The 144,179-nt window shown below is 39.9% G+C and overlaps 2 protein-coding genes and 1 pseudogene across 2 annotated transcripts; 1 reads left to right on the forward strand and 2 right to left on the reverse strand.

Annotated features, from left to right (window-relative positions):
- The first annotated feature begins 9,564 nt into the window (after positions 1-9,564).
- LOC132349837 (c-Myc-binding protein-like) lies at positions 9,565-40,013 on the forward strand. The gene is made up of 3 exons (XM_059898669.1): positions 9,565-9,722; positions 39,281-39,599; positions 39,949-40,013. Exons 1-3 carry the CDS (start codon positions 9,565-9,567, stop codon positions 39,991-39,993), a joined length of 522 nt encoding a protein of 173 aa, XP_059754652.1. The 3' UTR covers positions 39,994-40,013.
- Positions 40,014-51,477: 11,464 nt separating this feature from the next.
- LOC132349838 (protein phosphatase 1 regulatory subunit 3G-like) lies at positions 51,478-66,659 on the reverse strand (annotated as a pseudogene).
- Positions 66,660-72,184: 5,525 nt separating this feature from the next.
- Positions 72,185-107,558, reverse strand: LOC132348717 (signal-regulatory protein beta-1-like). Its single transcript, XM_059896542.1, has 5 exons — positions 107,486-107,558; positions 88,647-89,000; positions 82,565-82,885; positions 81,650-81,979; positions 72,185-72,291 (listed from the first exon to the last, which is right to left on the reverse strand). The coding sequence occupies exons 1-5, from the start codon at positions 107,556-107,558 to the stop codon at positions 72,185-72,187; spliced, it is 1,185 nt and encodes a 394-aa protein (XP_059752525.1).
- Positions 107,559-144,179: the final 36,621 nt, after the last annotated feature.

Below are 144,179 nucleotides of genomic sequence, written 5' to 3' on the forward strand. Positions count from 1 at the left end.
TATGGAGCTAGAACAAATCATCTTAAAATTTGTATGGAGACACAAAAGACCCTGAAGAGCCAAAGCAGTCTTGAGGCAAAAAAGTGGATCTGGAGGAATCAGACTCCCTGACTTCAGACTATACTACAAAGCTACAGTAATCAAGACAATATGGTACTGGCACAAAAACAGAAACATAGATCAATGGAACAAGATAGAAAACCCAGAGATTAACCCACACACCTATGGTCAACTAATCTATGACATAGGAGGCAAAGATATACAATGGAGAAAAGACAGTCTCTTCAATAAGTGGTGCTGGGAAAGCTGGACAGCTATATGTAAAAGAATGAAATTAGAATACTCCCTAACACCATACACAAAAATAAACTCAAAATGGATTAGAGACCTAAATATAAGACTGGACACTATAAAACTCTTAGAGGAAAACATAGGAAGAACACTCTTTGACATAAATCACAACAAGATCTTTTTTGATCCACCTCCTAGAGTAATGGAAATAAAAACAAAAATAAACAAATGGGACCTAATGAAACTTCAAAGCTTTTGCACAGCAAAGGAAACCATAAACAAGATGAAAAGACAACCCTCAGAATGGGAGAAAATATTTGCAAACAAATCAACGGACGAAGGATTAATCTCCAAAATATATAAACAGCTCATTCAGCTCAATATTAAAGAAACCAACACCCCAATCCAAAAATGGGCAGAAGACCTAAATAGACATTTCTCCAAAGAAGACATACAGATGGCCATGAAGCACATGAAAAGATGCTCAACATCACTAATTATTAGAGAAATGCAAATCAAAACTACAATGAGGTATCACCTCTCTCCTGTTAGAATGGGCATCATCAGAAAATCTACAAACAACAAATGCTGGAGAGGGTATGGAGAAAATGGAACCCTCTTGCACTGTTGGCGGGAATGTAAATTGATACAGCCACTGTGGAGAACAATATGGAGGTTCCTTAAAAAACTAAAAATAGAATTACCATATGACCCAGCAATCCCACTACTGGGCATATACCCAGAGAAAACCGTAATTCAAAAAGACACATGCACCCGAATGTTCACTGCAGCACTATTTACAATAGCCAGGTCATGGAAGCAACCTAAATGCCCATCAACAGACGAATGGATAAAGAAGGTGTGGTACATATATACAATGGAATATTACTCAGCCATAAAAAGGAACGAAATTGAGTCATTTGTTGAGACGTGGATGGATCTAGAGACTGTCATACAGAGTGAAGCAAGTCAGAAAGAGAAAAACAAATATCGTATATTAATGCATGTATGTGGAACCCAGAAAAATTGTACAGATGAGCCAGTTTGCAGGGCAGAAGTTGAGACACAGATGTAGAGAATGGACATATGGACACCAAGGGGGGAAAACTGCAGTGGGGTGGGGATGGTGGTGTGCTGAATTGGGCGATTGGGATTGACATGTATACACTGATGTGTATAAAATTGATGCCTAATAAGAACCTGCAGTATAAAAAAACAAGCAAACAAAACAAAAAAAACAAAAAAAAAACTGGAAATATTAATTTTGTTAACCTCTTGGTCAGCTAGAGTGTATTTTCAAGTAATTTTTTTGAAGAAGAGTCTCTGCATGTAATATTTCCTGAGCCCTTGTATATCTAGGAAAATCTATTGCCTATTCACATGAATGAGAAACCTGAAAGTTCTAGGTTTACAGCACAATTGTATCTTTTTTTAAAAAATTGGAGTATAGTTGCTTTACAATGTTGTGTTAGTTTCTGCTGTACAGCAAAGTTGATCAGCTATACATATACATATATCCCCTCTTTTTCTGGATTTCTTCCCATTTAGGTCACCACAGAGCACCAAGTAGAGTTTCCTGTGCTATACAGTAGGTTCTTATTAGTTACCTATTTTATACATAGTACTGTATATAAGTCAATCCCAACCTCCCATTTCATCCCGCCCTCCCTTTCCCCCTTGGTATCCATATGTTTGTTCTCTGCATCTGTGTCTCTATTTCTGCTTTTCAAATAAGTTCATCTATACCATTTTTCTAGATTCCAACATATATGTGTTAATATATGATATTTGTTTTTCTCTTTCTGACTTACTTCACTCTGTATGACAGCCTCTAGGTCCATCCACATCTCTGTAATGGCACAATTTCTTTCCTTTTTATGGCTGAGTAATATTCCATTGTTATATGTACCACATCTTCTTTATCCATTCCTCTGCTGATGGACATTTAGGTTGCTTCCATGTCCTGGCTATTGTAAATAGTGCTGCAATGAACATTGGGGTGCATGTATCTTTTTGAATTATGGTTTTCTTTGGGTATATGCCCAAGAGTAGGATTGCTAGGTCATATGGTAGTTCTAGTTTTTTAAGAAAGCTCCATACTGATCTGCATACTGGTTGTATCAATTTACTTTCCCACCAACAGTTTAAGAGGGTTCCCTTTTCTCCAGACCCTCTCCAACATTTATTGTTTGTAGATTTTTTTATGACAGCCATTCTGACTGGTGTGAGGTGATACCACATTGTAGTTTTGATTTACATTTCTCTAATATTTAGTGATGTTGAGCATCTTTTCATGTGTCTCTTGGCCATCTGTACATCTTCTTTGGAGAAATGTCTATTTATGTCTTCCATCCATTTTTTGATTGGGTTGTTTTTTTTTGATACTGAGCTGCATGAGCTGGTTGTATATTTTGGAGATAAATACTTTGTCAGTTGCTTCGTTTGCAAATATTTTCTCCCATCCTGAGGGTTGTCTTTTCATCTTGTTTATGGTTTCCTTTGCTGTGCAAAAGCTTTTAAGTTTCATTAGGTCCCATTTGCTTATTTTTGCTTTTATTTTCATTACTCTAGGAGGTGGCAAGATCAAAAAAGATCTTGTTGCGATTTATGTCAAAGAAAGTTCTGCCTATGTTTTCCTCTAAGTGTTTTACAGTGTCTGCCCTTACATTTAGGTCTTTAATTCATTTTGATTTTATTTTTCTGTATGGTGTTAGGGAGTGTTCTAATTTCATTCTTTTACATGTAGCTGTCCAGTTTTCCCAGCACCACTTATGGAAGTGGGAGTCTTTTCTCCATTGTATATTCTTGCCTCCTTTGTCATAGATTAGATGACCATATGTCTGTGGGTTTACCTCTGAGCTTTGTATCCTGTTCCATTGATCTATATTTCTGTTTTTGTGCCAGTACCATACTGTCTTGATTACTGTAGTTTTGTAGTATAGTCTGAAGTCAGGGAGCCTGATTCCTCCAGCTCCATTTTTCTTTCTCAACATTGCTTTGGGTATTCGGGATCTCTTGTGTTTCCATACAAATTGTAAATTTTTTGTTCTAATTCTGTGAAAAATGCTATTGGTAACTTGATCAGGGTTACACTGAATCTGTAGATTACTTTGGGTAGTATAGTCATTTTCTCAATAGATTCTTCCAATCTGAGAACATGATATATCTCTCCATTTGTGTCATGTTTGATTTCATTAATCAGTGTCTTATAGTTTTTGAGTATAGATCTTTTGCCTCCTTAGGTAGATTTATTCCTAGGTATTTTATTCTTTTTTTGCAATGGTAAATGGAATTGTTTCCTTAATTTCTCTTTCTGATCTTTTGTCATCAGTGTATAAGAACGTGAGGTTTCTGTTTATTAATTTTGTATCCTGCAAATCTACTAAATTCATTGATTTACTCTAGTCATTTTCTGGTGGCATCTTAAGGATTTTCTATGTGTAGTATCATGTCATTTGCAAACAGTGACAGATTTACTTCTTTTCCTGTTTGGATTCCTTTTATATTTTTTTCTTCTGCGTGATTGCCGTGACTAAGTCTTCCAGAACTATTTTGAATAATGTTGGCGAGAGTGGACATCCTTGTCTTGTTCCTGGTCTTAGAGGAATACTTTCAGTTTTTCACCACTGAGAATGATGTTTGCTGTGGGTTGTCGTATATGACCTTTATTATGTTGAGGTAGGTTCCCTCTACACCAACTTTCTGGAGAATTTTTTACCATAAATGGGTACTGAATTTTGTCAAATGTTTTTTCTGCATCTATTGAGATGACCATATGGTTTTTATTCTTTAATTTGTTGATGTGATGTATCACACTGATTGTTTTTTGGGTATTAAGGAATCCTTGCATCCTTGGAATAAATCCCACTTGATCATGGTGTATAACTCTTTTAATGTGTTGTTGGATCCTATTTGCTAATATTTTGTTGAGGATTTTTGCTCTTATGTTCATCAGTAATTTTGGCTTGTAATATTCTTTTTTTGTGACATCTTTGTCTGGTTTTGGTATCAGGGTGGTGGTGGCCTGGTAGAATGTCTTTGGGAGTGTTCCTTCCTCTGCAATTTCTTTGGAAGAGTTTGAGAAGGATAGGTGTTAGTTCTTTAAATGTTTGATAGAATTCGTCTGTGAAGCCATCTGGTCTTGGGCTTTTGTCTGTTGGAAGATTTTTAATCAGAGTTTCAATTTCAGTACTTGTGATTGGTCTGTTCATATTTTCTATTTCTTCCTGGTTCAGTCTTGGAAGGTTGTACCTTTCTAAGAATGTGTCCATTTTTTTCTAGATTGTCCATTTTATTGGTGTATATTTGCTTGTAGTAATCTCTTATGATCTTTTGTATTTCTGTGGTGTCCATTGTAACTTCTCCTTTTTCATTTCAAATTTTATTGATTTGAATCCTCTCCCTTTTTTTCTTGATGAGTCTGGCTAAAGGTTTATCAGTTTTGTTTATCTTCTTAAAGAACCAGCTTTTAGTTTCATTGATTTTTGCTGTTGTTTTCTTCATCTCTATCTCATTGATTTTCACTCTGATCTTTATGATTTCTTACCTTCTACTAACTTTGGGTTTTGTTTGTTTTTCTTTCTCTAGTTGCTTTAAGTGTAATGTTAGGTTTCTATATGAGATTTTTATTGTTTCTTAGGTAAGATTGTATTGCTATAAACTTCCCTGTTAGAACTTCTTTTGCTGCATCCTATAGGTTTTAGGTCATCGTGTTTTCATTGTCATTTGTCTCTAACTATTGTTTGATATCCTTTTTGATTTCTTCAGTGATCCATTGATTACTTAGTAACATATTTTTTAGCTTCCATGTGTTTGTGTTTTTACATTATTTTTCCTGTAATTGATTTCTAATCTCCTAGCGTTGTGTTCAGAAAAGATGCTTGATACAATTTCAATTTTCTTAAATTTACTGAGGCTTCATTTATGACCCAAGATGTGATCTATCCTGGAGAATATTCCGTGTGCACTTGAGAAGAAAATGTAGACTGCTGCTTTTGGATGGAATTTCCTGTAAACATCAATTAAGTATATCTGGTCTCACATATCATTTAAGGCTTGTGTCGTCTTATTAATTTTCTGCCTGGGTGATCTGTCCATTGGTGTAAGTGGGGTGTTAAAGCCCCCCACTATTATTTTGTTACTCTCGACTCCCCCTTTTATGGCTGTTAGCATTTGCCTTATGTATTGTGGTGCTCCTATGTTGGGTGCATAAATATTTACAATTGTTATATCTTCTTGGGTTGGTCAATTGATCATTATGTAGTGTCCTTCCTTGTCTCTTATAATAGCCTTTATTTTAAAGTCTATTTGTCTGACATGAGTATTGCTACTCCAGTTTTCTTTTGATTTCCATTTGCATGGAATATCTTTTTCCATCTCCTCACTTTCAGTCGTATGTATCCCTAGGTCTGAAGTGGGTCTCTTGTAGACAGCGTATATATGGGTCTTGGTTCTGTATCTAAGCAGCCAGTGTGTCTTTTGGTTGAAACATTTAATCCATTTACAGTTAATGTAATTATCAATATGTATGTTCCTTTTACCAATTTCTTTAATGCTTTGGGTTTGTTATTGTAGGTCTTTTTCTTCTCTTCTGTTTCCTGCCTAGAGAAGTTCCTTTAGCATTTGTTGTAAAGCTGGTTTGGTGTTGCTGAATTCCCTTACCTTCTGCTCTTTGTAAAGCTTTTGATTTCTCCATTGAATCTGAATGAGATCCTTGCTGGGTAGAGTAATGTTTGTTGTAGGTTTTTCTCTTTCATCACTTTCAATATATCCTGACACTCTCATCTGGCCTGCAGAGTTTCTGTTGAAAAATCAACTGATAACCTTATGGGGGTTCCCTTGTGTGTTATTTGTTGCTTTTCCCTCACTGCTTTTAATATTTTTTTGTATTTAATTTTTGTTAGCTTCATTAATATGTACCTCAGCATGTTTCTCCTGGGGTTTATCCATTATGGGACTCTCTGCACTTCTTGGACTTGAGTGACTATTTCCTTTCCCATGTTAGGAAAGTTTTTGACTATAATCTCTTCAAATATTTTTCTCAGCCCCTTTCTCTTTCTCTTCTTCTGGGACCCATACAATTTGAATGTTGGTATGTTTAATGATGTCCCAGAGGTCTCTGAGACTGTCTTCATTTTTTTTCATTCTTCTTTCTTTATTCTGCTCCATGACAGTTATTTCCACCATTCTATCTTTCAGCTCACTTATTCGCTCTTCTTCCTCAGTTTTTCTGCTATTAATTGCTTCTAGTGTGTTCTTCATTTCAGTTGTTGTGTTGTTCATCACTGATTTTTTATTTCTTCTAGGTCCTTTTTAAACGTTTCTTGTATTTCCTTGATCCATGCCTCCATTCTATTTCTAAGATCTTGGATCGTCTTTACTATCCTTACTATGAATTCTTTTTCAGGTAGATGCCTATTTCCTCTTCATTTATTTGGTCTTGTAGGTTTTCACCTTGCTCCTTCATCTGCAACATATTTCTCTGTCATCTGATTTTGTCTAACTTACTGTGTTTGTGGTCCCTTTCCACAGGCTGCAGGGTAGTTGTTCCTCTTGCTTCTAGTGTCTGCCCCTGGTGGGGAGGTTTGTCCAGTGGCTTGTGTAGGCTTCCTGGTGGGAGGGACTGGCGCCTGCACTCTGGTGGGTGGAGCTGAGGCTTTTCCCTCAGATGGGTAGGGCCACATCAGGTGGTGTGTTTTGGGGTGTCTGTGAGCTTAGTATGATTTTAGGCAGCCTGTCTGCTGTTGGATGGGGCTGTGTTCCTGTCTTGCTGGTTGTTTAGCATGAAGAATTCCAGCACTGGCACTTGCAGGCTGTTGGGTGGAGCTGGGTGTTGGTGTTGAGATGGAGCCCTCCAGGACATCACATGCCATTTAATATACCCTGGGGCTGGGAATTCTCTGATGGTCCAGCATCCTGGACTTGGCACTCCCACCCTGGAGGACCAGGCCTGACCCCTGGTCAGGGAACCAAGACCCCGCAAGCCACAAGGTGAGGCCAGAAAAAAAAAAAGGAAAAGAAAATAGACAAAGAAAACCAAGAGAAATAGCAAAAACAAAACCATAAAACTGCAACAACAACAAAGAAAAAAAAAAAAAGAAAGAAAACAAAGAAAACCAAAGAGAAACGATAAAAGCAAAACCAAACAGAACAAACAGAAAAAACAAAAGAGAAAAAAAAGAAGAGAACACCCAAACAAATGAATGAACCTCCAAATGAAAACAATCAATAAAGACTAAATTAACAAAAGCAAAAAATAAACAGAACAAAAACAGAAAGCAAACTAAAAAAAAAGCACAGAAAACAAAAAACAAACACAAAAACAATAAAAAAAGATAAAAGCAAAACAGAACAAAGAACAAAAACAATATAAAAAACACAACGGAACAAAAAAGTAAAGTGAAATAGAAAAATTAAAAATATATTAAAACTTAAAAAAAGAAAAATAAATAAAAAATAATAACAGCAACATAACAATACAAAACAAAGAATAATATTAATAATAATATTTTCTTGGTGCCTCTGCTCTCAGTGTCCTTGCCCCCACAGTGAGTCACAGCCAACCCCTGCCTACCCAGGAGGCTGTCCAATACCTCCAGGTAGGTCTCTGGACCCACTGTGGGCACTGTGGGGGCAGCTCAGACTCTCACCTGGCTCAACTCCCTTGTGTACCTATCCCCAGAGTCCACCAGTCTAGCTTTAGACTTGTCTAAAGCTAGACTGGTCTTAGCTGTGGGAGCACTTGTTGTCCATTCAGATATACCACAGACTCAGTTTTTACCATTCAGATTGCAGGGATTTAATCTGCAGTTTGTGCAGCTGCACAGAGAGATTTCCATTCCTCTTCTTTAGTCGCACCACCTGTGGGACTCAGCTTTGGTTTTGGCCCCACCTCTGCATATGGGCCACCCTCAGTCATCTGTTCCCTGTCCAGGTAAGAGGGGGTGAAAGTAGCAGCTGATTTGGGCACACTTACTCACTCAGGCTGGGGAGGCATAAGGCAGCCACATTTGGGGTGTGCATGAAATGCCTGAGGCAGCAGAGACCTGAAGGTAGTTGCAACAGACTGGGGTGTGCTCGATCTAGTGGGAGTCCCTCCCAGTGCCCATGGTGGCAGGGGCTGGTGTGTGGCAGCGTTGGCAGACCCACCCCTTGCACACCACTAAACAGCGGTGCCTCATTTCCAAGGCCGACCACGCTTCCTCTAGGAGCATTCCTGACCATGGAGCCCTTCACTTCCTTCCCCTCAAGTTGTCTCCATGCAGCCAGCATCGGTCCTCTCCCCAGATCTGATCTCTTAACCCCACGTTTTAGCACTCAGCCCCTGCCAGCACTGATAGATTCTTGTCTCAGGCTGGGGTGCCCAGGGCTGATTCCCGAGGAGGCTTTGGCATGGGTGACACTCAGGACCCTGAAGCCTGCATGGGAAGAGGAGGCCTTGGTTTGAGGGTCAGGTGAGCCTGCTCAGATGGGTGCCCCTCTCAGTGCTGGCAGAGGCAGAAGCAAGAAGTTGGGGGAGGGGGTTCCAATTGTGGCCCCGCCCTTTGCACACCACTCAACAGTGGTGCCTTGCTTCTGTGGTGGTCGGGGCTTCTTCCACAAACTTTCTTAGTTGTGGAGCTCTTACTCGTGTCCCTTCAGACTGTCTCTTCACAGCCAACAGCTGTCCCCTCCCTGGGTCCACGTTCCAAACCCCACTTTCCAGCACCCAGCCCCCCTTTGCAACAGGAGACACACAGCTCAGGCTGAGGTGTGCAGGGCTGCAGCTCAGACCATGTGTGCAGTTCTTACTTTGCCTTGCCTTTCACAGGCCGGCCACTGCATTCCCCTCTGATCTCTCGAAGGTATCTTTCTGCCCCAGCTGATTTCCCCACTGTGAGGGGGTTTTTCTGAGTGCAGGAACCTCTAATCACCTTCAGCTCCATGCCAGGGTGCTGGTCCCTTCTCATTTCCTCTTCTTTTTTTTTTTTTCTGTCATCCTACCCAGTTGTGTGGGGATTTTCACTGTCCTTTTAGGTGTCCGAAGTCTTCTGCTAATGTTCAGCAGGTGCTCTGTGAGAATTGTTCCATTTGCAGATGTATTCTTGATGTACTTGTGAGGAGAGATGAATTTCACATCCTCCTATTCCACCATCTTGACTCCTCCCCGCCTTGGTCCCCATTTTAAAGATGAGAAAACTGAGGCTCAGAGAGGGGAGGTGATTCCCTCCAAGACCAAGGTGTAGTCTTGGTACTTGAGTCTGGGGTGGACTGAGCCTCCCTGGTGGTTGAGTGATGGGAGCAGGAAGCCAGGTTCATCCTGATATCTTCCTGTCACCAGGTGCCAGAACATCCAGCTCCCTCTTTGGGACCCTCTTCCTGCTTGGCTGGAAGTTGTTTCCCCTGACTATAATTTCCATCATCTATGCCTTCAAGAGGATCCTCCCTTCCAGGTAAATGGGGGACCCCAGATAAGGCTTGGGCTCCTAGGGGTGGAACTGCAGGCCAACAGGGGGCACTATGAGGAGAAGACATGAGGTGCTCCCATTTCTCCTCTGCCTTGAAGGCATGTTGGATCCAGAGGGTTCCTGAGAGCTGCACCCCAGTTCCCTCAACCTTCCTCTGCCTCTCATAGCTCCAGTCTGAGGATGCACAAAGATGCAGGCTCTCCTGACCTGGGCAGTTTTGGTGGGGGGGGGAGCATTTAAAGAGGGAGATAGAGAGGGAGAGAATATTGATGAGGTGGTCTCTGAGGAGAAGTTTGAGAAGAACAAAGGCTTTGCCCAGCTCCCTGCTTACTCTGCAGGTCACTGACACTGCAAGTCCCTCCTCAGTGACATGGGACCCTTGTCCCCTCCTGTCTTATTCTAAAGGACCGATCCAGGAGGCCCACTTCCCATGATGCCTGTAGCCTCTGCCCCAGCTTCTCCTGCCTCATCAGCCTTCTGAGACCTGTCCAGCACTGGCTGCCCCTCCCTGTCTCCTGCAGCCCTGGAGGAGCTGAGAGCCTGGACCGGGAAGGTCAGCAGTGAGAGGTGGCCTCTCATGCCCTACCAGGAAAGAAACTTCTGTGGACACCCGACCCTGAACAAGAAACCCAGCAGAGGCAGGACAGGCTCTTATCTAGGAGGAAACATACCTGCATTTCTGAAGGCCTCTTTCAGCTCCTCAAGGAAAGCTCATTGTGGGCACCCAAGGTAGCATGAAACCTTTAAAGTTCCTTCATTAAAATGGGATCAAAGAAAACATGTATGACCAATAGAGATATGCAGTCTCATTAGTGATAATAAAAAAGCCAAAGACCATGCTGAGATGCCATTTTGTCCCTATTCAAATAGTAAAAACAAAGAAGCGACTGACTCTTTCTTACATTGCTGATGCCCATGTAACTTGACACAGTTGCTTTGGAAAACAGTCTGGAAAATTTTAAGTTGAACATTCACATACCCTACAACCAGGCATTTCCTCACTTTGGTCGTACACCCCCTTCCAAAAAGAAAAAAAAAAAAAAACTCCTGTACGTGTACACAAGGAGATATGTACAAATATATACATGGTAACATAGTTTAAAATTACCAAAACCTGAGAAAAATCCAAATTCTCATGTACAGGAAGATGATCAAGTATTTAAGGAAAATCACAGAATTAAGTTTACTACAATAATAAAAATAAATCAACAATAGCTACACACAATAATATGGATAAATCTTAGCAAAAATATTAGGTATGTAAGCCTCAAAAGATTTTATACAACATGATATATGATAAAACCATATTTTCAAAAATGGAACAATGAACCCAAGATTTTAAATAGTAGTTGTTGAGGTAGAAAAAGGCAGAGGAATGAGAAGGGTGGGTACATATAGGTAAGTTAAGTTAATATCAGGATTCTAGATGACAGGCTGGGTGCTGGCTTTATGAATATATATATCATTATAAACAACAACAACAACAAAACAAATAGAGAGAGTAAGAGTAAAAGATTAATAAACAGGTATGTAAGTAAATTGGTACATAAATGGATGGATGATTGGAAAGAAGAGATGAAGAGAGTGATGGAGGAAGGATGGATAGATGGATACATAGGTAAGTAGATTAATAAATGAGGGTCAAGCCTGGATCAATGATGTGGGTGTCATGAAGCAAGAGTTATGAGAAACACAATTGTATGTACTCAAGATCCAAGGAAAACAATAAGGGAAGGAATAAATGTCCTGTAAATTTACACAGAAAATGCAAGTAGATCTGTTGACTAAAACACTAATGGATTAGAAAACCCACATATCCATGGGAATTTGGGAATCACTAAAAAAAGTGGGCCAGCCACCAGCGGTGCTGGGGACAGTTATTTTTTTAAATGAATCTCATTGAACAAGAAATGAATTCCAGACAGATTAAATTCTTAAATCTAAATCTGATAAACTATTAGAGTAAAACTAATAAAAATTTTATGTCTTTAGGATGAGAAAAAACTTTAAGATCCTAAAAACAAAACTCATTGAGATTTGTAAAGTTGATTTTAAAGATTTATAAAAATGACTATAACAATGATAAAAATTATGTATGATGGAAACACCAAAAACAAAATTTAAAAGTATGCAATAAATAGGGAAGAAGAAGGAAATAATAAATATGAGTAAAAATTAATATAACAGAGAACAAGTGTAAAACAGAGAGATTCAATTTAACCAAAAAGTAATTCTTTAACTTTGTATAATCCTCTGGTGTGATGAAAAGAAAGGGAAAGATAAAGAGAGAGAGAGAGAGAGAGAGAGGAATCTACATGAGGAATGGAAAAGGGGCATTACTATAGATCCTGCAGTTAATAAAATGGTAAAAGAGGATATCATGAACAACTTTGCCAATATAATATATAACATTTAGATGAAAGGGAGACCACCTGGAAAATGTAACTGATCAAAACAGAATAAGAGAAATAGGAAACATGGGGAGTCCTAAACCATTAAAGTAACTGAATCAGTAATTAAATAAAAATCTTCCTATAATGAATACTGTAGATATACATGACTTCACAGGCAAGATCTGCCAAACATTCAAGTAATACAATTTTGGTCTTACACAAGCTTTTTTTAGAGAATAGATAAAGAGGGTACACTTCCCTAGTCATATTTTTGAAGCTAGCATAACCTCAATAATAGAACTCCAACAAGAATAATATAAAGAAGGAAAATCATTGTAATTCTCACTTATGAATATGGATGAAAAATCCCAAGCCAAATTTTAACAAAACCAAATATTATACCATCACAAGTGAGTTTTATTCCAGGAATGGAAAATTAGAAAAATCAAATTATATAATTCATCACATTTACAAATTGAAAGAAAGACAATAGAAACCATATGATCATCTCAATAGATGCAGGAAATCATTAAATTATCAATATTCATCTTTAAATAGTCTTGGAAAATAGAGTGAATTACTTAATCTGATAAAGCTAATCTGTTAAAATGACACAATTTCTATTTCTGTTAAAATGGTAGAATATTGGTTATATCATGGTTCATTCTAATTTAAAAAATATAGCAAAGCAAACATCATACTCAGTGGTGAAACATTGAAGGCTTTGTAATCAGAACAATATAATCTGGTTGCTACCACTTCAATTCATTGTTTTATCAGAGATTCTAGGTTGCTGATTAAGTCATGAAGGGGATATAAAACTATAAATATTATGATATTATTAGTGATATGACATCACTGTACATTGAGAAAGTCCAAAAGAACTCATGGAAGAATTTTTAGAAAAATGTGAAAATTTAGCAAGGGTGCTAGATACAAAATCAATACACATAAATCAATTGTAACAAACATTAGAAAATGAAAAAAAGTTTTAATGATGTTATTTTTAATAGTATCAAAATATCAAGTATATTTTAATCAATTTAACAAGTGTCTATAGGCAAAACCTGCAAAACATTATTGAATGACATTATAGAGGACTGAAATGAATAAAAAGATATATTATGTTCATTGATAGAAAGATGACATTGTAATGATATGTATGATATTGTAAAGAGATATATGTTTAGCCATATATAAAGATATAAACATTTCAATTGTTCCCAATTAATGGTCAATGTAATCCCAATTAAAATACCAAAAGTTGTTGTTCTTGTTGTTGTGTGTGTGTGTTTGTGCTCCATTTGACAAAGATATTCTAAATTTTTCATGTAAATGAAAAAGTCCAAGTGTAGCTAAGAAGAAAAATGAGGTGGAATGAATTGTTCTACCAGGTGTGAAAACTTACTATAGAGCTGTAGTTATCAAGATAGTGGTGTTAGTGCAGGAATGAACATAGAAAACACGGAAAAAATTAGAGTCCCAACTCAGACACACTTATCTGTAGATGCTTCATTTCTGACAAGTTTGCACCACAGAGTAGTGAGAAAAAGGACAATTTTTTCACTAAATGAGAGTGGGACAATTCGATATTCATATGGGAAAAAATACAATTGGACTCCTATGTTACATCACAAACGTGCATTACAGACATGTTTCACAGGCACAACTATAAGGCTTTCATAAGTTATATAAAAGTGTTTTCGGGACTTTGTTTGTAAGGAAAGTTTTCTTAAGCACTAAAAGCTGTAACCATAAAGGAAATGATTGATAAGGGAACAATGATTCTCCTCGTTGTCAGTTTACTTGGTTGTTGCAGGAACAGCAGGGCCTGTGACTAGCTTGAGCAGTTAGTCTAGATTGTTTTCAACAGAGGCACCTGACTTACATGTAAAACACAAGTCTACACTTACATTGGCTTTTTTCCCCCACTGGCAAAAATAGAACTTTGTAAGACAACAGCTTCTTCATTGTTTACAACAAAATGGAAAACCCAGTAAGCAATTCTAGGGAAAATCTTCAACGTCATCAATAATAAATAAATATCATTTAAAAAATAGCACTACTGTTTTTTATAATCCACGTTTATCTCCATTCCTTTCTCTGTTCTTTCCTATCAGAGGGCTAAAAGCCTGGGAACCACATTTTCTAGAATTCCTTTCCAGGTTTGCTCTGGATTCCATTCTACTGAGGAGAGATGCTTGCAGTAGATTTGGAAGGTGAAAGAGAAGGAGAGGCATGATTTCTCCTCTGGAAATGGAGAGGGGAAGACGCATGGGCATCAGAAGATGGAAAATCTGAAGTTTTACAGTGGACTCCACCATAAATCTTCCATAAATCAGAGGCAGTTGTGATCATTGGTGACGGGTTCCTATGAATCTTACAGATTCTAGATTCTCCAAGTGCTAAGAGTAAACTTGGGAGTTAAAGCAGTGAGGATTTCCAGTGGTCTGTAAACACCAAATTCCACGATTCCCATGAGAACAAAGCAGGAGTGCATGGGTTTTTATGACCTGACCTTGAAGTCACCTTACATCATTTCAGCCATTCTCTTTATTTAGGAGAAACATTTGGTGTCTCATTAATACTGAAGTCTCTAGGTCCTTGAACCTGACTTTCTGCTGTTTGTCAATTGCCCTGTCATGTGGCTTGTTTTGCCTTTCTTTTCCATTTTTTCCTATTTTATGTGAAATCCTATGACATGCTTGTTGGTGTTGTTTTAATTTTTATTGAGGTATGACATAAAATACTGTATGTAATTGCACAAATATTATGCATGGCTTACTACATGTTTAGACATTTTATGTCCTTATACACCCATGTAATCACCACCTCAAGACATAGAAGTTTTTCTTCTTGCTCCTTTTCATTCAATCTCTTCCCCATAGGCAACCACCAATCTGATTTCTATCACCATAGATTGGTTTTGTGGTTTCTTGAATTTCACATAAGTAAAGTCTTACAGTGACTTGTGTATGGCTTCTTTCACTCCTCTTAAGGGTTTGTGTGTGTGTGTGTGTGTTTCTTTATTGTGGTAAAAATAGCTCACAAAATTAAATGTACCACATTAACTATTTTTAGTGTACTGTTAAGTAGTGTTAAGTATATTTATAGTGTTGTGCAAAAGATCACTAGAACTTTTTCATCTTGCAAACCTGAAACCCTAGATCCACGAAACACTAGTTCACTCTCTACTCTCCCCTTAGCCCTGGAAACCATCTTTCTTTTTGTTTCTATGATTTGGCTACCTTAGATGAGTGGAGTCATGCAGTAATTGTCCTTCTGTGGATGGCTTATTTTATTTAGCATAATGTCCTCGAGGTTCATCCATGTCCTAGCATGTGATGGGATTTCCTTCCTTTATAAGGCTGAATAATATTCCATTGTATGGACAGACCATGTTTTCTTTATCCCTTTATCGGTAAGTGGACATTTGGTTTGCTTCCATCTCTTGGCTATTGAGAATAATGCTGTGATGAATGTGAGTGTGCAAATATCTCTTTAAGATCCTGCTTTGAATTTTTTTGAATATATACCTAAATGTGGGATTGCTGGATCATATAATAGTTCTATTCTTAATTTTTTGAGAAATCTGTATACTGTTCCCTATTTTACAATCCCATCCACAGTGCCCAAGGGCTCCATTACTTCACATCCTTGTTAGCTCCTGTTATTTTTTTGTTATTTTAATAGTCGCTATTGTAGAGCCTGTGAGGTGATATCTCATTGTGGTTTTGATTGCATTTCTGCTTGGTGATGTTGAGCATCTGTTCATATGCTTTCAGGCCATTTGTATATTTTCTTTGGAGAATTGTTCATTCAAGTCTTTTACCCATTTTTGATCAGGTTATTTTTGTTATCGTTGAGTTGTTGGAATTCTCCTATAGTCTAGATATTAACACTTTAGTAGATTTATGATTTGCCAATATTTCCTTTCATTCCATAGGTTATTTTACAACTTGTTGATTGTTTTCTTTGGCATGATGATGTTTTAAAGTTTACAGTAGTCCCATTTGTCTATTTTTGCTTTCTTTTTGCCTTGGATTTTGGTGTCATATTCAAAAAGTCATTGTGAAATCCAGTGTTATAAACATTTTCTTATATTTTTTCCTCTAGGAGCATTGTAGTTTTAAGTCTTACTCTAGTCAATTTTTGTATATGGTGTAAAGTAAGGGCCCAACTTCATTCTTTTGTGTTTGGGTTTGCAGATTCCCTAACTACATTTGTTGAAGAGAATATCGTTTCCCCATTGAGTGATCTTGGCACCCTTGTTGAAAATCACATGGATATGTGTGGAAGAGTATATTTTTGGTGTCTCTATTCTATTCCATTGTTTTATATATCTATTTTTTTTGTGTGCCAGTACCACACTGTGTTACGACTGTTGCTTTGAGTATCTTTTGATATCAGGAAAAGAGAGGTCTGCTACTTTATTCTTCATTTTCAACATTGTTTTTACTTTTCAGGGTCCCTTAAGATTCTGTGTGAATTTTATGATAGTTTTTTCTATTTCTGCAAAAAAAAAAGAAAGAAAAAAAAGAAAAGGGCCATTGCCATGTTGATAGGAATTGCGTTGAATCTTTGGGTAGATTGCTTTGGGTATTATGGACATATTAACAATATTAAATCTTTCAATCTATGTGTAGAATGACTCCAAGTATTTGTACCTCCTTTGATTTCTTTCCACAATGTTTTGTAGTTTTCACTGTGTGAGTCTTTAACCTCCTTGGTTAAATGTATTTGTAAGCATTTTATCCTTTTTGATGCTATATTAAATTCATTTGTTTACTTCATTCCCTTTTTGGATTGGTCATTGTTATGTTATAGAAGTGCAATCAATTATCGTGCATTTATTTTGTATCATTTATTAGTTGTAAAGTTTTTGTGTGTGTAGTCCAGAGGGCGTTTACGTATGTGGTCAAGTCATGTGAGAATAGAGATAATTTTACATCCTCGTTTACATATGGATTCCTTTTTTTTTCTTTCTTATCTAACTGATCATCCTGTATTATGTTGCAATTTAGTGGCAAGAGAGTGTGTCCTTCCTTCCTTCCTATCGTGGAGGAAAATATTTTAGCCTTCAACATTGAGTATGATGTTAGCTTCAGCTTTTCATATATGACTTTTAATTTTTTTCTTTTTTTAAAGTTTTATTGGAGTACAGTTGATTTACAATGTTGTGTTAGTTTCAGATGTACAGCAAAGTGATTCAGCTATACATATACATATATTCATTATTTTTAAGAATCTTTTCTCATATAGGTTATCACAGAATATTGAGTAGAGTTCCCTGTGCTATACAGTAGGTCCTTGTTCATTATCTATCTTATATATAGTAGAGTGTGTATGTTAATCCCAAGCTCCTGATTTATCCCTCCCCCTCCACCATGCACATTTCCCCTTTGGTAACCATAAGTTTGTTTTCAATATCTGTAAGTCTATTTCTGTTTTGTAAGTAAATTCATTTGTATTATTTTTAAAAATTAGATTCCACATATGAGTTATATCATATGATATTTTTCTTTCTCTGTCTGACTTACTTCACTTGGTATGATAATCTCTTGATCCATCCATGTTGATGCAAATTACATTATTTCACACTTTTTATGGCTGAGTAATATTCCATTGTATATATGTACCACATCTTCTTTATCCATTCTTCTGTTGATGGACATTTAGGTTGCTTCCATGTCTTGACTATTGTAAATAGTGCTACAGTGAACATTGGTGTGCATGTATCTTTTCGAATTATGGTTTCCTCTGGATATATACCAGAGTGGGACTGCTGGATCATATTGTAGTTCTATTTATAGTTTTTTAAGAAACCTCCGTACTGTCCTCCATAGTGGTTGTATCAATTTACATTCCCGCCAACAGTGTAGAAGGGTTCCCTTTTCTCCACACCTTCTCCAGCATTTATTTTTTGCAGACTTTTTGATGAGGGCCATTCTGACCAGTGTGAGGTGAAACCTCATTGTAGTTTTGATTTGCATTTCCCTTATAATTAGTGATGTTGAGCATCAAAAGAATGAAATTAGAAATTCCCTAACACCATACACAAAAATAAACTCAGAATGGATCAAAGACCTAAATGTAAGGCTGAACACTATAAAACTCTTAGAGGAAATCATAGGCAGAACACACTTTGCCATAAATTGCAGCAATAACTTCTTTGATTCACCTCCTAGAGTAATGAAAATAAAAACAAAAATAAACAAATGGAACCTAATTAATCTTAAAAGCTTCTGCACAGCAAAGGAAACCATAAACAAAATGAAAAGACAACCCACAGAATGGGAGAAAATATTTGCAAATGAAGTGACCGACAAGGGATTAGTCTCCAAAATATATAAACAGCTCATGCAGATCTGTATGAAAAAAACAAACAACCCAATCAAAAAATGGGCAGAAGATCTAAATGGACTTTTCTCCATATATGCCTTTTATTATGTTGATGTAGTCTCTTCCTGTTCCTAGTTAGTTTAGTGTTTCTATCATGAAAGGGTAATGAATTTTTTTCAAATGATTTTCTCCCTCAGTTGAGATGATCATGTGGTTTTTGTCCTTCATTTGTTATTATAGTGTGTTTCATTGATGATTTTCATATGTTGAATCATCTTTGCATGTCAGGTATAAATTCCACTTCTTCATGGTGTATACTCCTTTGCTTTCCTGTTGAATTGGTTTGCTAGTAGTTTATTGAGAAGTTTTGGCATAAATATTCCTCAGGCATATTGGTCTGTATTTTTCATGTTGTGTCTTTGTTTTGGTTTCAGACTAATGTTGGCATCATACACTAAGTTTGGAAGTGTTTCCTCTTCTCGAATTGTTTGGAGAGTTTGAGGAGGATTGGTATTCATTCTTTTTTATATATTAGGTAGAATTCTCCAGAGATACCATCTGGTTCTGCGCTTTTCCTTATTGGGAGGTTTTGACTACTACTTCATTTTCCTTTCCTTCCTACTTGTTAGAAGTCTGTTCAGATTTTTTCTTTCCTTATGATACAGTCTTGGGATGTTGTATATTTCTAGGTTTTTTCTATTTCTTCTAGGTTATCCAATTTGTTGGCATATAATTTTATACTAGTCTCCTGCCATCTGTTTTATTTTTGTGACATCAGTTGTAATGTCCCTTCTTTCATTTATAAATTTAGGTATTTGATTCTTTTCTTTTGATATTTTTATTTATTTATTTATTTATTTATTTATTTTTTAAGGAGGAAATTACATTTATTTATTTATTAAACGTCTTTATTGGAGTATAATTGCTTGACAATGGTGTGTTCGTTTCTGTTTTATAACAAAGTGAATCAGTTATACATATACATATGTCCCCATATCTCTGCCCTCTTGCATCTCCCTCCCTCCCACTCTCCCCATCCCACCCCTCTAGGTGGTCACAAAGCACTGAGCTGATCTCTGCATTCTATGTGGCTGCTTCCCACTAGCTATCTATTTTACATTTGGGAGTGTATATATGCCCATGCCACTCTCTCACTTTGTCCTAGCTTACCCTTCCCCCTCTCCATATCCTCAAGTCCATTCTCTAGTAGGTCTGCATCTTTATTCCCTTCTTGCCTCTAGGTTCTTCTGATCATTTTTTCTTCTTTTTTTTAGATTCCACATATATGTGTTAGCATACTGTATTTGTTTTTCTCTTTTTGACTTACTTCACTCTGTATGACAGTCTCTAGGTTCATCCACCTCACTACAAATAACTCAGTTTCGTTCCTTTTTATGGCTGAGTAATATTCTATTGTATATATGTGCCACATCTTCTTTATCCATTCATCTGATGGTGGACACTTAGGTTGCTTCCATGTCCTGGCTACTGTAAATAGAGCTGCAATGAACATTTTGGTACATGACTCTTTTTGAATTATGGTTTTCTCAGGGTATATGCCCGGAAGTGGGATTGCTGGGTCATATGGTGGTTCTATTTTTAGTTTTTTAAGGAACCTCCATACTGTTCTCCATAGTGGCTGTATCAATTTACATTCCCACCAACAGTGCAAGAGTGTTCCCTTTTCTCCACACCCTCTCCAGCATTTATTGTTTGTAGATATTTTGATGATGGCCATTCTGACTGGTGTGAAATGATATCTCGTTGTAGTTTTTTTTTTTAATTTTTATTTATTCATTTATTTATTTATTCATTCATTCATGGCTGTGTTAGGTCTTCGTTTCTGTGCGAGGGCTTTCTCTAGTTGCGGCAAGTGGGGGCCGCTCTTCATCGCGGTGCGCGGGCCTCTCACTATCGCGGCCTCTCTTGTTGCGGAGCACAAGCTCCAGACGCGCAGGCTCAGTAGTTGCGGCTCACGGGCATAGTCGCTCTGCGGCATGTGGGATCTTCCCAGACCAGGGCTCGAACCCGTGTCCCCTGCATTGACAGGCAGATTCTCAACCACTGCGCCACCAGGGAAGCCCTCTCATTGTAGTTTTGATTTACATTTCTCTAATGATTAATGATGTTGAGCATTCTTTCATGTGTTTGTTGGCAATCTGTATATCTTCTTTGGAGAAATGTCTATTTAGGTCTTCTGCCCATTTTTGGATTGGGTGGTTTGTTTTTTTGATATTGAGCTGCATGAGTTGCTTGTATGTTTTGGAGATTAATCCTTTGTCAGTTCCTTCATTTGCAAATATTTTCTCCCATTCTGAGGGTTGTCTTTTGGTCTTGTTTATGGTTTTCTTTGCTGTGTAAAAGCTGTTAAATTTTCTTAGGTCCCATTTGTTTATTTTTGTTTTTATTTCCATTTCTCTAGGAGGTGGGTCAAAAAGGATCTTGCTGTGATTTATGTCATAGAGTGTTCTGCCTATGTTTTCCTCTAAGAGTTCGATGGTGTCTGGCCTTACATTTAGGGCTTTAATCCATTTTGAGTTTATTTTTGTGTATGGTGTTAGGGAATGTTCTGATTTCATTCTTTTACATGTACCTGTCTAGTTTTCCCAGCACCACTTATTGAAGGGGCTGTCTTTTCTCCACTGTATATGCTTGCCTCCTTTATCAAAGATAAGGTGACCATATGTGTGTGGGTTTATCTCTGGGCTTTCTATCCTGTTCCATTGATCTATATTTCTGTTTCTGTGCCAGTACCATACTGTCTTGATTACTGTAGCTTTGTAGTATGGTCTGAAGTCAGGGAGTCTGATTCCGCTAGCTCCGTTTTTCTTTCTCAAGATTGCTTTTGCTATTCGGGGTCTTTTGTGTTTCCATACAAATTGTGAAATTTTTTGCTCTAGTTCTGTGAAAAATGCCAGTGGTAGTTTAATGGGGATTGCATTGAATCTGTAGATTGCTTTGGGTAGTAGAATCATTTTCACAATGTTGATTCTTCCAATCCAAGAACATGGTATATCTCTCCATCTGTTGGTATCATCTTTAATTTCTTTCATCAGTGTCTTATAATTTTCTGCATACAGGTCTTTTGTCTCCTTAGGTAGGTTTATTCCTAGATATTTTATTCTTTTTGTTGCAATGGAAAATGGGAGTGTTTTCTTAATTTCACTTTCAGATTTTTCATCATTAGTGTATAGAAATGCAAGAGACGTCTGTGCATTAATTTTGTATCCTGCAACTTTACCAAATTCATTGATTAGCTCTAGTAGTTTTCTGGTAGCATCTTTAGGATTCTCTATGTATAGTATCATGTCATCTGCAAAGAGTGACAGCTTTACTTCTTCTTTTCCGCTTTGTATTCCTTTTGTTTCTTTTTCTTCTCTGATCGCTGTGGCTAAAACTTCCAAAACTATGTTGAATAATAGTGGTGAGAGTGGGGAACCTTGTCTTCTTCCTGATCTTAGTGGAAATGGTTTCAGTTTTTCACCATTGAGGACGATGTTGGCTGTAGGTTTGTCATATATGGCCTTTATTATGTTGACGAAAGTTTCCTCTATGCTTACTTTCTGGACGGTTTTTATCATAAATGGGTGTTGAATTCTGTTGGAAGCTTTCTCTGCATCTATTGAGATGATCATATGGTTTTTTTCCTTCAATATGTTAATATGGTATATCACGTTGATTGATTTGTGTATATTGAAGAATCCTTGCTTTCCTGGGATAAACCCCATTTGATCATAATGTATGATCCTTTTAATGTGCTGTTGGATTCTGTTTGCTAGTATTTTGTTGAGTTTTTTTGCAGCTATGTTCATCAGTGATATTGGCCTGTAGTTTTCTTTCTTTGTGACATCTTTGTCTGGTTTTGGTATCAGAGTGATGGTGGCCTTGTAGAATGAGTTTGGGAGTGTTCCACCCTCTGCTGTATTTTGCAAGAGTTTGAGAAGGATAGGTGTTAGCTCTTCTCTAAATGTTTGATAGAATTCGCCTGTGAAGCCATCTGGTCCTGGGCTTTTGTTTGTTGGAAGATTTTTAATCAGTTTCAATTTCAGTGCTTGTGATTGGTCTGTTCATATTTTCTATTCCTTCCTGGTTCAGTCTTGGCAGGTTGTGCATTTCTAAGAATTTGTCCATTTCTTCCAGATTGTCCATTTTATTGGCATATAGTTGCTTGTAGTAATCTCTCATGATCCTTTGTATTTCGGCATTGTCAGTTGTTACTTCTCTTTTTTCATTTCTAATTCTATTGATTTGAGTCTTCTCCCTTTTTTTCTTGATGAGTCTGGCTAATGGTTTATCAATTTTGTTTATCTTCTCAAAGAACCAGCTTTTAGTTTTATTGATATTTGCTATCATTTCTTTCATTTCTTTTTCATGTATTTCTGATTTGATCTTTATGATTTTTTTCCTTCTACTAACTTTGGGGGTTTTTTTTTTGTTCTTCTCTCTCTAATTGCCTTAGGTGTAAGGTTAGGTTGTCTATTTGAGATATTTCTTGTTTCTTAAGGTAGGCTTGTATAGCTATATACTTCCCTCTTAGAACTGCTTTTGCTGCATCCCATAGGTTTTGGGTCATTGTGTTTTCATTGTCATTTGTTTCTAAGTATTTTTTGATTTCCTCTTTGTTTTCTTCAATGGTCTCTTGGTTATTAAGTAGTGTGTTTTTTAGCCACCATGGGTTTGTATTTCTTACAGATCTTTTCCTGTAATTGATATCTAGTCTCATAGAGCTGTGGTCAGAAAAGATACTTGATATGATTTCAATTTTCTTAAATTTACCAAGGCTTGAGATGTGACCCAGGATATGATCTATCCTGGAGAATGTTCCATGAGCACTTGAGAAGAATGTGTATTCTGTTGTTTTTGGATGGAATGTCCTATAAATATCAATTACGTCCATCTTGTTTAATGTATCGTTTAAAGCTTGTGTTTCCTTATTTATTTTCATTTTGGGTGATCCGTCCATTGGTGAAAGTGGGATGTTAAATTCCCCTACTATGATTGTGTTACTGTCGATTTCCCCTTTTATGGCTGTTAGTATTTGCCCAATGTATTGAGGTGCTCCTATGTTGGGTGCAAAAATATTTACAATTTTTATATATTCTTGGATTGAGCCCTTGATCTTTATGTAATGTCCTTCTTTATCTCTTATAATGGTCTTTGTTTTAAAGTCTATTTTGTCTGATATGAGAATTGCTACTCCAGCTTTCTTTTGATTTCCATTTGCATGGAATATCTTTTTCCATCCCCTCACTTTCAGTCTGTATGTGTCCCTAGGTCTGAAGTGGGTCTCTTGTAGACAGCATATATATGGGTCTTGTTTTTGTATCCTTTCAGCCAGTCTATGTCTTTTGGTTGGAGCATTTAATCCATTTACCTTTAAGGTAATTATTAATATGTATGTTCCTATTACCATTTTCTTAATTGTTTTGGGTTTATTATTTTAGGTCTTTTCCTTCTGTTGTGTTTCCTGCCTAGAGAAGGTCGTTCAGCATTTGTTGTAAAGCTGGTTTGGTGGTGCTGAATTCTCTTAGCTTTTGCTTGTCTGTAAAGGTTTTAATTTCTCCATCAAATCTCAATGAGATCCCTGCTGGGTAGAATAATCTTGGTTGTAGGTTTTTCTCTTTCATCACTTTAAATATATCCTATCTCTCCCTTCTGGCTTGCAGAGTTTCTGCTGAAAGTTCAGCTGTTAACCTTAAGGGGATTCCCTTATGTGTTACTTGTTGTTTTTCCCTTGCTGCTTTTAATATATGTTCTTTGTATTTAATTGTTGATAGTGTGATTAATATGTGTCTTGGCATGTTTCTCCTTGGATTTATCCTGTATAGGACTCTCTGTGCTTCCTGGACTTGATTAACTATTTCCTTTCCCATATTAGGGAGGTTTTCAACTATAATCTCTTCAAATATTTTCTCAGTCCCTTTCTTTTTCTCTTCTTCTTGTGGGACCCCTATAATTCGAATGTTGGTGCATTTAATGTTGTCCCAGAGGTCTCTGAGACTGTCCTCAGTTCTTTTCATTCTTTTTTTCTTTATTCTGCTCTGCAGTAGTTATTTCCACTATTTTATCTTCCAGGTCACTTATCCGTTCTTCTGCCTCAGTTATTCTGCTATTGATCCCTTCTAGAGAATTTTTAATTTCATTTATTGTGTTGTTCATCTCTGTTTGTTTGCTCTTTAGTTCTTCTAGATCCCTGTTAAACGTTTCCTGTATTTTCTCCATTGTATTTCCAAGATTTTGTATCATCTTTGCTATAATTATTCTGAAATCGTTTTCAGGTAGACTGCCTCTTTCTTCTTCATTTGTTAGTTCTGGTGGGTATTTGCCCTGCTCCTTCATCTGCTGTGTGTCTCTCTGTCTTCTCATTTTGCTTAACTTACTCTGTTTCAAGTCTCCATTACACAGGCTGCATGTTTGTAGTTTCCATTGTTTTTGGTGTCTGTCCCCAGTGGCTAAGGTTGGTTCAGTGCGTTGTGTAGGCTTCCTGGTGGAGGGGACTAGTGCCTGTGTTCTGGTGGATGAGGCTGGATCTTGTCTTTCTGGTGGGCAGTTCTACATCTGGTTGTGTGTTTTGGGGTTTCTGTGACCTTATTATGATTTTAGGCAGCCTCTGTGGTAATGCATGGGGTTGTGTTCCTGTCTTGCTAGTTGTTTGGCATAGGGTGTCCAGCACTGTAGCTGTCTGGTCGTTGAGTGGAGCTGGGTCTTGTTGTTGTGATGGAGATCTCTGGGAGATTTTCACCGTTTGATATTACGTGGAGCTGGGAGGCCGCTTGCGGCCCAGTGTCCTGAAGTTGGCTCTCCCACCTCAATGGCACAGCCCTGATGCCTGTCTGGAACACCAAGAGCCTGTCCTCCACATGGCTCAGAATAAGAGGGAGAAAAAAAAGAAAGAAAGAAAGAAGATAAAAGAAAAATAAAATAAAGTTATTAAAATGAAAAATAAAAAATAATTATTAAGAAAAAATAATTTTTTTAAGTAATTAAAAAAAAATGCACAGAGAGAACCCTAGGGCAAATGGTAAAAGCAAAGCTATACAGACAAAATCACACACAGAAGCATACACATACACACACAGAAAAAGAGAAAAAGGGAAAAAAATATATGTATCATTGCTCCCAAAGTCCACCTCCTCAATTTCAGATGATTCGTTGTCTATTCAGGTATTCCACAGATGCAGGGTACATCAAGTTGATTGTGGAGATTTAATCCGCTGCTCCTGAGGCTGCTGGGAGACATTTCCCTTTCTCTTCTTTGTTCGCACAGCTCCCGGGGTTCAGCTTTGGATTTGGACCCGCCTCTGCATGTAGGTCACCTGAGGGCGTCTGTTCTTCGCTCAGACAGGACAGGGTTAAAGTAGCAGCTGATTAGGGGGCTCTGGCTCACTCAGGCCTGGGGAAGGGAGGGGTACGGATGCGGGGCGAGCCTGCGGCAGCAGAGACCAGCATGACATTGCACCAGCCTGAGGTGCCGTGCGTTCTCCTGGGGAAGTTGTCCCTGGATCACGGGACCCTGGCAGTGGTGGGCTGCACAGGCTCCTGGGAGGGAGGTTTGGATAGTGACCTGTGCTCGCACACAGGCTTCTTGGTGGCTGCAGCAGCAGGTTTAGTGTCTCATGCCCGTCTCTGGGGTCTGTGCTGATAGCGGCGGCTCACGCCCATCTCTGGAGCTCCTTTAAGTGGCGCTCTGCGTCCCCTCTCCTTGCGCACCAGGAAACAAAGAGGCAAGAAAAAGTCTCTTGCCTCTTCGGCAGCTGCAGACTTTTTCCCGGACTCCCTCCCGGCTAGCTGTGGCGCACCAGCCCCCTTCAGGCTGTGTTCATGCAGCCAACCCCATTCCTCTCCCTGGGATCCGACCTCCGAAGCCCAAGCCTCAGCTCCCAGCCCCCACCTGCCCCGGCGGGTGAGCAGACAAGCCTCTCGGGCTGGTGAGTGCTGGTCAGCACCGCTCCTCTGTGCAAGAATCTCTCCGCTTTGCCCTCTGCACCCCATTGCTGCGCTGTCCTCCGTGGCTCCGAAACTTCCCCCCTCCGCCACGAGGAGTCTCCGCCCGCAAAGGGGCTTCCTAGTGTGTGGAAACCTTTCCTCCTTCACAGCTCGCTCCCACTGTTGCAGGTCCCGTCCCTATTCTTTTGTGTCTGTTTTTTCTTTTTTCTTTTGCCCTACCCAGGTACGTGGGGAGTTTCTTGCCTTTTGGGAGGTCTGAGGTCTTCTGCCAGTGTTCAGTAGGTGTTCTGTAGGAGTTGTTCCACATGTAGATGTATTTCTGATGTATTTGTAGGGAGGAAGGTGATCTCCGCGTCTTACTCTTCCGCCATCTTGAAGCTCCTCCTAGGTATTTGATTCTTTCACCTTTTTTTCTTAGTGTAGTTAAGGGTATGTTGATTTTGTTTATCTTTAAAAAATTAATTCTTGGCAGTGTTGATTTTTTCCCCATTCTTTTTCTGTTCTCTATTGCATTTCTCTCTGTTGTAATATTTATTAGTTACTTCCTTGTGCTAATTTTGGTTTGAGTTTCTTCTTTTTACCTTATTTGAGGAATAAAATTAGATTGTTGATTGTGATGTTTCTTGTTTTTAATGTAAACATTCACCACTATGAATCTGTTTACTTTCACTGCATTTCATAAATTTTAGTATATTGTATTTTCATTTTAATTTGTTTTCAGTTATTTCAGTTATTTCAAATTTCCCTGTGATCTTTTGCTTATTTAAGAATAAGTTGTTTTTTTCTACGCACTTATGAATTTTCTTGTTTTATTTCTGCTATTAATTTCCTTTAGTTTATTTAAAAATTTATTTTTTGAAGTATAATTGATTTACAATGTTGTTTTAATTTCTACTGTACAGCAAAGTGGTTCATATATATATGAATATATATACATATACATTCTTTTTCATATTCTTTTCCATTATGGTTTATCACAGGATATTGAATATAGTTCCCTGTGCTATACAGTAGAACATTTTTGTTTATCCAATCTGTATATAATAGTTTGCTGCTGTTAATTCCAAACTCCCAGTCCATCCTCCCAACAATCCCTGGCAACCGCAAGTCTGTTTTCGTTGTCTGTGAGTCTGTTTCTGTTTCATAGATAGGTTCATTTCTGTCATACTTTAGATTTCACATATAAGTGATATCATATGGTATTTGTCTTTTTCTTTCTGACTTACTTCATTTAGTATGATAATCTCTAGGTCCATCCATGTTGCTGCAGATGGCATTATTTCACTCTTTTTATGGCTGAGTAGTATTCTATTGTATATGTGTATTACATCTTCTTTATCCATTCATCTGTTGATGACATGTAGGTTGTTTCCCTGTCTTGGCTATTGTGCATACTGCTACTATGAGCACAAGGATGCAGCATGTATCTTTTTGAATTATAGTTTTGTCCAGATATATGACCAGGAATGGGATTGCTGGATCATATGGCAACCCTATTTTTAGTTTTTTGAGGAAACTCCATACTGTTTCCATAGTGGCTGCAGAAATTTACATTCCCACCAACAGTGTAGAAAGGTACTTATTTCTCTACACCCTCTCCAGCATTTATTACTTGTAGATGTTTTGATGATGGCCACTCTGACCACAGTGAAGTGGTACCTCATTGCAGTTTTGATTTGCATTTCTCGAATAATTACCTGCTATTAATTTCTAATTTTATTTCATTGTGGTCGGAGGAGATACTCTGTGTGCATTCAATCTTCTTCTATTTGTTAAGACTTGTTTTGTAGCCTAACTTATGTTCTAACTTGGACAATGTTCCATGTTGCAGGAGTATATTTTGTATTCTCCTCTGCTGTGTGGAGTGTTCTGAATATGTCTGTTCAGTCCAGTTTGTCTATAGCATTATTTAAGTCCCCTGATCTTCTGTCTGGCTTTTCTATCTGTAAATGTAAGTTTTGAAGGCTCCTATTATTAATGTATTTCTGGCTAGATATTACTATGTTCTGACCATTATTGCTATATTCTTCAATATGTGCTTTATATATTTGGAGTTTCAAATGTTAGATACATATGTATTTGTAATTATTAAATCTTCCAGGTCAATTGCACCCTTTATCACAGTAAATATCCTTCTTTATCTCTTGTGACATTTTTTGGTCATAAAGTCTATTTGTCTGATATGAATATGGCTACACATACTGTCTTTCGGTTCCTGTGTGTGGAATAGCTTTTTCTATTATTGCAGTTTTAGCCTATGTATATCCTTATATCTGAAGTGAGGCTCTTGTAGATGTCATATAGTTGGCATAAAGTTAAAAAAAAATCTATACGATTAATCTATGTATTTTTTTAATTTAATTTTTTAATTTATTATTTTTATTTTTGGCTGTGTTGGGTCTTCGTTTCTGTGTGAGGGCTTTCTCCAGTTGTGGCAAGTGGGGGCCACTCTTCATTGCGGTGCGTGGGCCTCTCACTATCGTGGCCTCTCTTGTTGCGGAGCAGAGGCTCCAGACGCTCAGGCTCAGTAGTTGTGGCTCACGGGCCCAGTTGCTCCGCGGCATGTGGGATCTTCCCAGACCAGGGCTCGAACCCGTGTCCCCTGCATTGGCAGGCAGATTCTCAACCACTGTGCCACCAGGGAAGCCCCTAATCTATGTATTTTAATTAGTGTGTTTAATCCATTTACATTTAAAGTAATTACTCATATGGAAGAACTTCCTACTGCATTAAAAATTTTTTTTTCTGTATGTCTTGTAGCTTTTTTGACCATCTTTTTCTCCCTTGTTGCCATCTTAGTGCTTCATTGATTTTGTTTACTTATGTATTTTGGTTCCCTTCACATTACCCTTTGTGTACATTTTCCATTTTCTTTGTGGTTACCAATGCAACTACATAAAATATCTTAAAGTTAAGTCAAACTGTTTTAAAGAGATGGCCACTTAATTTCAATTGCATATAAAAACTCTACCTCTTTACATTCCTGTCCTATCTTATTGATGACACAAATTACTTCATTTTATATTGAAGTATGTATTTATTAACATAGACTTATAATTACTTTTTATGCTTTTCTTTTAAAAATTCCATTACAGTTAGAAATGATTTACACGCCTACATTACAAACGAAAGGTTTCCATATTTATATATATACTTAGGTATATTAGAGAGTTGTATTGCTGCTCATTGTCATGTCAATTCACCTTGAAATATTTCCTGCAGCATTTCTTTGAGTGTAGGTCTAGTGGTGACGAAGTACCTCAGCTTTTGTTTATCTGCAAAAGTCTTAACTGATCCTATGATTTTGAAGGACAGTTTTGCTGGGTTTAGTATTCTTCATTGGAAATTTTTTCCACTTCTTTGAATATATCATAGTACTGTGGGCTGGCCTGTGAAATTTCTGCTGATAAGTTGGCTAATAGGAACACCTTTGTACAAGTGAGTCACATTTTCTTTTCCTCTTTTTATGAGTCTCTGTTTGCCTGTGACTTTTGACAGATTCATCATCATATGTCTTAGTGTAGGTCTTTTAAATTGTATCCTAGTTGGATTTCTTTGACCTACCTGAATTTGTATGTCCATTTCTCTCCTTAGATTTGAGAAGTTTTTGGCCACGATTTCTTCAAATAGTGTCTCTACCCTTTTCTCTCCTTCTTCTCCTTCTCAGACTCCCATAATGTTTATGTTGTTCCACTTGATGGAGTTGTATAAGTCTCCTAATCTCTTTTTGTTTTTCCTAATTCTTTTTCCCTTTTGCGCTCCTGCCTTGTTAACTCTGAAAAATAAATCTTGTCTTTGGGTTCACTGATTCCATCTTCTGCCTGGTCAAGTCAGCTTTTGGTCACTAAGTGAATTTTTCAATTCAATTTTTGTATTCTTCAGTTTCAGGATTTCTGTTTGTTCCTTTATAGTTTCTGTCTTTGTGTTGGTATTCTCACTTTGCTCAAGCATCATTTTCCTGATTTCATTTAGTTGTCTCTTTGTTCTGTCTTTTAATTCATCAAGCATTTTATTATTGCTATTTTGAATTATTTGGTTATTCATATGTCTATGTTTCCTTAGGGTTAGTTTCTGGAGATTTAATTTGTTTCTGTGGCTAGGTCACATTTCCATGTTATTTCTGTATCTTGTTATCTTCTGTTGGCACTTTGGAATTTGACAACCCAGCTAACTCTCCAGTCTTTGCAGTCTTGTTTCCTCTAGGAAGGACTTTCTCCACTCAGTCCTGCTAGAGACTCGGGAGACCTCTCAAGCGTTTTCTGGGTTTGTTTCCTCTCTGGGTTTGTGCATGCACTCTCCTAATTGAAGAGGTTGCTTGTGTCTACTCAGGTGCTCCCCCTGGTGTCTGCCTGCAATACTGCAGCCTCTCTTTCTGCAGTAAGCCATGGTTCTGGAGCTCCACGTAAGGTCTATTTTTGGTACTGCATGTTCCGGTGCTAGAACCACCTTGGCTGTCTTTCTCTCAAGGGCCCCCATCTTGGTGCCCCTTTCCTGTCAGTATTTAAATTTTGGCAAGATAGAAACCAGTACCTCTGGCAGCACCAAGAAAAGTCAGGCTGTTGATTAGTTCCATTTCTTTCACTTCCCAGGGAAAAGTTTGTGGTTAGGGTTTCCTTCCTCTTAGCAGAAGCAAGATTCTGGTGAGCACATACCAAGAATTTTCTTACAGGCTTCAATGTGGTGAGCTTCCAGCTCTCCTGAGGCACAGGAACCTCTTAACTGCTTCCTGGATTTCTCACAAAGGAATTAGTCCCTGGTTCTCTGTCAAATACATATCTGTGGCAGAAGGGGAGTCTGAGGTTTCCTATTTCACCAACTTGGTGATGTTGGTCCTTCTCATGTTCAAGTTTTGAGAGTTATCTATGTTGTTAAATGTCTCATTTAGGTTAGTCTTTTTTTTCAGTTGTTATATCATTGTGGTGACTATTTGCTTTTCCATAGTGTTAGTGAGGTTCAGCATTGTTTCACATATTACTTGACCAGAACTCTTTCCTCTTCCAAGAACTGCATGTTCAAATTTTTGTTCATTTTTCTATTGGATTGCCTTAATGCTTTTCTTACACTGTTTCAAAATTTTGGGGTTCTTTAAAAAAAACTTTGTAATTTAGAAATAATTATAGATTCACAAGAAATTGCAAAAATACAAAAGGGAGGTTCCTTATACCCTTAACCCAGTTTTTACCAATGGTTACATCCTACATAACTAATGCACTACAGGAAACCAGGCAGTTTACAATGGTACAATGTGTTTTGTAGTTCTTTGTCACATTATCACATGATAGATTCGTGTAACCACCACCCTAGTCAAGGTACAGAAGTATTCCTTCCTCACAAAGATCTCCCTTGTGCTGACCCCTTGTAGTCATACCTACCCTCCACCATTATCCCTAATACCCAGCACCACTAGTCTGCTTTCCATGTCTATAATTTTGTTATTTGATAATGATATATAAATGGAATTATATGGTATGTGAATAGGGACGGGACCTGAACCAGTGGGCGGGAGCTGTGAAGGAGAAAAGGTTTCCACATACTAGGAAGCCCCTTCGCGGGCGGAGACTGCGGGTGGCAGAGGGGGGAAGCTTCAGAGCCACGGAGGAGAGTGCAGCAACGGGGTGCGGAGTGCAAAGCGGAGAGATTCCCGCACAGAGGCTCGGCACCGACCAGCACTCACCAGCCCGAGAGGCTTGTCTGCTCACCTGCTGGGGCAGGCGGGGGCTGGGAGCTGAGGCTTGGGCTTCGGTCGGATCGCAGGGAGAGGACTGGGGTTGGCGGCGTGAACACAGCCTGAAGGGGTTAGAGCACCACAGCTAGCCCGGAGGGAGTCCGGGAAAAAGTCTGCAGCTGCCAAAGAGGCAAGAGACATTTTCTTGCCTCTTTGTTTCCTGGTGCGCAAGGAGAGGGGATTCAGAGCGCTGCTTAAACGAGCTCCAGAGATGGGCGCGAGCCGCGGCTATCAACGTGGACCCCAGAGATGGGCATGAGACGCTAAGGCTGCTGCTCCCGCCACCAAGAAGCCTGTGTGCGAGCACAGGTCACTATCCACACCGCCCCTCCCGGGAGCCTGTGCAGCCCGCCACTGCCAGGGTCCCGTGAAACAGGGACAACTTCCCCGGGAGAATGCACGACGCGTCTCAGGTTGGTGCAACGTCACACCAGCCTCTGCCACCTCAGGCTCGCCCTGTATCCATACCCCTCCCTCCCCCCGGCCTGAGTGACCCAGAGCCCCCGAAGCACCTGCTCCTTTAACCCCGTCCCGTGTGAGTGAAGAACAGACGCCCTCAGGCGACCTACACGCAGAGGCGGGTCCAAATCCAACGCTGAACCCCGGGAGCTGTACGAACAAAGAAGAGAAAGGGAAATTTCTCCCAGCAGCCTCAGAAGCAGCAGATTAAAGCTCCACAAACAACCTGAGGTACCTGCATCTGTGGAATACCTGAATAGACAACGAATCATCCCAAATTCAGGCGGTGGACTTTGGGAGCAGGATATATTAATTTTTCCCCTTTTCCTTTTTTTGTGAGTGTATATGTGTATGCTTCTGGATGAGAATTTGTCTGTATAGCTTTGCTTCCACCATTTGTCCTAGGGTTCGGTATGTCCGTTTTTTGTTTTTTATTTTTTACTTAAAAAAGTTTTTTTCTTAATACTTTTTTCCTTATTTTTTATTTTAAAAAATTAAAAAATATTTTCTGAATAATTTTTTTCCTTTTTTTATTATAAAAAATAAATAAATTTATTTTTAAAAATTAAAAAAAAATTTTTTCTTAAAAATTTTTTTCTTAATAATTTCTTTCTTATTTTTTAGTATAATAGCTTTATTTTATTTGATTTTATCCTCTTGCTTTCTTTCTTTCTATTTTTTCTCCCTTTTATTCTGAGCTGAGTGGGTGAAAGGCTCTTGATGCTCCAGCCAGGCATCAGGGCTGTGCCTCTGAGGTGGGAGAACCAACCTCAGGACACTGGTCCACAAGAGACCTCCCAGCTCCACGTAATACCAAATGACGAAAATCTCTCAGAGATCTCCATCTCAACATCAAGACCCAGCTTCACTCAATGACCAGCAAGCTACAGTGCTGGACACCCTATGCCAAACAACTAGCAAGACAGGAACACAGCCCCATTCATTAGCAGACAGGCTGCCTAAAATCATAATAAGGCCACAGACACCCCAAAATACACCACCAGATGTGGACGTGCCCACCAGAAAGACAAGATCCAGCCTCATCCACCAGAACACAGGCACTAGTCCCCTCCACCAGGAAGCCTACACAATGCACTGAACCAACCTTAGCCACTGGGGACAGATACCAAAAACAACGGGAACTACGAACCTGCAGCCTGTGAAAAGGAGACCCCAAACACAGTAAGATAAGCAAAATGAGAAGACGGAAAAACACACAGGAGATGAAGGAGCAGGGTCAAAACACACCAGACCTAACAAATGAAGAGGTAATAGGCAGTCTACCTGAAAAAGAATTCAGAATAATAATAGTAAAGATGATCCAAAATCTTGGAAATAGAATAGATAAAATGCAAGAAACATTTAACAAGGACCTAGAAGAACTAAAGAGGAACAAAGCAATGATGAAAAACACAATAAATGAAATTAAAAATACCCTAGAAGGGATCAATAGCAGAATAACTGAGGCAGAAGAATGAATAAGTGACCTGGAAGATAAAATAGTGGAAATAACTACTGCAGAGCAGAATAAAGAAAAAAGAATGAAAAGAACTGAGGACAGTCTCAGAGACCTCTGGGACAACATTAAACATAACAACATTCAAATTATAGGGGTCCCAGAAGAAGAAGAGAAAAAGAAAGGGACTGAAGATATTTGAAGAGATTATAGTTGAAAACTTCCCTAATATGGGAAAGGAAATAGTTAATCAAGTCCTGGAAGCACAGAGAGTCCCATACAGGATAAATCCAAGGAGAAACATGCCAAGACACATATTAATCAAACTGTCAAAAATTAAATATAAAGAAAACATATTAAAGCAGCAAGGGAAAAACAACAAATAACACACAAGGGAATCCCTGTAAGGTTAACATCTGATCTTTCAGCAGAAACTCTGCAAGCCAGAAGGGAGTGGCAGGATATACTTAAAGTGATGAAGGAGAAAAACCTACAGCCAAGATTACTCTACCCAGCAAGGATCTCATTCAGTTGTGATGGAGAAATTAAAACCTTTAATGACAAGCAAAAGCTGAGAGAGTTCAGCACCACCAAACCAGCTTTACAACAAATGCTAAAGGAACTTCTCTAGGCAAGAAACACAAGAGAAGGAAAACATCTACAATAACAAACCCAAAACATTTAAGAAAATGGGAATAGGAACATACATATCGTTAATTACCTTGAATGTAAATGGATTAAATGTTCCCACCAAAAGACACAGACTGGCTGAATGGATACAAAAACAAGACCCATATATATGCTGTCTACAAGAGACCCACTTCAGACCTAGGGACACATACAGACTGAAAGTGAGGGTATGGAAAAAGATATTCCATGCAAATGGAAATCAAAAGAAAGCTGGAGTAGCAATACTCATATCAGACAAAATAGACTTTAAAATAAAGACTATTACAAGAGACAAAGAAGGCCACTACATAATGATCAAGAGATTGATCCAAGAAGAAGGTATAACAATTGTAAATATTTATGCACCCAACATCGGAGCACCTCAGTACATAAGGCAAATACTAACAGCCATAAAAGGGGAAGTTGACAGCAACACAATGATAGTAGGGGACTTCAACACCCCACTTTCACCAATGGACAGATCATCCAAAATGAAAATAAATAAGGAAACACAAGCTTTAAATGATACATTAAACAAGATGGACTTAATTGATATTTATAGGACATTCCACCCAAAAACAACAGAATACACATTTTTCTCAAGTGCTCATGGAACATTCTCCAGGATAGATCATATCTTGGGTCACAAATCAAGCCTTGGTAAATTTAAGAAAATTGAAATCATATCAAGTATCTTTTCCGACCACAACGCTATGAGACTAGATATCAATTCCAGGAAAAGATCTGTAAAAAATACAAACACATGGAGGCTACACAATACACTACTTAATAACGAAGTGATCACTGAAGAAATCAAAGGGGAAATCAAAAATACCTAGAAACAAATGACAATGGAGATACGACGACCCAAAACCTATGGGATGCAGCAAAAGCAGTTCTAAGAGGGAAGTTTATAGCAATACAAGCCTACCTCAAGAAACAGGAAACATCTCGAATAAACAACCTAACCTTGCACCTAAAGCAATTAGAGAAAGAAGAACAAAAAACATCCCAAAGCTAGCAGAAGGAAAGAAATCATAAACATCAGATCAGAAATAAATGAAAAAGAAATGAAGGCAACAATAGCAAAGATCAATAAAAATAAAAGCTGGTTCTTTGAGAAGATAAACAAAATTGATAAACCATTAGCCAGACTCATCAAGAGAAAAAGGGAGAAGACTCAAATCAATAGAATTAGAAATCAAAAAGGAGAAGTAACCACTGACACTGCGGAAATACAAACTATCATGAGAGATTACCACAAGCAACTCTATGCCAATAAAATGGACAACCTGGAAGAAATGGACAAATTCTTAGAAATGCACAACCTGCCAAGACTGAACCAGGAAGAAATAGAAAATATGAACAGACCAATCACAAGCACTGAAATTGAAACTGTGATTAAAAATCTTCCCACAAACGAAAGCCCAGGACCAGATGGCTTCACAGGCGAATTCTATCAAACATTTAGAGAAGAGCTAACACCTATCCTTCTCAAACTCTTCCAAAATATTGCAGAGGGAAGAGCACTCCCCAACTCATTCTACGAGGCCACCATCACCCTGATACCAAAACCAGACAAAGATGTCACAAAGAAAGAAAACTACAGGCCAATATCACTGATGAACATAGATGCAAAAATCCTCAACAAAATACTCGCAAACAGAATCCAACAGCACATTAAAAGGATCATACACCATGATCAAGTGGAGTTTATTCAAGGAATGCAAGGATTCTTCAATATACGCAGATCAATCAACGTGATACATCATATTAACAAATTGAAGGAGAAAAAACATATGATCATCTCAATAGATGCACAGAAAGCTTTTGACAAAATTCAACACTCATTTATGATGAAAGCCCTGCAGAAAGTAGGCATAGAGGGAACTTTCCTCAACATAATAAAGACCATATATGACAAACCCACAGCCAACTTTGTCCTCAATGGTGAAAAACTGAAACCATTTCCACTAAGATCAGGAACAAGACAAGATTGTCCACTCTCACCACTATTATTCAGCATAGTTTTGGAAGTGTTAGCCACAGCAATCAGAGAAGAAAAAGAAATAAAAGGAATCCAAATCAGAAAAGAAGAAGTAAAGCTGTCACTGTTTGCAGATTACATGTTACTGTACATAGAGAATCCTAAAGATGCTACCAGAAAACTCCTAGAGCTAATCAATGAATTTGGTAAAGTAGCAGGATACAAAATTAATGCACAGAAATCTCTTGCATTCCTATACACTAATGATAAAAAATGTGAAAGGGAAATTAAGAAAACACTCCCATTTACCATTGCAACAAAAGGAATAAAATATCTAGGAATAAACCTACCTAAGGAGACAAAAGACTTGTATGCGGAAAATTATAAGACACTGATGAAAGAAATTAAAGATGATACAAATAGATGGAGAGATATACCATGTTCTTGGATTGGAAGAATCAACATTGTGAAAATGACTCTACTACCCAAAGCAATCTACAGATTCAATGCAATCCCTATCAAACTACCACTGGCATTTTTCACAGAACTAGAACAAAAAATTTCACAATTTGTATGGAAACACAAAAGACCCCGAATAGCCAAAACAATCTTGAGAACGAAAAATGGAGCTGAAGGAATCAGGCTCCCTGACTTCAGACTATATGACAAAGCTACAGTAATCAAGACAGTATGTTACTGGCACAAAAACAGAAACATAGGTCAATGGAATAGGATAGAAAGCCCAGAGATAAACCCACACACATATGGTCAACTTATCTTTGATAAAGGAGGCAAGCATATACAGTGGAGAAAAGACAGCCTCGTCAATAAGTGGTGCTGGGAAAACTGGACAGGTACATGTAAAAGTATGAAATTAGAACATTCCCTAACACCATAGAGAAAAATAAACTCAAAATGGATTAAAGACCTAAATGTAAGGCCAGACACTATCAAACTCTTAGTGGAAAACACAGGCAGAACACTCTATGACATAAATCACAGCCACATCGTTTTTGACCCACCTCCTAGAGTAATGGAAATAAAAACACAAATAAACAAATGGGACCTAATGAAACTTAAAAGCTTCTGCACAGCAAAGGAAACCATAAACAAGACCAAAAGACAACCCTCAGAATGGGAGAAAATATTTGCAAGTGAAGCAACTGACAAAGTATTAATCTCCAAAATTTACAAGCAGCTCATGCAGCTCAATAACAAAAAAACAAAGAACTCAATCCAAAAATGGGCAGAAGACCTAAATAGACATTTCTCCAAAGAAGATATACAGATTGCCAACAAACACATGAAAGAATGCTCAACATCATTAATCATTAGAGAAATGCAAATCAAAACTACGAGATATCATCTCACACTGGTCAGAATGGCCATCATGAAAAAATCTAGAAACAATAAATGCTGGAGAGGGTGTGGAGAAAAGGGAATCCTCTTGCACTGTTGGTGGGAATGTAAATTGATACAACCACTATGGAGAACAGTATGGAGGTTCCTTAAAAAACTAAAAATAGAACTACCATATGACCCAACAATCCCACTACTGGGCATATATCATGGTAAAACCATAATTTAAAAAGAGTCATGTACCACAATGTTCATTGCAGCTCTATTTACAATAGCCAGGACATGGAAGCAACCTAAATGTCCATCATCGGATGAATGGATAAAGAAGATGTGGCACATATATACAATGGAATATTACTCAGCCATAAAAAGAAACGAAATGGAGTTATTTGTAGTGAGGTGTATGGACCTAGAGTCTGTCATACAGAGTGAAGTAAGTCAGGAAGAGAAAAACAAATACAGTATGCTAACACATATATATGGAATCTAAGGGCAAAAAAAAAGGTCATGAAGAACCTAGTGCCAAGATGGGAATAAAGACACAGACCTACTAGAGAATGGACTTGAGGATATGGGGAGGCGGAAGGGTACGATGTGACAAAGTGAGAGAGTGGCATGGGCATATATACACTACCAAATGTAAAATAGATAGCTAGTGGGAAGCAACCACATAGCACAGGGAGATCAGCTCTGTGCTTTGTGACCACCTAGAGCGATGGGATAGGGAAGGTGGGAGGGAGGGAGATGCAAGAGGGAAGAGATGTGGGAACATATGTATATGTATAAGTGATTCACTTTGTTATAAAGCAGAAACTGACACACCATTGTAAGGCAATTATACTCCAATAAAGATGTTAAAAAAAAAAAAGATTACACTATGATCAAGTGTGATTTATCCCAGGGATATAAGAATGGTTCAATATCCACAAATCAATCAATGTGATACAACACATTAACAGATTGAGAAAGAAAAATTATAAGATCATGGCTTACACATAATTTTAGCATTTGTAGTTCTTATAAAATATTTTATAATGTGCTTTAGTATTGAGGTACTTACTATGTAAACTACGTATTCACTGGTAATGTGTACACCTTATAAAAAGAGTTAGTATTAAAGAGTAAATATGTCTTAAGTAAACAAAAAAAATTATATGATCATCTCAGTAGCTGCAGAAAAAGCTTTTGATAAAAATCAACATCTAGGCCAGCCACGGTCTGCAGCGCCTGCTACGCCACTGCCGCCATCACTGTAGCCCATTACAAAGCCGCCAACTTGAAGGGCGAGCAGTTCCAGGGGTACTTGGAGAAGTCAGGGGTGCTGGACACGCTGACCAAGGTTTTAGTAGCCTTATATGAAGAACCAGAGAAACCTAATAGTGCTTTGGATTTTTTAAAGCATCACTTAGGAGCTGCTACAACAGAAAATCCAGAAGTAGAGCTGCTTCGCCTAGAATTGGCAGAAATGAAAGAAAAATATGAAGCTATTGTAGAAGAAAATAAAAAAATGAAAACAAAGGAGAAAGTTCGGTAAACTTATGGTGGAGAGGAAGAAAGTACCTCACTATAAGTCACAACATCTTTGGGACGATATAGATTATTGCATATCAAGTATTTGTGCAGTGCAGTCATGAATGTGAATTAAGTTTTAGTTTCCCAGTAATTTTAAAGGTTTATATAAAAAGAACTTTCACTAGGTTTGATTGTATTAAATATTAAAATCACTGAGTGGTTTAAAAAGGACAGGATTTTAATATAGACTTACTGATTCAGTAATTAAATTGAATATAATAGTTAAACTGTTTTGTTACTATTAAGTTTTTTACCCAATTTAGAATAAAATTCACTTAAACTCCTCTGTCCTTGCCCTATAGCTTGCTCAGTATGAATCACCTCAGGAGGAGAAGCGTGCTGAATAGGATTCTTCTCAGTTGAAAAGACACTGAAAAATGGTTCTGTATTACTTGAATAGTTTGTATAGTATATAATCTTTTCTGAACAGATGCTATAGCACTCTTTTAATATGTTAAATTCACCTATCACACTTTGTTATAAACACATATACTTAGAAGCACCAATAAAAACTCAGTATAACTTTCTCTGGGTCTTAAAAGCAGGAGAATCAAAAGGGAATCCTGAAAAAAATCTAAACACAGCCATCTAATTCATTACCTTAGTCTTACTAGGAATGATGGTACTGGTTGTATTTTAGCCAAGGAAGTTTAGCATGGAGTTATTCCTTGGTTTATCTCAGGATATGAACACAGTTATGGTCATTCTTTAAAATGAAGATGACACTGTTGTTTATATTCTCTGTAGGCAGCTGGAGAGATCTGTGTTATTATAAGATACTGTTGCATGGGGTCTCATGAATCTTCTGCTCTTATTTATATAATGTGGAACAAATGACTCTTTTTTGCCACCACTTTGCCTTAGATAATTGTGTGTGTGCCAGTGTGAACTCTGACACCACGTTTCCTTCTATGCAATCATGCCCTACCTGATGATGTTGCCTTGCTTTGCTGTGTGCTTCCGTGGGTCCCAGTTGCACATTGGCCTTTCTGTGTTGTTTTTCAATTTGCTGTAATAGCAGTTACCCTGATTGTAATTTATATAACTTTAAAGAGGATCACACCATTCCTCTGCCTTACTCAGTTGCTTAGCTGAACACAGAACAGAGGCAATATAAAATTCTGGTTCACGCACAACCTGGGACAAGAAGGGGAATGAGCCATACATATATCGTGGAAAATTATAGTTTGCGGGTATAATTATATAGTGCTTTTTTCCCTAAAAGTATTTTTCTAGCCTTGAATTCATTTTATCTTCATTATCCCTGTGAATTAAGTTGGCAAGTATAAGGGGAGGTGGGGTGCTGAATTTTTAGGTCAAAGACTGATATGAATACAAATTATTTACTAAATGTAGAACCTTGGGCATATCAGTTAATTGCTCTGAGATTCACTTACCTCATCTGTTAAATGGGAATAATATCTGTGCTGCCTACCTCACAAGGTTTTTGTGAGGGTCAAATGGAATGTATGTGAAAGATTTGTAAATGGTAAGGTACTATATTCTTTTAAAAAATCTATTTATGATAAAAATTCTCAACAAAGTGGGTATAGAGGAAACATACCTCAACATAATAAAGGCCATACATAACAAACATAAAGCCAACATCATACTCAAGGGTGAAAAGCTGAAAACATTTTCTCTAAGATCAGGAACAAGACAAGGATGCCCACTCTTGCCACTTTTATTCAACATAGTATTGGTAGTCCTAGACACAGCAATCAGACAAGAAATATAAATAAAATGAATCCAAAATAGAAAGGAAGGGTGGTGGGGGGCAGTGGTGGGATGAACTGGAAGATTGGAATTGACATATATACACTAATATGTATAAAATAGATAACTAATAAGAACCTGCTGTATTAAAAAAATAAAATTAAATTTAAAAAAAAATAGAAAGGAAGAAGTAAAACTGTTAGTTTGCAGATTACATTGTATTATACGTAGAAAATCCCAAAGATGCCACCAAAAGAGTATTAGAATTCATCAAAGAATTCAGTAAAGTTGCAGGATACAAAATTAATATACATAATTTGTTGTGTTTCTTTGTGCTAATAACATAGTTATTCAGAAGTTTTCTTGATTTCTCTTTCTGAGCACAGAAGTTCAGAAAGAGAAATCAAGAAAATAATCCCATTTACAATTGCATCAGAAAGATTAAGATGCCTAGGAATAAATCTAACCAAGGAGGTAAAAAGTTATACTCAGAAACCTATAAGACATTTTTGAAAGGAGTTGAAAATGACACAAAAAATAATATTGTAATAACTTTGAATGGGGACAGACTTATTGTGGTGATCATCCCATAATGTATGTGAACATCAAATCATTATGTAGTACACATGAAACTAACATAATATTGTACATCAACTATACTTCAATTAAAAAATAAACTGGTCCAGGAAAGCTTACCCTGGGGAGGGTGACACATTTAGCGTCACAGCCTTGTTGGGTGACTGGGCTAACTGAGTGCCTCAGGTTTAATGAAAGGAACCATAGGTCACAGTGGTGATGGGTAATTCTGAGAGGAAAGAACCTTGTTTGCAGAAGATCTTTGAATTTCCAAAGGCTGGGCTGGTAAGATAAGTTCTGGAAGGAGAGAGAACATTTATATTTGAGGTGACAGAAGCCTAAGAATAGGGTGCTGTTTAAATTTATCTGAGATCTATCTCTGGGTGGACAATGTGTTGATTGCTCTCTGCTTGTCACCACCCACAGACCCACTCTGCACCCTACTCCATCCAAGGTGTGCCCTGAGGCCGACGTCTATGCCCTTCACAGATTCCCTTGGTTGGCCTCTGCTTGGGTTCAGTCAGTGGGAGGGGCCAGCAGGCATGGGTGCTGCTGGGAGGTGAGAAAGAAGGCCAGGGTATTTACTCCTCTAGCTCTTTGCCTACTGGGCCACACCACCTGACTGCCTCCTCTCAGCAGCTGCAGCTTTTGCCTGGTTCCAGACACAGGTCCTTCGCTTTGCCCTACTGGGGTAGCAATGGTTCCCCCAAAGAGTCACTTGTGGGTTCCCTTAGCCCTGTCCACACCCTTGCACATGGCTCCTTCCTTAAACATTTTTTCAACTTGGATGGTCCCACTGCTTCCTCCAGGACTCTGCCAATACAGGGCCTGAGAAAGGGCCCAAAGCTTCACAAAACATTCAGCTGTTAACCTCAAGAGTCTTGTTCAGTCTCCATGGCAGGGGAAAGGGGGAACTTCAATTGCAGAGCCTACAAGATGACCATACAGACTGCCAAACATTGAAAAAAATTTAATTAAAAATGGACAATGGTCTTGATCAGATATTTCACCAAATAAAATTTACAAATGGTAAGTAGGCATATGAAAAGATACTCAACATCACTGGTCATTAGAAAAATATGAATCAAAACCACAATAAGATACCCCTTCACATCCCTTAGGATGGCTAATATCAAAACAAATGAAACAAAACAAAACAAAATAAAAAACAGAAAATAAGTACTGGCAAAGATGTGGAGAAATTGAAACCCTGTGCCTTGCTGGTAGGAATATAAAAATGATGCAGCCGTTGTGGAAAACAGTGGTGGTTTCTTAGAAAGTTAAACACAGAATTTAGCATATGACCTAACAATTCCACTACTAGGTATATATCTCCCTCCCTCCATATTAAAAGCAGGGACTCAAACAGACACTTGTACATTAATGTTTATAGCAGCATTTTTCACAATAGCCAAACATAGTAGAACAACCCCTAAATTTATCAACAGATGGATGTATAAACAAAAGGGGTTCAAAAGAACATTATTCAGCCCTAATAAGCAATGATATTTTGATATGTCCCATAACATGGGTGAACCTTGAAAATATTATGCTAAGTGAAGTAAGCCAGATACAAAAGGACAAATAGATGATTCCACTTCTATGAAGTGCCTAGAATAGGCAAATTCATAGAGACAAAAAGTAGAATAGAGGTTACCAGGGTCTGACGGGAAGGAGTAATGGGGAGTTATTGTTTAATGGGTACAGAGTTTCTGCTTAGGATGTTGAAAAAGTCTGGAACTGTATACTGGTGATGGTTTCATAACATTGTGATTATACTTAACACCATTGAATTTTATCCTTAAAAATGGAAAATTTCATGTTCTCTGTATTTACCATGATAAACAATACAAACTAAAACAAGGTGATCGCCCCATGTAGAGCCTTTGAATTGGACTAAATGGCTCAAGGTAAAAGATAAAATGGGTGGTTTCAAAGGCTGATAGATATGAGAAACATATACTTGAATGGGGAGAGAGAACCATGGGGGCAGCAAGCAAGGAAACAGCTGACTTCAAAGTTGTGTTTTGAAAGAACTATATTTGGACAATGAGTTATGAGTTGAAGGGACATAGTCACTGCTGGGCCAATCATTTAACTGCAGGTCCAAGAATTTCCAGTTTGATTTCACTGCCTCAGTGACTAGGCAGTTTCTGGAGACAGATAAATACAAAAACATTCTTAAGTGGTCTTTAAAATAGGCATGGGTCTGGTGACAGGGATATTAATCAGAGGAGCAGGCTGTTGTGGCTCCAGAAATAAATTCTGTATTCTTTTCTGTTTCTTAGCTACCTCTCAAGGAGAACATTTATGGTTCATCTTTGCAGAGTGTGAGCTGGTAAACCTATCCACTAAGCATGATTTGTCACCAAACATGCCTCCTATGGAGGGTGCATGCTATTACAGGGCAGGTCCAGTGGTGTGCCAAAAACATCAGGTGGTTTGGGTTTTTAAGTCTGGAGAAGATAATTGAGGTCAGGGAAGATGAACTGCTAAGACAAAAATGGGAAGAAATATGAAGGAATGATTCTTGGAAGGAGAATCAGAGGGAATAGAGGAGGGAGGAGAGAAGAGGGATCAGAGGTTTGAAAGGAGCCAGGGAATAGCAAAAATTCTACAGTCTGTGTATTTATAATTGTCATATTTACATCTCTGGTCCAGGCCTTTCCCCTGGATTCTGGACTTGTATGTCCAGCCATCAACTCATCATGTTCCTTGGATGGAAATAAACATCTCAGTTAACATGTCCAAAACTGAACTCATTTCCCCTACACCCTCTATATCTCATCTGAGCCACCATTATTCTTCCAGACACTCAGGTTCCAAACCTGAGGAGTCTTTATCTCCCACCCAAAATCCTATGCATCAGGAATTCCTGTTGTCTCTCCTTCAGTGTCCACCCAAATTCTGACCTCCTTCCCCTGGTACTACCATCCTGGTACAAGCCACTTCTTGTTTGCATGAATGAAAAGACCTCCAATGCTCTAGTCGCTTCTGTCTATGTCCTGTGTAGTCTATTGTCTACCAAACACCAGAATAAGTTAAAACTCGTGTTAGATCATGTCACTTCTCCCTTCAAAACTTTGCAATGGCAACCATTTCACTCAGAGCAAAAGCCCAAATCCTTGGTCTCGGGAAGAAGATTCTATTCTCATGGCCTTTGCACATGCTGTTCCCTGTCAGGAAGGCTCTTCCCTCAGATAATCACATGGCTCACTCCAGAACCTTCTTTCAATCTTTGCTCACATTTCCCCTCTTCAGGGATGCTCACCCAAGACTACGGGTTTAAAATACATCCCACCCTACAGATTCTCTCAATTCTCTTATCTAGCTATACTTACATTTTTTCCTTAACTCTTATCACTTTCTAATATACTATATCATTTACTATTACATTATGTCTATTGTTTATTGTCATACCCCTACTAGGATAGATGCTCCATGAGGGCAACTACTTTGTCTTACTCACCAATGCACCCCAAGTTCCTAAAACAGTTCCTGGCACATAGTACGTATCTAACAAATACTTGTACGATGTGTGAATTGCCTAGCATGGCACCTCCCTGATATCCTGAAGTCTATTTTAAGTGGGTAATCTCTGTGGAAATTATGTCAGAAACTGTTTCCCATGTAGATGACTTGGTGAAAAACAGAAGCAACCTGCATACAAGCAGGAAGCAGAAGAGCCCAGGAGAAGAAAACCACAAACCCTCTTCCCCACACCCCACTCTTCTCCACACCCCACCCTTCCCCACACCTACTGTCAGAAGCTGCAGAAATCTCATGGGATGGAAGTGAGGCCACAATACTGAGAAGAGCAATGGTCAAGTCTGTGAGCCCCAGAACCAGACAGCCTGAGTTCAAGTCATGGGTCTTCCATTTACCACTCAGTGACTTTGAAACTCTCAGTGTTTTCATTTTCTTATCTGTAAGGCAAGGGTAACGAAGAGAATATACTTTAGATGTAATAATCACATGAGATAACCGCTGTAAGCATTTCCAACAGAGTCTGGCACATGCTCAGTGTGCAAGAAATTGAAAAGTTATTACTCATTGTATTTCCTGAGGCATGGAGGCTTCAACTGGCATTAGATGATATAGATATAACTATAACTATAGATACAGATCTTATAGGCAGGAGTCTCTATATCTTTATTTTTGTAGCTCAGAGAACCATGAATGATGAGTATATTTTTTCCATCCATATGTGAGTACAGTTAATACAGAACCTATGAAATTTACCTGGAGAAAGCATTAATATACACACATCTAGCATCAGAATAGGCATTCCTGATATTTTTCTGAAATATTTATACTAAAAGGCAAATACCTCCAATAAAATCTGCATTTCACCTAAACAAATAACAGCAAAATACTTTCTTCTAGATCAATAATAAAGAAAAATAACATAAAAATTTTAAACTAAACTTAATGTAGAATCAAGGGAGGAAAGAGATTGAGATATGTATTAGTAGTTTCTTAAAGTCTATATAAAGGTTATGTAAAATCTATTAGTAAACCAGACTCCTCAGTTCCCAGCACATTATTATCATTGATCCGTGCAAGATGCCTCTTACGTATGTATATATGTGTTTAATGTGTATCTTTTTATTTGTATATATTCTTGCACAGTGATTACTGTCTTTGTATTTTAATTTATGTAATGCAACTGTTACATACCTCTCACTGATTCTCGCTTTTGTCATTCAGCTCTGTTTTTAAGATCCATCCATGCTTTGTGTACATGGCTACTCTCTTGCTGCATAGTTCTCCACGGTGTCAATTTCCCAGTTAGGGACACAAGCTTGCTTCCATAAATAATGGCACAATGAACATTCTCAAGATGTATGACAATATCTTTGGGATACTCTTGGGATATATAGCTCCAGGAGAACTGCTCAGTCAGAGACTTTGTTCTTTTTGATATGACAAGGTACTACCAGCTAGTTCTTCAGAATGACTGAACCAGTCTCCATTCCCACCAGTATTTCTACCAGGTTTCCTATATCCCCACACTGTGGCTAGACTTGGCATTATTTGCTCTTTACATTTTTGAGAATCCAATAGGTGTTAAGTGGGATCTTGCTTTAATTTACACTTATTATTGGGTTGGAGTATCTCTTCATAGGCTCACTTTTTCCTTTTCTGTCATTTACTGTTCATATACTTTAGCCTATTTTCCGATTAGGCTGCTTTTCCTTTTTTTTTTTTTTTTCTTTTTCCTATTTTGTTATTGCCATTACTTTTATTTATTTATTTACTTATAAATTTTTATTGGACCCAATGTTTATTGCAGCACTATTTACAGTAGCCAGGCCATGGAAGCAATCTAAATGTCCATCGACAGAGGAATGTATAAAGAAGGTGTAGTACATATACACCGTGGAATATTACTCAGTCATAAAAAGGAACGAAATAATGCCATTTGCAGTGATACAGAAGGACCTAGAGATTGTCAAACAGAGTGAAGTAAGTCAGAAAGAGAAAGACAAGTATTGTATAATATTGCTTATATGTGGAATCTAGAAAAGTGGTACAGATGAACTTATTTGCAAAGCAGAAAAAGAGTCACAGATGTAGAAAACAAACTTATGGTTACCAAGGGGGGAAGAAGAGGTGGGATGAACTGAAAGATTGGGACTGACATATATACACTACTACATATGAAATAGATAACTAATGAGAACCTACTGTATAGCACACAGAACTCTACTCAATGTTCTGTGGCGACCTAAATGGGAAGGAAATATAAAAAAGACTGGATATATGTATATGTATATGTATAACTGATTCACTTTGCTATACAGCAGAAACTAACACAACACTGTAAAGCAACTATACTCCAATAAAAATTTTTTAAAAAGGAGTCTCTATATCTTTTATGCCCTTCTTTCCTCCTCACTCCTATCCAGAATGAAAGAGGGGCTGGCTCCAAGATAGTAACACAAAATTCTACTCATTCACCAAGCGAGAAGTTTGTTTGCCTTAGAGAGTGGGAGAGGGTAAGGGCTAAATTTAGAGAAGTAGGAAAGGAGGAATGTCAGCTGAGACAGCGAAAAACTAAACATCTATTCATGTGTATTTCATCTAAACTGAAAAATGCTTTGAAGAGAACAATACAGAAGACTTTTAAAAAATCTCATGTATCTGTGTACACTTCCTCACACCCACTCATACCCATACACACATAAATACATGCATTCACAAACATATATAAAAGTGTAGCCTAGCTTGCTTGTATACAGGTGTTTTGAGGATTAAATGAAATTATAACATATATTAAAAGCTCAGGAAAAAAAAATTGGCACATAGGAACCATCCAAACACATCATTAACAAAAGTTTGGGAGTACACACAGCAGGATTTGAACTCTGGTGATCTCTGAGTGGCATGATGAGTGACTATTCTTCTAACTGCTTCTGTGTATTTTCTGATGTTTCTGCAATTAGCCCCCACTGAGAAGTTGAGCAGCACAATATAGTTCAAAGAATGAACTCAGGAGCTTGTTGGCCTGGGTTTGAATGCGTGCTCCCTGCCTTAGGTAGGTGACATCATGCAAGTTACTCTCTCTGCCTCAGTTTCCCCATCTGTAAATCAGGGGTAATAGTCGTAGCTATCACACAGGGATGTTGTGGGGATTAGATGAGTTATTATGCAGAAAGTTGCTATTTTGGAGGTTGAACTACATCTATTTTGATGCCTCTGGTAACCTGCAGGTGATGGATAGACAAAGAAAACACTCAGGTCCCTGATTTCATGCTCTCAGATAATGTCCAGTCCTTGGCCTTCTGTGGCTCTCCTAGGCGTCATATCCATGTTTGCATGGTAGGGGGAGGTCCAGGGGGTAGGGAGAAGGGGATTCTACCCCAAGGAATGCTCACCTGTGAGTCCCAGCAGTAGAGTCAGCAGCAGGCAAGGAGGAGGAGGGTAAAACCAGGAGGTAGGGATGGGCATCATGCAGGCCTGATGTGCCTGCTCTGTCCAAATGTGTGAGCTGGGGAGAACCTGGACTTCCGTGCTCTGTGGAGAGGAGAGAAGCCCCCACTTCCTGTGATATAAGAAGTACCTATGATGGGGTGAAATCTAGACAGTAACCTGCTTCTAGATTCTAACAGTTCCTCCTTCTAGATGGTGAAATAGAGATCAGGCAGAGAAGGTGAGGAGTTACTTATCTTATGTTTTCAGAGAGATTGGACAATCTTAACAGAAATAAGGTTTCCTCCCCATCTGAAGTCTCTGCTCTCTCCACTGGGCCCCTCACCCCATTCATGGTGATTCCCCATTTGGAAGCCCCAAACCAAGAAGGATCTGTAGTTGTGGGCTGTGTCCCAAAGTCCCAAGCCCAGGACTCTAGGATGTGGCTGGCTTGTGGCCTCATTCTGCACCTGCTATAACCAAGAGATACTCACATGGAAAAAGGAAGAAGGATCGTAAGGGCATCTCAGCTTTGGGATAGAACCAGGTCTGCTCGTGAAAACAGTCCCTATTCCAACCCTTTACTGATGTAGCTGGTAAAACTTAGCCCAAATGCATCATGCAATGTGAACCTTAGAACTTGTATGGTCTCCATCCAACAAAGGAATCATTTCCTGACTTCTTTCAGGAGAGGAAGTGGGTTATATGACCCAGGAATTACACTCCCAGGCATTTTTTTCAAAGAAATGAAGACTATGTCCACATAAAACCTGTGCATGAATGTTACAGCAGATTTCTTTGTGTTTTTTTAAATGTTTTTAATTTTAAAAACATTTTTACCTTTACCCAATGGAAGTTTATTTCAAGTGGCAAATTTTACTAAAATTTAACTGCTTTATTAAGAAAAACTCTAAACATATAGTTATAAAAATACTACTTCTTTAGAAGTAGGGGTTGGCAGACTTTCTATAAAGGGCCAGATAGTAAATATTTTAGACTTTGCCATATAGTTTCTCAACTCTGCTCTTGTAGCAGAAAAGCAATTATGGATAATATGTAAATGAATGTGCATGGCTGTGTTCCTATAAAACTTTATTTATAAACATTGAAATTGGAATTTCACACAATTCTCATGTGTCACAAAAATAGTATTCTTCGTTTGAATTTTTTCAATTGTTTAAAAATGTAGAAAACATTCTTAGCTCTCAGGCCCTACAAGAACAGGCTTCAAGCTGAATTTGGCCCATGGGCTGTAGGATGTCTACCCTGGTTCTTATAAAGCGGCAGTGAAACCATCCCTCCTTAAAGATTAGCACTACAAAACGAATTGATTGTACTAGTCATGTGCTTGAACATGTGAAAACCAAAGAAAGACAAATTACCAAGGGATGACCTAGGTGTGAAGAAATCAAGTCCTCAGGAGGCTCACGGGCCCTGGTCATGCATGGCCACCTTATCTTGGCATCCACGGTCATCAGCAGTGAATGAAGAAGGCCAGCTGGACTGATGCCCACAGTCCTGACCTGTGCTGGGTGCCCACCGGGTTCCCAGCAGGATTTTCTTGCTGGTCAGCCTTCATCATTCAAGTCACCACTTCCTGCTGTGGCTCCAAGAGGAACAGAAAGCCACCTTTCTATTCCTCATCTCCTGGCTTGGAGTCCAGCCTCGGAGAGTCCAGCTTCTCTGACTGCTAATGGCTCAGGAGTCTAGCAGCTACAGTGTGCTTTGCCTACACAAAGGGGACTGCAGGCCACGGACCGGCTCTGGTGGCTCACAGCCAAGGCCTACAAATTACTCTGGCATTTCAACTCACCAAGCATCTTATCCTGCCGGGGGAAAGAACGACTTCTACAAAATATTTTTAAGAACACTCTAGCCCGTTATGGGAAATCTGGGCCTTTCCACATCAGAGAGGAAGAATGGAAGAATGGAATTTTGAAAATACTGTTGTTTGACTATTTTAAAGTGTAGCATCATCCGCTGAAGAAGATGGCCCGACTGCCAAGACCTCCCAAACTGACAAGAGCTGAAATATCAAGTAGTATCAGACGTGCCTGCGGCCTATACTTTTCAAAAAGACATTTGTACGCAAGCGCACAAGTCTCGGCAAACATTTCCCATATCCCAGTTAAGAGAAAAGGACAGCTCGGCCAAGGCCCCACCTGGTTTTCTCCCGCGGGCCCACAGGCCACACCTTCCCTCTGCGCGATGCAGCGGGATGCTTTGACCTCTCCCTGAGACCCGACGGGTCTCCTGCAGGGTGCAGGGCCTAAAACACGAAGTCCACAGTTGAAAACAAATCCCTAGGGTTTGCAGCCTCGCTCAGGGGTCAGGAGTCTTTTTTCGTGGAGAAAGCCACTGCTCGGAATCTTGAGGATGTCTTCCCATTCGAGGCAGGGTGAGAATTCCAGAGGCCTAAGCCACGGGAAATCGGCCGGGAAGGTAGGGCGCTATGCCTGGGCTCCGTGCCTGCTGGCGGAATCTGGGGTGCGAGCTTGTGGTGAGCGGCTCTTTCTCTCTAGGGGGATAGCGCTCAGCAAAGCGTCGCGGCTGCCTGAGCTCCACGTGTCGGTCGGCCCCTTCCCGCGGTCCCTGAGAGCGCTGCGGGGCTGAGGGCAGCGTGCTCAGAGCGCGTCTGTCAGGCTCACGTAGCGCAGCGTGTAGTTGGCCCCGCGTTGTTGTCCAGTGCTCGCCCTGGGCGCAGCGGTAGCAGACGGCGAAGTGGGCGGTGACTCCCGGCGCGTCCGCGTCTTCTCCCTACTTGGGCTGCAGGCCCGGGGACAGGCACAGTGCGAAGCGGAAGCTCTCGGCGCCCGGCACCTCCTTCGCGTCCCCGAGCTCCACTGAGGGCGCGTCCTGCGGCGGAGGCTCCCCTGGCTCGGGCCGCAGCTCGGCCGGCAAGTCCAGGAAGGAGCGCCCCTCGATGAAGGTGTGGCGCACGGCCCCGAGCAGCCCAGCACTCGGCCGGAGCCGGTCACCTCCGCGCCCCAGGGCACCGAGCAGTGCGCGCGTTCCATGCACACGCGCTGCTACCGCAGTCGCTCGGCTTGGGGAGCTCGAAGAGAGGCCGCAGCAGGGGAGGCGGCACGTGCCGGGGGTGGCGGGGTGGGGGGGCGCGGTCCCCGCCGCCGCGGCCAGCAGGCCCGGGAGGTACTCCAGGTCCTCGGTGCGTGCCGGGAAACTTCGGAGGCGGGAGAGCACGGCGCGCTGTACCTGCGGCTCCTCGGCCTCGCTGAAGTGCTTCATGCTGTCCAGGCTCAGTCCCAGCGCGTCCGCGAACTGCACCCGCTTCTTGCACTTGGCGCAGCAGCCGCCTGGCTGTGCGGCACGCCCTCCGCCCTCTCGCCGCCCTCCGCGCCCGGCCCGGGGCAGGCGGCTGCCAGCTGCTGCAGGAACCTGGCCGCCTGCAGGATCAGGTCGGAGGGCAGGAAGAAGGAGCGCGCGCGGCGGCTGCTTTCCAGCATCTCCTCCTGCTCCCGGAGGGCAGCCTCTTCCTGCGGGGACAGGGGCTCGGCATCTGGGCTCTGGGCCTCCGACCCTCCGCCGCTGTCACCGCCACCTTTTGTGCAGATCCCCGAGGCGGGCAGCTCCTCAGCTGGCGGGGGATCTTTAAAGGGCGCAGGACCTGGCGTCTTCAAACTTAGCAGCTGCGTCTCCCCCCCCACCCCCCCACCCCCGGACTCCAGGAAGTCATCTGGCCCCAGGGCTTGTCCTCTGGAGACATGATGCCTGGGTGGTGGAAAGAGCGCACCGTAGCAGATTTCTTGTAAAGCAATATACCTGAAGCATCCAAAATACAATACAATGATAAGTGAACAGTTTAATAAACTGTGATGCATCCATACGAAGAAATACTACTCAGAAATACAAAGGAATGAGTTAGTTATATGGACAACAGCTTGTAATTTTCTTAAAGGCATTATGTTGAGTGAACAAAGTCAATCTCAAAATGTCACATACCGTAAGATAAGACATATTACATTCCTGAACTTATATAGAGAACAGATTGGCATTTGCCAGAGTTTTGGGTTGGTGGGGATGGGCATCACTGTAAGGGGCTAGCACATGGGAGACTTTGTGGTCAGGGAATGTTCTGCATCCTGACCATGGTGGTGGTTGCACAAACGTACACATGAGAGGATCAACATAAGTCAAATCTGGGAATGTTACAAACTCAGCTATCAATAACAATCTCACAATCATTATACCATATTTACTGACTATTAAGTTACCAAAATTATAATATAATTATATTAGGGTGATGGGGATAGAAAGTGAGAATGTGTGGCATGAGGTCAGGAGTAACAGAACATTACTTCCACATCTTCCATAGTGGGATGTCAATTAAAAATGCCTAAGTGAGAGACCTTCAAGATGGCGGAGAGATCACCTTCCTCCCCACAAATACATCAGAAATATATCTACACGTGGAACAACTCCTACAGAACACCTAATGAACGCTGGCAGAAGACCTCAGACTTCCCAAAAGGCAAGAAACTCCCCATGTACCTGGGTAGGGCAAAAGAAAAAAGATAAAACAGAGACAAAAGAATAGGGATGGGACCTGCACCTCTGGGAGGGAGCTGCGAAGGAGGAAAGGTTTCCACACACTAGGAAGCCCCTTCACTGGCAGAGATGGGGGGGTGGGGGGAAGCTTCGGAGCCACAGAGGAGAGCGCAGCAACAGGGGTGCAGAGGGCAAAGTGGAGAGATTTCCGCCCAGAGGAGTGGTGCCGAACAGCATTCACCAGCCTGAGAGGCTTGTCTGCTCACCCGCCGGGGTGGGCGGGGCTGGGAGCTGAGGCTTGGGCTTCGGAGGTCAGATCCCAGGGAGAGGACTGGAGTTGGCTGCGTGAACACAGCCTGAAGGGGGCTAGTGCACCACAGCTAGCCGGGAGGGAGTCCAGGAAAATGTTGGACCTGCCTAAGAGGCAAGAGAACATTCTTTAGGGGTGCGCAAGGAGAGGGGATTCAGAACACCGCCTAAATGAGCTCCAAAGATGGTCACGAGGCACGGCTATCAGCGTGGACACCAGAGACGAGCATGAAATGCTAAGGCTGCTGCTGCAGCCACCAAGAAGCCTGTGTGCAAGCACAGGTCACTATCCACACCTCCCCTCCCAGGAGGCTGTGCAGCCCGCCACTGCCAGGGTCGCGTGATCCAGGGACTACTTCCCCGGGAGAACACATGGTGCGCCTCAGGCTGTTGCAATGTCATGCTGGCCTCTGCAGCCACAGGCTCACTCTGCATTCTGTACCCCTTCCTCCCCCAAGCCTGAGTGAGCCAGAGGCCCCTAATCAGCTTCTCCTTTAACCCTGTCCTGTCTGAGTGAAGAACAGACGCCCTCAGGTGACCTACAGGCAGAGGCGGGGCCAAATCCAAAGCTGAACCCCAGGAGCTGTGCGAACAAAGAGAGAAAGGGAAATATCTCCCGGTAGCCTCAGGAGCAGCGGATTAAATCTCCACAATCAACTTAATGTACCCTGCAACTGTGGAATACCTGAATAGACAACGAATCATCCCAGAATTAAAGCGGTGGATTTTGGGAGCAACTGTAGACTTGGGGTTTGCTTTCTGAATGTAATTTGTTTCTGGTTTTATATTTATCTTAGTTTACTATTTAGAGTTTATTATCATTGGTAGATTTGTTTATTGATTTAGTTGCTCTCTTCCTTTTTTTAAATATATAGATATATATTTTTTTCCATTTTTCTTTTTGTGTGTATGTGTATGCTTCTTTGTGTGATTTTTTCTGTAAAGCTTGGCTTTTACCACTTGACCTAGGGTTCTCTCTGTCCTTTTTTTTTTTCTGTCCTATAGATTTTAGCACTTGTTATCATGATGGATTTGTTTTTTGGTTTGATTGCTCTCTTCCTCCTTCTTTTCTTTCTTTTTTAATTAGTTTTAATAATTTTTTTATTTTTTATTTTAATAACTTGTTTTTATTTTATTTTTCCTTTCTTTCTTTCTTTTATTCTCCCTTTTCTTCTGAGCCGTGTGGCTGACAGGGTCTTGGTGCTCTGGATGCGTGTCAGGCCTGTGCCTCAGAGGTGGGAGAGCCGAGTTCAGGACATTGGTCCACCAGAGACTTCCCAGCTCCACGTATATCAAACGGCAAAAGCTCTCCCAGAGATCTCCATCTCAACGCTAAGACCCAACTACACTCAACGACCAGCAAGCTACAGTACTGGACACCCTATGCCAAACAACTAGCAAGACAGGAACACAACCCGACCTATTAGTAGAGAGGCGAACTAAAATCATAACAAGGTCATAGACACCCCCAAACACACCACCAGATGCGGTCCTATGCAGCAGAAAGACAAGTCCAGCCTCATCCTCCAGACCACAGTCACCAGTCCCCTCCACCAGGAAGCCTACACAGCTCACTGAACCAACCTTAGCCACTGGGGGCAGACACCAAATACAACAGGAACTACGAACCTGCAGCCTGTGAAGAGGAGACCCCAAACACAGGAAGTTAAGCAAAATGAGAATACAGAGTAACAAACAGCAGATGAAGGAGCAAGGTAAAAATGCACCAGGCCAAACAAATGAAGAGGAAATAGGCAGTCTACCTGAAAAAGAATTCAGAGTAGTGATAGGAAAGAAGATCCAAAATACTGGAAGTAGAATGGAGAAAATTCAAGGACCTAGAAGAACTAAAGAGCAAACAAACAATGATGAACAACACAATAAATGAAATTAAAAATTCTCTAGAAGGAATCAATAGCAGGATATTTGAGGCAGAAGAACGGATAAGTAACCTGGAAGATAAAATAGTAGAAATAAGTACCACAGAGCAGAATAAAGAAAAAAGAATGAAAAGAATTGAGGACAGTCTCAGAGATTTTGGGGACAACATTAAACGCACCAACATTCGAATTATAGGGGTCCCAGAAGAAGAGAAGAAGAAAGGGACTGAGAAAATATTTGAAGAGATTATAGTTGACAATTTCCCTAGTATGGGAAAGGAAAGAGTCAATCAAGTCCAGGAACCACAGAGGACCAATACAGAATATATCAAACGAGAATCATGCCAAGACATATTAATCAAATTATCAAAAATTAAATACTCAGAACAAATATTAAAAGCAGCAAGGGAAAAACAACAAATAACACCCAAGGGAATCCCCAAAAGGTTAACATCTGATCTTTCAACAGAAACTCTACAAGCCAGGAGGGAGTGGAAGGACATATTTAAAGTGATGAAGGGGAAAAAACTACAACCGAGATTACTCAACCCAGCAAGGATCTCATTCAGATTTGACGGAAAAATTAAAACCTTTACAGACAAGCAAAAGCTAAGAGAATTCAGCACCACCAAAGCAGCTTTACAACAAATGCTAAAGGAACTTCTCTAGGCAGGAAACACAAGAAAAGGAAAAGACCTATAATAACAAACCCAAAACAATTAAGAAAATGGGAATAGGAACATGCATATCAATAATTACCTTAAATGTAAATGGATTAAATGCTCCCACCAAAGGACATAGACTGCCTGAATGGATACAAAAACAAGACCCATATATATGCTATCTACAAGAGACCCACTTCAGACCTAGGGACACATACAGACTGAAAGTGAGGGGATGGAAAAAGATATTCAATGCAAATGGAAATCAAAAGAAAGCTGGAGTAGCAATTCTCATATCAGACAAAATAGACTTTAAAATAAAGACTATTACAAGAGACAAAGAAGGACACTACATAATGATCAAGGGATCAATCCAAGAAGAAGATATAACAAATGTAAATAGTTATGCGCCCAACCTCGTAGCACCTAAATACATATGGCAAATGGTAACAGCCAGTAAAGGGGAAATCGACAGTAACACAATCATAGTAGGGGACTTTAACATCCTCCTTTCACCAATGGACAGATCATCCAAGATGAAAAAAAATAAGGAAACACAAGCTTTAAATGATACATTACACAAGATTGACTTAATTGATATTTATAGGACATTCCACCCAGAAACAACAGAATACATTTTCTTCTCAAGTGCTCATGGAACATTCTCCAGGATAGATCATATCTTGGGTCACAAATCAAGCCTTAATAAATTTAAGAAAATTAAACGCGTATCAGCTATGTTTTCCGACCACAAAGCTATAAGACTAGATATCAGTTACAGGAAACAATCTGTAAAAAATACAAACACATGGAGGCTAAACAATACACTACATAATAAGCAAGAGATGACTGAAGAAATCAAAGAGGAAATCCAAAAATACCTAGACACAAATGACAATGAAAACATGATGATCCAAAACCTATGGGAGGCAGCAAAAGCACTTATAAGAGGGAAGTTTATAGCAGTACAATCCTAACTTAAGAAACAAGAAACATCTCAAATAAACAACATAAAATTACACATAAAACAATTAGAGAAAGAAGAACAAAAAAACCCTAAAGTTAGCAGAAGGAAAGAAATCATAAAGATCAGATCAGAAATAAATGAAAAAGAAATGAAAGAAACAGTAGCAAAGATCAATAAAACTAAAAGCTTGTTCTTTGAGAAGATAAACAAAATTGATAAACCATTAGCCAGACTCATCAAGAAAAAAAGGGAGAAGTCTCAAATCAATAGAATTAGAAATCAAAAAGGAGAAGTAACAACTGACACTGCAGAAATACAAAAAATCATGAGAGATTACTACAAGCAACTCTATGCCAATAAAATGGACAACCTGGAAGGAATGGACAAATTCTTAGAAATGCACAACCTGCCGAGACTGAACCAGGAAGAAATAGAAAATATGAACAGACCAATCACAAGCACTGAAATTGAAACTGTGATTAAAAATCTTCCAACAAACAAAAGCCCAGGACCAGATGGCTTCACAGGCGAATTCTATCAAACATTTAAAGAAGAGCTAACACCTATCCTTCTCAAACTCTTCCAAAATATAGCAGAGGGAAGAACACTCCCATACTCATTTGAAGAGGCCACCATCATCACCCTGATTCCAAAACCAGACAAAGATGTCACAAAGAAAGAAAACTACAGGCCAATATCACTGATGAACATAGATGCAAAAATCCTCAACAAAGTACTAACAAACAGAATCCAACAGCACATTAAAGGATCATACACCATGATCAAGTGGGGTTTATTCCAGGAATGCAAGGATTCTTCAATATACGCAAATCAATCAACGTGATACACCATATTAACAAATTGAAGGAGAAAAACCATATGATCATCTCAATCGATGCAGAGAAAGCTTTCGACAAAATTCAACACCCATTTATGATAAAAGCCCTGCAGAAAGTAGGCATAGAGGGAACTTTCCTCAACATAATAAAGGCCATATATAACAAACCCACAGCCAACATCGTCCTCAATGGTGAAAAACTGAAACCATTTCCACTAAGATCAGGAACAAGACAAGGTTGCCCACTCTCACCACTATTATTCAACATAGTTTTGGAAGTTTTAGCCACAGCAATCAGAGAAGAAAAAGAAATAAAAGGAATCCAAATCGGAAAAGAAGAAATAAAGCTGTCACTGTTTGCAGATGACACGATACTATACATAGAGAATCCTAAAGATGCTACCAGAAAACTACTAGAGCTAACCAATGAATCTGGTAAAGTAGCAGGATACAAAATTAATGCACAGAAATCTCTTGCATTCCTATACACTAATGATGAAAAATCTGAAAGTAAAAAGAAGAAAACACTCCCATTTACCATTGCAACAAAAGGAATAAAATATCTAGGAATAAACCTACCTAAGGAGACAAAAGACCTGTATGCAGAAAATTATAAGACACTGATGAAAGAAATTAAAGATGATACAAATAGATGGAGAGATATACCATGTTCTTGGATTGGTAGAATCAACATTGTGAAAATGACTCTACTACCCAAAGCAATCTACAGATTCAATGCAACCCCTATCAACCTACTACTGGCATTTTTCACAGAACTAGAGCAAAAAAATTCACAATTTGTATGGAAACACAAAAGACCCCGAATAGCCAAAGCAATCTTGAGAATGAAAAATGGAGCTGGAGGAATCAGGCTCCCTGACTTCAGACTATATGACAAAGCTACAGTAATCAAGACAGTATGGTACTGGCACAAAAACAGAAATATAGATCAATGGAACAGGATAGAAAGCCCAGAGATAAACCCACGCACATATGGTCACCTTATCTTTGATAAAGGAGGCAAGAATATACAGTGGAGAAAAGACACTCTCTTCAATAAGTGGTGCTGGGAAAACTGGACAGGTACATGTAAAAGTATGAAATTAGAACACTCCCTAACACCATACACAAAAATAAACTCAAAATGGATTAAAGACCTAAATGTAAGGCCAGACACTATCAAACTCTTAGAGGAAAACATACGCAGAACACTCTATGACATAAATCACAGCAAGATCCTTTTTGACCCACCTCCTAGAGAAATGGAAATAAAAACACAAATAAACAAATGGGACCTAATGAAACTTAAAAGCTTTTGCACAGCAAAGGAAACCATAAACAAGACCAAAAGACAACCCTCAGAATGGGAGAAAATATTTGCAAATGAAGCAACTTACAAAGGATTAATCTCCAAGATTTACAAGCAGCTCATGCAGCTCAATAACAAAAAAACCAACAACCCAATCCAAAAATGGGCAGAAGACCTAAATAAACATTCCTCCAAAGAAGATATACTGATTGTCAACAAACACATGAAAGAATGCTCAACATCATTAATCATTAGAGAAATACAAATCAAAACTACAATGAGATATCATCTCAAACCGGTCAGAATGGCCATTATCAAAAAATCTAGAAACAATAAATGCTGGAGATGGTGTGGAGAAAAGGGAACCCTCTTGCACTGTTGGTGGGAATGTAAATTGATACAGCCACTATGGAGAACAGTATGGAGGTTCCTTAAAAACTAAACATGGAACTACCATACGACCCAGCAATCCCACTAATGGGCATGTAACCTAAGAAAACCATAATTCAAAAAGAGTCATGTACCAAAACGTTCATTGTAGCTCTATTTACAATAGCCTGGACATGGAAGCAACCTAAGTGTCCATCATCGGATGAATGGATAAAGAACATGTGGCACATATATACAATGGAATATTACTCAGCCATAGAAAGAAACGAAATGGAGTTATTTGTAGTGAGGTGGATGGACCTAGAGTCTGTCATACAGAGTGAAGTAAGTCAGAAAGGGAAAAACCAATATCATATGCTAAAAGATATATATAGAATCTAAGAAAAAAAAAAAGGTCATGAAGAACCTAGGGGCAAGACGGGAATAAAGACACAGACCTACTAGAGAATGGACTTGAGGATCTGGGTAGGGGGAAAGGTAAGATGTGACAAAGTGAGAGAGTGGCATGGACATATATACACTAACAAACATAAAATAAATAGCTAGTGGGAAGCAGCCGCATAGCACAGGGAGATCAGCTCGGTGCTTTGTGATCACCTAGAGGGGTGGGATAGGGAGGGTGGCAGGGAGGGAGATGCAAGAGGGAAGAGATATGGGAACATATGTATATGTATAGCTGATTCCCTTTGTTATAAAGCAGAAACTAACACACCATTGTAAAGCAATTATACTCCAATAAAGATGTTAAAAAAAAAAAAGAATTTCCTTTGCATACTGACTTTCAAGTGAAGACTGACAATGCATTCCTAGGATCACAGCCTTTTCATCCACTCATACAACCAATATTTATTGAATGCTTTCTGGATGCCAAGTCCTGGGAGCTAAGCAGAAGGACCACAGTGGTGAATAGAATACAGTTGCCTTTTGGCTAAAGCTACCTGTCATTCAGTGTTGTTCAATTCTGCATAATGATGATGCTCTGCATCTGTTCAGAGTAATCCTTCATGTTACTTCCCTTCTGGGCTTGAATGCTACAGAAGATAATTATGTCATTCTTGAAAAATCCATGACAAGATTCTTCTGAGACATTTCTTCCCGGAGCCAAGTGGCTTCTTTGACTTGATGTCTATTTGAGACAGTAGGCATATGAATTAGGCAGGGGCTTTAGACAGCAATTCAGGATAGTGTTCCTGACACCTTCATAATGATCAAGTTTCACTGTTTGGGACAGTTGAAAAGAAATCACCACCTGTGTTTGTAATCATCTGATATTATTTACTTTCTTGCATAAATGCATAGAACATATGTTAAGATATAATTCTCCATGGATCTTTCTGTAGGTTTAAAGCCTAAATCTAATACTTGGGCAATATATTTCTCACTTTGTAATATTATTATTGTTACCTCAGATTGCACTCTATTCTAATTATTGCAAACACATCACTTTCCTTTCAGCCTTTTTCAATATCCTCCCATATTAATTAATTCTTCCCATTTGTTACTTCAATCATTTGCTCTTCACAAATGCATCCATCTCAGCCAATGAATATCAAACATACTCGAATTTCCTACACCTTAAAAAAATCCACCTCAACTTATCTTTCTCCTGAATGTGTTGCTTTCTCTCTTTCCTTCCTTGCGCAGTCAACTAACTTTCTTGAATGAGCAGTCCGAACCTAGTGTCTCCATTTATTCACTTTCTGTTTACTTCTCAGTCCTTTGGTATATGGATATCACCAGAACCACTCAACTGGAACTCGTCTTGGTAAGGTCTCTGGTCACCAGTGAGTTTTCTCTGCTGTGATAGTAAATTCTATGTATCAACTTGCCTGGGCAATGAGGGGGTTCAGATATTTGATTAAACATTATTCTTGGTGTGTCTTGGGAGGATGCTTCTAGACAGAAGCAACACTTGAATTGGGAGACTGAGCAAAGCAGATTGCCCTCCCCAGTGTGGGTGGGCCACATCCAATCTATTGAAGGCCTGATTAGGACAAAAAGGCTGAGTACGAAGAAGTCGCTCTCTCTGCTTGACACTATCTTTGAACCAGGGCATCCGTCTTCTCCTGCCTTCAGACTCAGACTGGACTGGACCCTCAGGTCTCCTGAGTCTCCTGCTTGCCAAGTGTAGATCTTGGTACTTCTCACTTTCCATAATTGCATCAACCAATTCATATATATATATATATATATATATATATATATATATATACACATATACACACACACACACACACACACACACACACACACACACACACACTGTTAGTTCTGTGTTTCTGGGGAACCGCAACTAATACAATCACTAGGTCCAACTTAGTTCTGCTTCACATCCTTATGGCATATGAAGTCATTCACCAAACTCTTCCTCTTCAAACTCTTTCCTCTCTTAGTATTGTCACACCCCTTTCTTCTACTTCTTATCTTATCTTTCTGACTCCAATTCTTTGGCTCTCCTCCTCTGAAATGTTCACTAAATTTGATATTTTAAAGTGATTCCTTTTTCTTTTTCTGTACTCTGTTCCCCAGTGGAATATTATTTCAACTTCAACTACTGTGTATTTGCTTTGTCTTCCAAGTCTTCACCTTTGTAAGTATTCATCCATCTGATCCATACACATTCTCCCTGTTGTCTAGGAGATGTTTCTCTCTGGATGCCTGCATGCACTTCAGACTTAACGCATTCAAGAGTAAGCACATTGCTTTGTGACCACCTAGAGGGGTGGGATAGGGAGGGTGATGCAAGAGAGAAGAGATATGGGGATATATGTATATGCATAGCTGATTCACTTTGTTATAAAGCAGAAACTAACACACCATTGTAAAGCAATTATACTCCAATAAAGATGTTTAAAAAAAAATTGGCTTGCAATAACTTCCAGCTGAATCAGTCTTCATTAAAGCCTTCCTGGAAGGGATTTTGGTGCACACCTGTCCTTAGTGTCTACTGTTTCCTGCAGTCAAGTGCTAAGACAGGGAACTTTCAACCCAAAGAGTGCACGGACTTGGAGACAGAAGTCTGACTCCTTCTCCTTGAAGAGGATGTAGGGGATGGAGGAATGGAATTTGGGGATGAATGCCTGAGAGTTTTATTATTAGCCCAGCGTGTCCTCCCTTCCTTCACCTTCATCCCTTGCTACCCTGAGTCCTTGACCTACTACTGTCTGCACCCCAGGCGTATGGCAGGTGTTTTCACACCAGATATTCCCAGCCATGCTGCCCAGAGGGGCTGGCGAGAGGCTGCATCCACCTTTTCCCACCCTGGGTGCCTGAGCCCTCAAGGTGATGTCGGTCTGGACTGGGGGCTGCTCATCCTGGACCACCCAGCAGGCAAACTTCTTGCCATCCAGAGTAACCTCTGCCTGCAAGGTGTGTTCCAGAGAGTAGGTCCCGTCTGGGCTTCTGATGACCTGAGGGGACTTCATGGTTTGTGTCTTATGCTTGTTCTCCATCTGGGTGATGTGCAGGTTGGAAGGGTAGAAGTGGCTCACATGGGTACAGCCACTATGGAGAACAGTTCGGAGGTACCTTTAAAAACTAAAAATAGAACTACCATAGGCTCCAGCAGTCTCACTCCTGGACATTATCTGGAGAGAACCATACTTTAAAAAGAAACATGCACCCCAACGTTCATTGTAGCACTATTTACAATAGCCAAGACATGGAAGCAACCTGAATGTCCATCGACAGAGGAATGGATAAAGAAGATGTGGTACATATATACAGTGGACTGCTAGTCAGCCATAAAAAAGAACGAAATAATGCCATTTGCAGCAACATGGATGGACCTAGAGGTTAACATACTAAGTGAAGTAAGTCAGACAAAGACAAATATCATAGGATATCACTCATATGTGGGGTCTAATTTTAAAAACAATACAAATGAACTTATTTACAGAACAGAAACAGACTTACAGATATCAAAAACAAACTTATGGTTACTAAGGCAGAAACGTGGGAGGGGGGAGCGATAAATCAGGAGTTTGGGATTAACATACACGCACTACTATATATAAGATAGATAATCAACAGGGGCTTATTATATAACACAGGGAACTCTACTCAATATTCTGTGATAACCTATATGAGAAAAGAATCTGAAAAAGAATGAATATATGTATATGTATAACTGAATCACTTTGCTGTACACCTGAAACTAACACAACATTGTAAATCAACTATACTCCAATAAAATTTAAAAACTAAAATAAAATACAGACCATAACACTAATAAAGACTATTGAAAACACTGGAAAGAAACAAAGAAAAGTGGTTCACATGGCACGTGAGATTCACTTTCTGATGCATATGGATTTGCATCCCAGAGGGCTTGGTGGTGATCTTCAGGGTGGGGACAGCTAAAGACAGAAACAGAAAGAAACATCCATTGAAATTACCCCAGCCTGCCTGCCCTCTATGTCTTCTTTTCCCAGGAACCAGCCACAAGATCTCTCACGCTCAAAAAAGTTACCTTTTTAAAAAAATTAAAGAAATACTTTTTTCTTTGATGCTCAGTGTAAGGCAAATAGAGCTAAATGTTAAATTAATTAAATAGGTGTAGGGTATTAGAGCACTGCTTTCTGTATCTATAATCTTTGGTATGTTGTGTTTTTGTTTTTATTTATCTCAAGGTATTATTTAACTTCCCCTGTGATTTCTTCTTTCACATACTGGTTATTTGAGAGTGTGTTGTTAAATTTGCACATATTTTTGATTTTCCTGTTCTTCTTCAGCTATTGATTTGTAATTTCATTCAATTGTAATCAGAAAAGCTATTTTCTATAATTACAATCTTTCAAAAAATCTTAAGACTTTTCTTGCTGCCTACCATGTGTTCTATCCTGGAGGATGTTCCATGTGCACTTGAGGGGGATGTATATTAGGGTCTTGTTCAGTGGAATGTTCTGTACATGTCGGTGAGGTCCAATTGATCTGTAGTGTTATTAAAGTCCTCTCTATCCTTATTAATATTCATTCTGGTTGTTCATTTATTATGGAAAGTAAGATATTAAAATCTCTTTCTATTGTTTTATTTCTCTGTAATTCTCCCTTCCATTCTGGAAATATTTGCTTCTTATATTTAGAGTTCTGACATTTGATATACAAATATTAGTTATATTTTCTTGGTTGAATTGACCCTTTTACCACTATATAATGTCCTCTTTGTCTATTGTATCCATTTTTTACTTAAATTCTATTTTATCTACTATTAGTATAGCTACCCCTGCTATCTTTTGGTTACAATTTTCATGGACATGTTTTTCCTTTCTTTCACTTTCAGCCTTTGTATGCTCATAGATCTAAAGTGAATCTCTTATAGATAGCATGTACTTGGATCCTTGTTGTTTTTTCCCCATTTAGTCAATCTATGTCTATTTATTGAGGAGTTGAATCCATTTACATTTAAAATAATTACAAATGGGGAAGGACTTCCTATTGCTATTTTGTGAATTATTATCTGTATGTCTTGTATCTTCTCCCCTCCTTTCCTCTCTTAATACCTTCTTTTGACTTTCATTGGTTTTGTTTATTTCTGCTCCAATCTACTCTAATCTTTTTATTTTCTTCCTTCTGCTGGCTTTGTATTCTGAACAGAGGAACATACTCACCTCAGAGTATTTCACAATTTTAATTCAGATGCTGGCAATGGGAAGGACACACTGATTGTCCCCAGAGAATAAAAGAACAGCAGAGCTTGGGGTACAATTCTCAGAGCAGACCAGGTAAATGGCAAGTGGCAGGAGAGTTAATTAACCCCTCCTGGAGGGCTTTTCTGGAAGAAAAGTTCTGGAAGTGGGTGACACTCACAACTCCTCCTTCTAGTCTCATGATTCCCCAGACCTACTCCTGGCCATAGTAGGAAGACACACTCACTCATTGACTTCCTGTGGGTGGGACAAGGTCCCTGACTGAATTGTGGTGACCCCTCAGGTACTTGCCACCATGTTCCAATCACATTCCAGTTGGAAATAGGTGAGTGGAATTGTGCAGGCTAGAAGAGATTCTGCTTGCCTGATGATTCCTTTGTTTTGGCTCAGTCGATATTGGGCATTTGGGGGCAAACTTCACCCAGGTTGAGATTTCATCCTGAATCCAGAAGCTAAGATATAGCTACAAGTATCTGTTTCTAATATTCAGGATCAGAAAATAGGTCATAATAGACACAATGCATATTTCTGAGCCCAGGTTTGTCCTGAAATTTCAGAATGACTAGTCAGCCTTCCAGGTCCCAGTTTTCCAACTTTTTGGACCATGCAATGCACACATTTAGTTGCCTTTTTCCTACCCCCAATGTTTTTACTTCAGAATGTCCATGTGTTATGTTCAGTTTCTGGTGGTGTTGGCCATCACAGAAGGGCCCTAGCCTCTCAACCTGGCTTGATTGAATATTAGACATAGGACCCCAGAATGAATAACCAGAAGGGTCATCAGCAGGATACCAGCTTACTGGGTTGTTTGTGAATGAAGGGGCCCAGGACCCAGTATGTGATAACGATGTAGTGCATATTGCAGAGTTTGTAAAAGTCTACTTTTAGCAGACAAGGGGATGGAGTTTATCAGATAATTTTCACCGTTCATGGACACATAGTTGCCTGGGCCAGATATATGGACATGTCAGGATGCCCTTTCATTAACTTCACACAGTATAGGTGCTACCATACCATGTGACACATCACTGATGCAGATGGAATCAATCTGTTTGGTTGGTCATTGTGCTTTCCATTTAGAATACTTTGGGGAATTGTCTTCCACTGAAACCATAGATTACTTATCGTTCTGGCCCAGTCCCATTGAACCACTAGACAGGCGCTTGTGGGGACAAAGAAGACATTTTGCAGCCCCGGTTTACAGTACCTCCAGCTTTGACTGGCATTGAACTCTCAGCTTGTTTTACCGGAACTCTTCACCTGAAGTTCCTGTAAGAAATGTCAAATCATTGATCATGTTCCTTGCCTTGGCCCAAGATGTTCTGAGGTTTGGTATAGATCAAGATGAGGTCTCATTACACATCCTTTCAGCCATGTGTACTGGCACAAAACTATAAAAATTATAAATGTGGTTGCCGTATGGGTGAGAAGGAGACCAATGCACAGAAAGGAGGATGGCACCTTCCTTGGGCATCAGGATATGAGGATGGCCAGCAGAATAGCAGGCAATTAAATAAACATATTTACAATGAGGACAAATACATTTCTATTAAATGAGAAATGTCAAATAGAATTTGTGTCAGATTTTTCTTTATGTTCTGGGATCAGAGACAAGGCCTCAAGCTAAGGACAAGGTGTTCATAACCAACATACTGTGTTCAAAGAGTGACCTGGAGAAAGAGCCATCTCCCATTTTCTGCAAGCTCTTTTATGATGCAAAAGCCCACTCATCCAAAATAAGTGTTGATACTTGCATTCTCCATGAAATTGATATTTTTCCTAATGGGTGAAAATTGGTTCTTAGAGTGTGAAAAAATCTTAACTTTCACAATGTTTCATGGTAATGTTCAACCCTATCCAACAAAATCTTATTCCTCAGTATTTAATTGCTCTTGGTATGTGTTCTTGGGGATCACACAAGCAGCAGCATTATCACTGAGTTCATGGAAGATACACAGAGTGTATGCAAGATGAATTCTACAAAACTATGGAGGACTTTCTCTTGATGGATTTCTCAAATATAATGCATTTGTTTTCTATTGCTGAATAACTTATTACCAAAAACATAGTGGCTTAAAAAAAAACAAGTCTATTATTTCATAGTTTGTGTGAATCAAGAGTTCAGGAACAGCTTAACTTAGCTGTCATTCACAGAAAGAAGATGAGGTGGAGACACAGGGAAATGCCATCTACAATCCAAGGAATATCTGAGGTTACCAGGGGCTGGGAGAGAGGCCTGGAAAAGATTCTCCCTGAAGTTCATAGTAGCTTTATTCATACTTGCAAAACCTTGAAAACAACCAAGATGACCTCCAGTAGGTGAACTGGTAAAGAAATTGGTAAATCCAGATAATCAAATATTATTCAGAACTAAAATGATATGCGCTCTCAAGCCCTGAAAAGATGTGGAGGAATCTTAAATGCTTATTAGTAACTGAAAGGAAAAATCTATATGCTGCATGATTCCAACTATGCAACCTTCTGGGAAAGGGCTCCACCCCATGACTTAATTCATTCCCAAAGACCCACCTCCAAATACCATCACTTCAGGGGTTAGACTTGAACATATTAATTTCAGGGGGATACAAACATTCGGTCCATAACAGACTTCCTTAAGTTGTACATAAAGTCCTTGTCTGTGGCAAGGTCCCATGCAGGATACCACACACATTTACTTGTCGTGTCTCCTCTCAGCTGTGACACCTTCTCTGACTGTCCTTGTTTTTGATGATTTCTACAGATTTGATGAATACTGCTCAGATGTATTGTAGGATGCTCCTCTGTTACATTTTGTCTGATGCTTTTCTCATAATTAATCTAGGGTTATGGGTTTTGGGAAAGGTCCCAGAGGAGAAGTGCATTTCCATCAAATCTACATGATTTATGCCTATTGATATTGATTTATTGTTGGTGAACCCTTGATGACCTGGCTAACTTGTATTAGTTAGGTTTCCCCACTGTAAAGTAACCCTTTTTCCTCCTTCCATTTGTCCCCTTTGGAGGGGAGTCACCACGTGCAGCCCATACTTCAGGGGTAGTGAATTGGGTTTCCCCTTATTTAGAGTGAAGTGTCTTCACAAATTGAAACTTTCCTGCAAAGAAGATTTTTTTAAATTCTCCATTTATTAATTTATTAAATTATTTATTTACATCTATATGGACTCATAGATATTTATTATATTTTGGTTTATAATCTGTCTTAGTCTATTTGGGTGCTATAACAAAATATCACAGACTGGATGGCTTACAACAGAAATTTATTGCTCACAGTTCTGGATGCTTGAATTCCACTATCAGCTTGGCAGTATGATTGGGTGAGGGCTCTCTTTTGGATTGCAGATTTCTCATTGTATCTTCACATGGCAGAAGGAACTAGGATGATCTTGGGGGTCTCTTTTAGAAGGGTACTAATCCCATTCATGGCAGAGGATCCCTTATGAACTAGTCATGTTCCAAATGCCCCAACTTCTAACATGGTCACACTGGGCATTAATATCCTAAAATGTGAATTTTGAGGGGACAAAAACATTCAGAATATGAATATATATATATATACATACATATATATATGTGTATATATATATACTTATATATATATCCAATATTTTATATATTTCTTGCCCAAATTGTTCCAGCTTTGTCCATTGGGGCCTCTTTCAGTTTGTTCCTGAGCCCCTTTGACAAACTCTTATCAATGTCAGTTTTTGCTTTTTGGTTTTGTTTTCTTTTGGTTTTTCACTTCCTTGGTTTCTGAAGAATATTGAATTTTTGATAGGATTTCTGAACACAAAGAAGAGAGATTAGCCTTTAATGAAAAAACTTTAGAACACAAGAGCCAGGTGATTGAATTAGATAATTTTTATTTTGAAATCCAACATCTAGTAAAAACTAATTCATTCATTTATTAAATTAAACAATGGCCTAGTATGTGGCAGTCACTGTTCTAGCACCTGAGGATTCAGAGTCCCTTCTCATAGAACTGGTGTCCTGTTTGAGGAAGAGAAAACACATACATCAGGGTTCATTTTGTCTGGTGCATGAATAACATCAATCCCCCAACACAGGGTTCAGATTTCAGTTACCACAGAAACTTTACTGTGAACAATACATAAAGTACAACTTTGCTGCTAAGTATACTTCATTCCACAAATCATTATGTACTAACAGATGCTCATCGTGATCAGTCACCAATCATATCAATTCTTTGAAAGTCTGTAGTGATTGGTCACTGTGACTCTGTTACACAGTTTAGGCACAGACAGCAAAATAGGTAGTTGTGTTTTCTCCTGTCTCCCAGTGATAAACCCACATGACATTTACAAAAGTGAATAATTATAAAAGGGAATTGGCAACAAAGATGAAAGTACCATGGAGAGACAAAATATCATGATGCGAGAAGTTATATTCAAACAATATAAATGGATTACAGAAGAAATAGCTGACCAAGGAATGGTACCTTAATAGTGTTAGAAAGATTCTAGATATGCAATCAGAAGAACTTAGTAAAGACAAACTTACCACATAAATGAGGAAAGTGGTGGTGAGGAAAGGGGTGAAAACGTCCCAGAGGAAGTGACAACAGCAAATACTTTGAATTAAAGAAAGTTTGTAAAGATTTAACAACATTGAGAGTACAAGGCATAAAATGTCGGAAACTGATCCAAACTTCGCAAGGAGCATAATCACCAAGTTGTAAAAAAGATGTTCTTATATTATAAATTATGCAAGAAGAAGAAGGCAAGCACTGTTCAAACACTTTGGATACGTTTTTATAACGAAATAAATTGCTTTAATTCTCACTGTTTCTAATTTGTCAAACTACATATTATTAGTAGCTGACAGTAAGAGAGTTCCTAATATTTTGAAATCAAATTTTAATGATCACAGAACAATCTTTATTTATCCCATTGATTACTGAGATCTCTTTCCATGATTCAGTTTACACAGTAATTTTTATGGTCCTTCTCTACCATGCAAAGTGAGAACTGCCTATGCTTTGTATGTCAGATGGAAATAAGTGTTCAGGAAACAAATTAATCAGGTTAAGAGGTCATGGAATGCGAGGCTGAGAGAGGAATTGATACTTTATACAGGGTGGTATATGGAAGATGCCTTGATAAAGTGATATTTGAGCAGAGGCTGGAATGAAGGAAGAGAGTGAGTCAGGCAGACATGTTGGAGGAGGAAGCAGAGGAATGATAGGATTTGACTTACATTCCCAAGGAATCACTGAGGCTGAACAGGAAAGCCAGTCAGAGACTATAGCAATGGTGCAGGAAGAGATGATGGTGGCTGGAACCAGGGAGCAGTGGTGGGGGTGAGAATGTGCAGATTATGGATGCAATTCAGAAGTGTGCTGGAGGGGATTGGACTGGCTCATGAGAGCTGATATTTACGTTTTCAGGAATTTTGCAAACTAGTTGTTAAACTGTTGCTAACTTGAAATTGACCACATTGGGAGTATTTATACCAAGAAATTTTCTTTATTTTTTTTTTCCTTTTGGATAGTCAATTGTTGAAGAGTTCCATCTCACCACTGGACATAAACATTTTGAAGGCAGAATTGAATATGTGATATAAAAGAAAGAGAAATCAAGGATGATTCCAGGCTTCTGGAGACAGTATATTTACCATGAGCAATAGGGTTGGGAAGGATGCAAGATGATAGAAAAACTACTCTTCCTATCACGGAGAGAGGAGGGAACACTACTTTATGGGTTTGAGAAGTTGGCTATTTAGACAACGAGGAAGGAGAATAATTTTTCTTAAAACTAAGATGGGGAGTCATTTTTACTAAATAGGCACCTCAAAGGGTGGGGAGTCAGGTGAAGGCAGGAATCCAGAGGAGAGAATAACTCCTCAGCACAGGGTATTATTGTGTAGTTCATGGCTGAGTCCAAGGTGATGGATAAGAGATAACCTGATCTGTGTTGATCTGACTTATTTCTCACATTCCAGGGAAATATCCTGAGTCAGCCGCCAGAGCTACTTCCCATGATCCTTGCTCAGGACCATGTATGAGACCCAACTCTGGGGGCTTCAGGGGCATGTGGGCAGGCAAGTCTCCATGGAGGGGAGGCATTTGGAGCAGAGTCATGGAAGCTCCCAGCTGAGTCCTTCTCCTGGGCTGGGCCCCTCAGGAAGGGAAGGAGGCAGCAGACACTGAGGGTGACACCAGCAGGGAGGAAGGAAGGAGCTGTGGGAAACATGTCCATATTTAATTATCTGCTCATCACTCAGGAAACGTTCCTTGCATGCCTCCTATGTGCCCAAGTGTTCTCCTCCCAGGATGTCTGTCTTGAGAGGATGGGCAGCCCCTGGGATAGCACTCTGACCCCTCAGCCTCCTCCCCAGGTCCTGATGCCCCATCCCCAGCCCTTCTATTCTGTCACACGGAGGGTCAGAGCAGAAGCCACTCTCAGAATAGCCAATCCAGGGTTCTCAACATTACCCGAAAATGTGGATTCCTTTTGCCCCAAGGAGCCCCAGGACTCAAGTGTCTAGAAATGGTCTCCAAGGGAACCACCCACTCAACTCCTCCTCATTCAGCACCCTCTGCCCACTTCCTCCATAGAACTGCTAAGAGACACCCTTTGAAAACCCCTGATCCAGCCCACCTCCTCCAGGACCTTACACACCTCCTGGGAGTTGGGCACCTCTTAGAGGGAAACAGGATACTCGAGGGTATTGAGGGAAGTGTGCCCCCTTCTCTTATCTCCCCGTGGGCCCTGACCATGTGTGACCTGTGAGCTGGCTCCCTTACTGACCTTATTTCATCTAGGACAGATCTTGTCCTGCCCTCCCTCCTACCCCAACTTACAGTCAGGCCAAATGCTTCCTGTGGACAAAGATGACAGAGACACCGACCACCAGCAGGACTTTGGGGCCTAGGAGGAGAACCACCAGGAGAGGAGAAGACAGCTCTGGGCCTGGAAATCATCAAGGGACAAGAGGAGCGATTAGAGGGATCACACAGGAGCCATTCCCAGGGGCCTCCACTTACTCCATCTGAGGCCACCTGGGCCCATCAGCACTCTGAGGCTTTGCCCTGTATCCTGGTCTCAAGTTTGAGGCAGATATCCGCATACAGGAGTCCCTCATTCTCCCACTGTATTTTCTCAGGCTGCAAGGGTGTTATTACTTGAAGAGAAAATGTCAGAAGTGAACATAACTGTGAGACAAGAGAAAATTCAGCAAATCCTAATTGTCTCTCACTAGGCTGCCATCCCATCTTCAACCAGCCACCAGGAAAATTATGGAGAAATAGACAAGGCAGCTAGAGTTATTGGGAAATACTACCACCAATATAAATTTGTCTAAACTTTGAAAATATTGGAACAGTGTCCTAAGGAGCACAGATCATAGAAAGGGGTTTAAAAGTATGCGTGATTTAAAAGGGTTGGAACAGAATCCCCAGAATCTGTGCATATGTTACCTTACATGTCAAGAGGGATTAGCAGCAGTGATTTGTTAAGGATCTGGAGATGGGCACATTTTCTTAGTGGAGGCCATGTAATCACAAAAATTCTTATAAGTAAAAGATTGAGGCAGAACAGTTGGAGGAGAAGTGATGTCAGAAGCAGAGGTCAGATTGATGTGAGGCCATTTGTCAAGGAGTGTGGGAAGCTCTGGGAGTTGGAAAAGGCAAGGAAATGGATTCTTCTCTAGAGCCTTCTGAAGGAGCAGAGTCCAGCCACCCATTGTAGACTTCTGACCTCTACAACTGTATGATAATGCATTTGTCTTGTACTAAATCACTAAATGTGGTAATTACTTACACTGACTATAGGAACCTAATTCAAGGAGAACAGATGTGAATAAATGGATATGCATGAGTTAAGGCGTATAACTTCTGGGTAGAAAAATTGAAAAGAAGGAAGACATGCTGAAGGCAATTGAGAGGTAAAGGGAAAAAGAAAAAAGTAGGGGGAAGGGATTTAGGTTCCTGAAAGACAAAAGAGAACCAAAGTATTAGAGGACTCAGAACATTTCTCCACTATCAAAACCGACCAACCAACCAAAAACTCCGTTAACATCTTGATTTATGCTGTACTAGGGAAGAGAGGTCCATTAGGCTAGAAATATTGTAAAAAAAAAAAAACCCTATACCATAAAAACAAACAATAAGATGTGCATCCTCACACCAGACCCACTGGATGCAGGCCTGCAGTGGCAGGAGCCCTCAGATGCCCAGGGTAGGCTTTGGATCTGGGGAGAAGGATCACATCAGCATCTTACACTTCTCTGCAGCCTGCCAACCTAGATGCTCCAAAAAACATTTCCAGCCTTACTACACTAGCAGGCATCATGGGTCAGGCACCCTGAAGCACCCAGAAGTACCAGCCCTGGTTGAGCCTGAGCAGAAGATGGAAGATTAAAAAGCATTTACAGGCCATGCCAGACAAGATGGCATGGACTCTTCTCTCCTACTCTCCTCGTTCAGTACAACTTGAACCCTAGAAATAACACACAGGACAAGCCTAGAAGGACTCTGAGGTGGAAGAGGAGGTAGACTGTCTAGGGACCTGAGGACTGGAGGAAGAACACAGTACTCAGGAACCAAGCACAAGAGGAGACACAGGTGTGGCACTAGGAAAAAGAAAATGTCTAAATAAATAATCTAAATTCCTGCCTCAAGAAATGAGAAATAAAGGAGCAAAATAAACCCAAAGCAAGCAGAAGGGAGGAAATAATAAAGAAAGAAGAAAAATCAGTGAAAATGAAAACAGATAAACAATAGAGAAAATAACTGAAACAAAGAGTGGGTTCTGAGATAGCCTTATCCACCAGAGGGCAGACAGCAGAAGCAAGAAGAACTACAATCCTGCAGCCTGTAGAACAAAAACCACATTCACAGAAAGATAGACAAGATGAAAAGTCAGAGGGCTACGTACCAGATGAGGGAACAAGATAAAACCCCAGAAAAACAATTAAATGAAGTGGAGATAGGCAACCTTCCAGAAAAAGAATTCACAATAATGATACTGAAGATGATCCAGGACCTCGGAAAAAGAAAGGAGGCAAAAATCGAGAGGATGCAAGAAATGTTTAACAAAGACCTAGAAGAATTAAAGAACGAACAAACAGAGATGAACAATACAATAACTGAAATGAAAACTACACTAGAAGGAATCAATAGCAGAAAAACTGACGCAGAAGAACGAATAAGTGACCTGGAAGACAGAATGGTGGAATTCACTGCTGTGGAACAGAATAAAGAAAAAAGAACGAAAAGAAATGAAGACAGCCTAAGAGACCTCTGGGACAACATTAAACACAACAACATTCACATTATAGGAGTCCCAGAAGGAGAAGAGAGAGAGAAAGGACCAGAGAAAACATTTGAAGAGATTATAGTCGAAAACTTCCCTAACATGGGAAAGGAAATAGCCACCCAATTCCAGGAAGCACAGAGAGTCCCATACAGGATAAACACAAGGAGAAACACTCCGAGACACATAGTAATCAAACTGGCAAAAATTAAAGACAAAGAAAAATTATTGAAAGCAGCAAGGGAAAAATGACAAATAATATACAAGGGAACTCCCATAAGGTTAACAGCTGATTTCTCAGCAGAAACTCTACAAGCCAGAAGGGAGTGGCATGATATACTTAAAGTGATGAAAGGGAAGAACCTACAACCAAGATTACTCTACCCAGCAAGGATCTCATTCAGATTCGATGGAGAAATCAAAAGCTTTACAGACAAGCAAAAGCTAAGAGATTTCAGCACCACCAAACCAGCTTTACAACAAATGCTAAAGGTACTTCTCTAAGTGGGAAACACAAGAGAAGAAAAGGACCTATAAAGACACACCCAAAACAATTAAGAAAATGGTCATATGAACATACGTATCTATAATTACCTTAAAAGTGAACGGATTAAATGTTCCAACCAAAAGACACAGGCTTGCTGAATGGATTAAAAAACAAGACCCATATATATGCTGTCTACAAGAGACCCACTTCAGACTTAGGGACACATACAAACTGAAAGTGAAAGGATGGAAAAAGATATTCCATACAAATGGAAAACAAAAGAAAGCTGCAGTAGCAATACTCATAACAGAAGAAATAGACTTTAAAATTAAGAATGTTACAAGAGACAAAGAAGGACACTACATAATGATCAAGGGATCAATCCAAGAAGATATAACAGTTATAAATATATATGCACCCAACATAGTAGCTCCACAATACATAAGGCAACTGCTAACAGCTGAAAAGAGAAAATCGACAGTGACACAATAATAGTGGGGGACTTTAACACCTCACTTACACCAATGGACAGATCATCCAAAATGAAAATAAATAAGGAAACAGAAGCTTTAAATGACACAATAGACCAGATAGATTTAAATGATCTTTATAGGACATTCCATCCGAAAAGAGCAGATTACACTTTCTTCTCAAGTGTGCATGGGACATTCTCCAGGAGAGATCACATCTTGGGTCACAAATCAAGCCTCAGTAAATTTAAGAAAATTGAAATCATATCAAGCATCTTTTCCGACCACAATGCTATGAGATTAGAAATGAATTACAGGGAAAAAAACGTAAAAAACACAAACACATGGAGGCTAAACAATACGTTACTAAATAACCAAGAGGTCACTGAAGAAATCAAAGAGGCAATGAAAAAATACCTAGAGACAAATGACAATGAAAACACGATGATCCAAAACCTGTGGGATGCAGCAAAAGCAGTTCTAAGAGCGAAGTTTATAGCTATACAAGCCTACCCCAAGAAACAAGAAAAATCTCAAGTAAACTATCTAAGCTTACACCAAAGGGAACTAGAGAAAGAAGAACAAACAAAGCCCAAAGTTAGCAGAAGGAAAGAAATCATAAAGATCAGAGCAGAAATAAATGAAATAGAAACAAAGAAAACGATAGCAAAGATCAATAAAATTAAAAGCTGGTTCTGGAAAAGATAAACAAAATTGATAAACCATTAACCAGACTCATCAGGAAAAAGAGGGAGAGGACTCAAATCAATAAAATTAGAAATGAAAAGGAGAAGTTACAACAGACACGGCAGAAATAAAAAGCATCCTAAGAGACTACTACAAGCAAGTCAATGCCAATAAAATGGACAACCTGGAAGAAATGGACATATTCTTAGAAAAGTATAACCTTCTAAGACTGAACCAGGAAGAAATAGAAAATGTGAACAGACAAATCACAAGTAATGAAATTGAAACTGTGATTAAAAATCTTCCAACAGTCAAAGGTCCAGGACCAGATGGCTTCACAGGTGAATTCTATCAAAAGTTTAGAGAGGAGATAACACCTATCCTTCTCAAACTCTTCCAAAAAATTGCAGAGGAAGGAACACTCCCAAACACATTCTATGAGGCCACCATCACCCTGATACCAAAACGAGACAAAGATACTACAAAAAAAGAAAATTACAGACCAATATCACTGATGAATATAGATGCAAAAATCCTCAACGAAATACTAGCAAACAGAATCCAACAACACATTAAAAGGATCACACACCATGACCAAGAGGGATTTATCCCCAGGATACAAGGATTCTTCAAAATATGCAAATCAATCAATGTGACACAATATATTAACAAACTTAAGAATAAAAACCATATGACTATCTCAAGAGATGCAGAAAAAGCTTTTGACAAAATTCAACACTGATTTATGATAAAAACTCTCCAGAAAGTGGGCATAGAGGGAAGCTACCCCAACATAATAAAGGCCATATATGACAAACCCAGAGGAAACATTCTCAATGGTGAAAAACTGAAAACATTTCCTCTAAGTTCAGGAACAAGGCAAGGATGTCCACTTTCACCACTATTATTCAACATAGTTTTGCAAGTCCTAGCCACAGCAATCAGAGAAGAAAAAGAAATAAAAGGAATACAAATTGGAAAAGAAGGAGTAAAATTGTCACTGTTTGCAGATGACATGATACTATACATAGAGAATCCTAAAGATGCTACCAGAAAACTCCTAGAGCTAATCAATGAATTTGGTAAAAAATTCATTGCAGGATACAAAATTAATGCACAGAAATCTCTTGCATTCCTATACACTAATGATGAAAAATCTGAAAGAGAAATTAAGGAAACACTCCCATTTACCATTGCAACAAAAAGAATGAAAAACCTAGGAATAAACCTACCTAGGGAGACAAAGACCTGTATGTAGAAAACTATAAGACACTGATGAAAGAAATTAAAGATGATACCAACAGATGGAGAGATATACCATGTTCTTGGATTGGAAGAATCAATATTGTGAAAATGACTATACTACTCTAAGCAATCTACAGATTCAATGGAAACCTTATCAAATTACCAATGGTATTTTTTATGGAACTAGAACATAAAATCTTAAATTTTGTATGGAGACACAAAAGACCCCAAATATCCAAAGTAGTCTTGAGGGGAAAAAACAGAGCTGGAGGAATCAGACTCCCTGACTTCAGACTATACTACAAAGCTACAGTAATGAAGACAATATGGTACTGGCACAAAAACAGAAACATAGATCAATAGAACAAAATAGAAAGCCCAGAGATAAACCCATGCACCTATGGTCAACTAATCTATGACAAAGGAGGCAAGGATATACAATGGAGAAAAGACAGTCTCTTCAATAAGTGGTGCTGGGAAAACTGGACAGCTACATGTAAAAGAATGAAATTAGAACATTCCCTAACACCATCCACAAAAATATACTCAAAATGGATTAGAGACCAAAATGTAAGGCCGGACACTATAAAACTCTTGGCGGAAAACATAGGAAGAACACACTGACATAGATCACAGCAAGATCTTTTTTGATCCACCTCCTAGAGTAATGGAAATAGAAACAAAAATAAACAAATGGGACCTAATGAAACTTCAAAGCTTTTGCACAGCAAAGGAAACCATAAACAAGACGAAAAGACAACCCTGAGAATGGGAGAAAATATTTGCCAACGATTCAACGGACAAAGGATTAATCTCCAAAATTGAATTCATGCAGCTCGATATTAGAAAAACAATAACCCAATCCAAAAATAGGCAGAAGACCTAAATAGACATTTCTCCAAAGAAGACATACAGATGGCCAAGAAGCACATGAAAGCTGCTCAACATCACTAATTATTAGAGAAGTGCAAATCAAAACTGCAAGGAGGTATCACCTCACACTAGTTAGAATGGGCAACATCAGAAAATCTACAAACAACAAATGCTGGAGCGGGTGTGGAGAAAAGGGAACCCTCTTGCACTGTTGGTGGGAATGTAAATTGATACAGCCACTATGGAGAACAGTATGGAGGTTCCTTAAAAAACTACAAATAGAACTACCATACGACCCAGCAATCCCACTACTGGGAGGGGATATATGTACATGTAGTGCTGATTCATTTTGCTGTGCAGTAGAAGCTAACACAATATTGTAAAGCAACTATACTCCAATAAAAATTAATTTAAAAAAAAAAAAAAAGAACTACCATACTACCCAGCAATCCCTCTACTGGGCATATACCCTGAGAAAACCATAGTTCAAAAAGTGTCATGTACCAAAATGTTCATTGCAGCTCTATTTACAATAGCCAGGACATGGAAGCAACCTAAGTGTCAATCATCGGATGCATGGATAAAGAAGATGTGGCACATATATACAATGGAATATTACTCAGCCATAAAAAGAAATGAAATGGAGGTATTTGTAGCGAGGTGGATGGAGTTAGAGTCTGTCATACAGAGTGAAGTAAGTCAGAAAGAGAAAAACAAATACAGTATGCTAACACATATATATGGAATCTAAGGAGAAAAGAAAAAAGGCCATGAAGAACCTAGCGGCAAGACGGGAATAAAGACACAGACCAACTAGAGAATGGACTTCAGGATATGGGGAGGGGGAGGGGTGAGATGTGACAGGGTGAGAGAGTGTCATGGACATATATACACTACCAAATGGAAAACAGATAGCTAGTGGGAAGCAGCTAGCCCAGCACAGGGAGATCAGCTCGGTGCTTTGTGACCACCTAGAGGGGTGGGATAGGGAGGGTGGGAGGGAGGGAGATGCAAGAGGGAAGAGATATGGGAACATATGTATATGTATAACTGATTCACTTTGTTATAAAGCAGAAACTAACACACCATTGTAAAGCAATTATACTTCAATAAAGATGTTAAAAAAAAAAAAAGACACATGCACCCCAATGTTCATTGCAGCATTATTTACAATAGCCAGGTCATGGAAGCAACTTAAATGCCCATCGACAGATGAATGGATAAAGAAGATGTGGTACATATACAGAATGGAATATTACTCAGCCATAAAAAGGAGTGAAATTGGGTCATTTGTTGAGACATGGGTGGATCTAGAGACTGTGTCATACAGAGTGAAGTAAGTCAGAAAGAGAAAAACAAATATCGTATATTAACGCATATATGTGGAACCTAGAAAAATGGTACAGATGAACCGGTTTGCAGGGCAGAAATTGAGACACAGATGTAGAGAACAAATGTATGGACACCAAGGGGGGAAAGCGGAGGGGGTTTGGGGGTGTTCGTGTGACGAACTGGGTGATTGGGATTGACATGTATACACTGATGTGTATAAAATTGATGAATAATAAGAGGAAAAAAAAGAGTGGGTTCTTTTAAAAGACCAATAAAATTGAAAAACTTCTAGTACAACTGCAAAGAAAAAATGAATGACACATATCCAATATCAGGAATGAAACAGAGGACATCACTACAGACCCTTCAGACATCAAAAGGATAGTAAGGGAATGTTATGAACAACTAAACTATACAAGCATAAATTTGACAACTTAGAGACAATGGAACAAATACCTCAAAAGCAGAACCTACCACAGCTCGCACTATATGAAATGAATAATCTGAATACTCTTAAACAATTCAAATTCTTTTTCAAATAAAAAAATAGTTTCTCAAGGCCCAGATGGAGTCATGGAAAATTTTTGCCAAGAACTTACAGATGAATTAAAAACAATTTTGGTGCACAAAAACAACAATAAAATATATTTTGGAAAATTTGAATTTATACTCCATTATCAATGATATTAGGGAATTAGTATTGATTATATATTAAGTGTGCACTGGTATTAGTTTTGTAGAAAATCAAGGTCCTTAACCGTATGACCACACAATTGTGGACTCCACTGACAACTGGTTGTGCACACAAGAGTAAGTTAAAGTGAACACAATTATGCAACTTCTCTATATCTCTTGTTTAAGGGAAGTTGTTTGTTCTCCTCTTCCTCTCTTTATTCTTCCAGCAGGCAGGGACATGGCCACTCAGTGACCCAGCATTGACCCAGAAGATGAGGACACCACCATGGGCATGTTGGAAGGAACGTGGGACTTTGAAAGGTTTTCTGGAGGAAAGACTTCTGGATGTGACTCGACCCTCTCTTGATGTTACATGATAGCCTATAAGACATGTTTTATTCATAGAAAGGGGGACTGTCCTTGGGACAATGCCCAGCTGAGGGGGAACCTGTCTTTAATTAGCACATATCTGTTATACAGGCTGGTGGGTCCTGTCCTCAGGGACTCAGATTCACCTTTATTAGTTTAGCCCAATCATCTGAACTAAAGGCAACAAATCTTCAACAACATCGCCCGTCCCTCACTTCTCCCTGAGTCTCTTCTGTAAACTCCAAACCCTCTGCGTTGTTGAAGCAGGAAAGCAGATCACAGCTGAACTGAGATCTGCATTTAGAAAATGTGCAGTGAGCGACTGTGATCATTGCTGGTCCATTGTCACACATCAGGGGACAAAGGAGCCCTGTGCAGTGACCACTCATGGTCACCTGGGTGCCAGGTTCAGACTCAAACTTCATGTCCTCAGGGCTACCCTTCCAAAATTTCACAGAGTATTAGGTGCAGATGTCTACTGGGGTGATGTTACTGATATGGATGGAAAAGTCTAGGCTGGAGAGAGACTAAGCAGAGGTTAGAAAGAACAAGGAGGAGGGAGGTGGGTGGGTGGACAGGGAATGAGGAACATAATTACTGTTAGTTGAAGAAAGTGAGAGGCAGGACTCTATGAACAGGAAGATCTCCCTCCTTCCTACTTTCTTTCATGGATATTTCTGTCAAAAGATCTATAAAGAATATGCCAAACTCTTACCAGTGGTCACTCTTGGGGGTGTGGGATTTGGGGGAGGGAACTTATTTTAAAATTCTATTTTACACCTATTGACTTCTAGATTGTTCTATAATAAACATGAATTACTACCTTTAATATTAAAAAAAAGGTAAAGAACTGGGTCAGTTGGAGTGGAGGCCTCACCCAGACGTTCGTCTGCATCCTGGTTCTTCTGGGGAGCAGAGGCCTCCAGCGTATGGTTTTTGGTGACCGCCGGCTGTCCGTCATGCTCCACCTGGCAGGTGAGCAGCACAGCCTCCCTGTGGGCAGATGAGTTCACCAGGAGCCAGCTCGTCCGGTTAAAGGTCCCGTCCTTGTTCTCTAGGAGGGTCGAGGCCATGTCTATTCGGGACACATTTCCATTCTCCAACCAGGTCAGCTGTAGGCGCTGGGGGTAGAACTTGCTCACCTGGCAGGTGACATTCACCTGGTTCCTCGCCATGGGGTGTTGGGTAATCGTCAAGGTAGGCGGAACTGAAACAGCATAGGCAGAAGCTCTGACCTTATGGAACGAGCAGGTCACAGGAGAGGGGCTGGATAACAGCTTCCAGCACAGCAAGGGAGTCACCAGAGGACAGAGTCAGGCATGCAGCAGGTGCTCAAACACCGAGGGTCTCTTTGCATATAAATGAAAGCATAAGCACACTGCAGGGCACACAGTAGGTGCTCAAGGACTGGGCTCCTATTAGGTTAATAATGTGTGCCATCTACAAGCACAGCCCCTGGCATGCAGTTGGAATATAATAACTGCAGCAAAATATATGAAATCCCCAAGCACATAGGGGCCTGGCTTATAGTAGGAGCTCAGTAGTTGGAGAAACAATTGATAAAGTAAAGGAAACTACTTAGCACAGTGCTTGGCACATGATGGGTGTCCACCTGGCAGCTGCCATTAAAACAGTAGTGAGTGACCAGCTCCTCTAGGAGCCTGGTGATGGGGCAGGACTGTCAGGAAGTAGATTCCAGGCAATTTGAGGCCTGGAGCAAAAAGCAGGGAGGAGGAACAGGCTGGGGCCTTGAGGGTAGGTGCAGGCTTAGGCTGGCGTGAGGGGCATCTACCTCGGATGGTCTCAAACAAGTTGGCTGTCCCACGAAGAGGAGGGTCTCCCTGCAGGGTGATGTGGGTCACCTCGCAGATGAGCTGGGAGCGAACATCCCCCGGGGCCAGCACCACCTTGGTTGTGCTGGAGATGCTGTAGGAAGCGCTGTTTTCCTCTGGTTCCACGTTGGTCTGGGAGGCTGAGAGCTCATTGCCATTTTTGAACCATTTCAGGGAGATGTTTCTGGGGGAGAACCCATGGGATTCGCAGGTGAAGCTCACTGTCTGCTCAGGTGTGACCCTCACTGCGGGGCCTGATACCACAGGAGGAGAGGGTTTGGCTACAAAAAGAACATTTATAAATGATGGACATGATTGTAATTATCATCCCTAATGATAAAAATGTGACACCGTTAAGAACCACCACACATATTATTTTTTAAATTCTTCAAATAGTTCTGGGAGGGCAGTGTCATCATGCTCATCTGACAGAGGAGACGCACAGGTTCCCAGAGGTGACTCTGAGTCAGGGGCAGGGCTGACATCGAATTCCAGGCCTGAGTTCAAAGTCCACCTTCTTACATCAGCCAGGTGATTTCCCACCAGTTTGGGCAAAGGAACAAAAGTACTGATTGGTCTTACTCTCCTATTAACTGTTCCTAGCTGGACTCCCCCTGGAACACTTAGGTAAGTTCGGAGAAGTGTTTACAGAAGTAAATGCAGGGGAAGCAGGGTCATAGCGGGACCACATGAAAGCTGAACCAGGCTGGCCATCCAACGAGAGGTGTGGCCCTGGCACCTCCCAGCTCCTCGTCTGTGAAAGTGGAGAGCAGGCATTATCCTTCCCGGGCTGCAGTGAGGGTTAAGTCAGGCAGTGGGAGCATTTTTGCTATGAGTAAAACACAAGATGCTTCACAAAATTAAACAAACACAGATCTCTCTTTAACCCAGACTGTATTTATATCCAGAGCTGTCCCTTCAGGTGTTTATGAATTTACTTCATAATTTTCATTCTTTCCATGAATATTCCAGTAGGACTAATGTATCAATCCCTGAATTTCAAAGGAAAGGGGCAAATGGATGTTTTTCTGAGTCTGGGTTCTTCTCTTGGTTCAGATTTGGGTTGAGAAGAAAGATCACTGAGTGCTGAGCAACCAGTGGTGGTTAATTTCTTAATTATTATTAAATCTGTAGAGACACAGACACCGGCCTATAAAGCACCCAGAAGCACACAAATCGGTAAATCAAATGTGAGGGTGGTTTCTCTCTTTAGAAAGTTCCTGTAGGGTGTTTCCCAATTGTTCACTGTTACTCAACACCTCCTGTAAAACTCGGCAGACAGCAAACATTACAAATATTTGTGCTTGTAAATACTTAACTTGCTTCTTAAAACTCATCAAACGTTTGAGGACATAGCAAGGAGTTACCTTACTATGTCAAGTTGTATAAACACCAGCATCCTGGACACCCCTAAAGGGACAAGATACTCTGATCAGTTACCACTTGTCCAGAATTTCCTCAGAGCCTAAAGATGGCCTGATCTCTCCATCACCCTCAGCACTTTAATCCCCTCACCAGCCCTGTGAGGGAGGCCCAAGAGTGACTCCATATATGGGATGAGGCTCAGGGAGGACGAAGCTGGTCAAGGGCACCCAGCAAGTAAAGGTCAGAGCTCATCTCACTGCATGCAGGACAGATTGATTTTAGTGTCACTGTTCTTTATCCTTGATCCTCAGTGTCTGTTTCTGGACAAAGTAGATACAAGCACCACCTGGTAAGATGAGCGAGGATATATGTAAAACACAGAGCCTGACATACAGTTGGTCCTTAATCAATAACACCCCTAATTTTAAAAAAATGAATAACACCCATGATTGTTATCATAAGATCTGGCCATTCTAGTTCTAAAACTACCCATTTATTTTTTAGGCAGTAAGAAGGCAAAGCAAAAGCACAACAGAAACACCAAGAAGAGTCTCAAATCATGCTCCATGCAGCTGTCATGCAAAAAGCCACATGAAAAAACTAGTAGAAACACCAAATTGTAAATCTGTTCCCATTTTTAAAAATAATTCCCTCAAGAAACAAGTTTGGGGAATTGGCTTTCAAAACACACAAGAGATCACAGGCATTTTCCGCAGATCAGCTCTTTACAGAAGCTGGAAGCATTTTGAAAGGAGGAAGAACAGATTTTGTCAGTGTCACTGTGGTGTGTTGAGGCAGGAGGTCTCCAGGCTGAGCAGGGAGCATTTGCAGGCATTCCAGAGCCTGTTTACACACACACGTGTGTAAAGATGGGAAGGTTTCCCCAGCGATGAAGGTCGGGTCTGAACAGGGTGGTCTGAGTCGGGAGGACGCCCCTCTCAGCCCAGGTGAGCTCTGTTGGAGGTGGGGTGTGTGCCTGCCAATCGACCCCGAATGACTTTCTTGGGAGTCCTAAGAGCTGTCACCATCACGGGCTATTCTGAAGCACTCACACCCAGGAGAGCTGTTCTTACAACCCAGGCACCACGGGGGACCCACCTCTGTCCTGGAAAAACCACAGCCTTCCCTCTGACCTCAGAGAACACGTGACTCAGGGCTCCTCTGTCCTAGCTGGGCACCAGCATCCTCTGCAGCAGTGAAAACACTCAGCTGCCCAGGCCCACGTCTGACCAATTAAATCAGAATTTCTAGGGTGGAACCAGGGTCTGGGGATCTTTTTACCATCTCCCAGGTGATTCTAATAAGCAGCCAAGGTCAAAAGGAACACAGCTCCACCCCAACCCCAGTTGTACTTAGTCCCGTATAGAAAGCGACCCCATCCGACGTCCTCTGTCTCCAGCACATCAGAGCTCACGTTGGTGGAACACGTACCATATGCCAGGATCTGCTCTAAGCTCTTGACATGCGTCCCTCATTCAGTTCCTGCAGCAGCTCTGTAAGGGCAGTTCTGTCACTGATGGACGAGGACCCCGAGCCCCAATGTGGGGAGGGACTCGTCAGAGGTCCCAGAGCCGGGACGGGGCAGAGCTGGGATGGAGGCCCAGACAGGGGTGCTCTGCCCGTGCTCTCAACCGCTGTGCACTGAGCTCAGTGATACCCAGCCCACCCCATCCAGGACTTCCTAGATCCCATTGAGTCATCACAGACCCCTGAAAGGCAGCGTGATTACCACCATTTTACAGATTGGGAAACTGAGGACTAGACGGAACTGAGACTTGCCAAGATCACACAGTCTGGAAGGCCAGCACCATCGCTCCCTGAGGGGCTGTCCTGTCACCAGGTCATTGTACGCTCAGGACATCCTGCAAAGGCTGTGTGATTATCCTCTTTCTACACATGAGGAAATGGGACCCAGCACAGGGAACTGGGTCACAGCCTTGAAATAACACCTCGATTTGGGGGGCCCCTACCCTGTGCTGGTGATTTAGACAGAGCACCTCAAATCCTTCCAACTCTCCTGAAAGGAGAACATGATGATCACCATTTTACAGATGAGAAAACTGAGGCTGAGAGAAATGAAGGGACTGTCTCCTCACCCACCCACCGTGTCCCAGAAGTATTTCCTGTCGCCTCCAAGCTTTCATGTCCGTCAGCAGAGCAAGCGTCCCACCTTCACAAGCCCCCACACTGACCACCACCCTCCCCTTTTCCCTCTGAGATCCTTGACTTCAAGCAACTACAGGGAGGAGTGGCCTCTGAGTGCCCAGGCCTGGGGACCCTGTAGCTACAAGGGAAGACGTGGGCTCCTGACCCCTGAGTCTAGAATATGAACTCTTGCTCATGCAGGGGCCCCAGCACCCGCTAGGGAACACCTCCCCCTCCTCCTCCTCAGTCTGCAGAGCCAGGAATGGGCGTGCATGGTGCTGATTGGATTGCACTGGTCCCTCTTTGCTCTGTCCATTCTACCCTTCCCAGAGCTGCTCCCACATGAGGCCTAGTGAAGGAGCAAGATCGCAACAACAGAGAGAAAATCTCCTGATGCTTTTAAGTGTGCTGAGCCCTGCATTTTAGGAACATTCAGCACATCATGAGACACTGTAGTATCTGCCTGATCTGTGGTAAAGCTAGACTTGCCTCCCATGCAGGACTTTTTAAAATGCTTATTGCTAAAGAACAGAACAATACAAGGTTTTAAGAGGACAGGCCTGGAGTTTTCTCCACACTTTGACAAGCACAGTGGTGTGTGCAGAGAGCAGGGCCGTGAGTCTAAGTACTTGGGTTCAATCTCGGCTCCCCTACCTGCTCACAAATCAGGTCCTCTCTCTGAGCCTCAGCGTCCTCATATGTGAAAGGGACAACAGACGGCCCTACCCTCAGAGCACTGGTTATAAGGAGTAAGTGCCATGAGGAGGATTCAGCATCTGACAGGCTGCTGCTCCCCTCCCCCTCCCTCCCTCCTTTCTCATCCAGGGAATCCTCTGGGCAGGCGGCCTGGGGAAGAGGATGAGCAGCCTCCTGGGAGGCAGCAGATCTGAGCGGCAGTGGAACCACTTATTAGCTGTGATTGGCTGAGCAAGGAACCGACAATCTGGGAAGTTTAGTAATATCAGCAAAATCAGGATAAAGCCAACTTCCCTGCTAATGCCTGGAGCTCTGGGAAGATTCATTTGCTACCATGACTAGGAGGGAAATTTGGCAATATAATCACACAAATTAAAATACACATACTCTCTGATCTAGCAATGCTATTTCCAGTGGGTATTTCCCCTTTGAGGAGAGTGACACATGGAAAGGTTATCCACTGCTATGCTGTTTCAATAGCCCGAGGTTAGGAACACCTTAGTATCCTTCAACAGGAGACTGTAAAATGAAAACGATTGTCTCCATACCCTGAATGTTAAGTAGCTATTGAAACAATGGGCAGCTCTAGGTGCTGATATGGAATGAGGGATTTGGGATCATGTGGCTGAAAGTAGGGAGAAGTTGCCAGTCGCCTCAGGACTTAGGGCCTGAATGCGAGGAGCCTTCTGAACCTATGGGAAAGCAATGAAAACATCATGTTCAATGGTTAATTCAAGGAGCTTTCATTCTTCAACTTCCATGTACCAGGCTTTTCCATGAAACCAGTTCCAATGCTGGTACAGGAAAGAGCCTGGCCCGGAATCAGATTGGGTTCTGGAAGGATCCCCTCACTCACTGACCATGGGACTGTGGTCTGGGTTCCAGTCACCTCTTGGCCTCAGGCCGCCATCTGTACATGGAGGGTTGGGCAGACAGTGTCAAAAAGTCCCTCCTGTGTCACAGTCCAGGATTCAGGAGTTAGAAAGTGGATCCAGGGTCTTTGTCAGAAAACACTTAATGAGTGCCTTTGCTGCCTCAATGGGGCAACCCCTAAGTCACCCACATGGGGAACCTCTTCCCTGGGGAGGGACATTCTGAGATGACCCAGCTCTGCTGGGAACCTTCAGTGACTGTGTGAGTTGGTCCCTGAATCACAGGAGGGTTTTCCCAACAGACCCCCAGGAAACACCCAACCTCTGGGCATCTCCTCTAGCCCGGGCCATCAGAGTAAACACTGAACCTATGCCTCTAGGAATTTCTTCTCAGTGTGATGTTTCTGAAGAGGAAATAAAGAAACCCTGCCCTGGAGAGACTTCTCTTTGGAAGGGGAAAGAACATAAGTTTCATGGGAGAAGAGCCCTTGTCTGCTTTGTTCACTGCTGCTTCCACAACATCTGGAGCAGGGCCTGGCACACAGTAGGTGCTCAATAGGTGCTGAATAAAGAGAAGACTCAGCCACATGGAGGGGAGCACTCTCTGGAGGCAGGAGGCGATACCTGGGCTGTGACGGGGCAAGTCACTCAGACTTTCAGTTCCCTCATCCCTGGAACCAAAGGGCCAGACGGGGGGGAAAAGGCAAGGGCTGTGGAGCCAGGCAGACTGGGGTTCCAGACTTTCCCAGCTTTACCAGTTGCGGGGCCTTTGGCAAGTAGCACGACCTCTGCAGGCCTCAGTTTCCCTGATCTGCAGAAGGGAGTGAAATCAGATCATGATATAAGCACCCACTGCTGCACTTGATTCTTTTTTTTTCTTTCTTTCTTCTCAAAGGGTGGAGGGCATTCTTGTTGACTTGCTGTCACAGACCAGGGGGACAAAGGAGACCCAGGCCATACTCACCACTCACAGCGAGATGAGTGCCTGGTCCAGACTTAACCTCCACGTCAGGGTTTGCTCTCTGGAACTTCACACAGTAGTACATACCGGTGTCTGCTGGGGTGATGTTACGGATGCGGATGGAGAAGTCCGTGTTGTTTCTCCTTGTAGTATCTGAAACATTTGTTACTCGAGGGAAGGCGCCTCCTTTGCGACTGTAGATTAACTCTCGGCCTGGCCCTGTGCCCCTGAACCAATTGACGGGCCCCACGGGGAGCAGGGAGGTCACGTTGCAGTGCAGAGTGGCCGTCTCTCCTGCTGCAACTGAAACTGACCGCTCAGGCTGAATCACCTGCAGCTCGTTCTCACCTGCCACTCCTGGAGGGAAACACAATCCAGTTATTTATTCATCCTTAGGTGATCCAGTAGGTTTTCTCAATTATTTATCAGCAATAGTTTTCATTAACTTAGTGCACCATGAGCCAGCCTTGAACTCAGCCCATTGTGTGTATATTGCATGCAACCTGCACAATGAGCCTATAACGTGAGACCCTAATACAAGAGAGGAATTGAGGCACAGAGAGGTTAAATGATGTGGCAGAGAATGGGTTTGAGTACTTGAGCCCTCTTTGGAAGTGTCATACTTCACCAAATATTTCTGGCTTTTTACTTTGTGGCCTCCTGGAGAGCTGCACTTCTGGCCTTTGCATTAGGTGGGACCACATGACTTCTTTAGACCACTGAGTTGTGAGGAAAAGTGATGGATATATTTCGTAGGTTATTCATTTAACTGCAAGAGCCTTTATGGACCAACTTCCGTCTTCCACAGAGATCCTCATTCTCATGATGAGGTCGGCTCCAACAACCTGGATACTTGAGTGGCAGTGATGTGCAGAGCTCCCAACACAATGAACATTTAGTTTAAGAAGAAAGTAGAATATTGTTTCAAGTCCCTAGCATTTTTTTCCAATGACATAGTCATGTTTTGTTAGTTACCTAAGGCTGCTGTAATAAATTATCTAAAATTTAGTGTCTTGAAGTGACAGCTTTATTATAATTCTGGATGTCAAAGGACCAGAAATGGTATTACTGGACTAAAATCAAGGAGTTAGTTGGGCTACATTTCTTCTGGAGGCTCTGATCATTGTCTCTCCAAATTTTTGAGACTGTCTATGCTCCTTTTCTCATGGTTTCCATCTTCTTATGACTCTAATGTTGCTTCCATTGTCACTTGTACTTCTCTTACTTTGGCTTTCCTGCCTCCTTCTTATAAGATTATATTGGGCTCCCACTGATAATCTAGGATATTCTCCCCATAGCAAGAGTCTTAATCACTTTTACAAAATCTCTTTTTCCAAGTAAAGTAAAATATTCACAGATGAGTATAGGACATAGATCTCTTTGGGGGGCTAGTTTCTGTTTTTTTTTTACTTGATTTATAACTTTTTTGTACTGAAGTATTGTTGATTTACAATGTTTTGGTAATTTCTGCTGTACAAAAATTGACTCATTTATACATATATATATTCTTGTATATACATATATACATTCTTTTTTTAATATGTTCTTTTCCATTATGGCTTATCATAGCATACTGAATATCGTTCTCTGTGCTATATAGTAGGACCTTGTTGTTTATCCATTCCATATATAATAGATTACATTACCCTTACCCTCTCCGCCTTGGCAACCACAAGTTTGTTCTCTATGTTCGTGAGTCTGTTTCTGTTTTGTGGATAGGTTAATTTGCCTCATTTTTTTGGTGGGAGGGCATGTGGCGTAGCTTGTGGGATCCTAGTAACCTGACCAGGGATCGAACCCAGGCCCCCTGCAGTGGAAGTGTGGAGTCCTAACCACTGGACCACCAGAGAATTCCCTGTGTCATCTTTTAGATTCCACATGTAAATATCATATGGTGTTTCTTTTTTCTCTTTCTGACTTACTTCACTTAGTATGATAATCTCTAGTTGTGTTCATGTTGCTGCAAATGACATTATTTCATTCTTTTTTATGGCTGAGTAGTATTCCATTGTATATAGGTACCACATCTTCTTCATCCATTCATCTGTCGATGGACTTTTAGGTTGTTCCCATGTCTTAGTTATTGTGAATACTGCTGCTATGAACATAGGGGTGCATGTATCTTTTTGGATAAGAGTTTTGTCAGGATATACGCCCATGAGTGGGATTGCTGGATCATATGGTAATTCTATTTTTATATTTTTATTTTTCTGAGGAGCCTCCTTATTGTTTTCCATACTTACATTCCTGCTAACAGTATAGGAGAGTTCTCTTTTCTCCACATCCTCTCCAGCATTTGTTATTTGTAGAGATTTTAAGGGTGACCGTTCTGACTGATGTGAGGTGGTACCTAATTTTAGTTTTGATTTGCATTTCTCTAATAATTAGTAAGCATCTTTTCATGTGCCTATTGGCCATTTGTATTTATTCTTTGGAGAAATGTTGTTGAGTTGCATGAGCTGTTTGTATATTTTGGAAAGCAAGCCCTTGTTGGTCAAATCCTTTGTGAATATTTTTTCCCATTCAGTAGGTTGTCTTTTTGTTTTGTTTATGGTTTCTTTTGCTATGCCAAAGCTTGTAAGTTTGATTAGGTCCCATTGTTTGTTTTTATTTCTATTGCCTTGGGAGACTGACCTAAGAAACGTTTTGTACAATTTATGTCAAAAAATGTTTTGCCTATGATCTCTTCTAGGAGTTTTATGGTGTCATGACTTATGTTTAAGTCTTTAAGACATTTTGAGTTTATTTTTTTGTATGGTGAAAGGGTATGTTCTAATTTCATTGATTTACGTGCAGCTGTCCAACTTTCCCAACACCACTTGCTGAAGAGACTATCTTTTTCCCATTATATATTCTTGCTTCCTTTGTCAAAGATTAATTGACTGTAAGTGTGTGGGTTTATTTCTGGGCTCTCTATTCTGTTCCATTGATCCATATGTTTGTTTTTGTGCCAATACCATGTTGTTTTGAGTACTGTAACTTTGTAGTATTGTCTGACGTCTGGGAGGGTTATGCTTCCTGCTTTGTTCTTTTTCTTCAGGATTGCTTTGGCAATTCTGAGTCTTTTGTGGTTCCATATAAATTTTAGTAGTATTTGTTCTAGTTCTGGGAAAAATGTCATGGGTAATTTGATAGAGAGTGAATTAAATCTGTAGATTGCTTTGGGTAGTATGGCCATTTTAACAATATTAATTCTTCCAATCCAAGAGCATGGGATATCTTTCCTTTTCTTTGAATAATCTTCCATTTCCTTTATTAATATTTTATAGTTCTCAGTGTATAAGTCTTTCACCTCCTTAGTCAGGATTATTCCTAAGTATTTTATGTTTGGGGGTGTGAGTTTTAAAGGCATTGTTTGTTTTACATTCCCTTTCTGATATTACATTGTGAGTGTAAAGAAATGCAACCAATTTCTCTGTATTAATCTTGTATCTTGCTACCTTGTGGCATTTGTTGATCAGTTCTAGTAGTTTTACTGTGGAGTCTTTAGGATTTTCTATATATAGTATCATGTCATCTGCATATAATGACAATTTTACCTCTTCCCTTCCAATTTAGATACCTTTTATTTCTTTTTCTTGTCTGATTTCTGTAGCTGGGACTTCCAATACTATGTTGAATAGAAGAGGTGAGAGTGGACATCCTTGTCTTTTTCCAGATTTTAGTGGAAAGTCTTTCAGATTTTCACCATTGAGTATTATTTTAGCTGCGGGTTTGTCATAAATAGTTTTGTTCCCTGTATACCCACGTTAGCAAGAGTTTTTATCATGAATTGATGTTGAATTTTGTGAAACGTTTTTTCTGCATCTATTGAGATGATCATGTGGTATTGTTTCTGGGGTGTATCATATTGATTTATTTCTGTATGTCGAAACACCCTTGTAAACTTGAGATGAATCCAACTTGTCCGTGGTGTATGATCTTGTTTGTTTGTTGTTGGATTTGGTTTGCTAATGTTTTGTTGAGAATTTTTGCATCTATATGCATCAAAGATATTGGTTTGTAATTTTCTTTTTTGGTGGTGTCTTTGTGTGGTTGTGATATCAGGGTAATGGTGGCTTCATAGAATGTCTTTGGGAGTGTTCCCTCCTCTTCAACTTTTTGGAAGAGTTTGAGAAGGATCAGTATAAGTTCTTCTATGTATGTTTGGTAGAGTTCACCTGTGAAGCCATCTGGTCCTGGACTTTTTTTTGTATGACGTTTTTAATTACAGATTCTACTTCACCTGTCATGATCAGTCTGTTCAAATTATCTGTTTCTTCTTTTTTTTTTTTTTTTTTTAATTTTTTTTTAATTAATTAATTAATTTATTTATTTATGGCTGTGTTAGGTCTTCGCTTCTGTGCCAGGGCTTTCTCTAGTTGCGGCGAGCGGGGGCCACTCTTCATCGCGGTGCGCGGGCCTCTCACTATCGCAGCCTCTCTTGTTGCGGAGCACAGGCTACAGACGCGCAGGCTCAGTAACCGTGGTTCACGGGCCCAGTTGCTCCGCGGCATGTGGGATCTTCCCAGACCAGGGCTCGAACCCGTGTCCCCTGCATTGGCAGGCGGATTCTCAACCACTGCACCACCAGGGAAGCCCATCTGTTTCTTCTTGATTCAGTATTGGTGGGCTGTATGTTTCTAGAAACTTGTCCATGTCTTCTATGTTGCCGAATGTGTTGGCATGTAATTGTTCATAGTATTCCTTTATGTTTTTTTGTATTTCTGCAGTATCAGATGTAATGTCGTCTTTTTCATTTCTTGTTTTGTTTATTCAGGATCTCTCTCTTTTCTTCTTGGTGAGCCTGGCCAAAGGTTTGTCAATCTTGTTACCCTTTCAAAGAACCAATTCTTGTTTTTTTTTGATTTTTTCTACTGTTTTTTTAATCTCTATTTTATTTCCTCTCTGATATTTATTATTTCCTCCCTTCTGCTGGCTTTACATTTTGTTTGTTCTTTTTTTCTAATTCTTTTAAGTGGTAGGCTATGTTGTTTATTTGAGAATTTTCTTGTTTTTTTGATGAAGGCTATGAACTGTAATGCTATAAACTTCCCTCTAAGGACTGCATTTGTTGCATCCCATAGATTTTGTATTATTGTGTTTTCATTGTCGTTTGTCTCAAGGTATTTTTTTTAATTTCCTCTTTGATTTCATCATCGACTCATTGGTTTTTTAGTAACATGGTAATTGGTCTCCATGTCATCTTTTTTCTCATTTCTTTTTCTGTGGTTGATTTTTAGTTGAATGCTGTTGTGTTCAGAAAAGATGTTTGAGATAATTTCTATACTCTTAAATTCCTTGAGGTCTGTTTTGTGCCCCAATATGTGATCATTCCTAAAGAATGTTTCATGTGCACTTGAAAAGAATGTGTAGTCTGTTGGGTTTTTTTTAGTGTAAAGTCCTGAAAATATCAATGAAGTCTAACTGTTCTATTGTATCATTTAGGACATTCTGTCTAGAAGATCTGTCCATTGATGTGAGTGGAGTGTTAAAGTCTAAGTATTGTATTCCTGTCAATTTCTCCCTTTATTCCTGTTAGTATTTGTTTTATGTATTTGGCTGCTCCTATATTAGGTGCATATATGTTGACTAGTGTAAAATCCTCTTCTTATGTTGAGCCTTTTATCATTATATAGTGTCCTTCTTTATCTTTAGGGTCTTTGTTTTAAAGTCTATTTTGTCTGATATGAGTATTGTGACCCCCACTTTCTTCTCATTTCTGTTTGCATGAAATATCTTTTTCCATCCCCTTACTTTCAATCTATGTGTGTCCTCTGTCCTAAACTGGGTCTCCTGTAGGCAGCATATTGTAGGCTCTTGTTTTTTTATCCAATCTGCCACTCTGTACCTTTTTGATTGGAGCTTTCATTCCATTGATATTTAACGTAATTATTGATAGCTATGTATTTATTGCCATTTTAAGCCTGTTTTCCCATTGATTTTGTATTTCTTCTTTGTCTCTTTCATTTTCTTTTTGTGGTTTGAAGATTTTCTTTTGTATTATACTTATTTATCTTCTTTGTGGTTTTTGTGAGTCTATTGTATGTTTTTTGATTTGTGGTTACCCTTTTTTTCAAGTATATTAACCCCATCTATATCTACTTGCCTTAGACTGGTAGTCATAGAGGCTCAAACACATTCTAGGAAATGAAAACAAATGTACATTTTCTTACTCTCCTCTTCCACATTCTATCAGTATGATTCTGATGTCCTCTTTTACATATTCATGTTCATCCTTTTGCTGTTCATGGTGGTTATCATCACTTTCACAGAATATTTTTGATTTTTAACATCTGCATACTAGCTTATTTAAGTGATTTGCTTTCCAACTGTGATTTTCTCTTTCCTATATATTCTTACTTCTTTTCTAGAGAAGACCTTTCAATATTTCCTTTAGAATAGGTTTAGTATTGCTGTTTTCTTTTAGCTTTGCTTGTCTGAGAAATTCTTTATCTCTCCTCCTATTCTAAATGATAATCTTGCTGGGTAGACTATTCTAGGTTGCAGATTTTTCCTTTTCAGGGCTTTGAATATATCTTGCCACTTCCTTCTGGCTTTCCAAGTTTCTGTAAAGAAATCTGCTGATGGCCTTATAGGGGTTCCCTTGTAATTAACTCTTTCTTTTTCTCTTTCTGCCTTTAGAATCCCCTCTTTATCAATTTTGCCATTTTTTACTAGAATACGTCTTAGTGTAGGTCTCTTTGGGCTTACCTTGTTTGGGACCCTCTGTGCTTCCTGTACCTGGATATCTGTTTCCTTCTTTAGGTGCGGGAAGTCTTCAGCCATAATTTCTTCAAATACATTTTTGATCCCCTTTTCTCTTTCTTTCCTTTCTGGAATTCCTATTATGTGTAGATTGGTAAGCTTTATATTATCCCATAGGTCTCTTATATTGCTTTCATTTTTTTTTTTTCGTTTGGCTTTCTGTCTGCTGTCTTGATTGGGTGATTTCCATCATTCTATCTTCCAGATTACTTATTTGTTCTTCTGCATTATTCATTCTGCTCTTCATTGCCTTTAGTTCACTTTTCATCTCAGCAAATGAGTTTTCTATTTTTTCTTGGTTCCTCTTCATAGTTTCTAGTTCCTTTTTACAGTGTACTGCATTTCTGTTGATACCCTTTCTTAATTCCTTCAGTATTTTCATTATCTCCTTTTTGAAATCTGTGTCTATCACACTAAAGAGGTCTGTTTCATTGTTTATTCTTTCAGGAGAATTCTCTTGGTCTTTTAACTGGGATTGGCTCCTCTCCTTCATTTTACTTATATTTTTCTTATTCTGTGAGTTTAGGAGAAAAAATTATTTACTGTGGTCTTTGAAGACTCTTTATATGTGGAAGTGTCCCTGTGTAGCATGTGTGAGTTTAACATTTTTGGTGTGAGGGCTATTTTTAGTATGGATGCCTGCCAACTCTTTCCTCAGTGTGTTGGCCATTATCCCCTTGGTAGGGGGTGTGCAGATGCAGTGGTTGGTGCCTGGTCCTGGGGTTCTTGGCAGCAGTGTTGTCTCACACGTGCCTTGGAGCATGTGATGGGAGTGGAGGCAGCTCTCAACCACACCTGTAGCCCCAGGGGGCAGCAGTGACATCTTGTAACTGCTCCTCATGACTGCTCCTGAAGCAAGGGGTTAGTGGTGGTGACTGACAATAGCTCCTAGAGCTTGTGTAGGCAGTGTCCTGCCACCTGAAAACATGCATGGGGAAAAAGGCTGCAATGGCATGTCCTGCTCCTCCCCTCACACATCCCCCAAACAATGGTGCCTGGCCTCTAAGGTGGCCCTGGCTTCCTCTGCATACACCCTCAGGTGGGGTTGCACCAGGCTCCAGGACCTTCAGGCTGTTTCCACGCAGACCACCCCAATCCTTTCCCGAGGTTTGATCTCTGAATCCCAAGCTTCAGCACCCAGCCACCCCCCACATGGGCAGATGAACATCTCAGGCTGGGGAGTGCAGGGCTGTGGCACTGACCATCTGTGCCGGTCTCTCTCCATTCTAGCTGCTGTAAACCAGTTGTTGCATTCTCTTCTGAGGCTCTGAAGCTCCCCATCTGTCCTAGCTGATCTCCCCACTTGTGAGGGGACTTGCCAGGGTGCAGAACCTTTCCTCTTTCACAGCTCCCTCCAAGGGGTACAGGTCCCATCCAGATTCCTGTCTCATTTTCATTATTTTTTCTTTTGTCCTACCCGGTTACATGGAGAATTTCTTGCCCTTTCAGAAGTCTAAGTCCTTCTGCCAGTGTTCATTAGATATTCTGTGAGAATTATTCCACCTATAGATATATTTTTGATGTATTTGTGTCGGGGTTCGGTCAGATCGCAGGAAGAGGACTGGGGTTGGTGGCATGAACACAGCCTGAAGGGGTTAGTGCACCACAGCTAGCCGGGAGGGAGTCCGGGAAAAAGTCTGCAGCTGCCGAAGAGGCAAGAGACTTTTTCTTACTGCTTTGTTTCACGGCGTGCAAGGAGAGGGGATTCAGAGCATCGCCTAAACAAACTCCAGAGATGGGCGTGAGCCACGGCGATCAGCACGGGCCCCAGAGACGGGCGTGAGACGGTAAGGCTGCTGCTGCTGCCACCAAAAAGCCTGTGTGTGAGCACAGGGCACTCTCCACACCGCCCCTCCTGGGAGCCGGTGCAGCCTGCCACTGCCAGGCTCCCGTGATCCAGGGACAACTTTCCCGGGAGAACGCATGGCGCGCCTCAGGCTGGTGCAATGTCACGCCAGCCTCTGCGGCCACAGGCTCGCCGCGCCTCCTCTGTACCCCTTCCTCCCCCCGACCTGAGTGAGCCAGAGCCCCCGCAGCAGCTGCTCCTTTAACCCCGTTATGTCTGGGCGGGGAACAGAGGCCCGCAGGCGACCTACACTCAAAGGCGGGTCCAAATCCAAAGCTGAACCCCGGGAGCTGTGCAAACAAAGAAGAGAAAGGGAAATCTCTCCCAGCAGCCTCAGAAGCAGCGGATTAAAACTCCACAAACAACTTGATGTGCCTGCATCTGTTGAATACCTGAATAGACAACGAATCATCCCAAACTCAGGAGGTGGACTTTGGGAGCAGAATATATTAATTTTTCCCCTTTTCCTTTTTTTGTGAGTGTATATGTATATTCTTCTGGGTGAGATTTTGTCTGTATAGCTTTGCTTTATAATAGCTTTATTTTACTTCACTATATTATATCCTCTTTCTTTCTTCCTTTCTATTTTTTCTCCCTTTTACTCTGAGCCGTGTGGATGAAAGGCTCTTGGTGCTCCAGCCAAGCATCAGGGCCGTGCCTCTGAGGTGGGAGAGCCAACTTCAGGACACTGGTCCACAAGAGACCTCCCAGCTCCATGTAAGACCAAACGGCAAAAATCTCTCAGAGATCTCCATCTCAGCATCAAGACCCAGCATCACTCAATGACCAGCAAGCTACACCCTATGCCAAACAACTAGCAAGACAGGAACACAGCCCCATCCATTAGCAGAGAGGCTGCCTAAAATCATAATAAGGCCACAGACACCCCAAAACACACCACCAGACGTGGACGTGCCCACCAGAAAGACAAGATCCAACCTCGTCCACCAGAACTCAGGCACTAGTTCCCTCCACCAGGAAGCCTACACAACCCACTGAACCACCCTTAGCCAATGGGGACAGATCCCAAAAACAACAGGAACTACGAACCTGCAGCCTGTGAAAAGGAGACCCCAAACCCAGTAAGATAAGCAAAATGAGACGACAGAAAAACACACAGCAGATGAAGGAGCAGGGTCAAAACACACCAGACCTAACAAATGAAGAGGAAATAGGTAGTCTACCTGAAAAAGAATTCAGAATAATGATAGTAAGGATGATCCAAAATCTTGGAAATAGAATAGACAAAATGCAAGAAACATTTAACAAGGACATAGAAGAACTAAAGAGGAACCAAGCAACTATGAAAAACACAATAAATGAAATTAAAAATACTCTAGATGTGATCAATAGCAGAATAACTGAGAAAGAAGAAAGGATAAGTGACCTGGAAGATAAAATGGTGGAAATAACTACTGCAGAGCAGGATAAAGAAAAAAGAATGAAAAGAACTGAGGACAGTCTCAGAGACCTCTGGGACAACATTAAATGCACCAACATTCGAATTATAGGGGTCCCAGAAGAAGAAGAGAAAAAGAAAGGGACTGAGAAAATATTTGAAGAGATTATAGTTGAAAACTTCCCTAATATGGGAAAGGAAATAGTTAATCAAGTCCTGGAAGCACAGAGAGTCCCATACAGGATAAACCCAAGGAGAAACACGCCAAGACACATATTAATCAAACTATCAAAAATTAAATATAAAGAAAACATATTAAATGCAGCAAGGGAAAAACAACAAATGACACACAAGGGAATCCCCATAAGGTTAACATCTGATCTTTCAGCAGAAACTCTGCAAACCAGAAGGGAGGGGCAGGATATACTTAAAGTGATGAAGGAGAAAAACCTACAGCCAAGATTACTCTATCCAGCAAGGATCTCATTCAGATGTGAGGGAGAAGTTAAAACCTTTACAGACAAGCAAAAGCTGAGAGAGTTCAGCACCACCAAACCAGCTTTACAACAAATGCTAAATGAACTTAACTAGGCAAAAAACACAAGAGAAGGAAAACACCTAAAATAACAAACCCAAAACATTTAAGAAAATGGGAATAGGAACACACATATCAATAATTACCTTGAATGTAAATGGATAAAATGCTCCCACCAAAAGACAAAGACTGGCTGAATGGATACAAAAACAAGACCCATATATATGCTGTCTACAAGAGACCCACTTCAGACCTAGGGAAAAATACAGACTGAAAGTGAGTGGATGGAAACAGTTATTCCATGCAAATGGAAATCAAAAGAGAGCTGGAGTAGCAATTCTCATATCAGACAAAATAGACTTTAAAATAAAGACTATTACAAGAGACAAAGAAGGACACTATATAATGATCAAGGGATCGATCCAAGAGGAAGGTATAACAATTGTAAATATTTATACACCCAACATAGGAGCACCTCAATACATAACGCAAATACTAAAAGCCATAAAAGGGGAAATCGACAGTAACACAATCATAGTGGGGGACTTTAACACCCCACTTTCAACAATGGACAGATCATCCAAAATGAAAATAAATAAGGAAACACAAGCTTTCAATGATACATTAAACAAGATGGACTTAATTGATATTTATAGGACATTCCACCCAAAAACAACAGAATACACATTTTTCTCAAGTGCTCATGGAACATTCTCCAGGATAGATCATATCTTGGGTCACAAATCAAGCCTTGGTAAATTTAAGAAAATTGAAATCGTATCAAGTATCTTTTCCGACCACAACGCTATGAGACTAGATATCAATTCCAGGAAAAGATCTGTAAAAAATACAAACACATGGAGGCTACACAATACACTACTTAATAACGAAGTGATCACTGAAGAAATCAAAGGGGAAATCAAAAAATACCTAGAAACAAATGACAATGAAAACACGACGAACCAAAACCTATGGGACGCAGCAAAAGCAGTGCTAAGAGGGAAGTTTATAGCAATACAAGCCTACCTCAAGAAACAGGAAACATCTCGAATAAACAACCTAACCTTGCACCTAAAGCAATTAGAGAAAGAAGAACAAAAAAACTCCAAAGCTAGCAGAAGGAAAGAAATCATAATGATCAGGTCAGAAATAAATGAAAAAGAAATGAAGGAAACAATAGCAAAAATCAATGAAACTAAAAGCTGGTTCTTTGAGAAGATAAACAAAATTGATAAACCATTAGCCAGACTCATCAAGAGAAAAAGGGAGAAGACTCAAATCAATAGAATTAGAAATGAAAAAGGAGAAGTAACCACTGACACTGCAGAAATACAAACGATCATGAGAGATTACTACAAGCAACTCTATGCCAATAAAATGGACAACCTGGAAGAAATGGACAGATTCTTAGAAATGCACAACCAGCCGAGACTGAACCAGGAAGAAATAGAAAATAGGAACAGACCAATCACAAGCACTGAAATTGAAACTGTGATTAAAAACCTTCCAACAAACAAAAGCCCAGGACCAGATGGCTTCACAGGTGAATTCTATCAAACATTTAGAGAAGAGCTAACACCTATCCTTCTCAAACTCTTCCAAAATATTGCAGAGGGAGGAACACTCCCAAACTCATTCTACGAGGCCACCATCACCCTGATACCAAAACCAGACAAAGATGTCACAAATAAAGAAAACTACAGGCCAATATCAATGATGAACATACATGCAAAAATTCTCAACAAAATACTAGCAAACAGCATCCAACAGCACATTAAAAGGATCATACACCATGATCAAGTGGGGTTTATTCCAGGAATGCAAGGATTCTTCAATATACGCAAATCAATGAACGTGATACACCATATTAACAAATTGAAGGAGAAAAACCATATGATCATCTCAATAGATGCAGAGAAAGCTTTCGATAAAATTCAACACGCATTTATGATAAAAGCCCTGCAGAAAGTAGGCATAGAGGGAACTTTCCTCAACATAATAAGGGCCATATATGACAAACCCACAGCCAACATTGTCCTCAGTGGTGAAAAACTGAAACCATTTCCACTAAGATCAGGAACAAGACAAGGTTTCCCAGTCTCACGACTATTATTCAACAGAGTCTTGGAAGTGTTAGCCACAGCAATCAGAGAGGAAAAAGAAATGAAAGGAATCCAAATCAGAAAAGAAGAAGTAAAGCTGTCACTGTTTGCAGATGACTTGATAATATACATAGAGAATCCTAAAGATGCTACCAGAAAACTCCTAGAGCTAATCGATGAATTTGGTAAAGTAGCAGGATACAAAATTAATGCACAGAAATCTCTTGCATTTCTATACACTAATGATGAAAAATCTGAAAGTGAAATTAAGAAAACACTCCCATTTACCATTGCAACAAAAAGAATAAAATATCTAGGAATAAATCTACCTAAGGGGACAAAAGACCTGTATGCAGAAAATTATAAGACACTGATGAAAGAAATTAAAGATGATACAAATAGATGGAGAGATATAACATGTTCTTGGATTGGAAGAATCAACATTGTGAAAATGACTCTACTACCCAAAGCAATCTACAGATTCAATGCAATCCCTATCAATCTACCACTGGCATTTTTCACAGAACTAGAACAAAAAATTTCACAATTTGTATGGAAACACAAAAGACCCCGAATAGCCAAAGCAATCGTGAGAACGAAAAATGGAGCTGGAGGAATCAGGCTCCCTGAATTCAGATTATATGACAAAGCTACAGTAATCAAGACAGTATGGTACTGGCACAAAAACAGAAACATAGATCAAGGGAACAGGATAGAAAGCCCAGAGATAAACCCACGCATATATGGTCACCTTATCTTTGATAAAGGAGGCAAGCATATACAGTGGAGAAAAGACAGCCTCTTCAATAAGTGGTGCTGGGAAAATTGGACAGGTACATGTAAAAGTATGAAATTAGAACACTCTCTGACACCATACACAAAAATAAACTCAAAACTGATTAAAGACCTAAGTGTAAGGCCAGACACTATCAAACTTTTAGAGGAAAACATAGGCAGAACACTCTATGCCATAAATCACAGCAAGATCCTTTTTGACCCAGCTCCTAGAGAAATGGAAATAAAAACACAAATAAACAAATGGGACCTGATGAAACTTAAAAGATTTTGCACATCAAAGGAAACCATAAACAAGACCAAAAGACAACCCTCAGAATGGGAGAAAATATTTGCAAATGAAGCAACTGACAAAGAATTAATCTCCAAGATTTACAAGCAGCTCATGCAGCTCAATAACAAAAAAACAAACAACCCAATCCAAAAATGGGCAAAAGACCTAAATAGACATTTCTCCAAAGAAGATATACAGAGTGCCAACAGACACATGAAAGAATGCTCAACATCATTAATCATTAGAGAAATGCAAATCAAAACTACATTGAGATATCATCTCACACCAGTCAGAATGGCCATCATCAAAATATCTAGAAACAATAAATGCTGGTGAGAGTGTGGAGGAAAGGGAACACTCTTGCACTGTTGGTGGGAATGTAAATTGATACAGCCACTATGGAGAACAGTATGGAGGTTCTTTAAAAAACTACAAATAGAACTACAATACGACCCAGCAATCCCACTACTGGGCATATACCCTGAGAAAACTATAGTTCAAAAATAGTCATGTACCAAAATGTTCATTGCAGCTCTATTTACAATAGCCAGGACATGGAAGCAACCTAAGTGTCCATCATCGGATGTATGAATAAAGAAGATGTGGCACATATATACAATGGAATATTACTCATCCATAAAAAGAAATGAAATGGAGGTATTTGTAATGAGGTGGATGGAGTTAGAGTCTGTCATACACACATACAGAGTGGAGTAAGTCAGAAAGAGAAAAACAAGTACAGTATGCTAACACATATATATGGAATCTAAGGAAAAAAAAAAAGGCCATGAAGAACCTAGTGGCAAGACGGGAATAAAGACACAGACCTACTAGAGAATGGACTTGAGGATATGGGGAGGGGGAGGGGTGAGATGTGACAGGGTGAGAGAGTGTCATGGACATATATACACTACCAAATGTAAAATAGATAGCTAGTGGGAAGCAGCCGCATAGCACAGGGAGATCAGCTCGGTGCTTTGTGACCACCTAGAGGGGTGGGATGGGGAGGGTGGGAGGGAGGGAGATGCAAGAGGGAAGAGATATGGGAACATATGTATATGTATAACTGATTCACTTTGTTATAAAGCAGAAACTAACACACCATTGTAAAGCAATTATACTTCAATAAAGATGTTTAAAAAAAAAGACTAAAGGAAAATTGAAGATTATAAAGAAACATTAAATACTTTATAATGTTACAAAAAATAAATAGTGAATCACTATATTGTACACCTGTAACTTATGTAATATTTTACAGCACTTATAGTTCAATAAAAATGGGTAGTATAAACAACCCAAAATTCCATTAATGGATGAAAGGATAAACAAAATGTGATATATATATATGTAATATATATACACATATACATATAAAATATATATGAAATATGTATGAAATATATACAATAAATTTCAGCCCTAAAAAACAATGATATTCTGACACCTTCCACAGCATGTATGAACATTAAAAATACGCTCAGTGAAATAAGCTAGATTCAAAAGGAAAATAGATGATTCCACTTATATCAAGTCCATAGAATAGGCAAATTCACAGAGAAAAAGTAGAATACGGGTTACCAGTGGCTGCAGGGAAGGAGAAATGGGGAGTTATAGCTTAATGGATACAGAGTTTCTGCTACATATGTTGAAAAAGTTCTGGAAATGTATACTGGTGATGGCTTCACAACATTGTGAAGGAACATAGTGCCACTTTGTAACCTTCTAAATAGTTAAAATGGTAAATTTCATGTTATGTATATTTTACTGCAATAAAAGATGTGAACCAAAATAAGATGATTGCCCCATGCAAGAAAACAAAATGTGTGGTTCTAAACGCTGATACATTTGAGAAACCTACAAGTGAATGGGGAAATAGAACAATGGAGGCAAGCAAAGAAACAATAAACTCCAAAATCGTGTTTTGAAAAGAATTGTGGGTGGTTGACTATGTTTGGACAATGAGTTATGAGTTAAAGAGACATGAATCACTGCTGGGCCAATCATTTAACTACAGTTGCAAGTTTTCCAGGTTGAGTTCACAGCCTCACTGACTACCAAGTTTCTGGAGATACAGAGGAATGTAAACACATTCCATCTTCTCTGAAATGTCCTATTACACAGGCATGGGTCTAACTGCAGAGATATAAACCAGAGGAGCAGGCTGTTGTGGCGCCACAAGCAAATCCTGTGTTCTTTTCTATTTCTTCCCTACTCCTTAGGGAGAAAATTAGTGGCTCATCTTTGCAGAGTGTGAGCTGGTAAACCCACCCACTAAGCACTGTTTCTAACCAATCATGCCACCTAAGGAGGGCACATGCTATTACTGGGAAGGTCCTGCGATGTGTCAAGAATATCAAGTGGTTTGGATTTTTAAGTCTGGAGAAGAAGAGTGAGGTCAGGGAAGCTGAACTGCTAAGACAAAAATGGGAAGAAATATGAAAGAATGTTGGAGGGAGAAATGAAAGGAGAGGAGGAGAAAAGAGGGATAAGAGGGTTGAGAGGAGCCAGGGGATAGCAGAAACTCTACAATCTGTGTATTAATAATTCTCCTATTACCTCTCTGGTCTAGGCCTTTATCCTGAACTCTGGACTTGTATGTCCAACTATCCACTCGTCATCTTCTTTGGATAGAAATAAACAGCCCACAGTTAACACATCTAAAACTGAACTGAATTTCCCCTACACCCTCTTTATCTCACCTGAATCCCCTTTCTTCTTCCAGATTCTCATGTCTCAAAACCTTGGAGCTCTTCTCTCCCACCACAAATCCTACACATCAAGAAATCCTGTTGCCTCCTCTTTGGCGTGCATCCAGAATCTGAACTCTTTCTCTTATCTCTACTAGCTACTCTCCAGGTGCAACCCACTTTTACTTTTGTTGCATGAATGTCATGACCTCAAATGCTCTAGTTGCCTCTGTCTGTGTCCTCTGCAGTCTATTCTCAACGAAATGCTAAAATAAATTAAAATTCGTGTTAGATCATGTCACTTCTCCCTTCAAAACTTTGCAATGGCAACGATTTCACTCAGAGCAAAAGCCCAAATCCTTCAACACAGGAGGATGATTCTACTTTCAGGACCTTTGCACATGCTGTTTCCTGTCAGGAAGGCTCCGCCCCCAGATAACCACATGGCTCACTCCAGAACCTTCTTTCAATCTTTGCTCACATTTCCCCTTCTAAGTGATGCCCCCCACACACACACACAAGACTACCAGGTTTAAAATACATCCCACGCTACAGATTCTCCGAATTCTGTCATGCCGCTACTTTTTTTTTTGACACTTATCACTTTCTAATATACTATGTTATTTACTTAATTATAAGTCTATTGTTTATTGTCAGTTCTTCCACTAAGATAAATACCCATGCAGGCATCTCCTTTGACTTGTATTCACCAAGGCACCCCATGTTCCTATAAGAGTTCCTGGCATATTAGTATGCAAAAAAATATATGTATATTGTGGGAATTGGCCAGTGTGACATCTCCCTGAGGCACTTAATTCTAAGTGGGTAATCTCTGTGAAAATTATGTCAGAAACTGAGTTTCCCATGTACATGAGTTGGGGAAAAACAAAAAGGAACTTGCATGTAGGCAGGAAGCAGAAGAGCTCAGAAAAAAGAAAACCACAAGCCGTCTTCCCCACACTCCACCCTTCTGCACACCCATTGGCAGAAACTGCAGAAATCTCATGGGATGGAAGCAGGGCCACAGTATCAAAAAGAGCAATTATTAAAATCATGAGCTCTAGAATGAGATTGCTTGAGTTCAAATCATACCTCTACCATGTACCACTGAGTGACCTTGAACTTCTCCTTGCTCAATTTTCTTATCTGTAAGGTAGGCGTGACAAGAGGATCTAGCTTCGATATAATGATTACATGAGTTAACAGCTGTGGGCATTTGCAGCAGTGTCTGGCACACGATGAGTGTTCAAGAAAATGAATAGTTATTACTCATTAGATTTCTTGAGGCATGGAGGCTTCAACTAGCATTCAATGATATAGCTATAGATAGTTATAGATATGGATATAAATATAATTACAGATACAGATATGGATATGGATATGAATATATAGGTCATATAGGCAAGAGTCTCTGTGCCTTTGATACCCTCTTTTCTTCCTCACCCTTATCCAGCATGGAAGAGTGGACTCCAAGTTAGCAATGCACAAAATTCTACTCATTTACTAGGAGTGAAGTTTTCTTGTCTTAGGTGTGGGTAAGGGGTAGATTTATAGAGAAGTAGAAAAGGAGAGATGTTGCTGAAAGACAGCAAAGACTAAACATCTGATCATGTCATCTCATGTAGACTGACAAATGATTTAGGGGAAAAATAAGGAAGTCTTTTTGAAATCCAATGTGTCTGGGAACAATTCCTCACACCCACATATACACATACATACACACACGCACACATCAAAACATGCATCCACAAACATGTATTAAAGTGTAACCTAGTACGCTAGTGTACTGGTTGTTTTGAGGATCAAACGAAATTATAACACACGTTAAAAGCTTAGTGAAAAAAAAATTTAGCACATAGAAAAACCATCCAACACATCATTGACAAAAGTTTGGGAGTACACATTGCAAGATTTGAACTCTGCTGTTCTCTGAGTGGCATGATGGGTGATGACAAATCTATTGTTTCCTTCTCAGAATTTTCTGATTTTTCTTCCATTAGCCTTCTCTGAGAAGCTGAGCAGCACAACATGGTTAAAAATATCAACTCTGGAGCTGTACGGCCTGGACAAGAATCCTGTGCTCCACTGCCTTAGATAGGTGATGTCAGGCAAGTTACTGTCTCTGCCTCAGTTTCCCCATCTGCAAATCAGGGATAATAGTCATAGCTACCACACTGGGATGTTGTGAGGATTAAACAAGTTAATACACACAAAGCTGTTATCGTTGGTGTTTGAAGCATCATCTGTTTCAATACCTCTGGTAAACAACTGCTGGCAATGGATCCACAGAGAAAATTCTCAGATCCCTGATTTCATGCTCTTGAATAATGCCCAGTCCTTGGACTTCTGTGGCTGCCCGGGTGGCACACCCATGTTTACATTTAAGACCTAAAAGTGCAGGGGTAGGTGTAGGTCCAGGGGTCAGGGAAAAGGGATTCTACCCCAAGGAATGCTTACCTGTGAGTCCCAGCAGTAGAGTCAGCAGCAGGCAAGGAGGAGGATGGTGGGACAAGGAGACAGGGATGGGCATCGTGGAAGCCTGAGGAGCCTGCTCTGTCCAAATGTGTGTCCTGGGGAGAACCTGCACTTCCATGCTCTGTGGAAAGGAAGGAAGCCCCACCTCCCAATGATGTAAGAGGAAGTGCCTATGATGGGGTGAAATGGCTGTGAGATCTTAATCCGCTTCTAGGTTCTAGACAGTTCCTGCTTCAGATGGTGAAATGGAAATCAGGCAGAGAAAGCAGATGGAAAGTGAGAAGTTACTCATCTTATGTTTTCAGAGGGATTGGACAAGCCTAACAGAAATAAACTTGCTCCCTACTTGGGGTCTCTGTTCTCTCCACTGGGCCCCTCACTCCATTCATGGTGAACCCCTATTTGGAAGCCCCAGGCAAACTCACAGATCCCAAGAAGGATCTGTGGTTGTGGGCTGTGTTCCAAAGTCCCAAGCCCAGGAGCCTAGGATGTGGCTGGCTTGTGGCCTCATTCTGGAACCTACCTCAACAAAGACCAACTCAACTGAAAAAAGGAAGAGGGTTCTCCAGGGTATCTCAAATATGGGATGGAACTCGATCTGCTCCTGAAATGACTTTCTATTCCAACACTTTATTGATATAACTGGTAAAACTTAGCTCAAAAGCACAGTACAATGAGGACCTCAGAAGTTGTATCACCTGCATCTAAAAGGAGCAGTGACCCCATAGGAGACTGAACCAGACCTACCTGCTAATGTTGGAGGGTCTCCTACAGAGGTGGGGTGTGGCTGTGTCTCACAGCAGGGACAAGGACACTGGCAGCAGAAGTTCTGGGAAGTACTCTTTAGCATTAGCCTTCCTGGAATCCGCCATTAGCTCCACCAAAGAGTCTGTAGCCCCCAGTGCTGGGTCACCTCAGGCCAAACAACCATCAGGGAGGGAACTCAGCCCCACCCAACAGCAGTCAAACGGATTAAGGTTTTACTGATCTCTGCCCACCAGAGCAACACACAGCTCTACCCATCACCAGTCCCTCCCATCAGGAAGCTTACACAAGCCTCTTAGATAGCCTCATTCACCAGAGGGCAGACAGGAGAAGCAAGAAGCACTACAATCTTGCAGCCTGTGGAGTGAAAACCACATTCAGAGAAAGATAGACAAAACGAGAAGGTAGAGGAGTATGTACCAGCTGAAGGAACAAGATAAAACCCCAGAAAAACAACTAAATGAAGTGCAGATAGGCAACCTTCCAGAAAAGGAATTCAGAATAATGATAGTGAAGATGATCCACGACCTTGGAAAAAGAATGAGGCAAAGATCGAGAAGATGCAAGAAACGTTTAACAAAGACCTAGAAGAATTAAAGAACAAACACCTAGAAGAATTAAAGAACAAAGAAACAGAGATGAACAATAAAATAATTGAAATGAAAAATACACTAGAAGGAATCAATAGCGGAATAACTGGGTCAGAAGAACGGATAAGTGACTGGAAGACAGAATGGTGGAATTCACTGCCATGAAACAGAATAAAGAAAAAAGAATAAAAAGAAATGAAGACAGCCTAAGAGACCTATGGAACAACATTAAATGCACCAATATTCACAATATAGGGATTGCAGAAGGAGAAAAGAGAGAAAGGACCTGAGAAAATATTTGAAGAGATTATAGTCGAAAACTTCCCTAACGTGGAAAAGGAAATAGCCACCCAAGTCCAGGAAGTGCAGAGAGTCCCAGGCAGGATAATCCCAAGGAGAAACACTCCAAGACACATAGTAATCACATTGACAAAAATTAAAGACAAAGAAAAATTATTAAAAACAACAAGGGAAAAACAACAAGTAACATACAAGGGAACTCCCATAAGGTTAACAGCTGATTTCTCAGCAGAAACTCTACAAGCCAGAAGGGAGTGGCATGATATACTTAAAGTGATGAAAGGGAAGAACCTACAACCAAGATTACTCTAGCCAGCAAAGATCTCATTCAGATTCGACAGAGAAATCTAAAGCTTTACAGACAAGCAAAAGCTAAGATAATTCATCACAACAAAACCAGCTCTACAACAAATACTAAAGGAACTTCTCTAAGTGAGAAATATAAGAGGAGAAAAGGACCTACAAAAACAAACCCAAAACAATTAAGAAAGTGGTAATAGGAACATACATATTGATGACTATCTTAAATGGGAATGGATTAAATACTCCAACCAAAAGACACAGGCTTGCTGAATGGATACAAAAACAAGATCCATATATATGCTGTCTAGAAGAGACCCACTTCAGACCTTAGGACCCATATAAACTGAAAGTGAGGGGATGGAAAAAGATATTCCATGCAAATGGAAATCAAGCGGAAGCTGAGGCAAAGTGAGAGTAGCACTGACATATATACACTATCGAAGGTAAAATAGTTAGCTAGTGGGAATCAGCAGCATAGCACAGGGAGATCAGCTCGGTGCTTTGCAATGACCTAGAGAGGTGGGATAGGGAGGGTGGGAGGGAGGCTCAAGAGGGAGGGGATATGGGGAAATACGTATGCATATGGCTGATTCACTTTGTTGTACAACAGAAACTAACACAGTATTGTGAAGCAATTATACTCCAATAAAGATCTATTTTTAAAAGAAGAAAAAGAAAATGAAAAGAAAGCAGGATAGCAATACTCATATCAGATAAAATAGACTTTAAAATAAAGAATGTTACAAGAGACAAAGAAGAACACTACATAATGATCAAGGGATCTATCTGAGAAGAAGATATAACAAGTATAAATATATATGCACACAACATAGGAGCACACCACTACATAAGGCAACTGCTAACAGTTCTAAAAGAGGAAATCGTTAGTAACACAATAATAGTGGGGGACTTTAACACCTCACTTACACCAATGGACAGATCATCGAGACAGAAAATTAATAAGGAAACACAAGCTTTAAATGACACAATAGACCAAATAGATTGAATTGATATTTATAGGACATTCCATCCGAAAAGAGCAGATTACACTTTCTTCTCAAGTGCACACAGAGCATTCTCCAGGATAGATCACATCTTGGCTCACAAATCAAGCCTCAGTAAATTAAAAAAAAATTGAAATCATATCAAGCATCTTTTCTGACCACAACGTTATGAGATTAGAAATAAATTACAGGGGAAAAAAACATAAAAAACACAAACACATGGAGGAAAAACAATACATTACTACATAACCAAGAGATCACTGAAGAAATCAAAGAGGAAATAAAAAAGTACCTAGAGACAAATGACAACAAAAACACGATGATCCAAAACCTATGGGATGCAGCAAAAGCAGTTCTAAGAGGGAAGTTTATAGCACTACTATCTTACTGCAAGAAACAAGAAAAATCTCAAATAAACAATCTAAACTTACACCTAAAGGAACTAGAGAAAGAAGAACAAACAAAACCCAAAGTTAGCAGAAGGAAAGAGTTCATAAAGATCAGAGCAGAAATAAATGAAATAGAAACAAAGAAAGCAATAGCAAAGATCAATAAAACTAAAAGCTGGTTCCTTGAGAAGATGAACAAATTGATAACTTTAGCCAGACTCATCAAGAAAAAGAGGGAGAGGACTCAAATCAATAAAATTAGAAATGGAAAGGGAGAAGGTACAACAGACACTGCAGAAATACAAAGCATCAGGGCTTCCCTGGTGGCACAGTGGTTGAGAATCTGCCTGCCAATGCAGGGGACACGGGTTTGAGCCCTGGTCTGGGAAGATCCCACATGCCATGGAGCAACTAGGCCCGTGAGCCACAACTACTGAGTCTGCGTGTCTGGAACTTGTGCTCTGCAACAAGAGAGGCCACGACAGTGGGAGGCCCACACACCGCCATGAGGAGTGGCCCCCGCTCGCTGCAACTAGAGAAAGCCCTCACACAGAAATGAAGATCCAACACAGCCAAATAAATAAATAAATAGCGTTCTCTTTAAAAAAAAAAAGGAAAAGAAATACAAAGCATCATAAGAGACTACTACAAGCAACTCTATGCCAATAAAATAGACAACCTGGAAGAAACGGACAAATTCTTAGAAAGATATAACCTTCCAGACTGAACCAGGAAGTAATAGAAAACATGAACAGACCAATCACAAGTAATGAAATTGAAACTGTGATTTAAAATTTTCCAACAAATAAAAGTCCAGGACCAGATAACTTCAGAGGTGAATTCTATCAAACATTCAGAGAAGAGCTAACACCCATCTTCTCAAACTCTTCCAAAAAATTGCAGAGGAGGGAACACTCCCAAATTCATTCTTTGAGGCCACCATCACCCTGATACCAAATCCTGACAAAGATACTACAAAAAAGGAAAATTACAGACCAATATCACTGATGAATATAGATGCAAACATCCTCAACAAAACACTAGCAAACAGAATCCAACAACACATAAAAGGATCATATACCATGATGAAGTGGGATTTATCCCAGAGATCCAAGGATTCTTCAATATGTGCAAATCAATCAATGTGATACACCATATTAACAAACTGAAGAAGAAAAACAATATAATCATCTCAATAGATGCAGAAAAAGCTTTTGACAAAATTCAACACCCATTTATGATAAAAATGGGTGGACAGAAAGTGGACATAGAGAGAACCTACCTCAACATAATAAAGGCGATATATGACAAACCCACAGCAAACATCATTCTCAATGGTGAAAAACTGAAAACATTTCCTCTCAGATCAGGAACAAGGCAAGGGTATCCACTCTTACGACTATTATTCAACATGGTTTTGGAAGTCCCAGTCACAGCAATCAGAGAAGAAAAAGAAATAAAAGGAATACAAATTGGAAAAGAAGAAGTAAAACAGTCCCTGTTTGCAGATGATATGATACTATACATAGATAATCCTAAAGATGCCACCAGAGGGCTTCCCTGGCAGCACAGTGTTTAAGATTCTGCCTGACAATGCAGGGGACACAGGTTCGTGTCCTGGTTCAGGAAGATCCCACATGCCGTGGAGCAACTAAGCCTGTGCACCACAACTACTCAGCCTGCTCTCTAGAGCCCACAAGCCACATCTACTGAAGCCCGCATGCCTAGAGCCCGTGCTCCGCAACAAGAGAAACCACCGCAATGAGAAGCCCACGCACTGCAATGAAGAGTAACCCCTGCCCACCGCAACTAGAGAAAGCCAGGGTGCAGCAGTAAAGACCGAACTCAGCCAAAAATAAATAAATAAATAAATAAATAAATAAATAAATAAATAAATTTTTAAAAAAGATGCCACCAGAAAACTACTAGAACTAATCAATGAATTTGGTAAATTTGCAGGATAGAAAATTAATGTACAGAAATCTCTTTCATTTCTATACACTAACAATGAAAGATCAGAAAGAGAAATTAAGGAAACAATCCCATTCACCATTGCAACAAAAGAATAAAATACCTAGGAATAAACCTACCTAAGGAGGTAAAAGACCTATACTCAGAAAACTATAAGACACTGATGAAAGAAATCAAAGGTGGCACAAAACAGATGGAGAGATATACCATGTTCGTGGATTGGAAGACTCAATATTGTGAAAATGACTATACTACCCAAAGCAATCTACAGAGTCAATGCAATCCCTATCAAAATACCCATGACATTTTTCATACAGGTAGAACAAATAATCCTAAAATATATATGGAACCACAAAAGACCCTGAATTGCCAAAGCAGTTTTGAGAGAAAAAAACAAGGCTAGAGGTATCATGCTTTCTTACTTCAGACTATACTACAAAGCTACAGTAATCAAAACAGCATGGTATTGGCACAAAACAGCCATTTAGCTCAATGGAACAGAATAGAAAGCCTAGAGATAAACCCACACACTTATGGTCAGTTAATCTATGACAAAGAATGCAAGCATATACAATGGAGAAAAGACAGTCTCTTCAGTAAGTGGTGCTGGGAAAACTGGATAGCAACATGTAAAAGAATGAAATTAGAACATTCCTTCACACCATACACAAAAATAAATTGTAACTGATTAAAGAACTAAATGTAACACCCGAAACCATGAAACTCCTAGGCAGAACACTCTTTGACATAAATTGTAGCAATATTTTTTGGATCTGACTCCTAAAGCAAAAGAAAGAAAAGCAAAAACAAACAAATGGGACCTAATTAAAATTGAAAGCTTTTGCACAGCAAAGGAAATCATTGAAGAAACAAAAAGACAACCTACTGAATGGCAGGAAATATTTTGCAAATAATATGACCTATAAGGGGTTAATTTCCAAAATATATAAACAGATCATACAACTCAATACCAAAAAACAACCCGATTAAAAAATGGACAGAAGACCTGAATAGACATTTTTCCAAAGAAGACATACAGATGGCCAACAGGCACATGAAAAGATGCTCAACATTGTTAATCACCAGAAATGCAAATTAAAACCACCATGAGACATCACCTTCCAACTGTCAAAATGGCTATCATCAAAAATTCTACAAATAACAAATATTGGTGAGGATGTGGAAAAAAGGGAACCATAGTACACTATTGGTGGCACTGTAATTTGATGCAGCCACTATGTAAAACAGTATGGAGGTTCCTCAGAAAACTGAAAATAAAACTACCATATACCCAGCAATTCCACTCCATTCAAAGAAAACAAAAACATTAATTTGGAAATATACATGAACCCCAATGTTCATAGCAGCATTATTTATAATAGCTGAGATATGGAAGCAACCTACGTGTCTATCATCAGATGAATGGATAATAAAGATGTGGTATATATATAATATATTATGTATATTATATACATATATATAATGGAATGTTACTCAGTTATTTTTAAAAATGAAATTCTGTCATTTGCAACAATGTGGATGGACCTGCAGGGTATTATGCTTAGTGAACTAAGTCAGACAGAGAAGGACAAATACTGTGTTAGCACTTATACGTGGAATGTAAAAAATAAAAAAATGAATGAATATAATAAAACAGAAAGAGACTCATAGATATAGAGAACAACCTGGTAGTTACCAGTGGGGAGAGGGAAGGGGATTAAGAGATAAAAACTACTATGTAAAAAAAAATAAGCAACAAGGATATATTGTATAGCACAAGAAAATATAGCCATTATTTTGTAATAACTTTAAATGGAGTACAATCTATAAAAATCTTGAATCACTATGTTGTACACTTAAAACTAACATAATATTGTAAATCAACTATACTTCAATTTCTGAAAAGCAGAAAATAAAGTAAAATAAAACACGTGGGGGCCAAAAATAACCATGACAGCTTTGAACAACCAGAAAAGGTGGGAAGATTTACCCAACTGAGGTACTAAAACTTATTATAAAGCTATTCTAACTAAGAGAGGGTAGTTTGGTCAGAGAGATAGACAAGGAGCTCAGTGGAATGAAAACTGCATTAAAAGAACCAGAAATTTATGGAAACTTGATGTACGGCAAAGGGGCAGTGCCGATCAAAATAATAATAATAATAATAATAATAATAATAATAATAATATCTCAATAAGATCCCCACCTGTAATACACACAAACACACACATACACACACACGAAAAATAAAGTGAGATCAAAGGCATTAATGGAAAGAGCAAAACTTGATCAAGAAGTGAAAACCACTAGGATTGACACATATACTCTATTGATACTACGTATAAAACAGACAAGTGATGGGAACATACTGTATAGCACAAGGAACTCTACCTAACGCACTGTGGAACCTAAATGGGAGGGAAGTCCAAAAGGGAGTGGATATCTGTATGTGTATGGCTGATTCATTTTGTTGTGCAGTGGAGGTTAACACAACATTGTAAAGCAACCATACTCCAATAAAAATGTTTTTAGAAAAAGAATTGAAAACCTTTTTTAAAAAATATATAACAAAATCTCCAAATGATACCAATAGTCTGCTTTGTGGACCGCACCAAAGGAAGAGGGACTCTCCCATATGTGCCAAGGAAGCAAAGATAAGAATATTTGTGCAAAATTGTACTAGCAAAACATTAAAGATTTAATATACATCACAAAAATATCAATACATTGTAGCATACTCTTATAATAGAAGCTATAGAGCAGTGGAAATGAAGAAAATGAAGCTACATATACTAACATAAATAAATCCCACAAACTGGGTTAAGTATAAAAATAAAACTTCAAGGATGCTGTATACAGTATAATAGCATTTATATAAAAGTTAAAACATGCAAGTAATATTATATATTGCTTAAGGATTTATACATATGTTGTAGAAGTACGAAATCATGATTGAGATTATAAATACCAAATCCAGGTCAGTAATTTTAAAAGGAACAACAGATCATAATAAAATGTGAACAGTTTGCAAAGATAGCATGGTAGATAGGTCCATGGATATTTTTATATTATTTTTTATAAATTTCAGAATAGAAAAATGCTTATTCAACTTAGAGGTTTTAAATATATATGTGGTAAAATGAAATCACACTTGCGAAAGCTCTGGATGTAAGTAAGAAGTGCTCTGAAAATTAAAGTTTGTTCACGTTCAGGGGCACAATGGAAATCCATTTTCTGGATCTACTTGTTTCTCTTTTGGGTGCAGGCAGTTTGAAGCTCAATGCATCAGGGTCAGACATTACGGATCTCCATGACCTACGTCCATCCTTGACTCAGCTCCAAAGCTCAGACAGAAGGAACATAGGAGGGTGTGTGGAAGGGAGCATGTGCATGGTAGAGGTGGGGACAGCAGAGTGAAGGGGGTCAGTCTTGGGTCACCTCCAGTCCTTACAGCTTCTCTCCACTTGAGCCCCTTGCACAGGGCAGGAAGCAGTGCATCGAAGAGTATGCAATAACTATTGGGGAAATCATTAATTCATTAATTCCACAAATGTTTTTTGAGTACATACTATGTGGCAGGCACTCAGCACGGCCTGGGTTCATGGCACTCAACAGAAATGAAGTCCCTACTCACTACACCCAACACCACTTTCTAAGTTGTGAACTCTCTCCCGTACCCACATTCATCTGTGTTACTAGTCAGCACATCCAAGTCCCCCAGATAGGTTCCATTAGTTGATTTTAATAATACTTTCCTTATTCATTCCTAGGATATACCATGTGATAACTGAATATACAATGGTTTATGGAGGGACTCTTTGGAGTTTGGGTCTCAAATCTTGGACCTTTATTGCAACTCCATACCTTGGCTCCTCACCTCCAGGGTCCCAACGAACATAATTGTAAAAACTTCAAATTGCAGGGTACTAAATAATGTATGAGAGTTGAAAGCCTCTGAGAATTCCAAGACACATTGGGAGGAAATAAGATTGTTCAGAACTCTTCCTTGAGGCTGGATTGCTGTGTGACTTTTGGGCTCGCCCTGGATTCCTCTTGCCAGCTCAGGAAGGTGGCCCTGATCTCCCTCTCTAAGGATTAAGGCTGCCATCAACTCACCTGTTATAGGCTCCACCACCTGTGGAAATAGGTGACTATGAAACTGATTACCAGCAGAACCGTGAAGGCCAGGAGGAAAGCCACAAAGATAAGGGCAGGCATCTCTGGACCTAGGTGACAATAGGCAGAGAAGATATCAAATGGGACTCTGTGAGTTAATACCTCACTCCACTTGGAGACAGAGGTCACCCAGTTTCTCACAGGTGTAGAGGTCAGCTTACCTGGGCTCCCAGTACATTTGTATGTGCCCGGGGCACATACAATGGGTCTGTATATGCAGCGAACAGTATGAGGCTGGCCTGGATGCGAGACTGTGCCTCATGCTGCACCTTACAGGTGAGCACACGCTCAGACCCCTGCAGCGAGGCATTCACCAAATGCAAGCTTTCCAGGGTGTAGGTCCCATCACTATTCTGCTTTGACTTGGGCTGCTCAGCTCCCTTGAATATATGGAAGTTCTTCAACCAGGTAAGATGCATACTCTGTGGATAGAATCTCTGCACAAGGCAGGTAACAGCCACCAAGTCCAAGGAGGGTGAAGACTGGGAAACGGTCACTGCAAGGGGAAACTGACACAGCCCAGAGAAAGCAGACAATTACTGTAGGACGTTCACTGTGGGAACCTGGGGGCTCCTTGAGCATGGGGTCGTCTGTCCAGGGCCTGCCACAGAGGAGGAGTTAGATACTGGTTAACAGATGCATGCATAAGTAATCTCATGGTTGAATGAGAGTGGGAATGCATGAGTGAATGCATGCTTGGATGGAAGCATGGAATGATGAAGCTGTCCTAATCTTTCCTTTCCTTTCCACTGTGGCCATTAAATAGGAAAAGGTGAACCTGAATTCTATTTAAGGACCTATATATCAGTTGACATACTCAATGACTTTGTGAAGATTCCTAGCCTCTAATCTTCATGACTCCACAATACTAATATTTGACAGAGGAAGAAACTTAGGTTTGGAGAAGTTAAGTATTTACTCAAGGTCACAAGTGGCAAAGCAAGGGTTACACCAGACACACGGTTTAACCATTTGCTATTCTGACACCCAAACTATAAGGCTATAAGCACGTATGATTGCAGGCTGCTGGAATTATTACCTAAAATCTTCTGGAATTTTTTTCAACCAGATTTTTCAGCTATGAAGTAGAATATATGTATACTGAAGAACTTTTGGGAGATTTCTAAAAGCCATTAAGGGTTTCAGTAGAATTCATAGGAACACACAGCATGGTGCAGTTTTCACACTAAACCAAGGGTTGGGAGAACAAGATTCTGGTCCCTGCACTGACACCACAGCCAAATGCAAGACCCTGTGCAGGTCACCTTCCCTCTGTTTCCAAGACCCTTATTATGAAATTGTCTAAGGTCAGATCAGCTTTCAGGGGTCCAGTTAAGACAGACTTCAGCTCTTGGTCTAGGGTAGAGAAACTCCTTTTATGGAGTGCAATTTGAAAGAACTAAGGGTATGTTTGTTCCCCAAATATTGTTTCTTTATACTCAACCCACCTCGACCTATATGGTTACATCAATGATGCTGCTAATGGGTGGGACCGCCAAGCAAGACACCATCCCCAGAAGGTCACTGTCTGTTCTCAATCTTTACCCTTCAGCACACAGGCAGGGATTCCTACCAAGCAAAGAGCAGAACCCTGAGAACAGATTGTGAAGGTCTGGTAACTAGGTGGTGCCTGTGGAGAACGGGCCAGGGCAAGGTACCACCAAGCAAGTGCCATTGTCTCCAGAGGGTGACAAGGACCAATAAAAGGATGGAGGGTCTCAGCAAGACAACTCACATCACCAGTGAGTTCTCTGGGCTGTAAGGGGTCCAGGACACTGTTGGGAGGACAGAGACCCAGGCACAGCTGATGGTAACTGCTCCCATGCACTGGGAGAGCAATGTTTGAGTCACTGCACATGTGTTAGCTTATTTATTCTTCACAACCAAATGATATAAACACATACAGCTATTTGGTATTAGAAAAGACAACAAAAAGCCAATAGAAGGACCCTACAAAATCATGTCCCAGTTTCAGTGAAATTGTCAAAGAGGAATTGATTCAAATTTGAACTTGAAAAACACTTCAATTATAAAAATAATTTTATTTAAGTTATATTTTAATTAAGCATAGAATATAGTGACAACTATGCACCAACTCTTGGAAGGAACAAGTGTTGGGAGGGTAAGGAAGTTGGCATAATTTTTTTCCTAAAAATTTATACCATGTACCATCAAACCCTTCATTTAAAATTTCACATTCACACACAATCATTACAAGGTAATTTTGAGGGAGGAGCTTCAAGATGGAAGAAGAGTAGGACGTGGAGATCACCTTCCTCCCCACAAATACATCTACATGTGGAATAACCTCTACAGAATACCTACTGAACGCTGGCAGAAGAATTCAGATCACCCAAAAGGCAAGAAACTCCCCCACGTACCTGGGTAGGGCAAAAGAAAAAAGAAAAAAAACAGAGACAAAAGAATAGGGACAGGACCTGCACCAGTGGGAGCGAGCTGTGAAGGAGGAAAGGTTTCCACACACTAGGAAGCCCCTTCACAGGCGGAGACTTCGGGTGGCGGAGGGGGGATGTTTCGGAGCCACGGAGGAGAGCGCAGCCACAGGGGTGCGGAGGGCAAAGCAGAGAGATACCCACACTGAGGATCGGTGCTGGCCATCACTCACCAGCCCGAGAGGCTTGTCTGCTCACCTGCCAGGGCGGGTGGGGGCTGGGAGCTGAGGCTCGCGCTCCGGAGGTCAGATCCCAGGGAGAGGACTGGGGTTGGCTGCATGAACACAGCCTGAAGAGGGCTAGTGCACCACAGCTAGACGGGAGTGTGTAGAGGAAAAGGTCTGGAGCTGCCAAAGAGGCAAGAGACTTTCTTGCCTCTTGGTTTCACAGTGCACGAGGAGAGGGGATTAAGAGCACCGCCTAAATGAGCTCCAGAGACTGGCGTGAGCCGAGCCGCAGGTATGAGTGTGGCCCCCACAGACAGGCAGGAGACTCTAAGGCTGCTGCTGCCGCCACCAAGAAGCCTCTGTGTAAGCACAGGTCACTATCCACACTTTCCTTCCCAGGAGCCTGTGCAGCCCGCCACTGCCAGGGTTGCGTGATCCAAGGACTACTTCCCCGGGAGAACACACGGCACACCTCAGGCTGTTGCAACATCATGCAGCCTCGCCCCGCATTCCATACCACTCCCTCCCCGCCCCCCCCCCCGCCTGAGTGAGCCATAGCCCACTAATCAGCTGCTCCTTTAACCCCGTGCTGTCTGAGCGAAGAACAGATGCCCTCAGGAGACCTACATGCAGAGGCAGGGCCAAACCAAAAGTTGAACCCCCCGAGCTGTGCGAACAAAGAATAGAAAGGGAAATCTCTCCCAGCAGCCACAGGAGCAGCAGATTAAATCTCCACAATCAACTTGATGTACCCTACATCTGTGGAACACCTGAATAGACACTGAATCATCACAAATTGAGGAGGTGGACTTTGGGAGCAACAATATATATATATATATATATATTTTTTCCTTTTTCTCTTTTTTCTGAGCCGAGTGGACGACAGGGTCTTGGTGCTCTGGCCAGTGGTCAGGCCTGTGCCTCTGAGGTGGTGAGCCGACTTCAGGACATTGATCCACCAGAGACCTCCCAGCTCCACATAATATCAAACAGCAATAATCTCCCAGAGATCTCCACCTCAACGCCAAGACCCAGGTCCACTCAACGACCAGCAAGCTACAGTACTGGACACCCTATGCCAAACAACTAGCAAGACAGGAACACAATCTGACCCATAAGTAGAGAGGTGACCTAAAATCATAATAAGGTCATAGACACCCTGAAACACACCACCAGACGTGGTCCTACGCAGCAGAAAGACAAGTCCAGCCTCATCCTGCAGACCACAGGCACCAGTCCCCTCCACCAGGAAGCCTACACAACTCACTGAACCAACCTTAGCCACTGGGGGCAGACACCAAATACAACAGGAACTAGGAACCTGCAGCCTGTGAAGAGGAGACCCCAAACACAGGAAGTTAAGCAAAATGAGAATACAGAGTAACAAACAGCAGATGAAGGAGCAAGGTAAAAATGCACCAGGCCAAACAAATGAAGAGGAAATAGGCAGTCTACCTGAAAAAGAATTCAGAGTAGTGATAGGAAAGATGATCCAAAATATTGGAAATAGAATGGAGAAAAAAGAAGGAACTAGAAGAACTAAAGAGCAAACAAACAATGATGAACAACACAATAAATGAAATTAAAAATTCTCTAGAAGGAATCAATAGCAGAATATTTACGGTAGAAGAACGGATAAGTGACCTGGAAGATAAAATAGTGAAAATAAGTACCACAGAGCAGAATAAAGAAAAAAGAATGAAAAGAATTGAGGACAGTCTCAGAGACTTCGGGGACAACAGTAAACGCACCAACATTCGAATTATAGGGGTCCCAGAAGAAGAAGAGAAAAAGAAAGGGACTGAGAAAATATTTGAAGAGATTATAGTTGACAATTTCCCTAGTATGGGAAAGGAAAGAGTCAATCAAGTCCAGGAACCACAGAGGACCAACACAGCATATATCAAACGAGAACCACGCCAAGACACATATTAATCAAATTATCAAAAATTAAATACTCAGAACAAATATTAAAAGCAGCAAGGGAAAAACAACAAATAAAACCCAAGGGAATCCCTGAAAGGTTAACAGCTGATCTTTCAACGGAAACTCTACAAGCCAGAAGGGAGTGGAAGGACATATTTAAAGTGATGAAGGGGAAAAAACTACAACCGAGATTACTCTACCTAGCAAGGATCTCATTCAGATTTGACAGAAAAATTAAAACCTTTACAGACAAGCAAAAGCTAAGAGAATTCAGCACCACCAACTCAGCTTTACAACAAATGCTAAAGGAACTTCTCTAGGCAGGAAACACAAGAAAAGGAAAAGACCTATAATAACAAACCCAAAACAATTAAGAAAATGGGAATAGGAATATACATATCAATAATTACCTTAAATGTAAATGGATTAAATGCTCCAACCAAAGGACATAGACTGCCTGAATGGATACAAAAACAAGACCCATATATATGCTGTCAACAAGAGACCCACTTCAGACCTAGGGACACATACAGACTGAAAGTGAGGGGATGGAAAAAGATATTCCATGCAAATGGAAATCAAAAGAAAGCTGGAGTAGCAATTCTCATATCAGACAAAATAGACTTTAAAACAAAGACTATTACAAGAGACAAAGAAAGACACTACATAATGATCAAGGGATCAATCCAAGAAGAAGATATAACAATTGTAAATATTTATGCACCCAACATAGGAGCACCTCAATACATAAGGCAAATACTAAAAGCCATAAAAGGGGAAACCAACAGTAACACGATCATACTAGGAGACATTAACACCCCATTTTCACCAATGGACAGATCATCCAAAATGGAATTAAATAAGGAAACACAAGCTTTAAATGATACATTAAACAAGATGGACTTAACTGATATTTAGAGGACATTGCATCTAAAAACAACAGAATACACTTTCTTCTCAAGTGTTCATGGAACATTCTCCAGGATCGATCACATCTTGGGTCACAAATCAAGCCTCGGTAAATTTAAGAAAATTGAAATCATATCAACTATGTTTTCCGACCACAATGCTACGAGACTAGATATCAGTTACAGGAAACAATCTGTAAAAAAAATACAAACACATGGAGGCTAAACAATACACTACATAATAAGCAAGAGATCACTGAAGAAATCAAAGAGGAAATCAAAAAATACCTAGACACAAATGACAATGAAAACACGATGATCCAAAACCTATGGGAGGCAGCAAAAGCACTTCTAAGAGGGAAGTTTGTAGCAATACAATCCTACCTTAAGGAACAAGAAACATCTCAAATAAACAACATAAAATTACACCTAAAACAATTAGAGAAAGAAGAACAAAAAACCCCAAAGCTAGCTGAAGGAAAAAAATCATAAAGACCAGATCAGAAATAAATGAAAAAGAAATGAAGGAAACGATAACAAAGATCAATAAAACTAAAAGCTGGTTCTTTGAGAAGATAAACAAAATTGATAAACCATTAGCAAAACTCATCAAGAAAAAAGGGAGACGACTCAAATCAATAGAATAAGAATTAAAAAAGGAGAAGGAACAACTGACACTGCAGAAATACAAAGGATCATGGGAGATTACTACAAGCAACTCTATGCCAATAAAATGGATAGCCTGGAAGAAATGGACAAATTCTTAGAAATGCACAACGTTCCGAGACTGAAACAGGAAGAAATAGAAAATATGAACAAACCAATCAAAAGCATTGAAATTCAAACTGTGATTAAAAATCTTCCAACAAACAAAAGCCCAGGACCAGATGGCTTCACAGGTGAATTCTATGAAACATTTAGAGAAGAGCTAACACCTTTCCTTCTCAAATTCTGCCAAAATACAGAAGAGAGAGGAACACTCCGAAATTCATTCTATGAGGCCACCATCACCCTGATACCAAAACCAGACAAAGATGTCACAAGGAAAGAAAACTACAGGCAAATATCACTGATGAACATAGATGCAAAAATCCTCAACAAAATACTAGCAAACAGAATCCAACAGCACATTAAAGGAGCAAACACCATGATCAAGTGGGGTTTATCCCAGGAATGTAAGGATTCTTCAATATATGCAAATCAATCAATGTGATACACCATATTAACAAATTGAAGGAGAAAAACCATATGATCATCTCAATAGATGCAGAGAAAGCTTTCGACAAAATTCAACACCCATTTATGATAAAAACCCTCCAGAAAGTAGGCATAGAGGGAACTTACTACAACATAATAAAGGCCATATATGACAAACCCACAGCCAACATCATCCTCAATGGTGAAAAACTGAAACCATTTCCTCTAAGATCAGGAACAAGGAAAGGTTGTCAACTCTCACCACTATTTTTCAACATAGTTTTGGAAGTTTTTGCCTCAGCAATCAGAGAAGAAAAAGAAATAAAAGGAATCTAAATTGGAAAAGAAGAAGTAAAGCTGTCACTGTCTGCACATGGCATGATACTCTACATAGAGAATCCTAAAGAGGCCACTGGAAAAGTACTAGAGCTAATCAATGAATTTGGTAAAGTAGCAAGATACAAAATTAATGCACAAAAAGCTCTTGCATTCCTATACACTAATGATGAAAAATCTGTAAGTGAAATTAAGAAAACACTCCCATTTACCACTACAACAAAAGGAATAAAACATCTAGGAATAAACCTACCTAAGGAGGCAAAAGAACTGTATGTATAAAATTATAAGACGCTGAAGAAAGAAATGAAAGATGATACAAACAGATGGAGAGATATATCATGTTCTCGGATTGGAAAAATCAACATTGTAAAAATGACTATACTACCAAAAGTAATCTACAGGTTCAGCGCAATCCCTATCAAACTACCAATGGCATTTTTCACAGAACTAGAACAAAAAATTTCACAATTTGTATGGAAACACAAAAGACCCCGAAAAACCAAAGCAATCTTGAGAAAGAAAAACGGAGCTGGAAGAGTCAGGCACCCTGACTTCAGACTATACTGCAAGGCTAGAGTAAACAAGACAGTATGGTACTGGCACAAAAACAGAAATATAGATCAATGGAACAGGATAGAAAGCCCAGAGATACACCCACGCACATATGGGCATTTTATCTTTAATAAAGGAGGCAAGAATATACAGTGGAGAAAAGACAGCCTCTTCAATAAGTGGTGCTGGGAAAACTGGAGAGGTACGTTTAAAAGTATGAAGTTAGAACACTCCCTAACACCATACACAAAAATAAACTCAAAATGGATTAAAGACCTAAATGTAAGACCAGACACTATCAAACTCTTAGAGGAAAACACAGGCAGAACACTGTATGACATAAATCACAGCAACATCGTTTTTGACCCAGCTCCTAGAGAAATGGAAATAAAAAAGAAAATAAACAAATGAGACCTAATGAAACTTCAAAGCTTTTGCACAGCAAAGGAAACCATAAACAAGACGAAAAGACAACCCTGAGAATGGGAGAAAATATTTGCCAACGAATCAACGGACAAAGGATTAATCTCCAAAACTTCAGGCAGCTCATACAGGTCAATATTGAAAAAACAAACAACGCAATCCAAAGATGGGCAGAAGACCTAAACAGACATTTCTCCAAAGAAGATATACAGATTGCCAACAAACACATGAAAGAATGCTCAACATCATTAATCATTAGAGAAATACAAATCAAAACTACAATGAGATATCATCTCACACCGGTCAGAATGGCCATCATCAAAAAATCTAGAAACAATAATTGCTGGAGATGGTGTGGAGAAAAGGGAACACTCTTGCACTGTTGGTGGGAATGTAAATTGATACAGCCACTACGGAGAACAGTATGGAGGTTCCTTAAAAAACTACAAATAGAACTACCATACGACCCAGCAATCCCACTACTGGGCATATACCCTGAGAAAACTATAATTCAAAAAGAGTCATGTACCAAAATGTTCATTGCAGCTCTATTTACAATAGCCAGGACATGGAAGCAACCTAAATGTCCATCGACAGATGAATGGCTAAAGAAGATGTGGCGCATATATACAATGGAATATTACTCAGCCATAAAAAGAAATGAAATGGAAGTATTTGTAATGAGGTGGATGGAGTTAGAGTCTGTCATACAGAGTGAAGTAAGTCAGAAAGAGAAAAACAAATACAGTATGCTAACACATATATAAGGAATCTAAGGAAAAAAAAAAAAGGCCATGAAGAACCTAGTGGCAAGACGGGAATAAAGACACAGACCTACCAGAGAATGGACTTGAGGATATGGGGAGGGGGTGGGGTGAGATGTGACAGGGTAAGAGAGTGTCAAGGACATATATACACTACCAAATGTAAAATAGATAGCTAGTGGGAAGCAGCCGCATAGCACAGGGAGATCAGCTCGGTGCTTTGTGACCACCTAGAGGGGTGGGATGGGGAGGGTGGGAGGGAGGGAGATGCAAGAGGGAAGAGAAATGGGAACATATTGTATATGTATAACTGATTCACTTTGTTATAAAGCAGAAGCTAACACACCATTGTAAGGCAATTATACTTCAATAAAGATGTTTAAAAAAAAAAAAAGAGTCATGTACCAAAATGTTCATTGCAGCTCTATTTACAATAGCCAGGATATGGGAGCAACCTAAGTGTCCATCGGCAGATGAACGGATAAAGAAGATGTGGCACATATATACAATGGAATATTACTCAGTCATAAAAAGAAACGAAATTGAGTTATTTGTAGTGAGGTGGATGGACCTAGAGTCTGTCATACAGAGTGAAGTAAGTCAGAAAGAGAAAAACCAATACCGTATGCTAACAGATATTTATGGAATCTAAGAAAAAAAAAAAAGGTCATGAAGAACCTAGTGACAAGACGGGAATAAAGACACAGACCTACTAGAGAATGGACTTGAGAATATGGGGAGGGGGAAGGGTAAGCTCTGACAAAGTGAGAGATTGGCATGGACATATATAAACTTACAAACGTAAAATAGATAGCTAGTGGGAAGAGGCCGCATAGAACACGGAGATCAGCTCGGTGCTTTGTGACCACCTAGAGGGGTGGGATAGGGAGTGTGGGAGGGAGGGAGATGCAAGAGGGAAGAGATATGCGAACATATGTATATGTATAACTGATTCACTTTGTTATAAAGCAGAAACTAACACACCATTGTAAAGCAATTATACTCCAATGAAGATGTTAAAAAAAAAAAAAAAAGAATTTTCTTTTCATATTGACCTTCAAGTGAAGACTGACAATGCATTCCTAGGATCACAGCATTTTCATCCACTCATACAACCAATATTTATTGAATGCTTTCTGGGTGCCAAGTCCTGGGAGCTAAGCAGGAGGACCACAGTGGTGAATAGAATAGAGTCGCCTTTTCGCTAAAGCTACCTGTCATTAAGTGTTGTTCAATTCTGCGTAATGATGATGCTCTGCATCTGTTCAGAGTAATCCTTCATGTTACTTCCCTTCTGGGGTTGAATGCTACAGAAGATAATTATGTCGTTCTTGAAAAATCCATGACAAGATTCTTCTGAGACATTTCTTCCCGGAGCCAAGTGGCTTCTTTGACTTGATGTCTATTTGAGACAGTAGGCATATGAATTAGGCAGGAGCTTTAGACAGCAATTCAGGATAGTGTTCCTGACACCTTTATAATGATCAAGTTTCACTGTTTGGGACAGTTGAAAGAAAATCACCACCTGTGTTTCTAATCATCTGATATTATTTACTTTCCTGCATGAATGCATAGAACATATGTTAACATATAATTCTCCATGGATCTTTCTGTAGGTTTAAAGCCTAAATCTAATACTTGGGCAATGGAATATATTTCTCACTTTGTAATATTATTATTATTACCTCAGATTGCACTATATTCTAATTATTTGCATACACATCACTTTACTTTCAGCCTTTTTCAATATCCTGCCATATGAATTAATTCTTCCCATTTGTTACTTCAATCATTTGCTCTTCACAAATGCATCCATCTCAGCCAATAAATATTAAACATACTCGAATTTCCTTCACCTTAAAAAAATCCTCCTCAACTTATCTTTCTCCTGAATGTGTTGCTTTCTCTCTTTCCTTCCTTGCGCAGTCAACTAACTTTCTTGAATGAGCAGTCCGAACCTAGTGTCTCCATTTATTCACTTTCTGTTTATTTCTCAGTCCTTTGGTATATGGATATCACCAGAACCACTCAACTGGAACTCCTCTTGGTAAGGTCTCTGGTCACCAGTGAGTTTTCTCTGCTGTGATAGTAAATTCTATGTATCAACTTGCCTGGGCAATGGGGGGGTTCAGATATTTGATTAAACATTATTCTTGGTGTGTCTTGGGAGGATGCTTCTAGACAGAATCAACACTTGAATTGGGAGACTGAGCAAAACAGATTGCCCTCCCCAGTGTGGGTGGGCCACATCCAATCCATTGAAGGCCTGATTCAGACAAAAAGGCTGAGTAAGAAAGAAGTCTCTCTGCTTGACTATCTTTGAACCAGGGCATCCGTCTTCTCCTGCCTTCAGACTCAGACTGGACTAGATCCTCAGCTCTCCTGAGTCTACTGCTTGCCAAGTGTAGATCTTGGTACTTCTCACTCTCCATAATTGCATCAACCAATTCTTTTATATATATATATATATATATTATATATATATATGATATATATCATATATATATATCATATATATATATCATACACTGTTATGTGTGTGTGTGTGTGTGTGTGTGTGTGTGTGTATATATGTATATATATATACACACACACTGTTAGTTCTGTGTTTCTGGGGAACAGCAACTATTACAGTCACTAGGTCCAACTTAGTTCTGCTTCACATCCTTATGGCATATGAAGTCATTCACCAAACTCTTCGTCTTCAAACTCTTTCCTCTCCTATTATTGTCACACTCCTTTGTTCTACTTCTTATCTTATCTTTCTGACTCCAATTCATTGGCTCTCCTCCTCTGAAATGTTCTCTAAATTTGATATTTTAAAGTGATTCCTTTTTTTTTTCCATACTCTGTTCCCCAGTGGAATATTATTTCAACTTCAACTACTGTGTATTTGCTTTGTCTTCCAAGTCTTCACCTTTGTAAGTATTCATCCTTCTGATCCATACACATTCTCCCTGTTGTCTAGGAGATGTTTCTCTCTGGATGCCAGCATGCACTTCAGATTTAACGCACTCAAGAGTAAGCACATTGCTTTGTGACCACCTAGAGGGGAGGGATAGGGAGGGAGATGCAAGAGGGAAGAGATATGGGGATATATGTATATGTATAGCTGATTCACTTTGTTATAAAGCAGAAACTAACACACCATTGTAAAGCAATTATACTCCAATAAAGATGTTAAAAAAAATTGGCTTGCAATAACTTCCAGCTGAATCAGTCTTGATTAAGGCCTTCCTGGAAGGGATTTTGGTGCACAGTTGTCCTCAGTGTCAACTGTTTCCTGCAGTCAATTGCTAAGACAGAGAATTTTCAACCTGAAGAGTGCATGGACTTGGAGACAGAAGTCTGACTCCTTCTCCTTGAAGAGGATGTAGGGGATGGAGGAATGGAATTTGGGGATGAATGCCTGAGAGTTTTATTACTAGCCCAGCATGTCCTCCCTTCCTTCACCTTCATCCCTTGCTACCCTGAGTCCTTGACCTACTACTGTCCGCACCCCAGGCATATGGCAGGTGTTTTCACACCAGATATTCCCAGCCATGCTGCCCAGAGGGGCTGGCGAGAGGCTGCATCCACCTTTTCCCACCCTGGGTGCCTGAGCCCTCAGGGTGATATCGGTCTGGACTGGGGGCTGCTCATCCTGGACCACCCAGCAGGCAAACTTCTTGCCATCCAGAGTGACCTCTGCCTGCAAAGTGTGTTCCAGAGAGTAGGTCCTGTCTGGGCTTCTGATGACCTGAGGGGACTTCATGGTCTGTGTCTTATGCTTGTTCTCCATCCGGGTGATGTGCAGGTTGGAAGGGTAGAAGTGGCTCACATGGGTACAGCCACTATGGAGTACAGTACGGAGGTACCTTTAAAAACTAAAAAGAGAACTGCCATAGGCTCCAGCAGTCTCACTCCTGGACATTATCTGGAGAGAACCATACTTTAAAAAGAAACATGCACCCCAACGTTCATTGTAGCACTATTTACAATAGCCAAGACATGGAAGCACCCTGAATGTCCATCGACAGAGGAATGGATAAAGAAGATGTGGTACATATATACAATGGGCTGCTAGTCAGCCATAAAAAAGAACAAAATAATGCCATTTGCAGCAACATGGATGGACCTAGAGGTTAATATACTAAGTGAAGTAAGTCACACAAATACAAATATCTTAGGATATTACTCATATGTGGGGTCATTTTAAAAACAATACAAATGAACTTATTTACAGAACAGAAACAGACTTACAGATATCAAAAACAAACTTATGGTTACTAAGGCAGAAACGTGCGAGGGGGGAGGGATAAATCAGGAGTTTGAGATTAACATACACGCACTACTATATATAAGATAGATAATCAACAGGGGCTTATTATATAACACAGGAAACTCTACTCAATATTCTGTGATAACCTATATGAGAAAAGAATCTGAAAAAGAATTAATATATGTATATGCATAACTGAATCACTTTGCTGTACACCTGAAACTAACACAACATTGTAAATCAACTATACTCCAATAAAATTTAAAAACTAAAATAAAATACAGACCATAACACTAATAAAGACTATTGAAAACACTGGAAAAAGCAAAGAAAAGTGGTTCACATGGCACGTGAGATTCACTCTCTGATGCATATGGATTTGCATCCCAGAGGGCTTGGTGGTGATCTTCAGGATGGGGACAACTAACGACAGAAACAGAAAGAAACATCCATTGAAATTACCCCCGCCTGCCTGCCCTCTATGTCTTCTTTTCCCAGGAACCAGCCACAAGATCTCTCATGCTCAAAAAAGTTACCTTTTAAAAAAAATTAAAGAAATACGTTTTTCTTTGATGCTCAGTGTAAGGCAAATAGAGCTAAATGTTAAATTAATTAAATAGGCAGAGTATTAGAGCACTGCTTTCTGTATCCATAATCTTTGGTATGTTATGTTTTTGTTTTTATTAATCTCAAGGTATTATTTAACTTCCCCTGTGATTTCTTCTTTCACATATTGGTTATTTGAGAGTGTGTTGTTAAATTTGCACATATTTTTGATTTTCCTGTTCTTCTTCAGCTATTGATTTGTAATTTCATTCAACTGTAATCAGAAAAGCTACTTTCTATAATTACAATCTTTCAAAAAATCTTAAGACTTTTCTTGCTGCCTACCATGTGTTCTATCCTGGAGGATGTTCCATGTGCACTTGAGAGGGATGTATATTAGGCTCTTTTTCAGTGGAATGTTCTATACATGTCGGTGAGGTCCAATTGATCTGTAGTGTTATTAAAATCCTCTCTGTCCTTATTAATATTCATTCTGATTGTTCATTTGTTATGGAAAGTGGGGTATTAAAATCTCTTTCTATTGTTTTATTTCTCTCTAATTCTCCCTTCCATTCTGGAAATATTTGCTTCTTATATTTAGAGTTCTGACATTTGATATACAAATATTAGTTATATTTTCTTGGTTGAATTAACCCTTTTACCACTATATACTGTCCTCTTTGTCTATTGTATCAGTGTTTTACTTAAATTCTATTTTATCTACTATTAGTATAGCTACCCCTGCTATCTTTTGGTTACAATTTTCATGGACATGTTTTTCCTTTCTTTCACTTTCAGCCTTTGTATGCTCATAGATCTAAAGTGAATTGCTTATAGATAGCATGTACTTGGATCCTTGTTGTTTTTTCCCCATTTAGTCAATCTATGTCTATTTAATGAGGAGTTGAATCCATTTACATTTAAAATAATTACAAATGGGGAAGGACTTCCTATTGCTATTTTGTGAATTATTATCTGTATGTCTTGTATCTTCTCCCCTCCTTTCCTCTCTTAATACCTTCTTTTGACTTTCATTGGTTTTGTTTATTTCTGCTCCAATCTAATCTTTTTATTTTCTTCCTTCTGCTGGCTTTGTATTCTGAACAGAGGAACGTACTCACCTCAGAGTATTACACAATATTAATTCAGATGGTGGCAATGGGAAGGACACACTGATTGTCCCCAGAGAATAAAAGAACAGCAGAGCTTGGAGTACAATTCTCAGAGCAGACCAGGTAAATGGCAAGTGGCAGGAGAGTTAATTAACCCCTCCTGGAGGGCTTTTCTGGAAGAAAAGTTCTGGAAGTGGGTGACACTCACAACCCCTCCCTCTAGTCTCATGATTCCCCAGAGCTACTCCTGGCCGTAGTAGGAGGACACACCCACTGATTGACTTCCTGTGGGTGGGACAAGGTCCCTGACTGAATTGTGGTGACCCCTCAGGTACTTGCCACTATGTTCCAATCACATTCCAGTTGGAAATAGGTGAGTGGAATTGTGCAGGCTAGAAGAGATTCTGCTTGCCTGATGATTCCTTCGTTTTGGCTCTGTTGATATTGGGCATTTGGGGGCAAACTTCACCCAGGTTGAGATTTCATCCTGAATCCAGAAGCTAAGATATAGCTACAAGTATCTGTTTCTAATATTCAGGATCAGAAAATAGGTCATAACAGACACAATGCATATTTCTGAGCCCAGGTTTGTCCTGAAATTTCAGAATGACTAGTCAGCCTTCCAGGTCCCAGTTTTCCAACTTTTTGGACCATGCAATGCACACATTTAGTTGCCTTTTTCCTACCCCCAATGTTTTTACTTCAGAATGTCCATGTGTTATGTTCAGTTTCTGGTGGTGTTGGCCATCACAGAAGGGCCCTAGCCTCTCAACCTGGCTTGATTGAATATTAGACATAGGACCCCAGAATGAATAACCAGAAGGGTCATCAGCAGGATACCAGCTTACTGGGTTGTTTGTGAATGAAGGGGCCCAGGACCCAGTATGTGATAACGATGTAGTGCATATTGCAGAGTTTGTAAAAGTCTACTTTTAGCAGACAAGGGGATGGAGTTCATCAGATTATTTTCACCGTTCATGGACACACAGGTGCCTGGACCAGATATATGGACATGTCAGGATGCCCTTTCATTAACTTCACACAGTATAGGTGCTACCATCCCATGTGACACATCACTGATGCAGATGGAATCAATCTGTTTGGTTGGTCATTGTGCTTTCCATTTAGAATACTTTGGGGAATTGTCTTCCACTGAAACCATAGATTGCTTATCGTTCTGGCCCAGCCCCATTGAACCACTAGACAGGCGCTTGTGGGGACAAAGAAGACATTTTGCAGCCCCGGTTTACAGTACCTCCAGCTTTGACTGGCACTGAACTCTCAGGTTGTTTTACCGGAACTCTTCACCTGAAGTTCCTGTAAGAAATGTCAAATCATTGTTCATGTTCCTTGCCTTGGCCCAAGATGTTCTGAGGTTCTGGTATAGATCAAGATGAGGTCTCATTATACATCCTTTCAGCCATGTGTACTGGCACCAAAGTATAAAAATTATAAATGTGGTTACCGTATGGGTGAGAAGGAGACCAATGCACAGAAAGGAGGATGGCACCTTCCTTCGGCATCAGGATATGAGGATGGCCTGCAGAATAGCAGGCAATTAAATAAACATATTTACAATGAGGACAAATACATTTCTATTAAATGAGAAATGTCAAATAGAATTTGTGTCAGATTTTTCTTTATGTTCTGGGATCAGAGACAAGGCCTCAAGCTAAGGACAAGGTGTTCATAACCAACATACTGTGTTCAAAGAGTGACCTGGAGAAAGAGCCATCTCCCATTTTCTGCAAGCTCTTTCATGATGCAAAAGCCCACTCATCCAAAATAAACGTTGATACTTGCATTCTCCATGAAATTGATATTTTTCCTAATGGGTGAAAATTGGTTCTTAGAGCGTGAAAAAATCTTAACTTCACAATGTTTCATGGTAATGTTCAACCCTATCCAACGAAACCTTATTCCTCAGTATTTAATTGCTCTTGGTATGTGTTCTTGGGGATCACACAAGCAGCAGCATTATCACTGAGTTCATGGAAGATACACAGAGTGTATGCAAGATGAATTCTACAAAACTATGGAGGACTTTCTCTTGATGGATTTCTCAAATATAATGCATTTGTTTTCTATTGCTGAATAACTTATTACCAAAAACATAGTGGCTTACAAAAAAAACCCAACAAGTCTATTATTTCATAGTTTGTGTGACTCAAGAGTTCAGGGACAGCTTAACTTAGCTGTCATTCACAGAAAGAAGATGAGGTGGAGACACAGGGAAATGTCATCTACAATCCAAGGAAATATCTAAGGTTACCAGGGGCTGGGAGAGAGGCCTGGAAAAGATTCTCCCTGAAGTTCATAGTAGCTTTATTCATACTTGCAAAAATTTCAAAACAACCAAGATGACCTCCAGTAGGTGAAATGGTAAAGAAATTGGTAAATCCAGATAATCAAATATTATTCAGAACTAAAATGATATGCGCTCTCAAACCCTGAAAAGATGTGGGGGAATCTTAAATGCTTATTAATAACTGAAAGGAAAAATCTATATGCTGCATGATTCCAACTATGCAACCTTCTGGGAAAGGGCTCCACCCCATGACTTAATTCATTCCCAAAGACCCACCTCCAAATACCATCACTTCAGGGGTTAGACTTGAACATATGAATTTCAGGGGGATACAAACATTCGGTCCATAACAGACTTCCTTAAGTTGTACATAAAGTCCTTGTCTGTGGCAAGGTCCCATGCAGGATACCACACATATTTGCTTGTCGTGTCTCCTTAGGCTCCTCTCAGCTGTGACACCTTCTCTGGCTGTCCTTGGTTTTGATGATTTCTACAGATTTGATGAATACTGCTCAGATGTATTGTAGGATGCCCCTCTGTTACATTTTGTCTGATGCTTTTCTCATAATTAATCTAGGGTTATGGGTTTTGGGGAAGGTCCCAGAGAAAAAGTGCCGTTTTCATCAAATCTACATGATTTATGCCTATTGATATTGATTTATTGTTGGTGAACTCTTGATGACCTGGATAACTTGTATTAGTCAGGTTTCCCCACTGTAAAGTAACCCTTTTTCCTCCTTCCATTCGTCCCCTTTGGAAGGGAGTCACCACGTGCAGCCCATACTTCAGGGGTAGTGAATTGCGTTTCCCCTTATTTAGAGTGAAGTGTCTTCATAAATTGAGACTTTCCTGCAAAGAAGATTTTTTTTGATTCTCCATTTATTAATTTCTTAAATTATTTATTTACATCTATATGGACTCATAGATATTTATTATATTTTGGTTTATAATCTGTCTTAGTCTATTTGGGTGCTATAACAAAATATCACAGACTGGATGGCTTACAACAGAAATTTATTGCTCACAGTTCTGGAGGCTTGAATTCCACTATCAGCTTGGCAGTAGGATTGGGTGAGGGCCCTCTTTTGGATTGCAGATTTCTCATTGTATCTTCACATGGCAGAAAGAACTAGGATGATCTTGGGGGTCTCTTTTAGAAGGGTACTAATCCCATTCATGAGAGAGGATCCCTTATGAACTAGTCATGTTCCAAATGCCCCAACTTCTAACATGGTAACATTGGGCATTAATATCATAAAATGTGAATTTTGAGGGGACAAAAACATTCAGAATATGAATATATATATATGTATGTATATAGATATACATGCATATATATATCCAATATTTTATATATTTCTTGCCCAAATTGTTCCAGCTTTGTCCATTGGGACCTCTTTTAGTTTGTTCCTGAGCCCCTTTGACAAACTCTTATCAATGTCAGTTTTTGCTTTTTGGTTTTGTTTTCTTTTGGTTTTTCACTTCCTTGGTTTCTGAAGAATATTGAATTTTTGACAGGATTTCTGAACACAAAGAAGAGAGATTAGCCTTTAATGAAAACCTTTAGAACACAAGAGACAGGTGATTGAATTAGATAATTTTTATTTTGAAATCCAACATCTAGTAAAAACTAATTCATTCATTTATTAAATTAAACAATGGCCTAGTATGTGGCAGTCACTGTTCTAGCACCTGAGGATTCAGAGTCCCTTCTCATCGAACTGATGTCCTGTTTGAGGAAGAGACAACACATACATCAGGGTTCATTTTGTCTGGTGCATGAATAACATCAATCCCCCAACACAGGATTCAGATTTCAGTTACCACAGAAACTTTACTGTGAACAATACATAAACTACAACTTTCTGCTAAGTATACGTCATTCCAGAAATCATTATGTACTAACAGATGCTCATCGTGATCAGTAACCAATCATATCAATTATTTGAAAGTCTGTAGTGATTGGTCACTGTGACTCTGTTACACAGTTTAGGCACAGACAGCAAAATAGGTAGTTGTGTTTTCTCCTGTCTCCCAGTGATAAACCCACATGACATTTACAAAAGTGAATAATTATAAAAGGGAATTGGCAACAAAGATGAAAGTGCCATGGAGAGACAAAATATGATGATGCGAGAAGTTATATTCAAACAATATAAATGGATTACAGAAGAAATAGCTGACCAAGGAATGGTACCTTAATAGTGTTAGACAGATTCTACATATGCAATCAGAAGAACTTAGTAAAGGCAAACTTACCACATAAATGAGGAAAGTGGTGGTGAGGAAAAGGGTGAAAATGTCCCAGAGGAAGTGACAACAGCAAATACTTTGAATTAAAGAAAGTTTGTAAAGATTTAACAACATTGAGAGTACAAGGCATAAAATGTCAGAAACTGATCCAAACTTCGCAAGGAGCATAATCATCAAGTTGTAAAAAAGATGCTCTTATATTATAAATTATGCAAGAAGAAGAAGGCAAGCACTATTCAAACACTTTGGATACGTTTTTATAAAGAAATAAATTTCTTTAATTCTCAGTGTTTCTAATTTGTCAAACTACATATTATTAGTAGTTGACAGTAAAAGAGTTCCTAATATTTTGAAATCAAATTTTAATGATCACAGAACAATCTTTATTTATCCCATTGATTACTGAGATCACTTTCCATGATTCAGTTTATGAATCAGTTTACCAATGATTCAGTTTCAGTTATGATTCAGTTTACCAATTTTTATGGTCCTTCTCTACCATGCAAAGTGAGAACTGCCTATACTTTGTATGTCAGATGGTAATAAGTGTTCAGGAAAAAAATTAATCAGTTTAAGAGGTCATGGAATGCGAGGCTGAGAGAGGAATTGATACTTTATACAGGGTGGTATATGGAAGATGCCTTTGATAAAGTGATATTTGAGCAGAGGCTGGAATGAAGGAAGAGAGTGAGCCAGGCAGACATGTTGGAGGAGGAAGCGGAGGAATGATAGGATTTGACTTACATTCCCAAGGAATCACTGAGGCTGAAACAGGAAAGCCAGTCAAAGACTATAGCAATGGTGCAGGAAGAGATGATGGTGGCTGGGACCAGGGAGCAGTGGTGGGGGTGAGAATGTGCAGATTATGGATGCAATTCAGAAGTGTGCTGGAGGGGATTGGACTGGCTCATGAGAGCTGATATTTACGTTTTCAGGAATTTTGCAAACTAGTTGTTAAATTGTTGCTAACTTGAAATTGACCACATTGGGAGTATTTATACTAAGAAATTTTCTTTATTTTTTTTTTCTTTTTGGATAGTTAATTGTTAAAGAGTTCCATCTCACCACTGGACATAAACATTTTGAAGGCAGAATTGAATATGTGATATAAAAGAAAGAGAAATCAAGGATGACTCCAGGCTTCTGGACACAGTATATTTACCATGAGCAATAGGGTTGGGAAGGATGCAAGAAGATAGAAAAACTACTCTTCCCATCACGGAGAGAGGAGGGAACACTACTTTCTGGGTTTGAGAAGTTGGCTATATAGACAACGAGGAAGGAGAATAGTTTTTCTTAAAGTTAAGATTGGGAGTCATTTGTACTAAAGAGGCACCTCAAAGGGTGGGGAGTCAGGTGAAAGCAGGAATCCAGAGGACAGAATAACACCTTAGCACAGGGCATTATTGTGTAGTTCATGGCCGAGTCCAAGGTGATGGATGAGAGATAACCTGATCTGTGTTGATCTCACTTATTTCTCATATTCCAGGGAAATATCCTGAGTCAGCCTCCAGAGCTACTTCCCATGATCCTTGCTCAGGACCATGTATGAAGACCCAACTCTGGGGGCTTCAGGGGCATGTGGGCAGGCAAGTCTCCATGGAGGGGAGGCATTTGGAGCAGAGTCATGGAAGCTCCCAGCTGAGTCCTTCTCCTGGGCTGGGCCCCTCAGGAAGGGAAGGAGGCAGCAGACACTGAGGGTGACACCAACAGGGAGGAAGGAAGGAGCTGTGAGAAACATGTCCATATTTAATTATCTGCTCATCACACAGGAAACGTTCCTTGCATGCCTCCTGTGTGCCCAGGTGTTCTCCTCCCAGGATGTCTGTCTTGAGAGGATGGGCAGCCCCTGGGATAGCACTCTGAAAGGGAAGAACTGACAACAAAGATTACTCTAGCCGGCAAGGATCTCATTCAGATTAGACAGAGAAATCAAAAGCTTTACAGACAAGCAAAAGCTAAGAGAATTCATCACAACCAAACCAGCTCTACAACAAATACTAAAGGAACTTCTCTAAGTGAGAAATATAAGAGGAGAAAAGGACCTACAAAAACAAACCCAAAACAATTAAGAAAGTGGTAATAGGAACATACATATTGATGATTATCTTAAATGGGAATGGATTAAATGCTCTAACCAAAAGACACAGGCTCGCTGAATGGATACAAAAACAAGATCCATATATATGCTGTCTACAAGAGACCCACTTCAGACCTTAGGACCCATATAAACTGAAAGTGAGGGGATGGAAAAAGATATTCCATGCAAATGGAAATCAAGGGGAAGCTGTGGCAAAGTGAGAGTAGCACTGACATATATACACTATCGAAGGTAAAATAGTTAGCTAGTGGGAATCAGCAGCATAGCACAGGGAGATCAGCTCGGTGCTTTGCAATGACCTAGAGAGGTGGGATAGGGAGGGTGGGAGGGAGGCTCAAGAGGGAGGGGATATGGGGAAATATGTATGCATATGGCTGATTCACTTTGCTGTACAACAGAAACTAACACAGTATTGTGAAGCAATTATACTCCAATAAAGATCTATTTTTAAAAAAAGAAAAAGAAAAAGAAAAGAAAGCTGGATAGCAATACTCATATCAGATAAAATAGACTTTAAAATAAAGAATGTTACAAGAGACAAAGAAGAACACTACATAATGATCAAGGGATCTATCCGAGAAGAAGATATAACAAGTATAAATATATATGCACACAACATAGGAGCACCCCACTACATAAGGCAACTGCTAACAGCTCTAAAAGAGGAAGTAGTTAGTAACACAATAATAGTGGGGGACTTTAACACTTCACTTACACCAATGGACAGATCATCCAGACAGAAAATTAATAAGGAAACACAAGCTTTAAATGACACAATAGACCAAATAGATTGAATTGATATTTATAGGACATTCCATCTGAAAAGAGCAGGTTACACTTTCTTCTCAAGTGCACACAGAGCATTCTCCAGGATAGATCACATCTTGGCTCACAAATCAAGCCTCAGTAAATTTAAGAAAATTGAAATCATATCAAGCATCTTTTCTGACCACAACGCTATGAGATTAGAAATAAATTACAGGGGAAAAAACATAAAAAACACAAACACATGGAGGAAAAGCAATACATTACTACATCACCACGAGATCACTGAAGAAATCAAAGAGGAAATAAAAAAGTACCTAGAGACAAATGACAACAAAAGCAAGATGATCCAAAACCTATGGGATGCAGCAAAAGCAGTTCTAAGAGAGAAGTTTATAGCACTACTATCTTACTGCAAGAAACAAGAAAAATCTCAAATAAACTATCTAACCTTACACCTAAAGGAACTAGAGAAAGAAGAACAAACAAAACCAAAGTTAGCAGAAGGAAAGAAATCATAAAGATCAGAGCAGAAATAAATGAAATAGAAACAAAGAAAGCAATAGCAAAGATCAATAAAACTAAAAGCTGGTTCCTTGTGAAGTTGAACAAATTGATAACTTTAGACAGACTCATCAAGAAAAAGAGGGAGAGGACTCAAATCAATAAAATTAGAAATGGAAAGAGAGAAGGTACAACAGACACTGCAGAAATACAAAGCATCAGGGCTTCCCAGGTGGCACAGTGGTTGAGAATCTGCCTGCCAATGCAGGGGACACGGGTTCGAGCCCTGGTTTGGGAAGATCCCACATGCCACGGAGCAACTAGGCCCGTGAGCCACAACTACTGAGCCTGCGTGTCTGGAACTTGTGCTCCGCAACAAGAGAGGCCACGACAGTGGGAGGCCCACACACCGCCATGAAGAGTGGCCCCTGCTCGCCGCAACTAGAGAAAGACCTCACACAGAAATGAAGACCCAACACAGCCAAATAAATAAATAAATAGAGTTCTCTTTAAAAAAAAGAAAAGGAAAAGAAATACAAAGCATCATAAGAGACTACTACAAGAAACTCTATGCCAATAAAATAGACAACCTGGAAGAAACGGACAAATTCTTAGAAAGATATAACCTTCCAGACTGAACCAGGAAGTAATAGAAAATATGAACAGACCAATCACAAGTAATGAAATTGAAACTGTGATTTAAAATCTTCCAACAAATAAAAGTCCAGGACCAGATAACTTCAGAGGTGAATTCTATCAAACATTTAGAGAAGAGCTAACACCTATCTTCTCAAACTCTTCCAAAAAATTGCAGAGGAAGGAACATTCCCAAACTCATTCTTTGAGGCCACCATCACCCTGATAACAAAACCTGACAAAGATACTACAAAAAAGGAAAATTACAGACCAATATCACTGATGAATATAGATGCAAACATCCTCAACAAAACACTAGCAAACAGAATCCAACAACACATAAAAGGATCATATACCATGATGAAGTGGGATTTATCCCAGAGATCCAAGGATTCTTCAATATGTGCAAATCAATCAATGTGATACACCATATTAACAAAGTGAAGAATAAAAACAATATAATCATCTCAATAGATGCAGAAAAAGCTTTTGACAAAATTCAACACCCATTTATGATAAAAATGGGTGGGCAGAAAGTGGGCATAGAGAGAACCTACCTCAACATAATAAAGGCCATAAATGACAAACCCACAGCAAACATCATTCTCAATGGTGAAAAACTGAAAGCATTTCCTCTCAGATCAGGAACAAGACAAGGATATCCACTCTTACGACTATTATTCAACATGGTTTTGGAAATCCTAGTCACAGCAATCAGAGAAGACAAAGAAATAAAAGAAATACAAATTGGAAAAGAAGAAGTAAAACAGTCACTGTTTGCAGATGATATGATACTATACAGAGATAATCCTAAAGATGCCACCAGAGGGCTTCCCTGGTGGCACAGTGGTTAAGATTCCGCCTGACAATACAGGGAACACAGGTTCGTGACCTGGTTCAGGAAGATCCCACATGCCATGGAGCAACTAAGCCTGTGCACTACAAATACTCAGCCTGCTCTCTAGAGCCCACAAGCCACATCTACTGAAGCCCGCATGCCTAGAGTCCGTGCTCTGCACCAAGAGAAACCACAGCAATGAGAAGTCCACGCACTGCAATGAAGAGTAATCCCTGCTCACCGCAACTAGAGAAAGCCAGGGTGCAGCAGCAAAGACCAAACTCGGCCAAAAATAAATAAATAAATAAATTAATTAATTAATTAATTAATTAAATTTAAAAAAGATGCCACCAGAAAACTACTAGAACTAATCAATGAATTTGGTAAATTTGCAGGATAGAAAATTAATGTACAGAAATCTCTTTCATTTCTATACACTAACAATGAAAGATCAGAAAGAGAAATTAAGGAAACAATCCCATTCACCATTGCAACAAAAGAATAAAATACCTAGGAATAAACCTACCTAAGGAGGTAAAAGACCTGTACTCAGAAAACTATAAGACACTGATGAAAGAAATCAAAGGTGGCACAAACAGATGGAGAGATATACCATGTTCGTGGATTGGAAGAATCAATATTGTGAAAATGACTATACTACCCAAAGCAATCTACAGAGTCAATGCAATCCCTATCAAAATACCCATGACATTTTTCATACAGGTAGAACAAATAATCCTAAATTTATATGGAACCACAAAAGATCCTGAATTCCCAAAGCAATTTTGAGAAAAAAGAACAAAGCTATAGGTATCATGCTTTCTTACTTCAGACTATACTACAAAGCTACAGTAATCAAAACAGCATGGTATTGGCACAAAACAACCACATAGCTCAATGGAACAGAATAGAAAGCCTAGAGATAAACCCACACACTTATGGTCAGTTAATCTATGACAAAGAACGTAAGCATATACAATGGAGAAAAGACAGTCTCTTCAGTAAGTGGTGCTGGGAAAACTGGATAGCAACATGTAAAAGAATGAAATTAGAACATTCCTTCACACCATACACAAAAATAAATTGTAACTGATTAAAGAACTAAATGTAACACCCGAAACCATGAAACTCCTAGGCAGAACACTCTTTGACATAAATTGTAGCAATATTTTTTGGATCTGACTCCTAAAGCAAAAGAAAGAAAAGCAAAAACAAACAAATGGGACCTAATTAAAACTAAAAGCTTTTGCACAGCAAAGGTAATCACTGACAAAAGAAAAAGTCAACCTACTGAATGGTAGAAAATATTTTGCAAATAATATGACCTATAAGGGGTTAATTTCCAAAATATATAAACAGATCATACAACTCAATACCAAAAACCAACCCGATTAAAAAATGGACAGAAGACCTGAATAGACATTTTTCCAAAGAAGACATACAGATGGCCAACAGGCACATGAAAAGATGCTCAACATTGTTAATCACCAGAAATGCAAATTAAAACCACAATGAGACATCACCTTCCAACTGTCAAAATGGCTATCATCAAAAATTCTACAAATAACAAATATTGGTGAGGATGTGGAAAAAAGGGAACCATAGTACACTACTGGTGGCACTGTAAATTGATGCAACCACTATGTAAAACAGTATGGAGGTTTCTCAGAAAACTGAAAATAAAACTACCATATACCCAGCAATTCCACTCTATTCAAAGAAAACAAAAACACTAATTTGGAAAGATACATGAACCCCAAGGTTCATAGCAGCATTATTTATAATAGCTGAGATATGGAAGCAACCTATGTGTCTATCATCAGATGAATGGATAATAAAGATGTGGTATATATATAATATATTATATACATATATATAATGGAATGTTAGTCATTTTTAAAAATGAAATTCTGTCATTTGCAACAATGTGGATGGACCTGCAGGGTATTATGCTTAGTGAACTAAGTCAGACAGAGAAGGACAAATACTGTGTTATCACTTATACATGGAATGTAAAAAATTAAAAAATGAATGAATATAACAAAACAGAAAGAGACTCATAGATATAGAGAACAAACTGGTAGTTACCAGTGGGGAGAGGGAAGGGGATTAAGAGATAAAAACTACTATGTAAAAAAAAATAAGCAACAAGGATATATTGTATAGCACAAGAAAATATAGCCATTATTTTGTAATAACTTTAAATGGAGTACAATCTATAAAAATCTTGAATCACTATGTTGTACACCTAAAACTAACATAATATTGTATATCAACTATACTTCAATTTCTGAAAAACAGAAAATAAAGTAAAATAAAACACATGAAGGGGCTGGAGAAGATGGCGGAAGAGTAAGACTCGGAGATCACCTTCCTTCCCACAGATACAGTAGAAATACATCTACACGTGGAACTGCTCCTACAGAACACCCACTGAACGCTGGCAGAAAACGTCAGACCTCCCAAAAGGCAAGAAACTCCCCACGTACTTGGGTAGGGCAAAAGAAAAAAAGAAATAACAGAGACAAAAGAATAGGGACGGGACCTGCACCAGTGGGAGGGAGCTGTGAAGGAGGAAAGGTTTCCACACACTAGGAAGCCCCTTCGTGGGCAGAGACTGCGGGTGGCAGAGGGGGGAAGCTTCGGAGCCACGGAGGAGAGCACAGCCACAGGGGTGCGGAGGGCAAAGCGGAGAGATTCCCGCATGGAGGATCGGTGCTGACCAGCACTCACCAGCCCGAGAGGCTTGTCTGCTCACCCGCCAGGGCGGGCGGGGCTGTGAGCTGAGGCTCGGGCTTTGGTCGGATCGCAGGGAGAGGACTGGGGTTGGCGGCAGGAACACAGCCTGAAGGGGTTAGTGCACCACAGCTAGACGGGAGGGAGTCCGGGAAAAAGTCTGCAGCTGCCGAAGAGGCAAGAGAATTTTTCTTCCCTCTTTGTTTCCTGGTGCTCGAGGAGATGGGATTCAGAGCGCCGCCTAAACGAGCTCCAGAGACTGGCGCGAGCCCCGGCTATCAGAGCGGATCCCACAGCAACAGGGGTACAGAGGAAAAAACGGAGAGCTTCCCGCACAGAGGCTCGGCGCCAAGCAGCACTCAGCAGCCCGAGAGGCTTGTCTGCTCACC

Source organism: Balaenoptera ricei, chromosome 15 (genome assembly GCF_028023285.1).
Source record: "Balaenoptera ricei isolate mBalRic1 chromosome 15, mBalRic1.hap2, whole genome shotgun sequence".
NCBI lineage: Eukaryota > Metazoa > Chordata > Mammalia > Artiodactyla > Balaenopteridae > Balaenoptera > Balaenoptera ricei.

What these genes read in the sequence shown, in the direction of transcription:
- LOC132349837 (XM_059898669.1), top strand. Translation starts at nt 9,565, where the DNA reads ATGGGAGCAGGAAGCCAGGTTCATCCTGATATCTTCCTGTCACCAGGT. An exon ending in AAGAGGATCCTCCCTTCCAG is followed by an intron (nt 9,723 to 39,280) that starts GTAAATGGGGGA and finishes ATCAACATCTAG; the next exon opens with GCCAGCCACGGTCTGCAGCG. An exon ending in AAATGAAAACAAAGGAGAAA is followed by an intron (nt 39,600 to 39,948) that starts GTTCGGTAAACT and finishes CTTGCCCTATAG; the next exon opens with CTTGCTCAGTATGAATCACC.
- LOC132348717 (XM_059896542.1), bottom strand. Translation starts at nt 107,558, where the DNA reads ATGCCCATCCCTGTCTCCTTGTCCCACCATCCTCCTCCTTGCCTGCTG. An exon ending in CACTCATCTCGCTGTGAGTG is followed by an intron (nt 82,886 to 88,646) that starts GTGAGTATGGCC and finishes TTCTTTTTGTAG; the next exon opens with CCAAACCCTCTCCTCCTGTG. An exon ending in CTTGTTTGAGACCATCCGAG is followed by an intron (nt 81,980 to 82,564) that starts GTAGATGCCCCT and finishes ATGCTGTTTCAG; the next exon opens with TTCCGCCTACCTTGACGATT.